Here is a 141,962-nt window from a genome sequence, read left to right on the forward strand (position 1 = left end):
CTCACAGTCCAGACCTGATGACCCATTACTCACAACCCTGCTTTGCTGCATGCCCATTAAAACACTGCTTTATTTAAATTTAACTTAAACTCCACCCTTCCCCAAAGTCTTATAATAACTTACGTTTTCTTTAGTTTGGTGAGACACCCCACGGTTCTGGGGTGTTATCACCCTCATTGTAGTGGGTCAGTAACTCTGATTTTGTTGGAGTGCAAGTTTATTCCTTGTAGTCTGAGGCTGATTGGGCTAGGACAGAGATTACTGGACTTTGGCTCCGAATTGGTGTTAAAACCTGGGAACCAATATAATACTGTTTTTCTCCAGGGTAGGAGCTTATGGAGCCAAGTAATGAAGTTGTAGAGTCCCTGAACCTACCCCATGGTTACTTACCAGAACTAGAATATATAATATCCCTTTCTGTCCTCAAATTAGAGCTTGTGCAGGTGCCTGTAAGAGCAAGAAGCAAACTGTGCATCCAGGAAAAGAAAGGACAGACAGCCAGGTATCCTGACAAGGACCCCACATCCCTGATTCCGATGCTGCTTTCATCCCACTTACCAACACATCCTGTCAATTCATTCCCTAAGTTTCTCCTTCCCAGCTCAATCCCATGCTCCCTGGGGCCCTGAAATTCCATGGGAAATGAGGAAGGGGTATCTGGAATAAGGGAAGAGATGAACCACTTTTCTCAGGTGAGAGTTGGCGCATTATCACTGTGAGGCCTCTCAGGTGATTCTGTGAGCTGGAAACAAGAGTGTGGCATTTAGTAGTTGAAGGTAGGAACAAAGGTTCTTGGTTGGAGGCTGAGTTGAATCTTTCTTTGGACACTGACTACTTCAAAATTAGATCCTTAGAGCTCCAGGAATTCACATTCAGGCTGTGAGGTCAGTGACCATAAAAGCAAAGCTGAACATGTGCAGTGCTGTGTCCTTTACCCAGAGCTGTCGCAGCTCTCCAGGTGACTGTCATAGCACCAGGTCCTGCTGGGAGGCCACATACTCTCTCACAGGAGGGGCCTGATATTTAGAGATGATAACAATGTGTCCAAAGTCAGGACCTCAACATTTTTTGCCTCCAGGGTCCACTGATTCTCCCACCATGCCTCTATCCTAAGTGAGTAGGACCATGTTGACAAAGAGTGAAACTAAAATATTTGGAGAGATTTATTCTGGGCCAAATACAAGTGACCAATGGCCCATGACACAGCCCCAGAAGATCTTGAGAACATGTACCCAAGGTGGTCAGGCTACAGCTTGGTTATATATATTTTAGGGAGACATAAGACATCAATCAATACATATAAGATGTACATTGGTTTGATCCAGAAGGGCAGGACAACTGGAAGCAGGGGCTTCCGATTTGTAGGCAGATTCAAAGATTTTCTGATTGGAATTTTGTGTAAAGGGTTTATCTAAAGACCTAGAATCCATAGAAGGGAGTGTATGGGTTAAAATAAAGGGTTGTCGAGACAAAGGTTCTTATTATGTAGATGAAGCCTCCAGGTAGCAGGCTTCAGAGAAAACAGACTGTAAGTGTTTCTTATCTGACTTTAAAAGGTGCCAGACTCTTAGTTAATTCTCTCCTGGATCAGGGAAAAGACCTGAAAAGGAAAAGGGATTCTCTACAGAATGCAGATTTTCTCCACAACAGCTTTGCAGGACATTTCAAAATATGTCAAAGAAATACATTTTAGGGTAAAATGCTTTGATTTCATTCAGGGCCTGCACTCTGACATATGATGCTATATTTGAGTCAGGCTGGAATTTGGTGTCATTATTATAAAAAATCTTAAGATCTCTGTTTTAATGTTAATGCTGGTCAGTTGTACCTGAGTTCCAAAGGGAGGAGAATATAATGAAGCATGCCTGGCCCCCTCTTCCTATTATGGCCTGAACTAGTTTTTCAGGTTAACTTTGGAATGCCCTTGTCTGAGAAGAGGGGTTCATTGGTTGTGGTGGGCTTAGAATTTTAATTTTGACTTATAACGCCTCCCCAGCCCCATCCATGGGTCATCCCCAGGAGAGCAGAGCAGAGTGAGAAGAAGGGTCCATATTTTCATTCCCTCCCACAAGTTCTTTCTCAGAACCCCATTTCTGAGAAGACCTGGCTCTAGGAACCAAGGACCTCAATGGTTGTGCACCCAAGACCTATGGGCAGGAGAGGTGACATTTACACCTGTGACAGCCCAGGCTTGAATAGCAAAGCCTTACCTCAAAAGCTCTCACACTTCATTTCTTCATGCCTTGGCATTCAGCTGAAAGAGGAAGACAATCAAGGAAAGAGATGTATCCAGACCCATTTCTCACTGTCATTATTCCACATGACCTAAAAGGAAGAAGCTGAGGCAAAATTAATGTAAGTAGACAGTTTATTTAGGCCAAACTTGAGGACTGTAACCCAGGATCAAAGATTTAATTTGCCCTGAAAATACACTCCAGTTAGCAGCAGTTACAGTGGATTTTTTTTTTCATTTTTTAACAGAGACAGGGTCTTGCTCTGTTGTTCAGGCTGGAGTGCAGTGTCACAATCATAGCTCTGTATAACCTTGAATGCCTGGGCTCAAGCAATCCTCCCACCTTGGACCCATCAGTAGCTAGGACTACAGACATACACTACCATGCACAGCTCATTTTTTGAAAGTCTTTTGTAGAGACAGGATCTTGCTGTGTTGCTTAGGCTGCTCTCAAACTCCTGGCCTCAAGTGATCCTCCCACCTCAGCCTCCCAAAGCACTGGGATTACAGGCATAAGCCACCACTTCCAGACTATAAATTGATTTTTAAAGGGAAAAAAAGAGGGTGTTCCTGAGTTATTTACCAAGAATTTACATTAAAATAAGCTATTGATTGGCTTTACATTGTTAAAATATGGGTTGTGGGTTTTAGTGCTCAGCATGGCATTTTTTGGTTAATTTGTAGCTACTTGTGGCAATAGCAAGCAGTTTCAGGAGATGAATACATAGCTAAAAAGTGGGGGAGTAGGATGTCATTACTGTTTTATTTTAATGCTGCTCTGGGCCTAATAATTAAAAACACTCACATTCCTCAGATAAAAGTTTTCTCTCATCTCTCCCTCTTGATAAAAAGTCTCTTCTAGAAAGCTTTGATGATCAAAATATGAGTGTCAAGTTGTCCCTTGTCACTGGGAAGGTTCCTTTCCAATAGTCCTGTCAAAGACATTGATCTGTAGCTGTTATTACTTGTGGAATCATCTCTAGCCTTTGGAGTACCATGGAATTAGTTTTCTCAGAAGAACTATAACAATGAGAGATATGTGGTAGAAACATAATGCACATAAGAATTTTAAAAAATTTATATGCCAGAATTTTTTTAAAATCCTATTCCATTGGGAGGTCAACTAAAAACATGAAAATTAAAACCCAGTCTATTTTTAGAGACTTGTAGCAAGGACATGATTTAGGATTTAGTCCAACTTGTAGGAAAATAATAAGAGCTCAAAAACAGTGGTCAGGGATAGAATCCCATAACAGGTATACTATAGTTTTTTGTCTGAAATTTTTTTCTCTCAAGTCCCTATTTTTTTTTTTTTTTTTGAGATGGAGTCTCACTCTGTAGCAGGACAAGCCACAGACAAAACCTCTCAGACACCGAGTTAGAGAAGGAAGGGCTTTATTCAACCAGGAGCTTCGGCAAGACTCACATCTCCAAAAACTGGCCTCCCTGAGTGAGCAATTCCTGCCTCTTTTAAGGGCCTACAACTCTAAGGGGGTCCACGTGAGAGGGTTGTGATTGATTGAGCAAGCAGTGGGTATGTGACTGGGGGCTGCATGCACTGATAATCAGAATGGAACAGAACAGGACAGGGATTTTCACAACGTTTTTCCATACAATGTCTGAAATCTGTATATAACCAGTGAGGTCAGGGGTCGATCTTTAACCAGGCCCAGGGCATAGCACCAGGCTGTCTGCCTGTTAATTTAATTTCTGCCTTTTAGTTTTTACTTCTTCTTCCTTTGGAGGCAGAAATTGGGCATAAGACAATATGAGGGGTGGTCTCCTCCCTTAGCTCTGTCACCCAGGCTGGAGTGCAGTGGCACAGTCCTGGCTCACTGCAAGCTCCGCCTCCCGGGTTCATGCCATTCTCCTTCCTCAGCCTCCAGAGTCTCTGGGACTACAGTCACCCACCACTATGCCCAGCTAATTTTTTGTATTTTTAATAGAGACAGGGTTTCACCATGTTAGCCAGGATGGTCTCAATCTCCTGACCTTGTGATCCACTGTCTCGGCTTCCCAAAGTGCTGGGATTACAGGCATGAGCCACCGCAACCAGCCCAACCGGTTATATTACTTTTTTTTTTTGAGATGGAGTCTCGCTCTGTCACCCAGGCTGGAGTGCAGTGGCACGATCTTGGCTCACTGCAAGCTCAGCCTCCCGGATTCATGCCATTCTCTTTCCTCAGCCTCCTGAGTAGCTGGGACCATTACTTTAAGACAAAATTCACCATACAGATTTTTTTCTCATACAAAAAGCAGAGGGAGTGGATTGCTCCTGCAGGGCCCAGGAGACAACCAAAATACTGTGAGTGCCAAGCTGTGAAAGTGGGAAATGGGGATCATTCGACCCCAAACACACATCCTCACTAAGGAACCTGAAGGTCTAGATCACAGAAGGATCTGACCTTACCTGGAGCTGCGTCAAATTTGAGAGCCAAGCAAAATACAGGGTTAGAGGAAGCAGTGGGAAAAGCCCTGGAAAGCCATTTCTTCTACCTTGTCTTACAGAGGTCTCTGGGGAGGGTTGCCAGAGGAACTGGGAAAAGACCAAAGGGAGAAGGAAACCTCCAGCTGAACTTTATAACAATTCCAACCAAACATGAAGTCTCCTGGCCAGAACTCACAGGAGTGTGTGAATTCAGTGTGCAGACTTGGCAGGTGGGGAGGCACGAATGCCCTCCTTGCTTTCTTAGCTGGGAGGCTGGTAGCCTGTGGAAAGTTCCCAGCCCTTCTCACCCACTGCTTAGAAACAAACTCAGTACTGTTGGGGGGGTGCACAGTGAAAGTGGGACTGGCCTTTAGGGTTGCATGGGAGCTGGGTGAGGCCTGTAACACCCAGCTTTCCTCCACTTCCCTGACAACCTGCATGACACAGCAGAGGCAGCCATAATCCTCCTGGGAACAACTCTATTGACCTGGGAACCATACCCCCAACCCCACAGCAGCAGCAGCAAGCCCTACCCAAAGAGAGTCTGAGCTCAGACATGCCTAACCTGCCCCACACACAATGGTCCTTCCCTACCCACCCTGGTAGCTGAGGACAAAAGTCATATTCTCTTGGGAGTTCTAGGGCCCTGCCCACTGCTTGATCCTTCCTATACTACCACAGCTGATGCTCTCTTGGAAGCACCACCTCCTGGCAGGAGGCCAACCAGCACCAAAATAGTGCATTAAACAACCACAACTATGGACCTTCACAGAGTCCATTTCACTCCCCTGCCACCTCCACTGGAGCAGGTGCTGGTATCCATGGCTGTGAGACCTGAAGATGATCCACATCACTTGAGTCTGTGCAGACAACCCCCAATACCAGCCCAGAGCCTGGTAGCCCTGCTGGGTGGTTAGGTCCAGGAGAAAAATAATCACTACAGCTCGGCTCCCAGGAAGCCACATCCCTAGGAATGCGGGCAGAGTACTACATCAAAAGAATACCACATGGGACAAAATAATCTGAACAGTAGCCTTGAGTGGCAGATCTTCCCCTGATATTGCCTACCCAAATTAGAAGGAACCAGAAAAACAATTCTAGTAACATGACAAAATAAGGTTATTTAACACCCCCCAAAAATCATGCTAGCTCACCAGCAATGGATCCAAACCAAGAAGAAATCCCTGACTTACCTGATAAAGAATTCAGAAGGTCAATTATTAAGCTAATTAAGGAGGCACCAAAGAAAAGTGAAGTCCAATTTAAGGAAATCCAAAAAATGGTACAAGAAATGAGGGGAATCTTCAGTGAAATAGAGAGCATAAATAAAAAAAAATCACAACTTCAGGAAATAAAGGACACACTTAGAGAAATGCAAAATTTTCTGGAAAGTCTCAGCAATAGAATCAGTCAAACAGAAGACAGAACTTCAGATCTCGAAGACAAGGTTTTTGAATTAACCCAAACCAACAAAGAAAAAAATTAACAAAATGAACATAGCCTCCAAGAACTTTGGAATTATGTTAAACAACCAAACCTAAGAATAATTGGCATTCCTGAGGAGGAAGAGAAATCTAAAAGTTTGGGAAACATATCTGGGGGAATAATCAAGGAAAACTTCCCCAGCCTTGCTAGAGACCTAGACATCCAAATACAAGAAACTGAAAAAACACCTGAGAAATTCATCACAAAAATATCATCACCTGGGCACATCATCATCCGGTTATCTAAAGTCAAGATGAAGGAAAGAATCTTAAGAGCTGTGAGGCAAAAGCACCAGGTAATCTATAAAGATAAACCTATCAGATTAACAACAGATTTCTCAGCACAAACTCTACAAGCTAGAAGAGATTAGGGCCCTATCTTCAGCCTCCTTAAACAAAACAATTATCAGCCAAGAATTTTGTACCCACTGAAACTAAGCTTCATAAATGAAGGAAAGACACAGTCTTTTTCAGACAAACAAATGCTGAGATAATTCACCACTACCAAGCCAGCACTACAAAACTGCTAAAAGAGCTCTAAATCTTGAAACAAATCCTGGAAACACATCAAAACAGAACGTCCTTAAAACACAAATCTCATAGGACCTATAAAACAAAAATACAATTTAAAAAAACCAAGATGGCTCGGCATGGTGGCTCACGCCTGTAATCCCAGCACTTTGGGAGGCCGAGGCAGGTGGATCACAAGGTCAGGAGATCGAGACCATCCTGGCTAATACAGTGAAACCCCGTCTCTACTAAAAATACAAAAAAATTAGCTGGGTGTGGTAGCAGGCACCTGTAGTCCCAGCTACTCAGAAGGCTGAGGCAGGAGAATGGTGTGAACCCAGAAGGCAGAGCTTACGGTGAGCCAAGATCACATCACTGCACTCCAACCTGGGTGACAAAGTGAGACGCCATCTCAAAAAAAAAAAAAACTGAGGTATACATGCAACAAATACCATGACGAATGGAATAGTACCTCACATCTCAATACTAATATTGGATGTAAATGGCCTAAATGTTCCACTTAAAAGGTGTAGAATTGCAGAATGGGTAAGAATTCACCAACCAAGTATCTGCTGCCATCAAGAGACTCCTCACCTAACCCATAAGGACTCACTTAAACTTAAGGTATTTTTCCTTAAGACATTCCATGCAAATGGACACCAAAAACAAGCAGGAGTAGCTATTCTTGTATCAGACAAAACAGACTTTAAAGCAATAGCAGTTAAAAAAGACAAAGAGAAACATATAATAATAAAGGGCCTTGTTCAACAGGAAAATATCACAATCCTAAATATATATGCACCTAACACTTGAGCTCCCAAATTTATAAAACAATTACCACTAGACCTAAGTAATGAGATAGACAGTAACACAATAACAGTGGGGGACTTTAGTACTCCACCAACAGCACTAGATAGGTCATCAAGACAGAAAGTTAATAAAGAAACAATGAATTTACACTATACTCTGGAACAAATAGACTTAATAGATATTTACAGAACATTCTATCCAACAACTGCATAATATACATTCTATTCATCAATGCATGGAACTTTCTCCAAAATAGAACATATAACAGGCCACAAAACAATTCTCAATAAATTTAAGAAAATTGAAATTATATCAAGTACTCTCTTAGACCACAGTGGAATAAGCTGGAAATCAACTCCAAAAGAAATCTTCAAAACCATGCAGTAGGCCAGGTGTGGTGGCTCACGCTTGTAATCCCAGCACTTTGGGAGGCCAAGGCAGGCAGATCACAAGGTCAGGAGATCGAGACCATGGTGAAACCCCGTCTCTACTAAAAACACAAAAAAATTAGCCGGGCGTGGTGGCAGGCGCCTGTAGTCCCAGGTACTCGGAGAGGCTGAGGCAGGAGAATGGCATGAACCTGGGAGGCGGAGCTTGCAGTGAGCTGAGATCATGCCACTGCACTCCAGCCTGGGTGACAGAGCGAGACTCCGTCTCAAAAAAAAAAAAAAAACCATGCAAATACATGGAAATTAAATAACCTGCTCCTGAATTATCACTGGGTCAACAATGAAATCAAGATAGAAATTAAAAAATTCTTTGAACTGAACAACAATAGTGACACAACCTATCAAAACCTCTGGGATACTGCAAAGGTGGTGGTAAGAGGAAAGTTCATAGCCTTAAATATCTTCATCAAAAAGTCTGAAAGAGCACAAATAGACAATCTAAGGTCACACTCAAGGAACTAGAGAAATAAGAACAAACCAAGCCCAAATCCAGCAGAAGAAAGGAAATAACCAAGATCAGAGCAGAACTAAATAAAATTGAAACAACAACAAAAAAATACAAAAGATAAATGAAACAGAAAGCTGGCTCTTTGAAAAGATAAATAAAATTGATAGACCATTGGGAAGATTAACCAACAAAACAAGAAAGAAGCTCCAGTAATCCCAGCTCTTTGGGAGGCTGAGGCAGGTGGATCACAAGGTCAAGAGATTGAGACCATCTTGGCCAACATGGTGAAACCCCATCTCTACTAAAAATACAAAAAATTAGCCAGGTGTGGTGGCAGGTGCCTGTAATCCCAGCTACTTGGGAGGCTGAGTCAGGAGAATTGCTTGAACCCAGGAGGCAGAGGTTGCAGTAAGCCGAGATCAGGCCATTGCACTCCAGCCTGGGCAAAAACAGCGAAATTCCATTTCAAAAGAAAAGAAAAGAAGCTCCAAATAAGCTGAATTAGAAAAGAAACAGGATATATTACAACCAACACCACAGAAATACAAAAGATCATTCAAGGCTACTATGAACACCATTATGTGCATAAACTAGAAAACCTAGAGGAGATGGATAAATTCCTGGAAAGATACAAATTTAGGAATCCTCCCTAAATCACTCTATGAAGCCAGTATCACCCTAATACCAAAACCAGGAAAGAACATAACAAAAAAGAGAAAACTACAGACCAATATCCCTGATGAACATAGATGCAAAAATCCTTAACAAAATGCTAGCTAACTGAATCCAACACATATCAAAAAGATAATCCACCGTGATCAAGTAGGTTTCATACTAGGGATGCAGGGATGGTTTAACATATGCAAGTCAATAAGGGACACACCACATAAACAGAATTAAAAACAAAAATCACATTATCATCTCAACAGACACAGAAAAAGCATTTGGCAAAATCCTGTGGGCAAAAGTTTACCTAGGTGCTGAGGCAAGAGAATGAAGTCACAAACTGTTTCAGTATAATAAAGAAAATAGTTAGAATAAGAATAGTCATAATACAAATTAGATATAGAGATGATCATGGACAATTATCAATCATTATTATAAACATTAATCATTAGGTTTTAATATTACTCTTTGTTGCATTACTAATATAACCTAGGAATAACCGGTGGGTATACGGTCAGGTGCTGAAGGGACATTGTGAGAAGTGACCTAGAAGACAAGAGGTGAACCCTCTGTCACGCCCTCATAAGGGCTGCTTGAGGGCTCCTTGGTCAAGCAGTAACCTCAGAGTCTGGGAAGATGCCCATTACTTAGCAGACCATGAAAGGGAGTCTCCTTTCCTTGGAGGAGTCAGGGAACACTCTGCTCCACCAGCTTCTTGTGGAAGGCTGGATATTATCCAGGCCTGCCCACAGTCATCTGGAGGCCTATACACCTCCCTGTGGTGCTGTGCTTCAATGATCAGACTCTTTGTCCACTTTCATGTTCCTCTCATACCCTGGTTCCTCTTTGAAGTCCGTAGTAGATAGCGGTAGAAGAAATAGTGAAAGTCTTAAAGTCTTTGATCTTTTTTATAAGTGCATAGAAGGAAACGCTGACGTATGCTGCCTTCTCTCTCTGCTTCCTCTACCTAAAAGGGAAGGGCCCCCTGTCCTATGATCACATGACTTGCTTCACCTTGTCAATCACTGAGAAGATTCACCCTCCTTATCCTGCCCCCCTTGTCTTGTATGCAATAAATATCAGTGTGCCCAGCCATTCAAGGCCACTACCGGTCTCCATGTCTTGATGGTAGTGGTCCCCCAGGCCCAGCTGCTTTCTCTTTATCTCTTTGTCTTGTGTCTTTATTTATTACAATCTCTCATCTCCACATACCGGGAGAATACCCACTAAGCCCCATAGGGCTGCACCCTACAAAATCCAGTATCCCTTTATGATTGAAACCTTCAGCAAAATCAGCATACAAAGGACATACTTCAATGTAATAAAAGCTATCTATGATAAACCCACAGCCAACATAATCTGAACAAGTAAAAGTTGAAAGCATTCCCTCTGAGAACTGGAACAAGACAAAGATGCCCACTGTCACCACTTCTATTTAACATAGTACTGAAAGTCCTAGCCAGAACAATTAGAAAAGAGAAAAAAACAAAGGACATCCAAACCAGTAAAGAGGAAGTCAAACTGTCGCTATTTGTTGATGATGGATCATATACCTAGAAAACCCTAAAGACACCTCCAAAATGCTCCTACAAATGATAAATGAATTAGCAAATTTCAGGATACAAAATTAATGTACACAAATCAGTAGCTCCGCTATACACCAACAGCAACCAAGCTGAGAATCAAATCAAGAACTCAACCCTTTTTACAATAGTTGCAAAAAATGAAATACTTCAGAATATTCCTAACCAAGGAGGTGAAAGACCTCTACAAGGAAAACTACGAAACACTGCTAAAAGAAATCATAGATGACACAAACAAATGGAAACACATCCCATGCTCATGGATGGGTAGAATCAATATTGAGAAAATGACCATATTGCCAAAAGCAATCTATAAATTCAATGCAATTCCCATCAAAATACCACCATCATTCTTCACAGAACTAGAAAAAACAATCCTAAAATTCATATGGAACCAAAAATCAGCCTGCATAGCCAAAACAAGACTAAGCAAAAAGAACAAACCTGGAGGCATCACAGTACCTGATTTCAAACTATACTATGAGGCCATAGTCACCAGAACAGCATGGTACTGCTATAAAAATAAGCACATAGACCAATGGAACAGAATAGAGAACCCAGAAATAAACTCAAATACTTACAGCCAACTGACCTTTAACAAAGCACACAAAAACATAAAGTGGGGAAAGAACACCCTATTCAACAAATAGTGCTGGGATAGTTGGTAAGCCACATGTAGGAGAATAAACCTGGATCCTCATCTTTCACGTTATAAAAATCAACTCAAGATGGATCAAGGACTTAAATCTAAGACCTGAAAATATAAAAATTCTACAAGATAACATCAGAAAAACCCTTCTAGACATTGGCCTAGGCAAAGATTTCATGACCAAGAACCCAAAAGCAAATGCAACAAAAACAAAGATAAATAGGTGGACTAAACTAAGCTAAAGGCCTTTTGCACAGCAAAAGGAAGAGTCAGCAGAGTAAACAGACAACCCACAGAGTGGGAGAAAATCTTCACAATCTATACATCCAACAAAGGACTAACATGCAGAATCTACAAGGAGCTCAAACAAATTAGCAAGAAATAATCCCATCAAAAAGGGGGCTAATGGCCGGGCCCGGTGGCTCACTCCTGTAATCCCAGCACTTTGCGAGGCTGAGGCAGGTGGATCACCTGAGGTTGGGAGTTCCAGACCAGCCTGACCAACATGGAGAAACCCTGTCTCTACTAAAAATACAAAATTAGCCGGGCATGGTGGTGCATGCCTGTACCACTCAGGAGGCTGAGGCAGGAGAATCGCTTGAACCCAGGAGGCAGAGGTTGTGGTGAGCCAAGATCGTGCCATGGCATTCTAGCCTGGGCAACAAGAGCGAAACTCCGTCTCAAAAAAAAAAAAAAAAAAAAATTGGGGAGGGGGCTAAGGACATGAACAGACAATTCTCAAAACAAGATATACAAATGACCAACAAACATGAAAAAATGCTCAACATCACTAATGATCAGGGAAATGCAAATCAAAACCACAAAACAATACCACCTTACTCCCACAAGAATGGCCATAATCAAAAATAAAAAAATAATAGATGGCATGGATGCGGTGAAAAGGGAATACTTCCATGCTGCTGGTGGGAATGTAAACTAGTACAACCACTATGGAAAACAGTGTGGCGAATCCTTAAAGAACAAAAAGTAGAACTACCAAGAACTACCATTTCATCCAGCAATCCCACTACTGGGTATCTACCCAGAGGAAAATAAGTCATTATACGAAAAAGATACTTGTATATGCATGTTTATGGAAGCACAATTCACAATTGCAAAAATGTGGAAGCAGCCCAAATGCCCATCAATCAACGAGTGGATAAACAAACTGTGGCATATATGTGTGTGTGTGTGTGTGTGTGTATATCTATACATATATATAGAAAGTAATATTCCATCATATATATCATATATATGTGATATATGTATATGATATATATATGATGGAATACTACTCAGCCATAAAAAGGAGTGAATTAATGGCATTCACAGCAATCTGGATGGGATTGGAGACCATTATTCTAAGTGAAGTAACTCAGGAATGGAAAACCAAACATCGTATGTCCTCACTCATGAGAGGTAGCTAAGCTATGAGGATGCAAAGGCATAAGAAGGATACAATGGACTTTGGGGACTGGGACTCCGGGGGGGGGGGAAAGGGTGGGAAGTGCGTGAGGGATAAAAGACTATAAATTGGGTTCAATGTATACTGCCCAGGTGATGGGTGCACCAAAATCTCACGAATCACCACTAAAGAACTTACTCATGTAACCAAACACCACCACCTATGGAAATAAAAAATTTTAAAACCTATGGAAATAAAAAAATTAAAAATAAAAAAAATAAACATAAATTCCAATTTCAGGCCATCTCTTTGTGAATGCATATGACTGTACACTTTCAGAAAAAGGTATGTCACATCTTGAATGCTTTGCTGCTTAGAAATTTCTTCTACCAGATGCCCTAAATCATCTCTCTCTAGCTCAAAGTTCCATAGATCTCTAGGGCATGGCCAAAATGCCGCCAATCTTTTTGCTAAAGCATAGCAAGAGTGACCTTTACTCCAGCTTCCAATAAGTTCCTCATCTCCAACTGAGAGCACCTCAGCCTGAACTTCAAAAAAATAAAAGGGGGTTATCTAGACAGTGTTTCTTAAATTCCAGTAGAATTTGTCACGTATTTTTTATTATGTATTCCTGATTTTGATAGTTTAATCTGCCTGCAAAATGAACATTAAAATATTTGTGGGGTTTTTTTGGTGGTTGTTGTTTGTTTCTTTTTTTTGAAACAGAGTCTCACTCTCCCATCGGTGCAATGGTGTGATCCTGGCTCACTGCAGCCGCACATTCCCCGGCTCGAGCAATCCGCCCACCTCAGCCTCCTGAGTAGCTGGGACTACAGTCACACGCCATCACACCTGGCTAACTTTTGTATTTTTTGTAGAGATGGAGTCTCCCTATATTGCCCAGGCTGGTCTCAAACGCCTGGCCTCAAGCTATCCGCCCACCTCGGCCTCCCAAGTGCTGGAATTACAGGCGTGGGCCACCGCACCCAGCCTTATTTGTATTCTTTACGTCCAAGTGTACAATTCATTTCTGTATTACAAATGATCCATGCGCAATCTCACGAAAACATATTATCTACTGAAGGAATTTGAATTCTTCCATCTATCTATCTAATCACTTACTGATTGAATGATTCAGTTCTTCCAAAAAACGTATCCTTAGGTTTTTATCAAACTACAATCTGTTCCGATTCCGGGGGCCTGTGTATTAAAATCTCCCACTACAACAGTATGTCTCATTATCTCTGCATTTCTAATAGTGTCCCCTTTTCTTCAGTTGCTGCCTTGTTCAGTGCAGGGGTCTACTCTGAAAAACGGGGAACAGAAGGGTCTCTGGCCTCAGGGTTACCGGGACCACGTCTGGGGCTGAACCACAGAGTCGCCCCGGCCTCCCGCCGTCTAGAGAGGCTACGCTGTCCCAGACAGAACGAGCGGCGGCCCGGAATTCGGGGCGGGACTTCCGGGGGTCAGCCGGCGTTGGCTGAGAAGCCTTCGTGCCGCGGTGCTCCCTCCCTTCCAAGCGCGACCGGTTGAGGTTAGTTCCGCGAAGCTCCACGCCTCAGACCCCGTGTCCCGTTGTCCCTGATGCCCCTGTGGTTGGGGGGCCCAGGGGCATCTCAGGGCTCAGGCGGGGCGGGCAGAGAGATGGGGACCCCGGCGGGGACGGAGCCGCGCTGGGGGTTGTGGGAGCGCCGGCGGGAGACGAGGTGGGGGCTGGAGGTCAGAGCCTCTGGGGGCTGCCTCCGGGAGGGGGTCTCCTGGGAAAGCCCGGGGTAAGGTCACGGCGAGGGGCCGAGCCAGGACTCCGCCTGCAGGCTGGTGGCATTCCCGCGTGTCGATGCCACCATTCGAGCTCAGGCGGAGCGACGGAGTGAAGGGGTGGCCTGCCCCTCCACACCTGTAGGATATCTCGTCAGGTGGGATGAGAGACTGAGAAAAGAAATAAGACACAGAGACAAAGTACAGAGAAACAACAGTGGGCCCAGGAGACCGGCATTCAACATACCAAGGACCGGCACGAGCACCGGTCTCTGAGTTCCCTCAGTTTTTATTGATTATTATTTTCATTATCTCAGCAAGAGGATTGTGGTAGGAGAGCAGGGTGATAATAGGGAGAAGGTCAGCAAAAAAAACAGGTGAGCAAAAGAATCTGTGTCATGTTTAAGGGGAGGTGCTCTGCCTGGATGTGCACGTAGGCCAGATTTATGTTTCTCTCCGCCCAAACATCTCGGTGGAGTAAAGAATAACAAGGCAGCATTGCTGCAGACATGTCTCACCTCCCACCATAGGGCGGTTTTTCCTCCTATCTCAGAGTTGAACAAATGTACAACCGGGTTTTATACCGAGACATTCAGTTCCCAGGGGCAGGCAGGAGACAGTGACCTTCCTCTGTCTCAACTGCAAGAGGCTTTCCTCTTTTACTAATCCACCTCAGCACAGACTGTTTACGGGTGTCGGGCTGGGGGATGGTCAGGTCTTTCTCATCCTACAAGGCCATGTTTCAGACTATCACATGGGGAGAAACCTTGGACAATACCCCGCTTTCCAAGGCAGAGGTCCCTGCGGCTTATTGCAGTGCATTGTGCCCCTGGTTTATTGAAACTAGAGAATGGCGATGCCTTTTACCAAGTATACTGCTTGTAAACATTTTATTAACAAGACACATCCTGCACAGCCCTAGATCCCTTAAACATTGATTCCATACAACACATGTTTTTGTGAGCTCAAAGTTGTGGCAAAGTGGCTGGGGCAAAGTTACAAATTAACAGCATCTCAGCAAAGCAGTTGTTCAAGGTACAGGTCAAAATGGAATTTCTTATGTCTTCCCTTTCTACACAGACACAGTAACAGTCTGATCTCTCTTTCTTTTCCCTACACCGGGCAGCAGTGCGATGGGGCGGTTCCCGGCGCGTGGGAGACAGGGTGGGTTCGCGGTTCCTGGTGTTCGATGTGAAGTTGGAGATGCACAGAGCAGAGCTGGGGGAGAAGGGGGGTTTCGCTCCGCCTCAGATGTCCTGCCTGGGAGGCCCAGTCAGTAGTGGAGTCGCTCTGCATGTGGAGGAGGTACTCTGGGAAGGGAGGAGAGTTTCAGCCAGTTCTCCCCCAAGGGGGAAGGTGCTGAGGGATCGGCCAGGGTGCATCCTGTGGCTGCTTGCTGTGGGAGGGTGGTGGCTGGCTCTTCCAGTTGTCTGACTCCTGAAGAGCTGGCTTAGCCTTTAGCCAGGAGACTCCACTTCCAAGCTTGTTCAGGCTGTTGGCCGAACCTGTTTTTCTTGGGGTTGGTCCTCAGAAGTGCTGGCTGCCAGCCTGAGTGGCCCTTAGCTCTCCAAGGTCCTTCCACGTGGCCCTCAGATCCTTCTCAGGCTTTTAAGGGCTCACTTGATTACATTGGGTCCACCAGGGTAATTCACGTCCATAACCTTAATTCCCTCTGCAAAGTCCCTTTGGTATGTAGTGTAACATAAGCACAAGTACCAGAGATTAGGATATGGACCTTGGGGGGAGGGGACATTTATTCTGTGTCCTGGTAAGCAAGATCCCACACATAATGAAGTGAGAAAAATAAGGTGTGAAACCATAGCATAGTTGGGTGTAATTTGTCATTAAAAGGCAAACATATGTTTATATATTTGCTGTGTAAACCTAGATTAATCTGGAATGGTACACTAGAAACAAGGGAAACTGAGTGGATGTTTGGGGAATTTTTCACCATAAATCCTTCTTACCTTTTAAATTTTGAGGTGACTGTGCCCCTATTCAGAAACAATGAGAATTTAAAGTATTTTTTAATAAAATGAACTAAATAAACATTGCAGATTATTACAGCACCCCTTGGATGGGGAGAGGTTTCCCTCGAGGAAACTGGGCACCTGCACTGTAAAGGCAGGCAGATGCAGTCACTGAGGGCCTTGTCACCCCCATCCCCCATATCTCCTCCATTTCTGCTGCCACATGGTAGGCACCTTAGTGCTGTACCTGCTTAGAATCTCATCTCCCACCATTCCTCTGAGCACCCTGCCAAGTTAATCTTGAGATATTAGTTTTGTCTCTCCTGACACAGAAATGTGGCCAGTGCTTCACCTTCATCTGACAGCCAAGGCCCCTTATCATTGGTCCATACTGACCATTCCTGTGAGCTCTGTTCATATCTCCTTGCCTTCTCCCTCTAGCTTTTCCCTACACTTGTCCTCTGACCTTTTCACCCAGACCACTAGTTGTGCATTCCTCCTTGATAGTGATCTGAGTCCAGGAGCACCACCCAGCCCTTCTTTCTTCCCCATATAGCCTATGGGTGACACCTACCATCATCTTGACTCCCTGCACCATCCTTCTGCCACCTTTCCTCATCACCTTTGCAGATCCCCTTGACCACACCCTCATTCTCAGCTGGTGCTCATGAAGGACAGAAGAGTCAATGTCAGTACAATGTGAGTGAAGGGCTGAGGTATGTCAGTGCTCCCAGTGGGCACCCGGGCAGGGTATGATGCATTTACACAGTGAGGGGGTAGCGGGAATCAGTAACGTGGTCCATGTGAGGAACCCATCATGCCTCCACATGGGAGTGTCCTCTCTCCTGCTCACAGGGAGTAGTTAGGACTGGAGACGAGCCCAAGTTTGTGAGTCTTAACAAGGGTGTTGATGCCTCAAGACTGGACATAATCACCAAGGAAGTTAGTGGCAGTGCAGAAGTACACACTGGGATGCCAATATGAAATGGGGAATGAGAGGCTAGGAGGGAGTAGCTGGTGCAGTGGGAGAACGTCCCAGGCAAGTAAAGATGGGAACACCTGCTGTGGATGCTGCCAGGATGGTGCAACTCAGACAGAATTGACCACTAGGATTGGTAGGTGTTGACACATAATGATGATATTTGGGGCTGCAGCACAGGCTGCCCCTGGCTGCTCACCCTTTGGAGCTGCTGTTCTCCCACTCTAGGTGGGTCTGGTATGCCCAGCTTCAGAGCATTGTGAATGTCAGCAACAAAGAGTGAGAAGAGTGGCCACAACAGGATACAGGCCCACAGCAGGGTATGGCCCACAGCAGGGTACAGACCCACAGCAGGACACAGGCCCACAGCAGGACACAGCCCTACAGCAGGATACAGGCCCACAGCAGGACACAGGCCCACAGCAAGACACAGGCCCACAGCAAGACACAGCCCACAGCAGGACACAGCCCACAGCAGGACACAGCCCCACAGCAGGACACAGCCCCACAGCAGGACACAGGCACAGCAGGACACAGCCACACAGCAGGACACAGCCACACAGCAGGACACAACCCCACAGCAGGACACAGGCCCAACAGCAGGACACAGGCCCACAGCAGGACACAGCCCCACAACAGGACACAGGCACAGCAGGACACAGGCCCACAGCAGGGTACAGGCCCACAGCAGGACACAGGCCCACAGCAGGGTACAGGCCCACAGCAGGACACAGCCCCACAGCAGGATACAGGCACAGCAAGACACAGGCCCAACAGCAGGACACAGCCCCAACAGCAGGACACAGCCCCACAGCAGGAAGGACACAGGCCCACAGCAGGACACAGCCCCACAGCAGGACACAGCCCCGCAGCAGTACACAGGCCCACAGCAGGGCACAGGCCCACAGCAGGACACAGCCCCACAGCAGGATACAGGCCCTACAGCAGTACACAAGCTCCACAGCAGGACACAGACCCTGTGGGGGCTGCCCTCCTAGCATGGCAGGCCTGGGCACAGTGACCCCACTTTTCCTTAGGGTCATCATCTTGCCCCTTTGTACCTGTGGCCCTGGCTTGTGAGTCTGTGTCTCCATGACTGACTCCCTCTTTTTGGGTCCAAGATCAGGGAACATAGCATCAGCTCCTGAGACCTAGCAGCACTGGGCCCTCTTCAGGACTTGGGCTGCAAGGGTGGAGGAAGAGACCCTGGCCTGATGGGAGGGTGAATCCCTAGAGCTAGCCTGTCTGTATACTCACCTGTGTTCTGTATACTCACCTGTGTTCTTGCCGGTCTTCAGGTCGTAGTCATGCCCAGCCTCAGAACTCGCCGTGAGGAGGCAGAGATGGAGCTCTCAGCTCCAGGACCATCCCCTTGGACCCCTGCAGCCCAGGCCCATGTGAGTGATGCTCCTGCTGTGACCCACCCCGGATCTGCAGCCTGTGGTACCCCCTGCTGTAGTGATACTGAGCTGGAAGCCATCTGCCCTCACTATCAGCAGCCAGGTACTTTAAGAACAGTTCTCCACTGGTGCCCTTATTCTGGGGAAGTGATGTCCAAGGAACCCTGTGCTTACCCCTAGGAGGCATCTGTGTCATCACAGGTGGGGAGGGTGAGGGGGGTACTCTGACTCAAGGAGCCAAGGCTGGATGTCAGCAAGGAAGTTGACCTGGCCTGGCCCCTGGCACCTTGAGCAGAACTGTGATTTCACCACTTGACATAAAGAGGTATGATATGATGGCCACCAGGGTCCTTTGATTTGCCCTATACTCCTGACCCCTTCCCAATTCAACAACCAGGCTAGTGGCAGCCCCCTCCCCTCAGGACTCTGCTCTGGTCCAGGCCTTTGTACTATGGTTACGCATACAGTTGGCCATCTAAAGCCTAGGAAGAAAAGCTGAGGAGTTTCTTGTGGGGAAATAAAGGCATTCAAAAGCACCCTTGGACTGGGTGTGGTGGCTCATACCTATAATCTGCGCACCTTGAGAGGCCAAGGCAGGAGGATTGTATGAGGCCAGGAGTTCAGGACCAGGCAGTATAGCATGGCAGGACCCTATCTCTACTAAAAAATTAAGAAAGGCTGGGTGTGATGACTCTCGCCTGTAATCCCAGCACTCTGAGAGGCTGAGGTGGGCAGATTGCTTGAGGCCAGGAGTTTGAGACCAGCATGGCCAACACGGTAAAACCCTGTCTCTACTAAAAGTACAAAAATTAGCCAGGTGTGGTGGCACATACCTGTAATCCCAGCTACTTGGGAGGCTGAAGCACAAGAATTGCTTGAACCTGGTAGGCGGGGGTCGCAGTGAGCTAAGATCATGCCACTGCACTCTAGCCTGGGCAATTGGAGTAAGGCTCTGTCTCAGAAAAAAAATAATAAATTTGAAAAAAAAAAAAAGCACCTGTATATTTTGGGGACTCCAGGAAGTCACATGCATGTCCAGGACTGGATGTGTGCTCAGAAAAGACCTGTTAAGACCATAAGCTTTCTCGAAAACTCTGGCTAATCTCTAGGCTCACTGAAGGCAGTCAACTCAGAAAGAGTTGTAAACAGTGTTTAAAAAGTACCCCAACACAAAGTCAATCCACAAAGACTGAGAGAAGTGTTTTGTTTTTATTTTTCTCTTGATATTCAAAGAAATCTCTGTCAAAACACTAGTTGAACACAAGCTAAAGAAAAAGACTTCATTGACTGTACTCGACAAAGAATAGTCTTTGGAAAAATAGTTTGGAAAAGTCACTAAATGAACATGTGACTCTAGTCTTCAACAATCAAAAACAGCAAAGCCTGGGCCGGGGGGATACCACATTTTAATATTCAGTTGTGCAGTTTTTAACAAAGCAAAAATCATGAAGCGTATAATGAAGTAAGAAAATATGTCCCATTCAAAAAAAAAAAGTAAACTGACAGGAAGTGTCCTGGAGAAAGCACAGACATTGGACTTAAGTAGACAAAAACTTTAAATCAGCTGCCTCAAATATGCTCAGAGAGGTGAGAGAAACCATAGAGAACTAGGCCAGGCGTGGTGGCTCACGCCTGTAATCCCAGCACTTTGGGAGGCCAAGGCAGGCAGATCATGAGGTCAGGAGATCGTGACCATCCTGGCTAACATGGTGAAACCCCATCTCTACTAAAAATACAAAAAATTAGCCAGGCGTGGTGGCGGGCGCCTGTAGTCCCAGCTACTCTGGAGCCTGAGGCAGGAAAATGGCATGAACCTGGGAGGCGGAGCATGCAGTGAGCTGAGATCACACCACTGCACTCCAGCCTGGGTGACAGAGCAAGACTCCGCCTCAAGAAAGAAAAAAGAAACCATAGAGAACTAAAAGAACTCGGAAAATGATGTGTGAACAAAATGAAAATATCAATAAGAAATACAAATCGTAAAAGAAACATAGAAAGTCTGGAACTAAAAAATGAAGTGGAAATTTTGCTAGAGGGTTTCAGCAGTAGATTTGAGCAGGCAGAAAAATCGGCAAACTTGAAGATAGGACAATTGAAATCATTCAGTCTGAGGAGAAAAAAGATCTAAGAAAAGTGAACTTAATGGCTGGGTGTGGTGGCTCACGCCTGTCATCCCAGCACTTTGGGAGGCCAAGGCAAGCAGATCACTTGAGGTCAGGAGATCAAGAACATCTTGGCCAACATGGTGAAACCCTGTCTCTACTGAAAATACAAAAATCAGCTGGGTGTGGTAGTGCATGCCTGTAGTCCCAGCTACTCTGGAGGCTGAGGCAGGAGAATTGCTTCAACCGGGGAGGTGGAGGTTGCATTGAGCCGAAATTGTGCCACTGTACTCCAGCCTAGTTGACGGAGTGAGACTCTGTCTCAAAAAAAAGAAGAAAAGTGAACTTAATGGACCATGAGACACCATCAAGTAGACCAACATTCATAGTAGGGATGTTCAAGAAGGAAAAGAGTAGAGAAGGGGATGGAAAAAATACTTGAAGAAATAATGCCTGAGAGTATCCCAAATGTGATGAAAGACATGTCTACACACGCAAGCAGTTCAACAAACTGAGTACAGTCTGTTTAAAGTGATCCACACCAGGTCTCTTTGTCATCAAATTGTTGAAATACAAGGAATCTTGAAAGCAGCAAGAGAGGAGACCTATCCCTGAACAAGGGGTTCTGGGTAAGATGTCTAGCCAGTTTTTCATCAGAACCCATGGAGGTTGGAAGGCAGTGGGACAGCTTAGTTAAACTGCTAAGAGGGGGAAAAAAACCTGTCAACTAAGAATTCTGTTATCTGGCAAAATTATTCTTCAAAATAAAGGAGAAACTAAAACATATCCAGATAGATAAAAGCTGAGGAAGCTTGTTACAAATAGACTGCCCCACAAGAAATGCTTTTAAAGGGAGTTCTAAAGGTTGAAATGAAAGAACACTAGACAGGGACTCAAAGCCATACAAAAATAAAGACCTCCAGTAAACGTAACAACATAGGTAAGTATAAAAGTTAGTATCCCTGTATTTTGGTTTCTAAGTACACTTTGTATTAGGTTGGTGCAAAATTAATTGTGGTTTTTGCCATTACATATTTCCTAAGTGATTTAAAGGACAAATGCATAAAAGGTCTGCATTATAAGTCTATGTTTTTTACCCCATTATGTATAAAGATGTAATCTGTGATGACAACAACATAAAGGGGGTAACATCTGTAGAGAAGCAAAGATTTTGTATGTTACTGAGGTTAAACTGGTATAAATTGTTTTAGGACATTAGAACGTTCATTGCAATCATCATGGTAATCACTAAGAAAATATCTTAAAAATGGGCTTGACGCAGTGGCTCACACCTGTAATCACAGCACTTTGGGAGGCCAAGGCAGGCGGATCACCTGAGGTCAGGAATTTGAGACCAACATGGCGAAACCTCGTCGCTACTAAAAATACAAAAATTAGCCAGGCGTGGTTGTGGGCACCTGTAATCCCAGCTACTCAGGAGGCTAGGCAGGAGAATCGCTTGAACCCAGGAGGCAGAGGTTGAACTCAGGCACAGGCATGAGATTGTGCCACTGCACTCCAGCCTGGGTGACAGAGCAAAACTCCACCTCAAAAAAAAAAATCTTAAAAATGGGCTGGGCACGGTGGCTCATGCCTGTAATCCCAGCACTTTGGGAGGCTGAGGCAGGCAGAACACGAGGTCAGGAGATCGAGACCATCCTGGCTAACACAGTAAAACCCCGTCTCTACTAAAAATAAAAAAAAATTAGCCGGGCATGGTGGCGGGCACCTGTAGTCCCAGCTACTCGGGAGGCTGAGGCAGGAGAATGGCGTGAACCCGGGAGGCGGAGCTTGCAGTGAGCCTAGATCGTGCCACTGCACTCCAGCCTAGGTGACAGAGCGAGACTCCATCTCAAAAAAAAAAAAAAAAAAAAATCTTAAAAATAGACACAAGAGGTCAGGTTCGGTGGCTCACACCTGTAATCCCGGTACTTTGAGGTCAGGAGATTGAGACCATCCTGGCTAACACAGTGAAACCCCATCTCTACTAAAAATACAAAAAATTAGCTGGGCACGATGGCACCCGCCTGTAGTCCCAGCTACTTGGGAGGCTGAGGCAGGAGAATCCCTTGAACCTGGGAGGTGGAGGTTGCAGTAAGCCGAGACCATGCCACTGCACTCCAGCATGGGCGGCAGAGTGAGACTGTCTAAAAAAAAAAAAAAGTGAACACAAGAAGTAAGGCAAGAATTAAAATGGTACACTACAAAAAAGGTAATACATAAGAATACAGCAGTAGAGGAATTGAGGAACAAAAAGGTAAAAGATTTATCAAAAACAAATAAAATGGCAGAAGTCCTTCCTTTTCAGTAATTACATGTGAAGTCTCCAGTCAAAAGGGAAATATTGACAGAATGTGTAAGAAAGCATGGTCCAACTATATGCCACAAGAGGCTTTAGATTCAAAGACACAATAAGTTTAAAGTGAAAGGTGGAAAAATACTCCATGCAGAGAATAACCAAAAGAAAGCTTGGGTGACTATACCAATATTAGACAAAATAGATGACAAATAAGGACAGTATATATTTATAAAAGGGCAGAGTCATCAAGAAGATGCGGCAATTATAAGCAGATGCACATCAGAAAAAAAGAGCTCCAAACTATCTGAAACAGGCATAGACAGATTGGAAGGGAGAAATAGCTCTATAGTAATAGAGACTTCAGTACTCCACTTTGAAAAATGGATAGAACATCTAGACAGAAGGTCATTAAGGAAATAGGGGATTTGTATAGCGCTATAAACCAACTAGACCTAATGGACATCTCTGTGGTCTAAATGTTTGTGCCTCTCCCCCAACCCCCTCCCCTCTCTGTTCATATCTTGAAATCTAATCCACAGTGTGTCATTATTAAGAGGTGGGGCCTTTGGGAGGTGACTAGGTTGTGAGAGCAGAGCCCTGTGAATGGGATTATCCCCTTATAAGAGGCCTGAGGGAGATTGTTAGCTTCTTTTCTTGCCCTTCTACCATGTGAATACACATAGAAGGCAATACCTAGGAGGAACAACCTCTCATCAGGCAGTGAATCCACTGGCACCTTGATCTTGAACTTCCCAATCTCCAGAACTGTGAGCAATAAATTTCTGTTGTTTATAAATTATCCAGTCTAATGTATCTTGTTACAGTAGCCCAAATGGGCTAAGGCAGAAGTATATAAAACACTCCATTCAGAAAAGAAGATACACATTCTTCTTAAGTGTACATGTAACACAAACCATATGTTAGACCACAAAACAAGTCTCAATAAATTTAAAAAGATTGAAATTACACAAAGTATCTTCTCCGACCAGTAACAGTGGGGAAACTGGAAAGTTTACAAATGTATAGAAATAAAATAACCAATGGATCAAAGACAAAATCAGACAGTTAGACAATACCTGCACACAAATGAATGACAACACAACATACCAAAATTTATGGGATGCAGTGAAGGCAATGTCAGAAGGGAAATTTATAGCAGTAAACACCTTTGTTAAAAAGGAAGAGAGAGGCCAGGTGTGATTGAGAGGCTGAGGTGGGTGGATCGCTTAAGCCCAGGAGTTCGAGACCAGCCTGGGCAACACGGTTGAGACCCCGTCTCTACTAAGAATATAGAAAATTAGCTAGGCATGGTTGCTTGTGCCTGTAGTCCTAGTTACTTTGGAGGCTGAGGTAGGAGGATCACCTAAGCTTAGGAAGTTGAGGCTGCAGTGAGCTGAGATCATGCCACTGCATTCCAGCCTGAGCAATGTGAGACCCTGTCTCAAAGGAGGAAAGAAAGATATAAATCAGATTTTAAAGTATACGTTTTTAAAGGACTATAAAAGAAGAGCAAATAAAATCCAAAGCTTGCAGCAGGAAGAAAAAAGTAAGGATTAGAACAGAGTTAAATGAAATAGAGTAGAAAATGGAATTGACAAAATCAAACGTTGCTTTTGTGAAAAGATAAAGTTGATAAACCTTTACTTAGATTGATTAAACAAAAAGACACAAATAACTAAAATCAGAAGTGGAAGTGGGGACATTACTAGTGACCTTACAAAAATAAAAAGAGAATATTGTGACTGATTGTACACCAACAAATTAGATAACCCAGATGAAAGGGACAAATCAATAGAAACACAAATTCCTAAAACTGACTCAAGCATAGGTAGAAAATCAGAACAGACCTCTAACAGAGATTGAGTTAGTAATAAAAACTCCCAATAAAATAAAGTCCAGGACCACAATGGTTTTTATTTATTTATTTATTTATTTTTATTTATTTATTTTTTTGAGACGGAGTCTCACTCTGTTCCTCAGGCTGGAGTGCAGTGGCATGATCTCAGTTCACTGTGACCTCTGCCTCCTGGGTTCAAGCAATTCTCCTGTCTCAGCCTCCTGAGTAGCTGGGACTATAGGCATGTGCCACTATGCCCGGCTAATCTTTTGTATTTTTAGTAGAGACCACATTTCCCAGGCTGGTCTCAAACTCTGAGCTCAGGCAATCCACCCACCTCAGCCTCCCAGAGTGCTAGCATTACAGACTGAGCCACTGTGCCTGGCCCAAAATGGATTTAAAGGTGAATTTAATGAATTAATACCAAACCTTCGCAAACTCTTCCAAAGGAGGAGAGAACACTTCCTAATTCTATAAGGTCAACATTACACTGATTCCAAAGCCAGATGAAGATATGGCTTGAAGACAAGAAAAGAAAATTACAAACCAATATCCCTATATGGCTAGAGATATAAAACTCCCAACAAAGAAATAGAAAACTGAATCCAATAGCATATGACCAAGTGGGATTTAACCCAGGATATAAGGGTGGTTCAACATAAGAAAACCTAGTGTTGTAATTCATCACATTAATAGAACGAAGGAGAAAAACTATGATCATCTCAATTTATGCAACTAAGACATTTGACAAAATCTAACACTTTCACAATTAAAGAAAAAAAGCATTCATAAAACTTGTAATGGAAGGGGACCTCCTGAACATGATAAAGGGCATTTGTGAAAACCCTCAAGCTGACATCATACACAGTAGTGAAGAACAAAACTTTTCCCCTAAGGTTGGGAACAACACAAACATGCCACTATGCAGCCTTGTATTGCAAGTTCTAACCAGAACAGTTAGTCAAGAAAAAGAAATAAAAGACATCCAGTTGGGAAATGAAGTTAAATTCTTTTTCCGTAAGATGTGACTCCATGTATATGAAATCCAAAAGAACCCACAAAAAAGCTACTAGAGCTAATAAGCAAATCCAGCAAAGTCGCAGCAACTGACCAACTCACAAAATCAGTTGTTTCTGTATACCAGCCATGAACAGTGTGAAAAGGAAATGAAGGAAGGAATTCCATATACAATAGCATCAATAGGAAAAATTAAAACCTAGGACTAAATTTGACCAAGGAGATTTAAGACTCGTTCACTGAAAACTGCAAAACATTGCGGAAAGGAATTAAAGAAATCACAAATAAATAAAAGGCATCATGTGTTCATGAATTGGAAGACAATATTAATCGTCAAAACTACCTGGAGTGTTCTACAGATTCAATGCAATTCCTGTCAAAATTACAATGGCCTTTTTTTTGCAGAAACAAAAGATGATCCTCAAATTCATATGAAGTTACAAAGAGCCCTGGGTAGCCAAAACAGTCATGAAAAATAACAAAGTCAGAGGACTTAGACTTGCCACTTTCAAAACTTGCTACAAAGCTGCAGTAATCAAAACAATGTGGTACTGGCACAAAGACATACAGACTAGTGGAATCAAATTGAAAGTCCAGAAATAAACCCACACATATGTGGCAGGTGGATTTTCAACAAGGGTACCAAGACCTTTCAATCAATGAGAAAAGATAGCCCTTCTGCAAATGGTGCTGGGACAAGTAGATATCCAAATGTAAAAGAATGATGTTGGGGCCGGATGTGGTGGCTCATGCCTGTAATTCCAGGACTTTGGGAGTCCAAGGTGAGAGGATAGCTTGAGGCCAGAAGTTTGAGACCAGCCTGGGCAACATAGCAAGACTCTGTCTCTACAAAAAAAATACAAAAAAATAGCCAGGTGTGGTGGTGCCTACTCCAGTGGTGCTGAGGCAGGAGGATCACTTTAGCCCAACAGCTCAAGGCTACAGTCAGCTCTGATCACCACTGCACTCCAGCTTGAACAGCAAAGCAAGACCCTGTCTCAAAAAATGTGTGAAGTTGAACCCCTACCTTATGCCATATACAAAAATTAACTCCAAATAGATCAACAACCTAAATATAAGAGCTAACAACTCTAAAATTCTTAGAAGAAAGTGTAGGGGTAAATCTTCCCAATCTTGGATTTGGCAATGGGTTCCTAGATATGGCACCAAAGCATGAGCAACAACAAAAAAAAATAAATAAATTGGACTTCATCAAAATTTAAAACTTGAATATCAAAATATATTATCAAGAAAGTGAAAACAAGCCGGGTGTGGTGGCTCAGCCTGTTATCCCAGCACTTTGGGAGGCTAAGGCAGGCAGATCGCCTGATGTCAGGAGTTTGAGACCAGCCTGGCCAATATGGCGAAACCCCGTCTCTACTAAAAATACAAAAATTAGCTGGGCATGGTGGCATGCACCTGTAGTTCCAGCTACTCTGGAGGCTTTCACTTGAACCCAGGAGGCAGAGGTTGCAGTGAGCCAAGATCATACCAGTGTACTCCAGCCTGGGTGACAGAGCAAGAATCTGTCTCAAAAACAAAAAAAAAAGAAAGAGAAAAAAGCATCCTGTAGATTGGGAGGAAATCTGCAAATCATATTTTTGATAAGGGTGTAGTATGTAGAATATGTAAAGAAGTCTTCTCAACAACAAAACACAAGCAACCAAATTTAAAAACGGGCAAAGGGCTGGGAATGGTGGCTCACACCTGTATTCCCAGCACTTTGGGGGGCCGAGGAGGGCAGATCACTTGAGGTCAGGAGTTCAAGACCATCCTGGCCAACATGGTGAAACCCTGTCTCTACTAAAAATACAAAACCTAGCTGGGAGTAGTGGCATGCACCTGTAATCCCAGGTACTCAGGAAGTGGAGGTTGCAGTGAGCCAAGATCATGCCACTGCACTCCAGCCTGGGTGACAGAGCAAGACTCCATCTCATAAATAAATAAATAAAGGGCAAAGAACTTGAATAAATGTTTCTCCAAAGAAGACATATGAATGGCTAACAAGCAAAAGAAAAGATGCTTAACATCATTAGTCATTAGAGAAGTGCAGATCAAAACCATAATGAGATTACTATTTCACATTCATTAGGATGTCTATAATCAAAAAACCAAAAGATAAAAGAGGATGTGGAGAAATTGGTATCCTCATACATCACTGGCCAGAATGTAAAATGGCACAACTACTCTGAAAAACAATTTGGTGGTTCCTCAAAAGTTTGAACATAGTACTACTCCTAGATATATACTCAAAATAATTGAAGACACGTACTCAAACAAGTACATGTATATCACGTTCACAGCAGTAGTATTCATGATAGCCAGAAGGTACAAACAGCCCAAATGTCTGTCAATGGATGAATGATTAATTGTGGTGTCTACATACAAATGAGTATAATTTAGCCATGAAAAGGAAGCGCTGTACATGCTACACACGGATGAACCTCCAAAACCTGCCAAGTGAAAGAAGCCAGACACAAAAGGTCACATACTATGTAATTCCATTTGTATGAAATATCCAGAATAGGGAAATTCGTAGAGAAAGAATACAGATTAGTGGTTGCCAGGGCCTGGAGGGAGAGGAAGATGGGGATAAACTGCTTAATGGGTAAGAGGTTTTACTTTGGAGTGATGGGAATGTTTTGAAAATAGAGGTAGTGGTCGCATAACATTACAGATGTACTAAATGCCACTGTTCGTTTTAGAATGATTTTATGTTATGTAAATTTCACCTCAGTAAATTTCTAAATCAAATGAAAACAACTTGCTGTAGGAGATGAGGAAGTAAGGAGCACCCCATCTGAGTGTGAGGTGCCTCTGGGGTCTGTTCAACACACAGCCCAGCCGAGGCACTGAGGGAGGTCGTGGTGCAACCATTGATGCATCACAGCCACACTCAGCATTCACACAAGCATGGTTTATGACTTGGGTAATTATCCAAGCTGTTCCACAAACCTGGAGGTCACTCATCATAAAAGTCTTTAATCATAAAGATGTTTCCTCTTCACAAAGGTGTGTTTTGTTCTGGAAGGGTTCAGAGCCCTTGTCCTTTTTTCCAATTGGGTGTCAGAGTACAGTGCAAGCAACAGTATTTGCTTTCAAATCTTTTTCTTCACCTTTAAGCCCAAATTTTATTGACTTTTTAAAAAGATTTTCTTTGGCCAGGGATGATGGCTCACGCCTGTAATCCCAGCAGTCTGGGAGGCCGAGGGGGGTGGATCAGCTGAGGTCAGGAGTTCGAGACCAGCCTGACCAACATGGAGAAACCCTGTCTCTACTAAAAATACAACAAAATTTAGCTGGGCATGGTGGCGCATCCCTGTAATCCCAGCTATTCGGGAGGCTGAGGCAGGAGAATTGCTTGAACCCAGGAGGCAGAGGTTGCGGTGAGCTGAGATGGCACCATTGCACTCAACCCTGGGCTGTAAGAGCCAAACTCTGTCTTAAAAAAGAAATTCTTAAAGGAAAATAAAATTTTTTATTTTGTATTTTCTTTCTATAGAGGAACTCATTTTTTTTCCCACAGTTCCTATATTACAGAAAAGAATTACATTGAATTTAGTCAGTCCAAAAAGTGATCTCTCACCATTCTCTTCTACAGAATTCACCTTTAGCTCCTGTCTCAATAAAAGATTTTGATCTATCTGAACAGTGGCTCGGGCCAGACAACCCATTCCTCATGGTCGCCATCTCCTCGTCCACACCAGTGACATCTCATCTCGGCCAGAGGTCACCAAATCCAGCTAGTGGGCTGGTTTTTATGTCCTGCAAGCTAAGAATGGTTTTGAGGTGTTTTTTAAGGGTTTTAAAAACAACCAAGAAGACCATATGACAGAGATCATACCACCATAACACGTAACACAGCTCCTCTCTGACCCTTCACAGAAGTACCTTCCTGACTCCTGTCTGTGTTGTTGCCACAGCCTTCTTCATCCTTCCCTGGGTCACTTCTCCACACAGCCAGAAGACGGCAAGGGTTGCCCAAGTCAGGGTCTTGGCAGGGGCAGAGGATGGGGGACAGCGAGTCCCAGGACATCCTTGTCAGGGCTGAAGACTTCTGTCCAGACCTCACCTGTCCCAGCAGCCCCCATTCCTCCTTGCTCCTGGGAGCCCAGCAGCATGTAGATGCCATGTTTCCCAGACACCCCCTGGATCCAGGGCTGGGGCTTCTGACGTGGAAAGCTGAAACTTGTGGGGGACATTGGGGAAGCCCCTGCAGCCCATGTAGAGTGTATAACAGCAGGCCTGCCAAAGGGCAGCAGGGTGGTAAAGAAAGGCACTCACATCTGTGTGCTGGCACATAGGGCAGCTCTGTAGGAGAGGAGAGGCCTGATCCCAGACTCCAGCAAGCAGGGAGCTGCAAGAGGGTGTTCTGGCTGAAAGCGGTACAGCACGACATGTCTGCACCACAGGTGTCAAGTGACCTAACATGAAGTGTCACCAAGAGACACGTGGGTGCAGTGGGCAGAGGGGCAAGTCCCAGGAGGGTCATGGTGAGGGCCAGGCTGGATTGGACCTACATTGACATCATAGCTCCTTGGGAACAGACAATTCCACACTGGAGGTGGAAATGGAATGCTGTTATGGCAGATTCTGGAAGTCCCAGACAGGGAGAGGCAGGGAGGGAGCAGGGTGGATGCTGCAAGGTGGGAGGGGCATTGGAGGGGCATCCTTCACACCCACTCAGCACTACCGACTACAGCTAGACCAGAGGTCTTCCACTTTGCGGGATGCAGTCCTATGTCAGGGAGTGATCCAGGCTGTGGGTGACAGCCAGGGTGGGCGCAAGGAAAGTAGGTGGGGTGCTGGCATTTATGATCAGGAAAGGGCTCTCCAGCAAGGCCTGTGCAAGGGAAGCAGGTAGCACAAGGGCCATGTGGAGAGTGCTCCAGGCAAGGCAGACCCAAAGGGGGACACATCTGCCCTGCTGAGTATAGCAAGAGCAGAGGTAGAGGTGGGGTCTAGGAGGGCCTGGGCTACACAGGCCCAGGAGGCACTGAGAGGATGTTTGAGTAGATGATGGTGCTAGGTCTGATGTCACCAGGCTGTGGGCAGGAGGGGAGGTTGGGGGCCAGGGAGGCTGCTCAGCATCCAGGTGGCAGTGTGGCCTGGGATGTCAGTTTGAATGAGAGACTCTCAACATCCTCACTTGAGTAAGAGACACAGGGACATGAGGGTTTCTTTGTTCTGCAGATGTGAAAAGGGGAGAGGGAGATGCTGAAGCCTTTTCTGGCAGGCATGGAGCTTTGTGTGCATTTCTGTCTGCAGAAAGATGACACACATTGTTACTAGGCCAGAAGTCATCAGCAAACACCAGTCAGAATTGTGGGTTTTTGGAGGTACAGGTGGCTTTGACAGGACACAGCAGTCTCTAAAGGGTCCTCTGTTGAACAGGATGGAATCTGACGTTCCACACAGGTCCCTGCCACATAGAAGTGGTTGAATGATGCCTCCATGCAACTCAACTTGCCAGGCCCTGCGAGCCAGCTGGGTTTCTTCTCTGTGTACAATGGGTTCTCTCTCCACACTAGTGACTCCTGAGACCAAGCTCAGTGCCATTTGTGTGCACTGACAGAACTGGAGATAGGCTGGTAAGGCTCACACCTGGAGAGAAAAAAGGGTAAAATATGTAACAGTGTAAGGAGTGGTGTGAGATGTTTTTCTGGTACAGGTGGGAGAGGTGAGAAGCACCTGGATTTGGACTGCACTCCGAGGTAGCACCAACTGGACTTGCCAGTGGTTTGGTGTGGGTGTTGAGGAAGAGGGGAGTCAAGGGACACCCAGGATTTTGGTCTGAGCCAGAAGGCAGACTGCAGTAACGTTTGCTGAGATGCGGAGTCCTGGGGAGGGGAGGTCAGCGGCCATCAAGAGCTCTCACTCATCTGCAGCCCCATGAGCCTTGTCACCCAGCGCTCCTCCCACTCCTCCCTGATGCCCCAGAGGGTCCCCTCCTCCCCTTGCCGCCTCCGCAGTGAGTGGGTGCAACTGTGACTGTCTATGTTCCTGCTCCTGCTGCAGCACTGCCTTCCAAGAGATATTCTATTTATTGTTTCAGATTGTGACACCAGGACTGAAGACAAGGAGTTTCTTCACAAGGAAGACATTCATGAAGATTTGGAATCACAGTCAGAAATATCAGAAAACTATGCTGGTGATGTTTCCCAGGTACCTGAGCTTAGAGATCTGTGTGATGATGTATCAGAAAGAGACTGGGGAGTCCCTGAAGGCAGGAGGCTGCCACAGTCCCTCTCCCAGGAGGGGGACTTCACACCAGAGGCCATGGGGCTCCTTAGGGGCCCCTTTGGGGGGAAAGATCTGGACTGTAATGGTTTTGACAGTCACTTCAGTCTGAGCCCAAACCTGATGGCATGTCAGGAAATCCCCACAGAAGAGAGGCCACATCCACGTGACATGGGTGGCCAGAGTTTCCAGCACAGCGTGGACCTAACTGGTCATGAGGGGGTTCCCACAGCTGAAAGTCCACTCATATGTAATGAGTGTGGGAAAACCTTCCAAGGAAATCCTGACCTTATTCAGTGTCAAATAGTCCATACTGGGGAGGCTTCCTTTATGTGTGATGATTGTGGGAAAACCTTCAGCCAGAACTCAGTTCTTAAAAACTGTCATCGACCTCATATGAGTGAGAAAGCCTACCAGTGCAGCGAATGTGGGAAAGCCTTCCGAGGGCACTCAGACTTTTCTAGGCATCAGAGTCACCACAGCAATGAGAGGCCTTATATGTGTAATGAATGTGGAAAAGCCTTCAGCCAGAACTCGAGCCTTAAAAAGCACCAAAAGTCTCACATGAGTGAGAAGCCCTATGAATGCAATGAATGCGGGAAGGCTTTTAGGCGGAGCTCAAACCTCATCCAACATCAAAGAATCCATTCTGGGGAGAAGCCGTACGTGTGCAGTGAGTGTGGAAAGGCCTTCAGGCGAAGCTCAAACCTCATCAAACACCACAGGACTCACACAGGAGAGAAGCCTTTTGAGTGTGGCGAGTGTGGGAAAGCCTTCAGCCAGAGTGCACACCTGAGGAAGCACAAGAGGGTCCACACTGGAGAGAAGCCTTACGAGTGTAATGATTGTGGCAAGCCCTTCAGTCGGGTCTCCAACCTCATTAAGCACCACAGGGTTCACACTGGAGAGAAACCCTATAAATGCAGCGACTGTGGGAAAGCATTTAGTCAGAGCTCCAGCCTTATTCAGCATCGGAGAATTCACACTGGAGAAAAGCCTCACGTGTGTAATGTATGTGGAAAAGCCTTTAGTTATAGCTCAGTGCTCCGAAAGCACCAGATCATCCACACGGGAGAGAAGCCGTACAGATGCAGTGTCTGTGGGAAGGCCTTCAGCCACAGCTCAGCCCTCATTCAGCACCAGGGCGTGCACACAGGCGACAAGCCGTATGAGTGCCACGAGTGTGGGAAGACCTTTGGTCGCAGCTCCAACCTCATCCTTCACCAGCGAGTCCACACTGGAGAGAAGCCCTATGAATGTACTGAATGTGGAAAAACCTTCAGCCAGAGCTCAACCCTCATTCAGCATCAGAGGATTCATAATGGGCTGAAGCCCCATGAATGCAACCAGTGTGGTAAAGCCTTCAACCGAAGCTCAAATCTCATTCACCACCAGAAAGTTCACACTGGGGAAAAACCCTACACCTGTGTTGAATGCGGTAAGGGCTTCAGCCAGAGCTCACACCTCATTCAGCATCAGATAATCCACACTGGCGAGCGCCCCTACAAATGCAGCGAGTGTGGGAAAGCCTTCAGTCAGCGTTCCGTCCTCATCCAGCACCAGAGGATTCACACTGGGGTGAAGCCCTATGACTGTGCTGCTTGTGGGAAAGCCTTCAGCCAGCGGTCAAAGTTGATCAAACACCAGTTGATCCACACCAGAGAATAGCCTGTTGGGCTGGCAGGAGTGAAACTGAGCGTAGTTTCCTCTCCAACTCCTCTTTGGACAATGTCTCAGCCTCTGCCACTTCCCAGACTGAAAGCCTGGACTCAGCTCACTGCCTACGTCCAGTGGCCACATAGCCTGGTTCCCTCCTTTGAAACATCCTTTACAGGCTCCCTTCTCACTGCCACTGCTCTTGCCTCTTGTGATGTCTTAGGTTTGGGCTTGTTTTTACAGCTTGCAAACGGACTGTACATTTTTTACAAGGGAGAAGATTATGGAGGCTGCATATTCATGAATAGAGTTTATTATTGTAATCAAAATTTACCAAAAAAGTAAAGTGACATTTGGTTTGAGATAACCATAGTAGTTTTTTTGATTGCTAATGAGTTGTGTGGGGTGAATTCTTTGTCACTGGCTGTGATTGATATTTTAGGTAAGTCGACAGTTTTTCAGGTCCAATTGCTCTGTCGTCTTCCCTAGAAGTGGTACCTACTCATCACCACCAATTCCCTGCCCTTCTTTGTCCCTCCTGTTCCAAAACTTGAACCCAAGGCTCCCCCGCCACCCTACTTTTCTTTATACAGATCTGCAATTTGAGGTCAGCTTTCTCCTCTCACTGGTCTGCTGTGACTTAGGCCCCCATATCCTGTTCTGGGCTGCTGCACAGTTCCACATGGCTGTTCCAGCTTCTAGTTTCTGGGCCACAGAGGAAGCCCTCTCAATGCACATCATTTTCATGCCCATGAGCTTCCAGGCTGTTTTTTCCACCTAGTAAGTGCCCTGCCTTGAGGGCCCAGCTCACTCACCCCCATCCTTAGTTCTCAGAGCTGTGCTCCTGTTCCCTGAACAAGGAGAAAGCCCAGATGCTGAGAGGCCCCTCCCTGCTGGCCAGCAGGTCTGGGGGTGTCAGGACACAGTTTCATGGAAAACCTAGCTCTGACCTGTTTTAGTAGATAAAAGTTTTGTTGTAATACAGCTATGCCCATTTGTTTACAGATAGCTGTGGCAGCTTTTGCACCACAGAATTGAGCAGTTGTGATAGATTCCATATGGTGCACAAAGCCAAAGTATTTACTTCTGGTCCTTGATAGGAAAGTTTGCTGACCCTGCCTTAGGATGCTCCCTGTGACCTAAGTTTCCTCTCTGGACTCAAGAGTTCTTGCAGGAGTTGAAGTGTGTTTTGTGACCAAGGGACTATTCTGTACTGTGGAGTGGTTGGCTGTGTGCAGGTGGGTGATTGCTGCAGAGTTCCCACAGCCACAGAGCATCCATCCTTCTTACCACTCCCCAACACACAGTACACCCTCTGGAGAGATGCAAGACCTAAGTGTTGACCTGAGTTCTTACTGCAGTTAAGAGTTTTGTGAAGATTGAATGAAATGGTACGTGTAAAGTTTTTATTTTATTTTTTTGAGACAGAGTTTCGCTATGTCACCCAGGCTGGAGTGCAATGGCGCGATCTCAGCTCACTGCAACCTCCACCTCCTGGGTTCAAGCGATTCTCCTGCCTCAGCCTCCCAAGTAGCTGGGACTACAGGCACCCACTACCATGCCCAGCTAATTTTTGTATTTTTAGTAGAGACAGGATTTCACCATGTTGGCCAGGCTGGTCTCAATCTCTTGACCTCGTGATCCACCCGCCTCGGCCTCACAAAGTGCTGGGATTACAGGTGTGAGCCGCCATGCCCGGCCATGTAAAGTATTTTAAACTGTACCTAGTCCTTGGCAATCTCTGCTAGGCATTACTAACATTAACCGAAAATTAGTATCTCACAGAAGCAGTAAGAGAGCTGATGAAATATTCCAGGAAAGAATCCAGGATCATCCCATGGAGCTCCCCTCCCAAGAGAACTGCTGACTACTTAGGAATCCCACGGCTCTGCTGTGACCTAGGTGAGCATGCGGAAGTCCAATTTTCCTATCTAACTCTGCTTTAAGTCTTGTGCAGACAGATCTGAGCACCCGAACCAATTCTTGTTCTCCACTAGCAGCAAGGGAGGCCAGGAAGTGTAGATGGTGGCTTCTGTGTTGGAAAGGCTGCAGAGAGCTTCTAAAACATGAAGTTTTGTGAGATTTTGAATAGTCATAAATGATATATGTCCACTATAAGCTACGTTTTTGTAGTTTTTAAATTGTGAAATAATTTCCCACACAAAAGTATTATGAGTACCATAAAGAACACCCAAATATCTTCACTCAAATTCCCCAGTTAGCATTTTGCCACATTTGCCATATCATCTTCTTCTCCCTTGCTGTAGATACACTTTTGCCCTGAGACTAAGTTGCAGATGTGATGCACCTTACCCCTAAATACATCAGCATGTGCTTCCTAAGAAGAAGGATGTTCTCTTTCATGACCATAGTATTCGTTGGAAAATGAATTGGGTTTTTTTGAGGCAGGGTCTTGCTCACCCTGGCTGGAATGCAGTGGTGCAGCCACAGCACACTGCAGCCTCAACCTCCTGGGCTCAAGCAACCCTGCCACCTCAGCCTCCTGAGTAGCTGGGACCACAGGTGTGTGCCACCACCCCCGGGAGGTTACTTTTGTTTTTTATAAAGATGGGGTCTTCCTATGTTGTGAAGGCTGGTCCTGAACTCCTGGCTTCAAGTGATCCAACCAAAGTGCTGGGATTATAGACACGAGCCATTGTGCCTGGCCAGAAAGTGAGTGTTGGTGACATGCTATAATCTATAAACTGTATTAATGTTTTGCCAGTTATCCTGGTAATGCCCTTTATAAAATTTTTTTTTTTTTTGAGACGGAGTTTTCCTCTTGTTGCCCAGGCTGGAGTGCAATGGCGTGATCTCGGCTCACTGCAACCTCCGCCTCCCGAGTTCAAGTGATTCTTCTGTCTCAGCCTCCCAAGTAGCTGGGATTACAGGCATGCACCAGCACGTCCAGCTAATTTGTATTTTTTTTAGTAGAGACGGTTTCTCTGTGTTGATCAGGCTGGTCTCAAACTTCCAACCTCAGGTGATCCACCTGCCTTGGCCTCCGAAAATGCTGGGATTACAGGCATGAGCCACTGCACCCAGCCTATAGAAATTTTAAAAAAAAATTTCCTGCTGAGGATCCAGTCTGAGATCACCCATATGTAGTTGTCATGTCCTTCCATCTGGAGTACTTCTTTAGTCTCTTTTTTTCTTTTTTTGAGACAGAGTCTCACTCAGTTGCCCAGGCTGGAGTGCAGTGGTATGATCTTGGCTCACTGCAACCTCCACCTCTCAGGTTCAAGCCATTCTCATGCCTCAGTCTCCCAAGTAGTTGGGACTACAGGCATATGCCACCACAACCAGCTAATTGTGTGTGTGTGTGTGTGTGTATGTGTGTGTGTGTGTGTGTGTGTGTGTGATTTTCAGTAGAGATGAGGTTTCACCAAGTTGTCCAGGCTGGTCTTGAACTCTTGACCTCAAGTGATCCTCCCACCTCAGCATCCCAAATTGCTGGGATTATAGGCGTGAGCCACTGTGCCCAGCCAGTTTCTTGTCTTTCAAAGATAAATATTGCCATCTTTGAAGAGCATGAGGCAGTTGTTCTGTAGAGTGTTCTTCACCTTGGGTTTGTCGAGTGTTTCCTGATGATTTTGCCAGGAACCACGGAAGAGATGTGTCCATGGTGTGTCATATCAGGAGGTCCATGATATAGAAGAGATGTGTCCTTGGTGTGTCATATCAGGAAGTCCATGATGGGCTTTGTGGTCCCTTCAGGTGATGTGATCTTTATCACTTGGTTGAGACTGACTGCCAGGCTTCCCCACAGTAAAGGCCCCACTGTGGAATAACTTCTTTTCCCAGAAGCTCGGTGCCTTTCTGTGGAGAATAGTTTTTAGAAAACAAGATCTGGGTGTTAGGTGTGCTCACTGTCATGAGGCTGTCACTGCTTCTGGACCCTCTCAGCAGAGAGCTAGGAAATAAATGTGTGTGTATCTATGTAAACACACCATCTTGTATCAATTTCCATAGCCATCAATGTATTTAAAACCATGAATTTATTCCAGTGCCACCAATTCCAGTCCAGTACCACAGGGTTCAATCTAGCCTTCCCTTTCTCCATACTTGTAGCCCCTAACACCCCCTTTTTTTAAAACAAAAATATGGTCTCTATTATCCTCAGTATATTTACACAATAGATTTTCTCAATCTTGGAATATACTAAAAGTAGTTTTTGAATTGCTAATCCATAACCACTGTGTAATAACAACCTATTGATGGTCCAACATCTGTCTACTGGCTTTTGCACTTTGATTTGAGGCTATATAGTCAAAATACTGCATACAAAAGATACATGAGTCTTGGTTTTGTCTTGTTTTTTTTTCTCTTTCATGGTGGCTGTGTTATTCACATGTAACAATTAGTTGTATTTGTTTTTGTTGTGTTCCATATTAGTGGTTTCCCTCATCCTTGTTGATTTCCTTTTTTTATGAGTAAGTGATCTCCCTTTTTAAACCATAAAATTCTTCAGAGGGACATTAGGAAAAGAACAACATGAATAAATACTGAAGTCTATCTTGTTTGTTCATAGACTCAATATCATGAAGATGAAATTTTTTCCTAAATTGATCTGTGAATTCAGTGCATCCCCAGTCAAAATCCAAATAGGAAGCATTTGGGAACCGGTCCAAATTATCTCAAAGTTCACCCAGAAAAAGACACATGTAAGTAGCAGGTGTCTTAATGTTTGTTTGGTAGCAAATAAAGACATCCACTCGACTAGCATAAGTTAGAAGGGCATTTCTTGTCACGGGGAACAGGAAGTGAGTACTGTCAGGAACAACTGCAAGCTCTTTGTTCCTCCGCATCCATTTCATTCTTTTCTCTTTAGATGTGGCAAGGAAATGGCTGCCCCACAGTCTGCTCCCCAGTTCACTTGTCCTCACACGTCTACGGACCGAACCAATCTGTGAAAGTTGCTGTGTCCTCAGTTCATGGCTTCTAGGAGAAAGTCTGACAGGGCCAGCCTCAGGCAGGTAACCCAGTTCAGTCACCTCTCTAGGACAGCAAGGTGTGGGTCTTGGCCCACAGGCCAGTGCCAGTGGGTGGAAATCAAGATTTCTCTTTTGGGCATGTTAAACTTGAGGTGTCTGTGAGATACAAGAGAAGTTGAGATCTCAGTTAACTATTAATCTGGAGCTTAAAGACAGATTTGAGATGGAGATGTAAATTTGGGAGTCATTAGCATTTTTCTTAAATGAGATATGCATCTTTGGGAAAGCATGAGTTACTCTGGGAAGATCATTAGAAAGAGGACTCGGGACAAAGGTCTAAGATTCCCCAGCTTTGAACATTCTGGTGGAGGAAGAGAAGCAACAAAGGTGCCAGAAGGGAAGAGACAGAGGTGACCAGGAGAGGAACCATCTCATCAAACACTGAGGAGGAGGGAGTTGAGACTTGGCTTCAGGGAAATGGCTGGTGGTCCTGGCAGGGCCTGTCTCGGTATAACAGAGGGACAGAGGCTGGGTGGCATGTGAGGGTGACTGAAAGGTCTGCACAGTCAAGGAGAGCAAAGGTGGTGGGGGCTGGTGGAGCTGAGAGGGAGGGAGAAGGAACAAAGATCCCCTAGAGGTTGAGGGGTTAGTCTTGGATAGACAGACACCTCCTACATTTCCAAGAAGAAAGGAGAAAAATGGGGCAAATGTAGTCAGTTTGTAGGTTTGGTGGGATGGTTTCAAGGATACAGGAGGCAAAGTCCTCAGTTGCAAAGGGGGTGGGAGAGGTTGTGAGAAATTTAAAGAGAGAAGAAAGTATGGAAGTGTGGACATGAAGATGGGAAGGTCAGTCCCACAGGCTTGAGCCTGTGCTCACCTCAGAGGCTGACACTCCACCCACAAGGTGTTGGCTGCCCACACACCCCACCCCAGGTCTCACCATCACCTCTACCACAGCGCCCTTTCCCAAGGCAACACCCAGAATTTCAACAGCAGCATGGCCCTGTTACCCTCCTAACTCGCCTACCCAGTCTGTTTTTTTTTTTTTTTTTTTTTTGAGATGGAGTCTCGCTCTGTCGCCCAGGCTGGAGTGCAGTGGCGCAATCTCGGCTCACTGCAAGCTCCGCCTCCCAGGTTCATGCCATTCTCCTGCCTCAGCCTCTCCGAGTAGCTGGGACTACAGGCGCCCGCCACCACGCCCGGCTAATTTTTTGTATTTTCAGTAGAGACGGGGTTTCACCATGGTCTCGATCTCCTGACCTCGTGATCCGCCCGCCTCGGCCTCCCAAAGTGCTGGGATTACAAGCGTGAGCCACCGCGCCCGGCCTCGCCTGCGCAGTCTTTCAACATCATGCTGGCCAATCTGCTGACACGTGCCTCCTCAGTCAGGCTCCTCTAGCCTCATGTTTCTCCCTTTCTAGCCTGGATTTGATTACTCATTGTTCCAGTAAATACTTGTTGAATGCTTTCTATCTGCCAGGCATGAGGGGCCAAGGTGCAAGGATACAACAGGAACAAGAGAGGCATAAGTGTCTGCCTTGTGGAGTTTATGTGCCAGTGGGAAGAGAAAATGACCTAATGGTGATGATTGCTGGAAAGCAGCACTAAAGCGGGGAGGGATTGGGGTCCATGTGGGGTCCAGGAGCGGTTTGGTTTTAAATGGGGACAATCAGGAAAGGTCTCACTGGGATGACATTTGAGCAGTGAGCAAAGCATGTGAGAGAGCGTCAAATGAAAATAAAAGGATATTCATGTATCAGGCAGAGAGAATAGTTAATGGGACACCAGGCCTGAGACCTGGAGTGTTTCAGGGCAGCATGGCTAAGAGTAGAGTGAGCAAAGGAGAGAGGTGCTGGGGTGTGTCATGAAGGTCTGTGGCCATGACAAACTTTGGCTTTTACTCTGTGTGAGATGGGGAGATCCTGGAGGGTTCTGAGCAGAGGAGGATGACCTGACTTGCATCTGAATCTGATCACTGCTGTGTGGAGAAGAAACTGTGCATTCCTGACTGTGTTTGCTCTTTTCTGACTCCATTTGTTCCCATGAGTCCGCCCTTCCCCTCACCTCAATGCCACTGGGAGACGACCACCAGGAGACCCACTGCAGCTGAGGCACAGGGTAGGCCACACTGATGGATGCAGTGGACTGTGCAGGGGCCACAGGAAGGCGCTGCCTAGGACAAGTAAATGACCAGCTCCTCCTGGTCCCTGGCACTGCCCAGCATCCAGCCAGACTTGACACATGTTGGGGTGCTTCATCCAAAGCCTGGGGAACTTTAATTTCAGTACGTCGCCACGTTTCCAAAGAGAAATAGTCTTGAAATTTCTGTCAACCACAAATTTGTTTCTTCCTTTTGACCTTGGTGATGTCCTGGGAAATGTGTTTCTCAGGAAACAAATACCAAGTCCATATGGTGGAGAAAGGCTAGGTCATATATTTACTGACTCCATGAGCTTGAGATGCCTATGTTCGGTGGGGACTGGGGCATGAGGAGGATGATAGGAAAGCCCTTTTTTTTTTTTTGAGACGGAGTCTCACTCTGTTGCCCAGGCTGCAGTGCAGTGGCACGATCTCAGCTCACTGCAAGCTCTGCCTCCCGGGTTCACACCATTCTCCTGCCTCAGCCTCCCGAGAACCTGAGACTACAGGCGCCTGCCACCACGCCTGGCTAATTTTTTGTATTTTTAGTAGAGACGGGGTTACACCGTGTTGGCTAGGATGGTCTCGATCTCCTGACCTCATGATCTGCCCACCTCGGCCTCCCAAAGTGCTGGGATTACAGGCTTAAGCGCCTGGCTTTTCTTTTTTAAAATAAAAAATCTTAGTAGACTAATTATTTTTCTCAGAAGACCCTTAATTATTTAGATAAGTACTTAATATCATAACTACTTACCAAATACTGGGCTTTCGTGATCACAAAACAGAGAAATTGGAGACAGGAGAAGAGAAACGAAAAAGGAGGGGAGAGTGGAGAGAAGAGACACTCGTTCTGTCTGCTGGGACTGGCAGTCTGAGTATTGACCCCCAAATCTTCCACCGTAAAAGGTCCTTCCCTTTCTCCCAGCAGCGGTCATGTGGCCCCTGCCATGCACTCATTGCCCTAGCTGCTGCATATGTCTCAGAATGGTATTTGTAAAACGGCTTGAAACTGCCCCTATAAACTTTATCAAATTAATCAGGGAAGAAGAAGGGGGAAATGAAAATAAACAAAGCTTGCAGCACATTCAGCATTCATCATTAGGTCAGCTGCTCCCTGACATGCTTCCACATAGTCGTTTGGTGCCGATGCCCTAGAATCACATAGACCCTAGGTGATAGTTCCCTTGAACTGCTCTATAGATAACAACTTGAACATTATGAAATGTTAGGTTTTCCCTTTGAGATATGCCTTCAGGTCCTGCATACTTTTAAGACTACTGACTGAGCTGGTCCGAAGCACGCCACAAGGAGCTGACCACACCAAAGCATGCAGTTTCCACATCCTGATGATGTCATCCCATTGCCCTGGCCAAACAACTACCCCCATTTTCCAGCCCCTCACCCTCCACGATCCCCTTAAAAACCCCAGATGGATTTGAGGGTCTCCTCCCATCTCCTCACTTGGTGCCCTGCAATAATTAAACTCTCTGCTGCATCCCTGCTGTCTGTGTCATTGGGCTGTTACTGTGCAGCCAGCATACAAACCTGTTGTCCTATAACAGGCTTAATCAGTGAACAAGTGACAACTGGTGCCCACCCCCACCCCTGCCCACTCTGGTGCTGCCAATCCTCAACTGTCATGTGTGATCCCGTCTCACCTCATGCAGGGGCTGGGGCCCACCCAGGACTGCAGCACTGAGGTGGTGTCATGACATGCTGTACAGAAGCCCTTGAGAGGGTTGTGGCCCAGATTTCAAATGTGACTTGCCCAATTTAATTTTTTTTAATTTTAAAATCAACATAATTCTAGAAAATGCAAATTTGAAAAAGGGAAAATATGTATCACACGTAATTCCACCACTTAACACGTTCCCTAGGGACACCACTTCCAAACTGAGACTTAACATCTATTAAGCGCTCTCTAGGACCATTTTTGGCAGGAGCATGAAAGAATTCTTAGCAAGTTTAGATGGACAGAAAAATACACATGAGCAAGGAGGAAGGATTACACATTGTATCCAGAGATATACCCTTTATACCGTATGGAGGAAGGATTACACATTGTGATTGTACTGTAGGAAAACAGCCTGTTGCATGGCAGGAGCAGTGTCATCTTCAAGCAAAATCGCCATAATGGCCAATGGTTGACTCCTGCACTAAGGTCTTTACACAATGCCTGTAGCATAGATAACCCCTCAAAGATGCTTACCTAACTTCTCCAGCAGTCATGAATTTTGCAAGAAAGTCTGAGATGTGACAGCTGCACATGTTTTACCAAAAAAGCTTGCTCCATAAACAATACTTTCTGGAGGACAGGTGTGGGGATCCACTATCTCCAAGCCTCCTGAAACATCACTTCTGTTTGCAAATTCCTATTAAATGTTTATTTTCTGAGGAACTGGATTTGTCAGCCTCTTTCTTCAGCCTCTCAGCTTTTGGGGGTAGGTTTGCATAGACCTGCTCACATGGAACATTTGGCAATCCCAGCTGAGAGACAAAGAAATGGGTGGGGGAAACCCCAGAGTGGCAGTCACTTCCACATGCAGTGCTGCGGCTCACCTTTTAGACACTTGTGGACAACCTCATGAGTGTGGGGACTCCCTGAAAATGCAGCTGGCTTTAGAGGGATTGGGAATAGAGAGCCATATGTCACACTGTGGTAAGGAAGGGTGGCAAGTTATGCTGCAGTGCAGTGGCCACTTCTGTGGGCTGCCCATTTGGTGACAGAGCCCAGCTAGCAGCAGAAGTTAATGTAAAATGGCTTGAGGAGGAATTGTCATTAGAGAAAAGTTCTTTTTAAAGGAGCTCTGTGGTCAGAAGTCAGCTTAATAGATATTCAGGCTCTTATATATTTTGCAGTGGGGGGAAGACCTTTCTGCTTTTTCCTGTTTTGGACCCTGTTTCTGGGAATTTTTTTTTTCAGTCAGCTAAAACACCCTCCGCCTTTTTCATATTATATGTTTGGCCCGTCTGGTTTGATGCTGGCATGACTGTTGCCTTCTGGAAAGCTTAAAAGCTCCTCAATTTGGCTCCTCCAAGACTTGTTCTTCCATTTCCTTCCACTTCTGCTTCTCCTTCCCTTTGCCATCTTTGATACCACATGCAGAAATCTAGAGACTTTTAGCAGCCCTGAGACCCCTTGAAGAACACAGAAAAAGGCATCACGTGTCCCCTTTTGGGAGTGCTCTGCCTTCCTTGCAGAGTCGCAAGTCATGTGAAGGTTTCTCTCAAGTGTAAATTTCTGCTGTCTTTGGCACTGAGTTCCTGATCCTTTAGCTTTGGGGGATACCAGGAATTATTTTGTACTGTGAGATAACAGGACCTTTGGGTGTATAGTGGTTGACAAGTCCCTGGTGAGGGCTGCAGTTTTGGAGACAGCTGACAGTGTTTGCAATGAGTGGTTATTACTGTAGGGAGCTACTCATTTCTTTATGTGTTTAGATAAGAAAAACATGGTTTGGACACCTAGAAGCCATGGAAACACTCGCCACTGAGAGATAAGCCTCCTGTGGGGGATGGGCTGATTGGTGATAGGCCACTCAACCTCAGGGAATGTCTTTGCTGTGAGGTGTGCTGTGGAAGCATCACTCTGTCCCATCCCATGGCATTGCCCTCTTTTGAGGGACCCAGGATTCTGTGTAAAATGGGATCCTTGATTTTGGGAGATCTAAGTGTTTTGCCTTCTAGTTGCACCTGCTTTTCACATGTGCAAGTATTAGAGCCAGGAAACTGCAAGTGCCTTCTTGGCCCTATTAGTTAATGGGCTCTACCCTGAGCTCAGTGGTCCAGTTGGAAAATGGAGGATCAATTTGAAGCTACCTATCTAAATGAAATTAGTTTCCATCTAAAATGCTATGGTGAATTCTTTGTGTTACCTTGGCATCCATTTTCTACCATCCTATAACACACTCAGACTCCTTTTTAAAAAGCTTAGGCCAGGTGCGTTGGCTCACGCCTGTAGTCCCAGCACTTTGGGAGGCCAAGGCAGGTGGATCGCCTGAGGTCAGGAATTCGAGACCAGCCTGGCCAGCATGGTGAAACCCCGTCTCTACTAAAAATACAAAAATTAGCCGGGCATGTTGGTGGGTGCCTGTAATCCCAGCTACTTAGGAAGCTGAGGAAGGAGAATTGCTTGGACCTGAGAGGCAGAGGTTGCAGTGAGCTGAGATCCCACTATTGCACTCCAGCCTGGGCAACAGAGTGAGATTCCGTCTCAAAAAAAAAAAAAAAAAAAAGCTTAAATTCTTGCTCTGTGCCTTGAGATGTAAATTTGTTACCCTTTTTTCCTCTAAAACTCAGTAAGGGCTTTGGACATGTGGGACAGATAAACTTTAACTTGTTTCATTTTCAAAGTTTGAATCCAACTATTGTTTTAAACTAGTGAGTTTTACCTATCTCGTTGCTAAAATTTTAAAATTGAAGCTATAAAATCTTTGTATTTTATTTGTGTTTGTGTGTGTGTGTGTGTGTGTGTGTGTGTGTGGTGTTTACATGGTACCAAACTGATTTATAAATAAGTGCTCATAAGTTAATAAGCCCAAATATTTTTCAAGTTCATGTGACTTTAGTAATCATTGGTAAGTAAAACTAGTTTTTAAGTTGTTGGTAAGATAGGAATGTCTTCAGGATTGTCAGTATTAATTTAGACATGTTCTCCTTGGTCTAGTAGTCAGACAGGTTTAGGATATCTCTGCTAGATGTTTTAAGGTCATAAAACTGTTGCTTCTGTGATAGTTTTGATACTTGTCTGTGAGCTTAGGTCTTAGAACCATTCGATTATGGGCTCTAAACAAAAGGCCATGGTGAGGCCTCATGACATATGTGGAGTTCTGTCTGCCTCAGCTGTGCCTCCTGACTATGCTGGGAAATGTCAGACATCATCTTCACATCTGTCCTCTGTAATGAGCTCTCTATATGTAAATTCAGGGCCCAGATGGGCCATGCTCTTCATAGTCATCCCTGGGTGCCATGTGGGTACTTCCCCAGAATGACTGGGGAAGACATTAGGAAGGTACTTGTGTCATAGTTTCAAAACTATTTTCAGTAATTTTAAATCTTAAAGTCACGTTTTGCCCAGCACTTTGGGAGGCCAAGGCAGGCAGATCACTTGAGGTCAGGAGTTTGAGACCAGCCTGGCCAATGTGGTGAAACCCCATCTCTACCAAAAAATACAAAAATTAGCTGGGTGTGGTGGCATCGCTCCTGTAGTCCCAGCTACTGGGGTGGCTGAGGCACAAGAATCCCTCAAACCTGGGAGGTAGAAGTTGCAGTGAGCCAAGATTGCACCACTGCACTCCAGCCTGGGTGAAAGAGTGAGACCCTGTCTCAAAAAAAAAATCATGTTTTGTTGCATTAAGTAATACATAAAATATCTGATCCATTTCTAGGTAACTTAAAATACTGAAACATTATTAAACATGAGTTTAAGTTTATACACTTTAGCTGGCATGTTTTTTTGTTTGTTTGTTTGTTTTTTGAGATGGAGTCTCGCTCTGTTGCCCAGGCTGGAGTGCAGTGGCGCCATCTCAGCTCACTGCAAGCTCCACCTCCCAGGTTCACGCCATTCTCCTGCCTCAGCTTCCTGAGTAGCTGGGACTACAGGCGCCCGTCACCATGCCCAGCTAATTTTTTGTATTTTCAGTAGAGACGAGGTTTCACCGTGTTAGCCAGGATAGTCTCGATCTCCTGACCTCGTGATCCACCCTCCTTGGCCTCCCAAAGTGCTGGGATTACAGGTGTGAGCCACTGTGCCCGTTTTGAGACAGAGTCTCACTCTTGTCACCCAAGGCTGGAGTGAAGTGGCTCAATCTCAGCTCACTGCAACCGCCACCTCCTGGGTTCAAGCAATTCTCCCACCTCAGCTTCCTGAGTAACTAGGATTACAGGCATGCACCACCATGCCCGGCTAATTTTTGTATTTTTAGTAGAGACAGAATTTCACCATTTTGGTCAGGCTGGTCTTGAACTCCTGACCTTGTGATCTGCCCTCCTCGACCTCCCAAAGTGCTGGGATTACAGGCATGAGCCACCAAGCCCAGCCTAGCATCTTATTTTTATAAGGTACAGAAAAGCTAAGTATATTTAGACATGCAAAAATTGAGTAAATGTCTTCCTAAAAAATTATGAAACAGTTTTTATTTACAAATACTGATACAGAACAGTTCAAAATTACTTTCTAAGTTTTAAACTCAGTCATTTTTGCTAATAAAAAAATAATTTTCTCTAGTTTAGAGGTTATTTACAGGTTGTTTCAAAATGAAAGAAAAATCATATAAGTCTAAATGGATCTAAAAAGCTGGGAAAAGGAAAAAAATAGAAAAAATTTGTAAGAAGTCATAAATGGGTTATGGAAATCTTGTGTGGTCAAAAGCTGAGATTGGATGGATTAGTTTATAAGGTTGTATTAAAATTAGCTTTAGTATTGATAATGGATTAATATAAAAATAAAATTTGGTTTTCTCTTTTGAACAATAATTTCATGTATAATATTAATAACAGCAAAATATTTTTGTTCACCTTTGAGTAAACTCTAAAAAAAATAGGGAGAGGAGAGACAGATTCTGTCTCATGCTGTCTTTCTTAGGTCTTTTAATTGTTCAAAAAACTGAGTCTCCTCTCTATCATTTTTTTTATTATTTTAATTTATTTAGTTTTTCTTCTGTCTATTGAAGAGTAGAGGTTTTTACTTTCTGAAATCTTTGAATTATCACTTCGGCTAAATGAATGACTATTATCTTACAGTGACCTGTCATCCTATGTTGATCAAGTGTTTTAAACCTTTCTTATTTTAATATCTGGTGTTTTAAACCTTTGATATTTGACACACTTCCCAAAATCACGTTTCAAATTCTCAAATTAAATCTTTTTGACCTGAACTAACTTGGACATAACAATTAGGGCCCCTGGTGGCCAGGCACGGTGGCTCATGCCTGTAATCCCAACACTTTGGGAGGCCAAGATGGGCAGAACCCTTGAGTCCAGGAGTTCAAGACCAGCCTGGACGACATGGTGAAACCCGGTCTCTGCAAAATATACAAAAATTAGCCAGGCATGATGGCTCATGCCTGAGCCTAGGAGACAGAGGTTGCAGTGAGCTGAGATCATGCCACTGCACGGTAGCCTGGGTGACAGAGCAAGACCATGTCTCAAAAAAAAAAACACACAACCTGCCACATTGTTTCCAGGCACATGCCTGCAATCCCAGCACTTTGGGAGGCCAAGGTGGGAGGATCACTCACAGAATTCAAGATCAACCTGGGTAATATAGCAAGACCCTGTCTCTACAAAAACATAAATTAATGAATTTTGAAAAAACAGGCCAGGCGCAATGGCTCACACCTGTAATCCTAGCAATTTGGGAGGCCAAGGCAGGCAGAGTGCCTGAGCTCATGAGTTCAAGTCCAGCCTGGGCAACACGGTGAAACCCCGTCTCTACTAAAATACAAAAAATTAGCCGGGTGTGGCAGCATGCACCTGTAGTCCCAGCTAGTCAGGAGGCTGAGGCAGGAGAATTGCTTGAACCCAGGAGGTGGAGGTTGCAGTGAGCTGAGATCATGCCACTGCACTCCAGCCTGGGTGACAGAGCAAGACTCCATCTCCAAAAAAAACAAAAAAAAAAAAATTAGGTCCCCTGAAAGGCCAAGAGAGACATATTAGGCTAATTTGGTACATTAAAATTATATAGGAAACATTGTCAAATAAGAAATGGTGTCTGTCTCAAAAAAAAAAAAAAAGAAAAGAAATGGTGTCTAGGCCAGGCACGGTGGCTCATGCCTATAATCCCAGCACTTTGGGAGGCCGAGGTAGGTGGCTCACCTGAGGTTAGGAGTTTGAGACCAGCCTGGCCAACATGGTGAAACCCCATCTCTACTAAAAATACAAAAATTAGCCAGTTGTGGTGGCGCATGCCTGTTTTAAGTTTCTTCATGATGTTTTTAGTTGGCTCATTAATGGAATAGGTTCTTTTTTTTCCATTTTCTCATACAAATTGTCTCTCCTCTATCTCTCTGTCTCTCATTTTTTAAAAAAGAAACAGGATGTTGCTCTGTTATTCAGGCTGGGGTGCAATGGCACAATCACAGCTCGCTACAGCCTTGACCTCCCAGACTCAAGTGATCCTCCCATCTCAGCCTCCACAGTAGCTGGGACTACAGGTGTGTGCTACCATGCCCGGCTAGTGTGTGTGTGTGTGTGTGTGTGTGTGTGTGTGTGTGTGTGTGTGGAGACAGAGTCTATTGTATTGCCAAAGCTGGTCTCAAACTCCTCAAGCATTCCTCCTGCCTTGGCCTCTCAAAATGCTAGGATTACAGGTGTGAGCCACCACACACAGCCCAGATTCTCTTTTTGATTGTAATCCTTCTGCACATTATATTTCTATTATTCGAGTTATTGTTACATATCTCTCATTTTTACTTCTTCTGAGAAAACAAAAATGGTATTTGTATTAGTCTGTTCTCACACTGCTGATAAAGACATACCCAAGACTGGGCAATTTATAAAAGAAAGAGATTCAATGGACATACAGTTCCACATGGCTGGGGAGGCCTCACAATCATGGTGGAAGGCAAGGAGGAGCCAGTCACGTCTTACATGGATGGCAGCAGACAAAGAGGAGAGCTTATGCAGGGAAATTCATTTTTTTAAAACTGTCAGATCTCATGAGACTCATTCACTATCACAAGAACAGCTTAGGAAAGACTTGCCTGCATAATAACCACCTCCCACCAGGTTCCTCCCACAACGGGAATTGTGGGAGTTACAATTCAAGATGAGATTTGGGTGGGGACACAGCTAAATGATATCATTCCACCCTGGCCCCTCCCAAATGTCATCCTCACATTTCAAAACCAATCATGCCTTCCCAACAGTCTTCCAACGTCTTAATTCATTTCAGCATTAACTCAAAAGTCCACCGTTCAATGTCTCATCTGAGACAAGGCAAGTCCCTTCTGCCTATGAACTTGTAAAATCAAAAGCAAGTTAGTCACTTTCTAGATACAATGTGGGTACAGGCATTGAGTAAATACAGCCATTCCAAATGGGAAGAATTGGCAAAAACAGAGGGGCTACAGGCCCTGTGCAACTCCAAAATCCAGCAGGGCAGTCAAATCTTAAAGCTCGAAAATTATCCCCTTTGACTCCATGTCTCACATCCAGGTCACGCTGATGCAAGAGATGTGTTCCCATGGTCTTGGGCAGCTCTGCCTCCAAGCTATACCTTGGCCCCTTTCAGTCATGGCTGGAGCAGCTAGGACACAGGGCACCAAGTCCCTAGACTGCTCACAGTAGAGGGACCCTGGGCCCAGCCCACAAAACCATTTTGTCCTCCTAAACTTCTGGACCTGAGATGGAAGAGGCTGCTGCAAAGTTCTCTGACATGCCCTGGAGACATTTTCCTGATTGTCTTGGTGATTAACATTTGGCTCCATGTTATTAATGCAATTTTCTGCAGCCAGCTTGAATTTCTTCTAAGAAAATGGGATTTTCTTTTCTATCGCATTGTCAGGCTGCAAATTTCTCAAACTTCATGCTCTGTTTCCCTTTTAAAACTGAATGCCTTGGCTGGGCACAGTGACTCACCACTGTAATCCCAGCATTTTGGGAGGCAAGGTGGGCAGATCACTTGAGGTCAGGAGTTCAAGACCAGCCTGGCTAACATGCCAAAACACCATCTCTACTAAAAATACAAAAATTAGCCAAGCATGGTGGTGTACATCTATAATCCCAGCTACTCAGGAGGCCGAGGCAGGAGAACCTCTTGAACCCAGAAGGCAGATGTTGCAGTGAGCCAAGATCATGCCACTGCACTCCAGCCTGGGTGACTGACAGAGGGAGACTTTGTCTCAAAACAAAACAAAACCAAAAAACCTGAATGCCTTTAACAGCACCCAAATCACCTCTTGAATGCTTTGTTGCTTAGAAATTTCTTCTGCCAGATAACATAAATCATCTCTCTCAAGTTCAAAGTTCCACACATCTCTAGGGCAGGGGCAAAATGCTGCCAGTCTCTTTGCTAAAACATAACAAGAGTTACCTCACCTTTGCTCCAGTTCCCAAGAAATTCCTCATCTCCATCTGAGACGACTTCAGCCTGGATTTCATTGTCCATATCATTATCAGCATCTTGGTCAAAGCCATTCAATAAGTCTCTAGGAGGTTCCAAATTGTCCCACATTTTCCTGTCTTTTTCTGAGCCCTCCAAACTGTTCCAACCTCTGCTGTTACCCAGTTCCAAAGTTGCTTCCACATTTTTGGGTATCTTTTCAGCAAGTGGTACCAATTTACTGTATTAGTCTGTTCTCACACTGCTGATAAACACGTACCCAACACTGGGCAATTTACAAAAGAAAGAGGTTTAATGGACATACAGTTCCACATGGCTGGGGAGGCCTCACAATCATGGCAGAAGGCAAGGAGGAGCAAGTCACATCTTACATGGATGGCAGCAGACAAAAAGGAGAGCTTGAGCAGGCAAACTCCCATTTTTAAAATCATTGGATCTCACAAGACTCATTCACTATCACAAGAACAGCACAGGAAAGACCCACCCCATAATTCAACCAACTCCCACCAGGTTGCTCCCATGACGTGGGAATTGTGGGAGTTACAATTCAAGATGAGATTTGGGTGGGGACACAGCCAAACCATATCCGTATTCCAAAGACTAGAGATGATTCAACAAAGCTGGCAAATCTCCCTCCTTTGGAATCCTGCTGGGCCCAGTCTGTTTTCCGTTGGCAACGCTCTGCTGCTAAAGCTATATATCAAGCACTCTCCCTCTATGCCCAGGGACTCCTCCAGAAGAGGAGGGCATGTCAGGTTGTAAGGGCGGGTTTCACAGAGTGGAGTGTAGGAAAATAGCCTGTCGCCTGGCAAGAATGATGCCCTCTTGAGGCAAAACCATGATGAGCAGTGGTTGACTCCTGCATACCAAAGGGTCCTGCGGCAAGGTCTTTATACAATGCCTGTAGCATAGATAACCCCTCATAAGGATGCTTATCTAACCTCCCCATTGGTCACAAGTTTTGCAGGAAAGTCTGAGACATAACCAGCTGCACATGTTTACATGTTTTACCAAAAAAGCTACTTTTTGGAGGGCAGGTGCAGGATCCATCATCTCAAAGCTGCCTAAGACTTTGCTTCTGTTTCTAAGTCCCTGTTAAATGTTTTCTTCTGGGAAACTGGACTTATCAGCCTCTTTCTTTGACCTCTCATCTCTCTCTGCCTTTGGCGGTAGATTTGCATAGACCTGCTCACTGCAAAACATGCTTCTCACATGGCATAATGAGCAATCTGGGGCCATTTTTTGATGTTTGATAATTGTCAGTGTTTAAGTCTCACCCTCCCTCTTTCCTTTGTGCTCACATCTGGGGAAACTGGTAAGAAAGCCTGGGTGCTCCCTCTTTGGTGACACCAGAAGATTTGAACTACACAAGTCCCTGCCTGTATGTGGGGACTCTCCCATCAGTCCCACTCCCAACCACAATAAAAACCCAGTCCAGCCTCCTTTCCTTGCTGTCTCAAGCCATTTTGGACCTGCCTGGGAAGCCTTGCTGCTGCCCTCAATTATGTATAAAATAAACCTTTTCACACCCCCCTTGGGGTGTATGTGTTTGTGTGACATCATCAGTCTCAAAATTGTGGATGCGTCATCTGAGTCTGCAGGTAAGCACACAGTCGGCACTGTCAGCAGATGTCTGGGTGATGACCACCCCACCCAGTGGTGTGGCTTCCATTGCCTCAGCATATTCATTCACCAGCTCTCTGCCGGCTGGCCAGCATGTGCTCTGAGCTGTGCTGCTTTGTGTGTCATTGTTGAGTCCAACAGAACCCTCCAAAAAAAGCTCCAGGGCCTGGGGTAAAATAGAGCCTTTACTGGGCAAATTTCAGCTGGACCACTCGCCTAAGGCTTGAGGGGCAAGAACCACAGTCACCACTGTCCCCTGTTGTGTGTGGGGAGGGGTGGGGAGCACCGTGATCCCCAGAGACCCCATGTGGCTTCTTCTATGTGCAGAGTTTTCTCTGCCCATGGGCTAAGCTCTGAGCAGTTCCAAATGTCAGAACATCAACTGTGGAGACTGCTCCCCTACGGAAATTTGATATAAGCAAATGATGAGTTAAGGATAAATGTCATATGTGGGTATTGGAATAACCAGCTAGCCATTTGGAAGATAAAATTAGATCCATCCTTCACACCATGTAGCAGAATAAACTGCAAATGGAACAGAGAGGTAAATGTAAAGAAACAAAACCAAACAAGTACTAAATGAAAACATGGATAAATTATTCTAGAAACTGAGAGGGAAATTTTTACTATTACTCAAAATCAAGAAACAAAAGAGAAAATATCGATAAATTTAACCACATGAAATTTTTTTACATGACCAAAACCAACATAAAGTAAAAAAACGACAAACTGAGAAAAGTATTTATAACTTATATTACAGCTAGCACATATAAAATAATATACAAAAGATTATTTTAAGATCAGAGTTGTCAGGCGGGGGTGGTTCATACCTGTAATCCCAGCACTTTGGGAGGCCAAAGTAGCAGGACCACTTGAGCCTAGGAGTTCAAGACCAGCCTGGGCCACATAGGGAAACCCTGTCTCCACACAAAAATTTTTTTTAATTAGCCTGGTGCGGTGGCACACTCCTGTGGTCCCAACAGCTTTGGAGGCTGAGGCAGGAAGACTGCTTGAGTCCAGGAGGTTAAGTATACAGTGAGCCATGATGGCACCACTGCACTCCATCCTGGACAACAGAGCAAAACCCTGTCTAAAAAAGATTAGGATGACACTCAAATTCGTGAAGCGTTCCATATTTTTCGGAGGCTGAGGCAGGAGAATGGCGTGAACCCGGAAGGCGGAGCTTACAGTGAGCCAAGATCGCGCCACTGTACTCCAGCCTGGGTGACAGAGCGAGACTCCGTTTCAAAAAAAAAAAGATTATCATTTTCAACAAATGTTGAAACTACTGAGTAACAATATACCAACAAATGAACTCCAGTCCTTACCTCATACAATGTATAAAAATCGACTCCAAATGTATCATCAACTAAATGTATAAAACTTAGAAGAAGAAAACATAGGAGGTCGGGCACCGTGGTTCACGCCTGTAATCCCAGCACTTTGGGAGGCTGAGGCGGGTGGATCACAAAGTCAGGAGTTCATGGCCAGCCTGACCAACATGGTGAAACCCCATCTCTACTAAAAATTAGCCAGGTGTGGTGGCGGGCGCCTGTAGTCCCAGCTACTCAGGAGGCTGACGCAGGAGAATCGCTTGAACCCAGGAGGTGGAGGTTGCAGTGAGCCGAGATCACGCCACTGCACTCCAGCCTGGGCAACAGAGAGAGACTCCATCTAAAAAAAAAAAAAAAAAAAAAAAGGGAAAAAAACATAACAGAAAGCCTTAGAGACCTTGACTTGGCAAGAATTAATTTTATTATTATTAGTTTTATTGAGTGCTTGTGTGCTAAACACTAAGTGCCGGGGCTATATCAGTGAACAAGCAGCCTCCACCTCCCAGGTTCAAGTGATTCTCCCTGCCTCAGCCTCCCGAGTAGTTGGGATTACAGGTATCCACCACCATGCCCAGCTACTTTTTGTATTTTTAGTAGAGACGGGGTTTCGCCATGTTGGCCACGCTGGTCTTGAACTCATGACCTCAAGTGATCTTCCCACCTTGGCCTCCCAAAGTGCTGGGATAACAGGCATTAGCCACTGCACCCAGGCTATTATTATTTTTTGAGACAGGGTCTCATTCTGTCACTGAGGCTGGAGTGCAGTGGTGTGATCATGGCTCACTGCAGCCTTGACTTCCTGGGTTCACTCCCACCTCAACCTCCCTAGTAGCTGGGACTACACGTATGTGTCACCATGCCCAGCTAACTTTTGTATTTTTTGTCACCATGTTCCTCAGGCTGGTCTTGAACTTCTGGGCTTAAGCGATCTGCCCACCTTGGCCTCACAAAGTGCTGAGATGACAGGTGTGAGCCACTGTGCCCACCCAAGAATTTACTAAATAAGAAACAAAAAGTATGAACTTTGAAGGAAAGAAATCCGTTAATTCCTTTATCGAAATTTAAAACTTTTGCTCCTCGAAATGAAAAGGCACAACTGTGAGAAAATATTTGCAAAACATATATTTGCAACGTAGGACCAGTATCCAATCCTATAAAGAACTCATAACTCAATAAGACAAATGACTATTTAAAACGGGCAAAAAATGTAAACAGCTACTTCACCAAAGAATATACATACACAGCAAACAAGCACATGAAAAGACCCTCAGCACCATTAAGCATTAAAGAAATGCAAATAAAAACCACAATGAGGCTGGGCACGGTGGTTCATGCCTGTAATCCCAGAACTTTGGGAGGCCAAGACAGACGGATCACTTGAAGTCAGGAGTTCAACACCAGCCTGGCCAACACGGTGAAACCCTGTCTCTACTGAAAATACAAAAATTAGCTGGGTGTGGTGGTGCGCGCCTGTAATCCCAGTTAGTTGAGGGGCTGAGGCAGGAGAATCACTTGAACCCGGGAGGCAGAGGTTGCAGTGAGCCGAGATCACGCCAAGGCACTCCAGCCTGGGCGGCAGAGCAAGACTCCATCTCAAAAGAAGAAAAACACAATGAGATGCCACTGTACTTCCACCAGCATGGCTAATTTTGTACAGATTGACAATACCAAGGGTAGGCAAGTATGTGGAGCAACTGCCACATACTGCTCGAGGGGGGTAAAGTGGTGAAAAACACTTTAGAAAGAGGTTTAAAAAAAAAACCTCTTGTTTTAAAAAAAAAAACTCCAAATGTTGATGATACATTTGGAGTCGATTTTATTAAAAAAAAAGTCTCTCTCTGTTGCCCAGGCTGGAGTGCAGTGGTGTGATCTCGGCTCACTGCAACCTCCACCTCCTGGGTTCAAGCGATTCTCCTGCGTCAGCCTCCTGAGTAGCTGGGACTACAGGCGCCCGCCACCACACCTGGCTAATTTTTAGTAGAGATGGGGTTTCACCATGTTGGTCAGGCTGGCCATGAACTCCTGACTTTGTGATCCACCCGCCTCAGCCTCCCAAAGTGCTGGGATTACAGGCGTGAACCACGGTGCCCGACCTCCTATGTTTTCTTCTTCTAAGTTTTATACATTTAGTTGATGATACATTTGGAGTCGATTTTTATACATTGTATGAGGTAAGGACTGGAGTTCATTTGTTGGTATATTGTTACTCAGTTTCTTTAAAACAAAAGCAGGCCGGGCGCAGTGGCTCACACCTGTAATCCCAGCACTTTGTGGGGCAGAGGCAGGTGGATCACTTGAGGTCAGGAGTTCGAGACCAGCCTGGCCAATATGGTGAAACCCCATCTCTACTGAAACTACAAAAATTAGCCTGGTGTGGTGGCGCCTGCCTGTAATCCCAGCTACTCAGTTGACTGAGGCAGAAGAATTGCTTGAACCCAGGAGGCAGAGGTTGCAATGAGCCTGGATCATGCCACTGCACTCCTGCCTGGACAACAGAGTGAGCTTCTGTCTCAAAGAAGAGAGAGAAAGAAAAGAGGGAGGGAGGGAGGGAAAAAGAAAGAAAAGAAAGAAAAAAGAAAAAGGAAAGAAGAAAGAAAGAAAGAAACATAGATACACACAAAAACTTACATACAAATGTCTGTAGCTAAAAAATGGAAACAACCCATGTCCAATATCTGGTGAATGGGTTAAAAAATTGTGATACATACATACAATGGAGTATTGCCCAACAATTTAAAGGAACTATTGATATATGCAGGAAATGGCTAAATCTCAAAATAACTATGCTGAGTGAAAGAGGCCAGACCCACCCATACTCCAAAATAATATAACTTCTATGATTATGTAATATCATACAAAGTACAAACTGAGTTAGAGTGACAGAAAGCAGACCCAGGGATGGGGGCGTTTGGGGCTGATAGACCTGTTTAGTATCTTAATTGTGGGGATAGTTTGACAGGCATCTACTTATGTCAACATTTTCATCAAACTATACTTAAAGTATGTTCAATTTATTGTCTGTGCAATTTATACCTCAATAATGCAACAAAAATACAGCAGTTAAGGATATAGCAGTCAAATATATTTTTAAAGATCAATGTATTATCAGCCTTATGGTATATTTCCCCATAAGAAATGTTTATCTTCTCTGAACAGAGTATTTCTAAATATCCTCAGTTGTACATATTAATTAGGTTGAGGATAAACTGAATGATAGTTAATGAAATCAGATCTGAGGATATGACTTTTAAATTGATTTTTAAGTTTACTCTTTATCACTTATCTGGCGTCAAATTGATTACCTGTAAGTTCTCAGGTTGCATCAAAAAAACACTATCAGGGATTTTTGGCAATTTTTTTTTTCTTTTCTTTGAGATGGAGTCTCGCTCTGTCGCCCAGGCTGGAGTGCAGTGGCGCGATCTCATGTCACTGCAAGCTCCGCCTCCTGGGTTGACGCCATTCTCCTGCCTCGGCCTCCCAAGTAGCTGGGACTACAGGTGCCTGCCACCATGCCTGGCTAATTTTTTGTATTTTTTTTTAGTAGAGATGGGGTTTCACTGTGTTAGCCAGGATGGTCTTGATCTCCCGACCTCGTGATCCGTTCGCCTCGGCCTCCCAAAGTGCTGAGATTACAGGCATGAGCCATCGTGCTCGGCCCGATTTTTGGCAGTTTTTAATCTTAAACATGGCACTTTACCCAGCTGAAAAACTACCTCTACCTAGTCACCCTTGGAGCTAGAACTGGTCTTGTAACACACTTTAGGCCAAAAAGGTATAAGTAAAAGTCACAGGGTGCAGTTCTGAAACAGTTCTGAAACAGGGTGCAGTTCTGAAACACGTGTGGTTGACTGAGCATACATTTGCTTTTGTCTTTTGTTTTTTCTCATTCTGCCTGGAATCTGGATGTGATTATAGTGATGAAGCAGTCTTCTTGCAATCATGAGGCAAAAAAAAAAAAAAAAAAATGAAAGCTGCTTATTAAGATGGCCAATGGAAAATAAAGGGGGAGCCTAGAGGCCTGGTGGCATTGTGTGGCCCTGGATGGGCTCCGTATTCCTAGAAAAATTGACTCATTAAAAAAACAAACACCTATTTGATTCAGCCACTGTAATCAGGTTTCTGTTGCACAGTCAATGCCAATCTTAAGTGAGACAGTAATATGTTAAATTGGTTAAAAAAAAATGTGAACACAACCTCGAAAGAATAGTTTCCAGCATAGCACTTCTGGTCTTTCTCTTTCCATACACACACACACACACACACACACACACACACACACACACACTTGTATGGTTTCTGGCTCATAACTGCCATAGCCCTTGTTACAGTCATTTGTTATAACATTGGATACATTAGGCTTCAGGGAACAAAATTTCTCTGACCTCCTGCCCGCAGGACCCTAATCTTCCCCTACCTTTCTGATTGTGGGTCATAAGACCATCATTCCAGAGAGGGTCTCACCTCATAGCCTAGTGGAAAAAATATTGATGTCATGAAGCTTCCATGAAAACCCAAGAGGACTGAGTTTGTAGAGCTTCTGGATAGCTGAACACATGGAGGTTCCTGGAGGGTTGTGTGCCTGGCAAAGGCACGGAGGCTCGGCACCCCTCTCCCCATGCCTTGCCCTACACATCTCTTTATTTGTATCCTTTGTAATATCCTTCATTATAAACTGGCAAACATAAGGGTTTTCCTGAGTTCTGTGAGCTGCTCTAGCAAATCAAACCCAAAGAGGGAGTCATGGAAACCCCAACTTGAAGGAAGTCAATCAGTTCTGGAGGCCCAGGCTGTGACTCCTGTCGGGGATTGGGGAGTCGGGAACTGAGCCCTCATCCTGTGGGATCTGGCACTATCTCCAGGTAGACAGTGAAAGAGCTGAACTGGAGGACACCCAGTAGAATTACTTGCTTGCTGATGAGGAGAAATCCCCATATATTTTGGGGCTACATAAGTCTTTTGTGTTGTTAGTATGAGAGCAGAGGAAAAATAGGGTTTGAGAGTTTTTCTGAAACAATTTTCTGGTCTCCTAAGGTAGGTGTGGGTTTGAATCCCACTTGTGGCAGTGTGAGAGCAGAAAAAAAAACAGTTTGAGTTTCTCCAAAACAATTGGTGTCAAAACATGACGAAACGCCGTCTCTACTAAAAATACAAAAATTAGCTGGGCATGATGACAGGCGCCTGTAATCCCAGCTACTCGGGAGGCTGAGGTAGGAGAATGGCTTGAACCCAGGAGGCAGAGGTTGCAGTGAGCCAAGATCATGCCATTGCACTCCAGCCTGGGTGACAACAGCGAAACTCGGTCTTAAAAAAAAGATAAAAAATAAAAAAAGTAAACTGTATACTCATGAACGATACGTAAATTGTGTGTATATATATTACATATATCATATACGATTTGTTGCAGGGATTGTGCCTCACACCATTGTGGTACATAGTTAACAGTTCCTGTAAGGCTGTTGTCTTTGCATGTGATGCTGGAACAGGGCAGACAGTTGGGAAGGGAAGATGGATGTAAAGTGAGGAGAGTAAGGACAAGCTGAGGTCTGTGACCTCAAGCTGAGCCCAGGATGGGCTGAAACCCCTTTGTTGCCCTATAGGAGAAGCTGGAGCCTTTAGTCTTGGAGCTGAAGGAGCCAGAGGAAGAGGGGGCAGCTGCTGCCTCATGTCGCCAAGATGAACCAGCAGACACAATGGCACCTACCCAGACCTTCTGTAGTCCTCACCATCTCTGGACACACCCTGTAATTCCTACATTTATTCTGCGTATTGCCTGTCTCCATTCACATGTATGGTCCAGAAAGACATGGATTTGTTAGGCACTTGCTTGTTTACTGATGTAGCCCCGGCACTCAATGCTTAGCCCACAAGCACTTAATTAACCTTGTGCTGTTGAAGGAAAAAGAGTGACAGAGACACAGAAGGGACGTGCTAGAGAGGATGTCAGCTGCTAAATCTAAGTGAAGGGCATGGAGGTATTCATTGTATTATTCTTTCAACCTTTATGAATGTATGTACATTTGCAAAATAAAGTTGTGGAAGTGGGAGAAAAACAAAAACCAGGATGCACTGAGGTCTGAGATGAAGGTCCTAGGAGCATCAGTTCTCTGTTGGGATCAAGGTTGCTGGGACAGAGCTTGATCCCTGTCAACTGCTAAAACAATCCAGGACAATCCAATTTCGATTACCTTGGTCCTGAGCTTCACAGCCCTTTGGCAGAGGAAATCCTGTGACACTGTGGTGTAACCACAAGACTGGCCCAAACTGACCCTATTCTGTTGGTAACAGGAGGCATAGCAGAGCTAAAACTGAAAGTCATGTAACCTGGACATGCACAAAGGAGGAAAATCATAACTCGGAACCAACGTTTCCTCCCTGTGGAGCCAAGAAGACGGGGACATGACCGGAGCTTGAGGGGCAGAACGCTTTCAGAAAGAAAGGGTCCATCATCCTGGAAGATGTGGTGCTGAAACCTGCCATTCCACACCTTACCATAAATGGCCAAGTTTAAAGCCCTCCTATAGAAACCTGCCCGCCAGCACTTTGTGCCAACCTGTCCTCCCTAACCCATGGAGTTTGACCTAAGCCCACATGTGGGAGACACATTTGAGCCGTGCCTCCGGTCTCCTTGGCCGTCGACCTTGAAATAATAAAGCCTTCTTTTCTCAAAAACTGGTGCCATAGTATTGGCTTCTAGTGCGCCAGGAAACAGGCCCATTGCTCGAAACGCGCGTGGTGGATGGAAGCTCCGTGAAGTACGAACTCCTGCCCGCAAGGGCTGCTGTTAAGTTCGCTGAAGCGTAGCACAGACTTGGCATTTACCTGGTGCGTGGCAATTACGGAATTATCGCCACGTCCTCCCGGCCTCCGCTTCCCACAGCGCGGGCCGGGCACTCGCTTCAAGCCCACCCCCCAACCTTAAGCCTTCCCCGCCGCCCCCAGCCCCGCCCTGTGGAGAAGCCTCTTGAGAGTCTGGGCCCGGCCACGCACTCAACGGACGACGCGGACCTGACCTTCGGGAATGGGGCCAGCGGAAGGTGGACTAGGCGCCAGCCTTCCCCTCCCCTGACACCGCTCCAAACCAGCCCCACCCTCCCTGCCGCGGCTGTCAGGTCCTGGGCTGTGCCCGAAGCCTCCACACGGGTGTGGCCCGCGCCCTCGTTAAGGCCTGCCCCTCTCCCCAAGGTGCGCGGTGTAAACACACCAAAAAGCAAACACCAGGGCCGAGTGGGCGACGGAGGCGGTCGCCGTTCAGTGACGCCCCCTGTCGGGAGCACGCCGGGCCGGACACAGCGAAGAGGGGCTGCGCCTCGGACCTCGCAGCACTCAGTCTCCTAAGTGGGAGGAATAACCTCACGCAAGTCATCAAACAAGAGGACTTCAGTGTTGCAACGAAGGAAGAAAAAGGGCCCCTGAAAAGGCGACATTCGCACTGCAGCGGCGCAGGGACCAGCCAGGCGGCTGAGGGCAAGGTCGTTTCCAGCAGCGGGAACCGCAAGGGCAAAGGCTCGGAGGGGGGAATGGGCTCGAGTTCCAAGACGGCTGAAGCCAGCGCAAGTCGAGGAGGGACTGCAGGGCCGGCAGGGGTGTCCACAGGGCGACGGCGGCAGAAGCTCGGGAACCGGAACTGAGAGCGGGTAAGGTTCGGCGGTGGGCTGTAGCCTCCGCGCCCGGAAGTGCGGCCGGGGAGCCGGCCGGGCCCATTGCCCACAGCTGTTCGGCCCCTCTAGGGATCGCGGAGGTCTGGCTCTCGGTGGCTCCTGAGCGCTCCCTGCAGTCGGTCACCGGGGAAGGCTTCGGACGGGCAGGCGGGCCAAATGACGTAAACATGCGTTGCCCTCCAGGATTGGCGAACTCGTCTGTGGAGGCGGGAACTGAGGGGCAGGAACCCCCAGGGATTGGCGGCTGCGCAGACGGGGCGGGGCAGCCCTTTGTCTGAAGGTGCTGCGGGATGCCGTTCCTTCGCGCGTGAGGCTGCGGCGCTGACGGTGAGTGGGGGGCGCGTGTCGTAGCCGGCCAGGACCCTCTCCCATCACGGACACCCGAGCCGGTGCGTCCTCCACACGAATCGTGGACTCTTCCCCGCGAGCACGCACTGCCTCCTGCGTTCACGCTGGTGCCCTCCCCTCACGGACGCGCGGCGGCCTCCTCCCCAGGGCCAAGGCCGCGCCCTCTCCCCCGTTCGGGGTTCCCACCCTTCCCCTCGCCCGGCCTTGGACCCCCTCAGGCCCTCCCGCACCCCCGTCCGCCTCAGATGGCCTCGGTCCCTTCCCCGCCCCTCCCCCCTTGGGCCCCCTCAGACCGGCGTCCCTCCCACCTTGGATCCCCTCAGATCTCCGGCGTTCCTCCCCCTCGTGCCCTCCGCGCGCTTTCTACCGGGCGCCCTGCCTAGGGCCAGGATGGCCGGAGTCCTAGGGGCGCAGTCCGGACCCCCGGGCCGCTCATCTTGCCGCGCTCCTCGGGGTCTAGTGTCCCCTGGGATGGGCCCGGAAAGGGGTGGGGAGCTTCCCCAAAATATAAAAATGGAGGTTTTTCCTGTTTTATGCACATCCTGAGGAGCCCCATGAAGACCCCGGCGGCGCACCGGGAGCGCCACTTTATTTAGCTGTAAAAAGTCTTCCCGCGTCAAGACGAAAACGAGCTGCTTTCGTCTCAGCAGTTGGTCGAGTGTGCTACTTGCCGGGTGTCTTATCCTCTCCCCATTTTGCTGTGGATGCTGTCTTTTCTGTTACTGTGTCAGAGCCCTGTTTTAATGAATGAGCCCAACTCTTTGCAACACAGCAAATATTTTCCTTGTTGTTTATTGGCTTAATTTTAAAATTGAAAATAATATGCAATACTTCTTCTAATGCAGGCATGTCAGAAATATATAAAAGTCATCCCCCCCAACACTCTGCCAGTGTATGAAGAGGCAGGAACTGTGAACAGTTTCAGAATTTTTGAATGCCGTTAGAGCTCTAGGCACGCGCGCACACCCTTTTTTCTGTCATCAAAGGGAAGCTGGTGTCGTTTGACTAACACCAGGGGCGGCAGGGGGCGCTCCGCTCGTCCTCCGCCGGGTGGGTACTCGTAAATTTTTCGTAACTTGTCTTTTGGACATAGGTTTCTCTGTCCGGTGGACTCTACGAAGTGGGTAAGGGTGGGAGATTGCCATTGACATTCCCGCCCTGGACGGGGCTCTGGTCCTCTGGGCTTGACAGGTCACTGCATTCCTGCCAGGTCGACGTTTTTCGTTTATTGGTGAGATTGAAATCCCTTCATTTGTGTTTTCGCCATTTGTATTTCTTTGTGATTTGCCAGCTCATATTTTTTTCCATGTATGGTGAAAACATACTTCTCAATTTGTCTTTTGACTCTGATTATGGTGTTTGGTTCTGGTTTGGGCTTTTTCAAAATAGAAAATATAAAATTTTTAAGAGTCAAATATTTTGCCTTAAGGCATTTTGGGCTTTGTGCTGTGTTTTAAAGGGCTTTCCCCACTCCAAGACTATTTTTAAAATAAACTCTTGTTTTTCTGTGGTACTTGTAAAATGTTGGATACGTCTGGAATTTATTTTATTGTGGGGTGAGTTTGGAATCCAGCTTTTGGAATTCCTTTTTTCCCCTAAATCATAGCCATTTCTAACACCATTGATCTTCCCATTGATTTGAAAAACCACTTTTGTCATATACTAAATTGTTGCATGCCTTTAGGTCCATTTTTGGAGTCTGGTAGCTTTGATGCGCATATGATTTTGATTTATAAGCTGCAGATCTATGGATCTCTGCTTTTTGCTTTTGGTATTTTGCTTAGAACAGCCCTTCCCACATGAAATAATAAAAATATACCTGTATTTTTATTAAAGTTCTTTTTTATTGAATATAATAATTATACACATTTATGGGATACATGTGATATTTTGATACAAGGATAGCATACAATGTATAATGATCAAATCAGGTTAATTAGGATATCTGTCACCTCAGACATCATTTTTTGTATTGGAAACATTTCACATCTCTTCTTCTGGTTGTTTTGAAATATACAATAAATTATTAACTATAGTCATCTTACTGTGGTATCAAACACTGGAACTTATTCATTATATCTGACTGTATGTTTGTAGTCATTAACCCACCTCTATTCATCTCATACCTCCCCCCCATTCCCACCCTTCCCATCCTCTGGTAACCATCATTCTACCCTCTACCTCCATGAGACCAACTTTTTTAGCTCACACATATGAATGAAAACATGCGATATTTGTCTTTCTGTACCTGGCTTAGTTCAATTAACGTAATGACCTCCAGTTCCATCCCTGTTGCTGCAAATGACATAATTTCCTTATTTTTATAGTTGAATCATATTCCATTGTGTACATATACCACATTTTCTGTATCCATTTATTTGATGTACATTTCGGTTGATTCCATATCTTAGCTATTGTGAATAGTGCTGCAGTCAACATGTATGTTCAGATATCTTTTTGATATACTGACTTCCTTTCTTTTGGGTATATAACAAGCAGTGGAATTGCTGGGTCATATAGTGGATCTATTTTTAGTTTTTTTCATATGCCCGTTGGCCATACATATTGTCTTTTTTTTTCTTTTTTTTTTTTTTATTATACTTTAGGTCATATTGTCTTTTTTTGATAAATTACTCAGATCATTTACCTGTTTTTAAATCAGATTAGTTGTTTCTTTCTATTGAATTGTTTGACTCCCTTCTGCATTCTGGTTATTAATCCCTTATCGGATGGATAGTTTGTAAATATTTTCTCCCATTCTGTATGTTGTTTCTTCACTCTGCTGATTGTTTCCTTTCCTGTACAGAAGCTTTTTAGTTGATGTAATTCTGTTTGTCTAGTTTGCTTTTGTTCCTGTGCTTTTGAGGTCTTACCCAAAAAATGTTTTTCCAGATGAGTGTCCTCAAGTGTTTCCTTGATGTTTTACAGTTTTCTTTATAGGGATCCTGTGCGTTTCTAAGGTTTAATCTTGTTTCTTGTTGCTATTTGTTGAATAGATTTTTTTCCCGTCATATTTTCTGACTAGGTGTTACTGGTATATAAGAAAGCTATCAGTTTGGTTGTTTGTTTTTTGTTTTGTTTTGTTTTTTTGTTTATTTGCTTTTTGTCTTTTGAGATGGAGTCTCACGCTGTTGCCCAGGCTGGAGTGCAATGGCACGATCTTGGCTCACTGCAAACTCCACCTCCCGGGTTCAAGCAATTCTCATGCCTCAGCCTCGGGAGGAGCTGGAATTACAGGCATGTGCCACCACACCCGGCTAATTTTTGTATTTTTAGTAGAGACGGGGTTTCACCATGTCACCCAGTCTGGTCTTGAACTCCAGACTGTTGGGATCAAGCCCCCCAAAATCTGGCCATAAACTGGCCCCAAAACTGGCCATAAACAAAATCTCTGTAGCACTGTGAAATGTTCATGATGGCCATAATGCCCTCGCTGGAAGGTTGTGGTTGTGGGTTTACCGGAATGAGGGCAAGGAACACCTGGCCAGCCCAGGGCGGAAAACCCTTTAAAGGCATTCTTAAGCCACAAACAATAGCATGAGCGATCTGTGCCTTAAGGACATGCTCCTGCTACAGTTAACTAGCCCAACCTATTCCTTTAATTCGGCCCATCCCTTCGTTTCCCATAAGGGATACTTTTAGTTAAATTAATATCTATAGAAACAATGCTAATGACTGGCTTGCTGTTAATAAATACGTGGGTAAATCTCTGTTCGGGGCTCTCAGCTCTGAAGGCTGTGAGACCCCTGATTTCCCACTTCACACCTCTATATTTCTGTGTGTCTGTGTCTTTAATTACCCTAGTGCCGCTGGGTTAGGGTCTCCCCAACCCAGCTGGACTCGGCACCTAACCTCAGGTGATCCACCCACCTTGGCCTCCCAAAGTGCTGGAATTACAGGCATGAGCCACTGTGCCCGACCAGTGGATACATATTTCTGATCATTAATTCTGGAAAGGTTGCAGGTTAGGGTTAGTTTAGGTTAGTTAGGGTTAGTTTAGATTAGGTCAAGTTTAGCAGTGTTTCGCCTTGTGCTCACAGGTGGCTCAGAAGCTGCCTCTCTTCAAAGTGCTTTCACCCTAGTGGGTAGGGGCTCCTTGGTGATGAAGAGGGAGCAGTGCTTGTTAGCAGAAAGTCCAGGGAGTGAGGATGATGAGGAGCAGGAGAAGGCAGTGGCTCTGGAGGAGATCCTGGAAGCTCACCCCAGATCAGGAGACTCCAAATGTGCCTGTCCCAGTGTGTGACCATGTGCAGGGTCCTCTGGAATGACAGGTACACTGCTTTGTCACATCAAGACAGTCAGGAATTCCAAAAAGAGTGATAGGAATGTCTCACTGCGATGTGGCTTTTGATCACCTAAAAAAAACTGGAAAGCCAGTTGCTGCTAATAACATTGATCTATTGTTTTTGTTTTGGATTATTCCTTAGGGAAATTTTCAAGATTGAAATTCTTGAGTTTGAAAAATGAACTCCTCATGCTGCCACCTTTGTAAACAGTGGGTGGGAGGGATCATTGCTCAGCCAGTGCCCTGAGTGGATGTTCTTTATATTGCCCATTTGTTAGCTGTTGGCATGGCCTCAAGAGGGGGCTCCTCAAACTCCACTTCCAGTATTCTGTGGCGGTGATCTCCAGCCTGTCCCAGCCCCTGGCCCAGGAGCCTGACATCTATAGAGGACTCGTCATGAGCCTGTCTTTTAATTTTTAAAAACTGTCCACATCATCCTCCTTCCCTGCCTGAACTGTGTTCTCATGGAGCAAAGCTTGGAGTTGGACGTCAGAATCCCGCAAAGTGTGGATGAAGTGTCTTGTTAAAAGCCAGTTTCTGGCACCCCAGATAGCTCTTATGTTTTCCTGTCTTGAGTATGCAAGGTTTAGGTTGAGGTCCACGGTGTTTGCCTGGCCTGGTATCCTGTTACAGGCTTGTTCCAGGAAACTGAAACCTTTATCTGCCATAGTGTAAGTGAGGAAAAAATTTAAACTAGTTAATACCACTTTTAAAATGTATTTTGTTCATATATCTATTATATTTTTTTAATATTTATTTATTTATTTATTTATTTATTTTGAGACAGGGATTCATTCTGTTGCCCAGGGTGGAGTGTAGTGGTGCAGTTACAGCTTACTGCAGCCTTGACCTCCTGGGCTCAAGCAATCTTCCCATCTCAGCCTCCAGAGTACCTAGGTCTACAGACTAGCTAATTTTTAAAATTTTTTTATAGAGACAGGGTCTCACTATGTGGTCCAGGGTGTTCTTGAACTCCTGAACTCAAACGATTCTCCCACCTTGGCCTCCCAAAGTACTGGGATTATAGGTGTGAGTCAACATGCCCAGCCATTTTTGTTCATTTATGACCAGAATACAATCAGGCTTTGTGATAGGAATTTATTTATTTATTTATTTATTTTTTTTTTTTTTTTTTGAGACAGAGTCTTGCTCTGTCGCGTAGGTTGGAGTGCAATGGCACAATCTTGGCTCACTGCAACCTCTGCCTCCCAGGTTCAAGCTATTTTCTTGCCTCAGCCTCCTGAGTAGCTGGGATTACAGGTGCCCGCCACCATGCCTGGCTAATTTTTTGTATTTTTAGTAGAGACAGGGTTTCACTATGTTGGCCAGGCTGGTCTCGAACTCCTGACCTTGTGATCCGCCCGCCTCGGCCTCCCAAAGTGCTGGGATTACAGGTATGAGCCACTGCACCCGGCTGATTTTTTTTTAATTAGCAATATGTGATGGTCATCTTTCAATAGAGACCTGATACTGCATTTTGTGTTTATGCTTTTCTAAGACTCGCCCCAGGTGAAAGTCTTACCCTTTCACTTCTCTTTGCCACACACTTGTTGACAGCCTGGTATTGTCCTTTGGAGTTTTTCCTCTGTGTGTTAATCAAATAGATAATAACACCTTATCCAGCAGCATCCTCCTCTGAGCCAAGCCTGTTCTTAGTGCTCTCCCCTCACCAACAACATGATCTCCAGGCCTTCAGAGGAGTGTGTCATCTGGATTTATAGGTGGGGCCTCAATGCAGCTGGCCCAAGTGAGGCAGGTGAACCAGTCCTAGGTCCTTGTGACACACATACCATACATCTTTCTCTTTAGCAGGTGTGTAACTTGTATGTGGAAGGGCCAACACAGCATTTGCCTCGGCAACATCCTTGAATCTGCACCCTCACCCACATCCATTCTTATAAGGTACCCACTATCCAAGGGCCAGTCTGATTCGCCTAAATACTGCTAGGTGGCCTTCTTAAGAGTATGAGAAACTCCACTTTCCCACGCCTGCCAGTGGAAAGTGCTGACTCCGTACTTGGCTATTACAAATGGCATAAAGTGTGAGCTCATTGCTCTTCATTCATTTATTCAACAAACGGGCCGGGTGTGGTGGCTCAGGCCTGTAATCTTGACACTTTCGGAGGCCAAGGAGGGAGGATCCTTTGAGCCCAGGAGTTCAAGACCAGTCTGGGCAACATAGCAAGACCTCGTCTCTACCAAAAAAAAAAATAAGAAATTATCCAGGCATGGTGGTGTGACCTGTATTCCTAGCTACTTGGGAGGCTGGAGTGGGAGGATCACCTGAGCCCAGGAGTTGGAGGCTGCATTGAGCTGTGATTGAGCCACTGTACTCCAGCCTGGACTACAAAGTGAGACCCCGTCTCTAAGAAATTAATTAAAAGTTTTTAAAAGTACATTGCCTGGCAATTTGTAATCATTAGCCTAGAAGTAATTAAAAAAAAAAAAAAAGTCGACCACTGATTACTCTGTTGGGCCTGCTTCTTGGTCTGCTGGTGCAGGAGAAAGGGATAGGATGAGAGCTGGGTGAGGCCAAGGCTGCTGCAGTGGGTGGGGCAGAGGTCTCTAAGAGATGGATGGGGAGCACAGGCCAAGGGATAAAGGGCTGCAGGGCTCTGAGGAAAATCACAAAGTTTGGGGCAGGCCCATAGGAGCCAGTGGGGTCCTGGGAGGACCTTGGAGCAGAGGACAGTCACTGTGTTCTCACAGGAAGGTAGATGGAGGAGCTGGGCTGACAGACTGCTGGGAGCTGCTGAACATCTAGGGGTGGTTGTCATGGGGCAGGGAGGGCGAGATGGGCAACATGGTCAGGTTCTAGATGTGCTTGGAAGGTGAATTAGAAGTGTGAGAGTGAAGAAGGAAGGAGGCTTATGTACAGGTTCACAGACCAAGCTGGGGGTAGAAATGATGGTAGAGGGGGTGCTTGGTTTGGGATGTTAAGTGTCTGAGATGCTATGAGACACCCATATTGAAATGTTGAGTCAGAGGGAAGGGGGATCACCAGCTCAAGTGTACCAAAAGAGCTACAGGGCTCAACTGACTTTTCAGACTCACAGGACAACCATGCCTAGCAGCAGGTTCTTGGAAAAGCTGGCCAGCATCATCCAGCAGCCATCCAGGGAGTACTGAGGTGCATAAACACAAGATGCAGGTAGGAGGAGGAGCTAGCCTAGTCGAAAGCCTCGTGGTCATACAAGCCAGCATCTCCTGCGTCAGGAGAACTGGCTGCAAGACCTGCTAGGGAGGCCCTGAATGTACTTCCTGTGGTTGTTCATCATTGAGTCGCAGCCCAGGTGTGGCTGGACCATAGAGAGAATGACCATCCACCTCTGCAGGTTTCCAGGGGACCAGAGGTGTGCATTCACCAAAGGTCAAATTCACATGCAGGGCCAGGCGCAGTGACTCACTCCTGTAATTCCACCACTTTGGGAGGCCGAGAGGGGCAGATCACTTGAGCTCAGGGGTTCAAGACCAGCCTGGGCAACATGGTGAAACCCCGTACCTACAAAAAGTACAAAAATTAGCCGGGCATGGAGGCAGGTGCCTGTAGTCCCAGCTACTCAGGAGGCTAAGGTAGGAGGATCGCTTGACCCTGGGAGACAGAGGTTGCAGTGAGCTGAGATCATGCCACTGCACTCCAGCCTGGGTGACAGAGCAAGATTCTGTTTCAAAATAAAGAAATGGCAGATCTGTGCGCTGGTGGGTGACCCATGGAAGGGGTCATGGTGGGGCAGGAGAGAAGGCACTTCTGCCCTTGAGGGTAGGCAGATGTCAGACAGGGGGACCAGGAGCACATGAGGCCACTGTTAATGCTCACACTTGGTCTTCATCTTAATCCAAAATTGGTTATTGTTGGGCTGGGCACAGTGGCTCATACCTGTAATCCCAGCACTTTGGGAGGCCAAGGCAGGTGGATCACCTGAGGTCAGGAGTTCGAGACCAGCCTGACCAAGATGGTGAAACCCCATCTCTACTAAAAATATAAAAAAAATTAGCTGGGTGTGGTGATGGGTGCTTGTAATCCCAGCTACTTGGGGGGCTGAGGCAGGAGAATTGCTTGAACCTGGGAGGCGGGGGTTGCAGTGAGCCAAGATCATGCCATTGCATCCCAGCCTGGGCGACAGAGCAAGACTTCGTCTCAAAAAAAAAAAAAAATTGGTGGCCGGACACGGTGGCTCATGCCTGTAATCCCAGCACTTTGGGAGGCCGAGGCGGGTGGATCACCTGAGGTCGGGAGTTCGAGATCAGCCTGACCAACATGGAGAAACCCCGTCTCTACTAAAAATACAAAAAAAATTAGCTGGGCATGGTGGCGCATGCCTGTAATCCCAGCTACTTGGGAGGCTGAGACAGGAGAATCACTTGAACCCAGGAGGTGGAGGTTGCGGTGAGCCTAGATCCCGCCATTGCATTCCAGCCTGGGCAACAAGAGTGAAACTCTGTCTCAAAAAAAACAAACAAAAAAGTTGGTTATTGATGTATCCCATCTGGGTACACACAAGTTACTAAAGGAACCACTGATTTCCTGCTGAACTAAAATGTACCATTTTTGTTATCTTCCAATTTCCCACATACCTATCTGGCCTCATCTGTTCCTCTGTCGACAACTTGCTGGTTTAATTACAGTGGCTTCCTACCCACCCTTGGCTCTGATTCCTGGCAAGGCAGGCACCACCCTCTGTTCTTTCCAGTTAAATTCTTGGCTATTCTCTAGCATCCATTCTTCTTATGAATTCTCAAGTAGTTTTAGTCATTCCTTTAAAAGACTTCTGTTGGAATTCTAATTAGAGTTGCATTGCGCTAACACAGAAATGTGCTCACACACACATTTGGAGGGAATGGGCATTTTTGGAGAACAGCAGCACAGGGGAGGGTGGGGAGGGTTGAAAGTCAGTCTCTCTCCAACCGTGTTTCCCTGTCCTGTTCTTCAGAGGCAGGCAGTTAGTTTATTGTGTATCTTCCTGAAAGTTGTCTGTGCAAATATATATGTATATCTGATGTGTGTTTTTTTTGTTTTGTTTTGAGACAGAGTCTCAGCTGAGATGATCTCAGCTCACTGCAACCTCCGCCTCCTGGGTTCAACTGATTCTCCTGCCTTAGCCTCCTGAGTAGTTGGGATTACAGGCACCCGCCACCACACCCAGCTGATTTTTGTTTTTGTTTTTGTTTTGAGATGGAGTTTTGCTCTTGGCTGCCCAGGCTGGAGTGCAATGGCGTGATCTCGGCTCATCGCAACCTCCACCTCCCGAGTTCAAGCAATTCTCTTGCCTCAGCCTCCCAAGTAGCTGGGAATACAGGCATGCACCACCACACCCGGCTAATTTTGCGTTTTTAGCAGAGACGGGGTTTCCCCGTGTTGGTCATGGCTGGTCTCGAACTCCCAACCTCGGGTGATCTGCCTGCCTCGGCCTCCCAAAGTGCTGGGATTACAGGCATAAGCCACTGCACCCAGCCTGATTTTTGTATTTTTAGTAGAGACGGGGTTTCACCATGTTGGCCAGGCTGGTCTCAAACTCCTGACCTCAGGTGATGTACCTGCCTCTCCCTCCCAAAGTGCTAAGATTATAGGTATGAGCCACCGCGCCCGCCTATATCTGATGTTTTATAGACACTGGGATTATGATGTCCCTTGACTTCTGCCCCCAGCCCTGACACCTATTTTGTCACTCTTAAGCACCCTGTTTGTTGTGGTGCCCATCTGAGCCAAGCATGTGAGGGGGTTGGTTGCTTTCTTATACCACGTTTTTCTAGAGTGATCTACCACCTTTGGTCACCTGATTGGTTTCTGTATCCCTGTCACAGACTCTTCTTTTTGATGCTCCAGAAGACTGTGCACCCTATCCTGTACAGGACCAAATGTGTCAGGAAAGCTCTTGCCCCGCTCCGCCTGTTTCCCAGCCGTTTGGGTGTGTGTCAGATACCCTTGCTTACCTCGTCCTGTTACGTTCCAGCACCGGCCCCACTGCCCCAAGCATCCCCTTCTCACTTGATGACAAGTCTCCCTTCAGCTGCTCAGACCAGATCCCTAGGCCACTGTTGACTCAGTTTGTCCAGAACTGACCACTTCTCATGCCTCCCCTTCAAATACCTGGTTGAACCTGGTGCCACATTGGGGCCCTAGGGCTGCCTAAGGGTGGGGTGAAGGGAGTCTTATTGTCACCCTGGTGGCCAAGGCTTTCTTAATTGGGAGGGTGTTTGGGGAAGCAGCTTGGCCTGATGCCTGTATCCCCCACATGACTTGGGGACAGTCTGGTACTTGTGTGAGTGCCTCAGGTATAGAACACACAGAGCCTTGGTGAGCTGGTATCCTTGTGTATGGCAGGACCATGGGCCAGGACCAGGATGCAGCAAGTGCCTTGCACCTGGTGTTCAGAGAGCACAGTACTAGCTGGGCAGGCCCAGGAACTGTGTGTTCAGGGCCTGGACAGGCTCCTGAACCATAGGGTCAAAGTTCATGGGGGAGGCAAGGCAGACCAAGGCTGCAACAGTAGCAGCTCCTTGCACCTGACCTCAGTGTGCCCCTCACTGACTCTGAATGAGGCCCAGGGATCCCCTGAGGGCCCCCCAGGAAGTTAGAGTCTCAAGGCCATGCCCCTCACTTGCCCCCTCCTCTTCCTCAGCCCCACAGGCTCCTTCAATTTCCGTGATCCTCAGAGGCCCTAGGAGACCAGGTGATGGCAGCAGCCAGGCTCTTGCCAGTGCCGGCAGGACCCCAGGTAAGTTGTCCCCAATGCTTATGCAGTGCCCCCAGCCAGAGCCCTGTGGTTCCTTCCATGCCCTGTAGAGCTCCTGAGAGCAGCCAGAGCATCACAGCATCCCCTGAACTCTGCAGCCCCTTCCCATTACCCACCTCAGCTCACAGAGCCCCCCATTGCCAACTGCTCATGTCACATGTCACATGCACCCACTCCCCATCACAGAGGTCAGGATTTGATCTTACCTGCAGCAGCCCCTGTCATTCCAGGCCAAGTTGACCTTCGAGGATGTGGCTGTGCTCCTCTCCCAGGATGAATGGGATCGCCTGTGCCCTGCTCAGAGGGGCCTCTACAGAAATGTGATGATGGAAACCTATGGGAATGTAGTCTCATTGGGTAAGTCCCCTTAGCAGGCCTTGTCCATGTATCTGTGTATTGGACTGGGGTGGGGGCTTCTCAGGGTACGGGGCCTGGGACAGGCTGGTCCTGGAGGTTTGCTCTCATCACCTCTCTGGGTGCTCAGCTCCAGCAGAAGGTCAGTCCTGTCCATTTTCATGTCCCCACAAGTGGCTTGGGGAGGGGGCTCTGTAAATGTTGTATAAACAAAGACTTCCTTCCCCACGAGCAGGACTTCCAGGATCCAAGCCTGACATAATCTCCCAGCTGGAGCGAGGGGAAGATCCCTGGGTCCTGGACAGAAAGGGGGCTAAGAAGAGCCAGGGCCTGTGGAGTGACTACTCAGGTGAGTGAGGAGAGCTGGCCCCTCCCTCACTGAGGGCTAAACAGGTCCTGAGCAAAGCTGTGGACCTAGTTCATACTGAGCTGCTGACTGGAGTGGCTTCCACCTGGGGTAAAACCTTATCTGGCCTTATCTGGCAAAGGAGTCTATGGACTGGGGGTTGCTGAATCAGGTGGCAGCCCATGGCCGGAAGTGAGCATAGCAGTGAATTTCAACAAGCTGATGTGCAGAGCCATGTAGAGGAAGTTAGGGCATGGCGGCAGTGATTCTGTACCTGACCAGAGGGACTGGTTAGCCAGATTTGGTCCTAATAGGACATTCAGGTTTTGAGAGTTACCTGATGATTTAGATAATAACAGAGCATCCTAAATATGGAAAGGAAGTGTCTCAACCTGACACTTAAGGTGAAGTGCTGAAAGCACACTGTTTCATCTCAAGGACAAGACAAAGGAGCCCGCCGTCCCCATGTCCATATAATGTTGTACTGGGCATCCCATGTATAAAATACCAGCCGGGCGTGGTGGCTCAAGCCTGTAATCCCAGCACTTTGGGAGACCGAGGCCAGCGGATCACGAGGTCAGGAGATCGAGACCATCCTGGCTAACACGGTGAAACCCTGTCTCTACTAAAAATACAAAAAATTAGCCAGGCGTGGTGGCGGGCACCTGTAGTCCCAGCTACTCGGGAGGCTGAGGCCTGTAGTCCCAGCTATTCCCGGGTTCATGGCGTGAACCTGGGAGGCAGAGGTTGCAGTGAGCCGAGATCGCTCCACTGCACTCCAGCCTGGAGGACAGAGCGTGAGACTGTCTCAAAAAATAAAAATAAAAATAAGGCAAAACCAAAGCTATAAGAATTGGAAAAAAAAAAGCATTGTTTGCAGTTTATGTGATTGTCAACCTGGAAAATGATTGATTAAAATTCACAAGGGAAATTACCAGTTTTGCTGGATACAATTTTTTTTTTTTTTTTTTTTTTTGAGACAGTCTTGCTCTGTCGCCCAGGCTGGAATGCAGTGGCACAAGTCTTGGCTCATTGCAAGCTCTGCCGTCCGGGTTCAAGCAATTCTTATGCCTCAGCTTCTCAAATAGCTGGGATTACAGGTCCACGCCCCCATGCCCAGCTATAATTTTTCTATTTTTAGTAGAGACAGGTTTCACCATGTTGGCCAGGCTAGTCTCAAACTCCTGACCTCTAGTGATCCACCTGCCTCAGCCTCCCAAAGTGCTGGTATTACAGGCATGAGCCACTGCACCTGGCCAGAAATGTTTTATTTGTATTTGTCAGCAACCAGCAAAGGTGTAATATTTTAAAAGATAACATTTATAATAGCATCAGGAATATAAAGTGTCCAAGAATTAATCTAACAAAAGATGTACAAGACCTTTAGATGGAGAAAATTATAAAAGGAAAGATGGTGCATAGATCCAACCCTGAAGTTCATGTTTGTGGTTGCTTAAGGCAAAGAACCTCTGACTTCCGTAAGGTGACGTCTGAGTCTTAGGAAAACCTCAGTCAGCCTGTCCTGCCATAATGTGCCCCACTTGGGGATAGTAGGGACAGTTTGGGCAACACCTCCGTTGGCTGATCAGCTTCAGCATTTCAGATGTGGTGGTTTTCCCCTTGAAAGCTCCTCCTTATTTCTAAAGTAGCTTTATGTGGATAGGGGCACCAGGTATTACAGTCTATCTCTTACTGGCCTGCAAAATCAGATATCCTCAGAGGAACAAGGTACATGCCAGCCTTAGAGGAATTTAATTTTCTAGTGAGTATACAAGAAGACACATCATCATGTCTTGGAAATCTTGCATAGAACTTCTGCTTACTGACTGCAGCCGTAGGAGGCAAGAAAACACAGGAGGGCGTTTTGCCGCCACTGCCAAACCAGTCCTGGGCTCCCTTGTGTCCAGCTATGTACTCGCCTGATGGAGAGCTTAAACTCTTTGAGTGCCCTTTGAATTTGACACCACAGAGACTGTGAAATTCTCTGGGAGCATGGCTGGTTGGAGATGAGAAGTTTTTTCATGGAAGCACCTGGTCACCTCACCTCTAGCACAGGCCACAGAGGACAATGGGACTGAGTTTTAGATTACTGATGTGCGTAGAAGCAGAAGCCACCTGCCACAACCTGGATCACTGCCACTGGCATCAGAGCAAGTGAGGAGTAGAATATGCCTTTGTCTTGTCCTGGCAGTTCCTCAGGATGGATAAGTGTGTGCACCTGCCCAGCCCCGCCCCTGCTGTTTATAACTCAGTAAATTACATGTTGTAATAGCAACGAAAGGATTTTCCACTCTTTTTTTTTTTTTTTTTTTTTTTTTTTGAGAGACAGAGTCTCGCCCTGTCCCCCAGGCTGGAGTGCAGTGGTGCGATCTCGGCTCACTGCAACCTCTTGTCTCCAAGGTTCAAGCAATTCTCCTGCCTCAGCTTCCCTAGTAGTGGAGACTACAGGCATGCACCACCACGCCCAGCTAATTTTTGTATTTTTTAGTAGAGATGGGGTTTCACTATATGTTGGCCAGACTGGTCTCAAACTTCTGACCTCAAGTGATCCACTCACCTTGGCCTCCCAAAGTGCTGGGATTACAGACGTGAGCCACCATGCCCGGCCAGGATTTTCCACTCTTGAAGGGAGTATTTTGTTGTCACTTCAACTCGCTGTTTTTTTTCCAGACAACCTCAAATATGACCACACTACAGCCTGTACACAACAAGACAGTTTATCTTGTCCATGGGGTAAGTGTATGCCTGATCTTTTTAATTCAGTACAATCTCTGAAGGTGTTAATACTAATGTTTTACAAGAATGTAGAGGCTACTCAGGGTGCTATGAAGCGTGTTAAACAACTCACACAATTGCTACAAAACACCAGGGCGGGGCTTTTTGTGTTTTTAATTTTTAAAACATTTTTCCTTTTCTTGTGAGCCGTAGTAGGCCTAGAGAGATTGCTGGGTTTTTATAATTAAACATTTATTTCAGTGAAATAACTTTGTTTCCTTTTATTTGTTCTGTCATGCTTAAAACATACTTCCCTACTTTACACTTAACAACTGAAACCATTATTCTAAAAGCAAGTGACTCTTGGCTGAAGTCCAGCTTCTGCACAGTATGGATGCAAGGTACAGGCAAGTTTGGCCTTCACAGCAACTTGAGTCTGTCTCACAAACAGTCATATGATGCTTTCGTGCCATGGATGATTGAGCGAGTAATCTCTTATGCAGTTAGTTTAGTGTGTGTGTGTGTTTTCTTTTTTTCAGGCTGGAGTGCAGTGTAGAGACAGGGTCTTGCTATGTTGCCCAAGCTGGTCTCAAACTCCTGGGCTCAAGCAATCCTCCTGCCTCAGCCTCCCAACATGCTGGGATTACCAGCATGAGCCACTGTGCCTGGCCTGTGTTTTTATTATTAAAGACATCTTGTCCATCTTGTTACCCTGGCATCAGGTCAGAAGCCGCCCATTCAGGAAACTTTGTTTTTTTTTTTTTTAGACAGGCTCTCACTCTGTTGCCCAGGCTGGAGTGCAGTGGCATAATCATGGCTCACCAGTCTCAACCTCCTGGGCTCAAGCAATCCTCCCACTACAGCTTCCCGCGAGTAGCTATAACCACAGGTGTACACCACCATGCCCAGCTAATTTTTGTAGAGACGGGGTTTCACCATGTTGCGCAAGCTGGTCTCGAACTCCTGGCCTCAAGTGATCCTCCCGCCTTGCCCTCCCAAAGTGCTGGGATTACGGACATGAGCCACCACACCTGGTGAAACTTCAGACAATAGAAATAATACTTTTCAGGGTAAATGAGTAACTATTTCTTTAGCCTATAGGCTTTTATTCCGTGAAGATGAGGCTTATACATTAAAAAAATAGAAAGAACTAAGACTTCTAACAGTTTAAAAAACACATAGCCAGCCTAGGCAAGACACTGAGACCCCACACTACAAAATAAAATTAAAAATTAGCCAGACATGATGATGCATTCCTGTAATCCCAGCCACACGGAGGCTGAGACGGGAGGATTCCTTGAGCCCAGGAGGTTGAGGTTGCAGTAAGCCATGATCACACCACTGCACTCCAGCCTGGGTGATAGAGTGAGACCCTGTCTCAAAAAAAACCCACATAGAGTAACTTTCTAAAATGAGATATCTTAAAAATTGTATTAAACTGGGCCGGGGGCAGTGGCTCATGCCTGTAATCTCAGCACTTTGGGAGGCCAAGGCGGATGGACCACCTGAGGTCAGGAGTTTGAAACCAGGCTGGCCAACATGGTGAAACCCCATCTTTACTAAAAATACAAAAAATTATCTGGGCATGGTGGCACATGCCTATAATCCCAGCTACTTGGAGGCTGAGGCAGGAGAATCGCTTGAACCTGAGAGGCAGAGGTTGCAGTGAGCTGAGATCGTGCCATTGCACTCCAGCCTGGGCAACAAGAACGAAACTCTGTCTCAAAAAAATTGTATTAAACCAAAGACAGTGAATTTAAATTTTTTTCATTAAAAAAACTGTTAAATTCTCACTGTTTCAATTTGTCAATACACTTAATAAATAAATTCCTCTGAATAGAATAAAAAGACGCAGAAATACCCAAAAAGAAAAGTAGGCACAAATTTCTGTGTAGATTAGGAAAGCCAAAGGTCCAATAAATAAGAAAACTGCTCAGCCTCATTATTCATCAGTAAAGTGGAAATCAAAACCACTGTGACATGATGTTACACCTTCAGAATGGAAAAAATGGAAAGATCTGACAATATAACGTGGGTGAGGATGTAGGGCAGCTAATAGGGATGTAAATTCACATAGCCACTTTGGAAAAGTTTGGCATTATCCAATGAAATTGAAAACATGATCACATTCTGAGAGAATGGAGGTAAAAAACTGGAAAAAAAAATTGAAAACATGAATTCCTATGTTCACCACTTCCCACTCTTGCATATGTATACAGCAAGGACATTTGTGTGTAAGCACCAGGAAACATAGGAGAATCTTCACAGAAGCATGCTTCATGATTTAAAAACACATTCGAAAAGAATTCAGGACCGGGCGCCGTGGCTCATGCCTGTAATCCCAGCACTTTGGGAGGGCGAGGTGGGTAGATCACGAAGTCAGGAGTTTGAGGCCATCCTGGCCAACGTGGTGAAACCCCGTCTCTACTGAAGATACAAAAAAGTTAGCCAGCCACTGGGGAGGCTGAGGCAGGAGAATCACTTCAACCCGGGAGGCAGAGGTTGCAGTGAGCCGAGCTCGTGCCATTGCACTCCAGCCTGGGCGACAGGGTAAGACTTCGTCTCAAAAAAAAGAATTATGTTCATAAACAGAATAGACATAAATAAACTATGGCATTTTAACTTAGTGGAATATACTGCAGTGAAAATGATTAACTGCTGTACAACAACATGATGGATCTCAAAAACATAATGCTGACGGGAAAACAAGTTCCAGAAGACTGTGCTCCATGAAATTATAGAAGGCTCAGAAACACGCATAACTAAATAAAATAAAATAATGTTGAGAGCCAGGCACAATGGCTCACGCCTGTAATCCCAGCACTTTGGGAGGCCGAGGTGGGTGAATCACTTGAAGTCAAGAGTTCAAGACCAGTCTGGCTAACACGATAAAACCCCATCTCTACTAAAAATACAAAAATTAGCCAGGCATGATGGTGTGCGTCTGTAATCCCAGTTACTCAGGAGGCTCAGACATGAGAATCGCTTGAACCCGGGAGGTGGGGGTTGCAGTGAACCAAGGTTGCACCACTGCACTCCAGCCTGGATAACAAAGCAAGGCTCTTTCTCAAAAAAAAAAAGAGAGATTATTTTCCACAAAGAGGTGACAGCACCATCACCCCTACCTCATGTACAAGTCTGTTGGCCCCCAGATGGCACCCCCCGACTTGCTCACAATAGCTCACACCTCTCCCTGCCTGGCCAAGTGCCGCTGTTTGCCCCACAGGGCACCCACATTGTGTGGGCCTGCATTTCAGCTCTGTCCACATGAGGACCCCTGGGAGGGCAGGGCCCAGTCACCACTGGGCTGTTTCCCTGCTGTTCTGTGTACTCCACACAGGGGTGTGACCTCAAACTGGAGTTTACACCTTTCTCTTAAACCTCGCCTTGGCACACTCCTGTTTGGTAACATTATCTTCTGATTTCTAGTTGTTTGACACAGTTATGGTGGTTCTGTTCTTCTCTAGCTCACACCGACATGTGCATTGAGGGATTTTGCACCTTCGTCAGCAAGGCCAGTTTCAGGGTTGCACTAGCTCTTCAGTTTTGAGTAGTGTTAACATTTTCATTTTGGATTTGTTCTTTCAGAATGTGAAACCAAGGGAGAGAGTCAAAATACAGACTTGAGTCCGAAGCCATTAATTTCAGAGCAAACAGTGATTCTGGGGAAAACACCCTTGGGGAGGATTGATCAAGAAAATAATGAAACAAAGCGAAGCTTCTGTCTGAGTCCAAACTCTGTTGACCACCATGAAGTTCAGGTCTTAAGCCAAAGCATGCCACTCACTCCGCACCAGGCAGTGCCTAGTGGAGAGAGGCCCTACATGTGTGTTGAGTGTGGGAAGTGCTTTGGCCGGAGTTCCCACCTCCTTCAGCATCAGCGTATCCACACGGGAGAGAAGCCCTATGTGTGCAGTGTATGTGGGAAGGCCTTCAGCCAGAGCTCAGTCCTTAGTAAACACAGGAGAATTCACACAGGTGAGAAGCCCTATGAGTGTAATGAGTGTGGAAAAGCCTTTAGAGTGAGCTCAGATCTTGCTCAGCATCACAAGATACATACAGGAGAGAAGCCTCACGAATGTCTTGAGTGTCGGAAAGCCTTCACTCAACTCTCACATCTCATTCAGCACCAGCGGATCCACACGGGAGAAAGGCCGTATGTGTGTCCGTTGTGTGGGAAAGCCTTCAACCATAGCACTGTTCTGCGGAGCCACCAGAGGGTACACACCGGGGAGAAGCCTCACAGGTGCAATGAGTGTGGGAAAACCTTCAGTGTGAAGAGGACACTGCTGCAGCACCAGAGGATCCACACCGGGGAGAAGCCCTACACGTGCAGCGAGTGTGGGAAGGCCTTCAGCGACCGCTCAGTCCTCATTCAGCACCACAACGTGCACACCGGGGAGAAGCCCTATGAGTGCAGTGAGTGTGGGAAGACTTTCAGCCACCGCTCCACACTGATGAATCACGAGCGGATCCACACTGAGGAAAAGCCCTATGCATGCTATGAATGTGGGAAGGCCTTCGTTCAGCACTCACACCTGATCCAGCACCAGAGAGTCCACACTGGGGAGAAGCCCTATGTGTGTGGTGAATGTGGGCACGCCTTCAGTGCACGCCGGTCTTTGATCCAGCATGAGAGAATCCACACAGGTGAAAAGCCCTTCCAGTGCACAGAATGTGGCAAAGCCTTCAGCCTGAAAGCAACTCTGATTGTGCACCTGAGGACCCACACGGGCGAGAAGCCCTATGAGTGCAATAGCTGTGGGAAGGCCTTCAGCCAGTACTCAGTGCTCATCCAGCACCAGCGGATCCACACAGGTGAGAAGCCCTACGAGTGCGGGGAGTGTGGGCGTGCCTTCAACCAGCATGGCCACCTAATCCAGCACCAGAAAGTGCACAGAAAGTTGTGACCCATGGCTGACACAAGAATCCATTCTCACAGAAACTGCATGTGGAACCACAAGCAGCCTTCAGCCCAAGAGAAGTCTCTGTTAACTCTATAGGAAGCCTTTCTTTGGCGATTCAGTGTCACAAAATAACTCCAGAAAGAAGCATTTAGCATGCTGTTTCTGTGGAAAAACTTCAGAGACTACCTGTTTTATTTTCCTCAACATCTTGAAGTTATATTGGAGAGTAATCATACAATTGTAGAGAATTTTGGTAAAAACAGCCATAATTCTTTCTTTGACATTAGTTTATTTGAACTAAGGGAATTTAAGGCATAAGAATGATTATCCCAATAAAATCTTACATTCCAAATAAAGTTCTTTTTCTAAGAACATTACATGCCCTTCCTAAATATCAATTAACCATACTAATTATTGCACTTAAAATTTGAAAGTTGGACTATTTTCAGTATTCTCTTAAAACACTATTGTATGGATAAAGTGATATAAAAAGATATTTTCATCAAGTATCATGTAAAATGGATGGAAATCCTAAGTGTGGAAACACCTGTTTTGTATGAAACAAGGAAAAAGTCTAAAGATATATTAGTGAGAAATTACATAAATTTAAAAAACTTGTGTGTGTGTGTGTGTGTGGAGACAGTCTTGCTCTGTTGCCCAAGCTGGAGTGCAGTGGCATGATCTTGGCTCACTGCAGTCTCTGCCTACCCCCCCAGGTTCAAGCTTTTCTTGTGCCTCAGCCTCCCAAATAACTAGGATTGTAGATATGCGCCACCACACCTGGCTAATTTTTGTATTTTTAGTAGAGACGGAGTTTCACCGTGTTGGCCAGGCTGGTCTCGAACTCCTGGCCTCAAGTGATCCTCCCACCTTGGCTTCTGAAAGTATTGGGATTACAGGCGTGAGGCACCACGCCTGGCCTAGAAAACACTTTATCTGGAGCCTTTAACTTTATTCAAGATCAGAAAGGATATCCTAACTTTTTAGTAAAAATTCAACTCAAAACTGGGTATTTTCCTCAAAACCTGCCCTTATGACCTGCAGATCCTGTGCCCCAGAAACCATGGGATGTCTCAATTCCTATGCAGGCAAAGGAGGGGAGCTTCACACTCAGCAGACCTCATAGCTGTTACACCAAGTGGGTACCTCTTTACATCTATGGTATTTCCCCCCAAAAAATGCTGAAAATACTGTTCTTTGGTAGATATATTTAAAACATACATTTCTCAAATTCAGAAAGCTCTTTTTTACTATCTCTAATATTTCTATTCCTATATTTGAAGGATTTTTTTTTTTCATTTTTTTACTCCTGGTTCAAGAGTCTAGTATCCATTGCCATATTACTATGATGAAGATGAATCTAGTTTATTCATAATTAAAAATTTGTATTCAGAATTATTTGTTCTGTTTTAAGGATACTTTTTTTTTTTTTTTTTGAGACAAAGTCTTGCTCTTGTTCCCCAGGCTGGAGTGCAGTGGCACAATCTTGGCTCACTGCAACCTCCGCCTCCCAGGTTCAAGCGATTCTCCTGCCTCCGCCTCCCGAGTAGCTGGAATTACAGGCACCTGCTACCAAGCCCTACTAATTTTCGTATTTTTAGTAAAGATGAGGTTTCACCATGTTGGCCAGGCTGGTCTCGAACTCCTGACCTCAGGTGATCCGCCCGCCTCGGCCTCCCAAAGTGCTGGGATTACAGGCATGTGCCACTGCACCCAGCCAAGGACACAGTTCTTGAAACCGAATCAGAACCATTTCTAGTAGCAGCCAGCTGCAAACGAAACAAATGTATGAGATTCAAGCCACTTGAAATTCTCAACATGTTAAGTGCCTGAGATAGAGAAGGGCTGTCTTCACCCCAGGCCCCCGCCCCCAACATTTGTCAGCTTAGTGGGGAGGAAATAGGCACTAGGATATTGATCCTTTTTTGTTTGTTTGTTTTAAAGACGTTCTTACTCTGTCACCAGGTTGGAGTGCAGTGGTGCCATCATGGCTCACCACTGCCTCAAACTCCTGGGCTGAAGCAGTCCTCCCACCTCACCTTCCCAAAAGGTTAGGATTACAGGCATGAGCTGCTGTGCCCATCCAGGCATTGACCCTAAGTCCACAGCAAAACACCACGATGTAGACAAGAGCTTGTTCCCCCTTCTATGTACAGACACTGACAACAGTGAGGTATTAACTCCAGAGAGGAACTGGTAACTGATTTGTTAACTTGAGAAAGGAGCTGACATCACTGGTGTTTTACTTCAGAGCAACTGAAACCACTGAAGTGAAATTCCAGAGGAACTAATACTGAGGTGTTACTTCAGAGGGACTGAGATCACTGAAGTGAAACCTCAGATAGCTCAGATAACCGAGGTGTTAACTTTAGAGGTGTTGCCATTCTGTGAGGTGTTGTTTCAGATAGATGAAATAACTAAGGTGTTACTTCAGAGAGGACAAGAGCTTAACTGTTTCTTTGGAGAAGAGCTGAGATCACTGAGGTGTCACTTCAGAAAGAAAGTGAGACAATTTGTGTTACTTCAGAGGATCTGAGTACACTGAGGTGTTTCATCAGAGAGGAGGTGAGATCACTGGGTGTGACTTCTGAAAGGAACTGACATCACTAATGGGTACTGCAGAGTAGCTCTGACCACTGAGGTTTACTTCAGAGGAGCTGAAATAACGGAAATGGGATCACTAAGGTATTACTTTAGAGATTAGATCATTGAGGTAATTCTTCAGAGAAGCTGAGATCACAGAGATGTTTCTTCAGAGAAGCTGAAATCACTAAAGTGAAACTCTAGAAGAATGGAGGTCACTGAGTGCTATTTCATAAAGGAAGTGAAATCACTATATTTTACCATCCGTAAGAGATGTACATGCTGGAAAGAGATGAGAATGCTGAGATGTTACTTAGGAGCTGAGATCACTGAGGTTCTGCTTCAGAGAAAAGCTGATACCAATGAGATGTTACTTAAGGGAGGAGCTGAGGTTACTGAGGTATTATTCAGGACCAAGAAGTTATCCCTCAGGTGTTAGAAGCTGAGATCACAGAGATGTTACTTAAGAGAGGCTGAGACTGCTGATGTGATTCTTCAGAAAGGAAATGAGATCACTAAGCTGTTAACTTTAGAAAGGAGATGAAATAACTGAGTTGTTCACTGGAGTTGAGATCACACAGGTGTTAACTTCAGAGGTGGCTGAAATCACTAAGGTGATTCTTCAGAGAAAGATTGAGATCACTAGGGGTGATGCTTTAGAAAGAGGTTACTTTAGGGAAAAGCTATGATCACTGAGAGGTTACTTCAGAATGGAGCTGAGATCACTGAGGTAACAATCCAAAGAGGAACTGTGATTACTGAGGTGTTACTTCAAAGCCAAGAGATCACTCAGGTACCTAGATGAGATCACTGAGATGAAAGTCCAGAAACCTGAGATCACCTCAATATTAATTGAGAGAAAATGAGAACACTGTGGTGCTATCTTAAATCTTCTATGAAGGGAAGCTGCCAACCCGTTAGCTGAGTCCACAGCTGGCATGTGACTCAGTGGCAGCTGCTCAGTGCCCACTACTATTCAGGCCCCAATTTCTAATCATTAAAGACAAAGTCATATTCCAATTAAGATGAGAATAATTAAATTCAATATACAGGAACATTTGTTTAGAAAGACTGTGTATCACAGGACAACGTAAGTTACACAGTACAAGTTATTCTGGATTCCAATAACCTAGGGTTTTCAGGGAAATCCTTCCAAAAAGTATAGTTTTTTTTCCTGCCTTCTTAAAATGAGCTTAATATCATTCTGCCTGTTCTTGCTATGTCAGGCTGCCATTGATCCACTGGTGAGAATGCAGGCTCAGGTGTCCATGGAGCCAGGAAGTGGGCTTCAGTGCCCTGCTTTCTGAGGAGGATTCCCAGGCTACATATTCTTGCCACTCACCACCTCCTCTCCAAGGAGAAAGAGGTGGCACATGACCTACTGGAACATGTGGACTGTCTACCTTTTTGGGATATAACATCAAAGGCCAGGGCCCTGAACTTTCATGCTGATAACAGTCTTCTCAACCATTATCTTCTGCCTGATTTGTCAGCAGCATTCCACCTTTATTTTGGATTTGTTTTATTCAGAAGTCTGTATATTTTAGCTATTTAAATACTTCTCTTTGGCTGGGTGCAGTGGCTCACCTGTAATCCCAGCACTTTGGGAGGCTGAGATGGGTGGATCGCTTGAGCCCAGGACCTTGAGACCAGCGAAACCAACATGGCGAAAACCCCTCTCTACAAAAAAAAAAAAAAAATTAAATGGGTGTGGTGGCTTGCGCCTGTAGTCCCAGATACGCAGGAGGCTAAGGTGGGAGGATTGATTGGGAGTTCAAGACTGGTGTGCTGTGATCATACTCTAGCCTGGACAACAGAGAGAGACCTTGTCACAAAAAATACATATATATTTCTTTTAAAATTTTTTCTCCTAACAGGTACTAAGAATTTGAAACTTGGTTCTCTTCAAATTTTCTATTATTTTGGAAAACATTTTAGTCTGCCTGGAAATTATTTCTGTGTGTAATCTGACGCTTTCCAATAAAAAAGTAATGACTGGAACAAGTATTTGCAGTGAAGAAAGATCAGTAACTTTGGCATAAAGATCTCCTACAAATCAGTGACCATAGGACATGAACAGACCACTCCAAATAAGAGAATATACAACCATGGAAGCTTGGAAAAGGCTCAAGTCTACCAATCCCAAAACAAATAACAACATGCTACCCACTAATCAGTTAGTAAAGATTATCCTGTAATGACCAGGTATGAGGAGATGTGTGCTTTCATGCATTGTTGATGATGTTATCAATTAATACAATCCTTTTTCCCTGGAATTTCTCTGGGCCATAAAGTGGCTTCTGCTGTGGCTATCCCATGTCCGGTGTGAGGAGACAATGGTATGACTCATCCCTTTGTGTCCAGAATTGGTGGGTTCTTGGTCTCACTGACTTCAAGAATGAAGCCACGGACCCTCGCGGTGAGTGTTACAGTTCTTAAAGGCAGCATGTCTGGAGTTTGTTCTGATGTTCGGATGTGTTCAGAGTTTCTTCCTTCTGGTGGGTTCATGGTCTCACTGGCTCAGGAGTGAAGCTGCAGACCTTCGCGGTCAGTGTTACAGCTCTTAAGGCAGCACGCCTGGAGTTGTTCGTTCCTCCCAGTGGGTTCATGGTCTCGATGGCTTCAGGAGTAAAGCTGCAGACCTTCGTGTTGAGTGTCACAGCTCATAAAGGCAGTGTGGACCCAAAGAGTGAGGAGTAGCTAGATTTACTGCAAAGAGCGAAAGAACAAAGCTTCCACGGTGTGGAAGGGGACCCGAGCGGGTTGCCACTGCTGGCCCGGGCAGCCTGCTTTTATTCTCTTATCTGGCCCCACCAACATCCTGCTGATTGGTCCATTTTACAGAGAGCCGATTGGTCTCTTTTACAGAGAGCTGATTGGTCCGTTTTGACAGGGTGCTGATTGGTACGTTTACAATCCCTGAGCTAGACACAAAAGTTCTCCATGTCCCCACTAGATTAGCTAGATACAGAGTGTCAATTGGTGTATTTACAAACCCTGAGCTAGACACAGAGTGCTGATTGATGCATTTACAAACCTTGAGCTAGATACAGAGTGCTGATTGGTGTATTTACAATCCTTTAGCTAGACATAAAGGTTCTCCAAGTCCCCACTGGAGTAACTAGATACAAAGTGCCGATTGGTGCATTCACAAACCCTGAGCTAGACACAGGGTGCTGACAGGTGTGTTTACAAACTTTGAGCTAGATACAGAGTGCTGATTGGTGTATTTACAATCCCTTAGCTAGACATAAAGATTCTCCAAGTCCCCACCAGATTAACTAGATACAGAGTGACGATTGGTGTATTCATAAACCCTGAGCTAGACACAGAGTGCTGATTGGTGTGTTTACAATCCCTTAGCTAGACATAAAGGTTCTCCAAGTCCCCACTAGACTCAGGAGCCCAGCTGGCTTCACCCAGTGGATCCTGCACCAGGGCCACAGGTGGAGCTGCCTGCCAGTCCCACACCATGTGCCCGCACTCCTCAGCCCTTGGGTGGTCGATGGGACTGGGCACCGTGGAGCAGGGAGCGGTGCTTGTCAGGGAGGCTTGGGCCACACAGGAGCTCATGGCGGGCGGGGGGAGGCTCAGGCATGGCAGGCTGCAGGTCCCGAGCCCTGCCCCACGGGGAGGCAACTAAGGCCCAGTGAGAAGTCGAGCACAGCAGCTGCTGGCCTAGGTGCTAAGCCCCTCACTGCCCAGGGCTTGCAGGTTGTCTGGCCGCTCCAAGTGCGGGGCCTGCTGAGCCCACGCCCACCCGGAACTCGTGCTGGCCTGCAAGCACCGTGCGCAGCCCCGGTTCCCACCCGCGCCTCTCCCTCCACACCTCCCTGCAAGCTGAGGGAGCCGACTCCAGCCCTGGCCAGCCCAGAAAGGGGCTCCCAGAGTGCAGCGGTGAGCTGAAGGGCTCCTCAAGCACAGCCAGAGTGGGTGCCAAGGCTGAGGAGGCACCGAGAGCAAGTGAGGGCTGCGAGGGCTGCCAGCACGCTGTCACCTCTCACCTTCTCTGGAGGAAGATGTCAGCACACTGGGCTTGGCATGTGCCAGGCAGCCCTCAAGCATCCCTGAGAGAGAGGGGGCATTCCCAGAAAACAGGCTGGGAAATCTCTGGCCAACGGCCACTCAGTGTACAGAGGGGCTGGTGATGGAGGCTGGGAGTTTCTTGTTTAGGAGTTGGACTTGCCCTGGAGTGGGGGAAACTTTTGGGTGGTAGTAGTGTGTATTAAGGTTCTCTAGAGGCACAGAACTAATAGCCATATATATATATATATATGGAAGAACTTGGAAGTCCGATGTTCCAGGGCAGGAAGCGTCCAGCATGGAAGAAAGATGTAGGCTGGGAGGCTAGGCCAGTCTCCTTTTCACGTTTTTCTGCCTGCTTTATATTCACTGGCAGCTGATTAGATGGTGCCCACCAGATTAAGGGTGGGTCTGCCTTCCCCAGCCCACTGACTTGAATGTTGATATCCTTTGGCAACACCCTCACAGACACACCCAGGATTAATACTTTGCATTCATCAATCCAATCAAGTTGACACTCAGTATTAACCATCACAAGTCCACCCCTTGTCAACTTGAACCCATACACATCTCCTGAGATCATACATAATCTTCAAATAAAGACACTATTAAGGTCATAATTATGCCTAACGTAATACAACTATCTTTTGTACAACTGGAAACAAACCAATGCCCAACCCAAATACTATTACATAAAGTTAACAATACTTAAATGCTGATATGAAGTCAATAAATCTTATGTCACATGATAAAGGAAAATGAAACAAAATGAAAATATTCTTAGTACAAGTGTATACATGCACAAACTTTTTTTTTTTTTCTGAGACGTAGTCTCGCTCAGTTGCCTGGGCTGGAGTGCAGTGGCGCGATCTCAGATCACTGCAAGCTCCGCCTCCTGGGTTGACGCCTTTCTCCTGCCTCAGCCTCCCAAGTAGCTGGGACTACAGGTGCCCGCCACCATGCCCAGCTAATTTTTTGTATTTTTAGTAGAGACGGGAATTCACCATGTTAGCCAGGATGGTCTCGATTTCCTGACCTTGTGATCTGTCCATCTCGGCCTCCCAAAGTGCTGGGATTACAGGCATGAGCCACCGCGCCTGGCCAACACAAACATGTTTTTAACAAAAGAAGGAAAAATACTCATGACAATTACAGTCCCCATTTCTGCAGCTGGTCACATGGTCGTAGCTGGTATTGATGACTACCTTCTTCTACTACCAATTCTGTATTCTCTTTGCCTTTAGCAAGCACATCAGCAGGTAATGGTTTTTTTCCTGGTGGAGTGACCCAAACCTTCATTCCTGAAGGGTCTGGGCCATTTGTAGTCCTGCCTGGAATGGGCTGTTATAGATTCCCATTGACTTTAATCACAGGGCATGGTAATACTAAGAGATGCCCTAATGGATCGCCTGTATTCCACGCATACTCTTCCGTACCTCCATTGTGGAGTAGTAGACTCATTTCATCTTGATGGTCCGGGTCAGTCACCCCAGCCAACACTGTAACTCCCTTCTTAGCTTGTTGACTTAAAGGTAGGAGAGCCCAAATTGTTCAGGTGGCAATCTTAACTTCCAGTTTAATGGGATCCTTGTTGTGTCTCCTGGTGGCAACATTCCTCCCTCTGGAACTAAGAAGACCTCTAGGCCAGCAGAACGTAATGTCATGGGAACACAAAGCAAGAATTTTGCTAGTGGATCAGTAGGGGTGATGGTGAGTGGTGCCACTTCCACTTCCACCCCTTGGTTCCTGGACCCGTGAATCCTGGCTGTGGGAGAAGAAGTACCATATATTGGATGCTGATTCTGAGCATACACGGCCTTCTGGAGAACTTTGCCCCAGCCTTGCAAAGTAGTGTCACCTAGTTGGCATTGTAATTGTGACTTCAAAAGGCCATTCCACTGTTCTAGCAATCCACCTGCTTCAGGGTGATGGCGAACATGCTAAAACCAGTGAATTCCATGACCATGAGCCCACTACTACACTTCTTTAGCCATAAAGTGAGTGCCTTGGTGAGAGGCAATGCTGTGTGGAATACCATGACGGTGGATGATAAGGCATTCCATAGGTCCACAGATGGTAGTCTTGGCAGAAGCATTGCCTGCAGGATAGGCTAACCCATATCCAGAGTAAATGTCTATTCCAGTGAGGACAAACATCTGCCCTTTCCATGATGGAAGAGGTCCAGTATAATCAACCTACCACCAGGTAGGTGACTGATCACCCCGAGGAATGGTGCCATATCGAGAGCTCAGTGTTGGTCTCCGTTGCTGGCAAATTGGGCACTCAGCAGTGGCTGTAGCCAGATCAGCTTTGGTGAGTGGAAGTCCATGTTGCTGAACCCATGAGTAACCTCCATCCCTGCCACCATGGCCACTTTGTTCATGGGCCCATTGGGCAATGACAGGGGTGGCGAGGGAAAGAGCCTGAGTGCTGTCCACAGAATGGGTCATCCTATCCACTTGATTATTAAAATCCTCCTCTGCTGAGGTCACCCATTGGTGAGCAGCACTCACATGAGATACAAATATTTTCACAGTGTTTGATCACTCAGAGAGGTCCACCCACATACCTCTGCCCCAAATTTGTTTGTCACCAATTTTCCAATCATGCTTCTTCCAAGTCCCTGGCCATCCAGCCAAACCATTGGCTACAGTCCATGAATCAGTATATAATCACACATCTGGCCATTTCTCCTTCCATGGAAAGTGCACAACCAGGTGCACTGCTCGAAGTTCTGCCCACTGGGAAGATCTCCCTTCACCGCTGTCTTTCAAGGATGTCTTAGAAAGAGGCTGTAGTGCTGCAGCTGTCCACTTTCAGGTGGTGCCTGCATATCGTGCAGAACCATCTGTGAACCAGGCCCTAGTTTTCTCTTCCCCTGTCAACTGATCATAGAGAACTCCCCACGAGGCCATCGGTGCAGGCTGCAGGAGAGAAGGCAGGGTGGCAGGAGGGGAGACCATGGGCATTTGGGCCACTTCCTCATGTAAGTTTCTTGTGCCTTCAGGGCCTGCTCGAGCCCAATCATGTATATACCACTTCCATTTGATGATGGAATGCTGCTATGCATGACCCACTTTATGGCTAGATGGGTCAGAAAGCACCCAGTTCATGATAGTTCAGGTAGCATGGTGACTTGAAACATTCAGTTTCCACCAAAGCCCAGTAACAGGCCAAGAGCTGTCTCTCAAAAGGAGAGTAGCTATCTGCAGAAGATGGCAGGGCCTTGCTCCAAAATGAGGCCTCCACTGTGATTCACCTATGGGGGCATGCCAAAGGCTCCAAACAGCATCCCTATCTGCCACTGACGTCTCAAGCACCATTAGATCTGCTGGGTCATGTGGCCCAAGTGGCAGAGCAGAGTGTGCACAGCAGCCTGGATTTGTTGCAGAGCCTTCTCCTGTTCTGGATCCCATTCAAAACTGGCAGCCTTTTGGGTTACTCGATAAGTAGCCTGGGGTAACGCACCCAAATGAGGAATGTGTTGCCTCCAAAATTCAAATAACCCCACTAAGCGTTATGCTTCTTTCTTGGTTGTAGGAGGGGCCAAATGCAGCAACTTATCCTTCCCCTTAGAAGGAATATCTCAACAGGCCCCACACCACTAGACCTCTAGGAATTTTATTGAGGTAGAAGTTCCCTGAATTTTAGTTGGATTTATTTTGCATCCTCTGGCATCCAAGTGTCTCACAAGTAAGTCCAGTGTGTCTGCTACTTCTTGCTTACTGGATCCAGTCAGCATAATGTCATCAATATAATGGACCAGTGTGATATATTGTAGAAGCAAAAAGCGATCAAGCTGTCTCTGAATAAGATTATGATGCAAAGCTGGAGAGTCGATATACCCCTGAGGCAAGACAGTAAAGGTATATTTCTGGCCTGGCCAGCTGAAGACAAATTGCTTCTGATGGGCCTTATGGACAGGAATGGAGAAAAAGGCATTTGCCAAGTCAATGGTTGCATACCAGGTACCAGGATGCTGAGACCAGCTCAGTCGGGGAGACCCTAACCCAGCAGCGCAGGAGGAATTAAAGACACACACACAGAAATATAGAAGTGTAAAGTGGGAAATCAGGGGTCTCACAGCCTTCAGAGCTGAAAGCCCCAAACAGAGATTTACCCACGTATTTATTAACAGCAAGCCAGTCATTAGCATTGTTTCTATAGATATTAGATTAACTAAAAGTATCCCTTATGGGAAATGAAGGGATGGGCCAAAATAAAGGGATGGGTTGGGCTAGTTATCTGCAGCAGGAGCATGTACTTAAAGCATGCTATTGTTTGTGGTTTAAGAATGCCTTTAAGCGGTTTTCTGCCCTGGGTGGGCCAAGTGTTCCTTGCCCTCATTCCAGTAAACCCACAACCTTCCAGCATGGGCGTTATGGCCATCATGAACATGTCACAGTGCTGCAGAGACTTTGTTTATGGCCAGTTTTGGGGCCAGTTTATGGCCAGATTTTGGAGGGGGCCTGTTCCCAACATGTCCCCCTTCTTTGATTTGCAAATCGATAAAAGCAAAGGCAGCTTTGTCACAGTGAGCTACTTCTCGCAGGAGTCAGGATCCACATCTGCAGACTATACAAAGACAAACAACACAGATTAAAAGCACAATCATCATTGAAATCACAGAGCTTCCAAGTGTTTTTATCCATTTTAATGGGTTACCAGTTGCTAATCTGTCTGCAGCTCCTTTAAGCACTCCAGTTCTTGGCATTAAGCTCAGGTGTGCCTGGGATGCTTTAAATATTTGTTCTTTTAATTTTGCAATATCCAAAGACAAGTTTGTAGAGTGTCTTTCTAGATGCTTTTTTATTCTTTCCCAAATTTTGATCTTATTAAGAACTATTAATAGTTTCCACAAATCCTTGTATTTAGCTCCTACAGCAGGCCATATCATTTGAGGTTGAGGTGCCACTATACTGCCATGGTTCCAGATAATAGGAACTCTTGCCATACTTCTAATCATTTCTACCATCTGACCATTTTGTTTAGATCAGCTGAACATAGTGTGACTGTGGCACGCAGACTGAGAGGTGCAATTCAAGCTAAACATCCCCTTAGGGGACCAATCAATAATGATTCCATAGGAATTGCTGTGCAGCATCTCTGCCTGTTCTGCAATGCAGTCTTCCTAAACAAGTACATTCATTATTTCTGGCCAGGTTCTATTTTGTTTACGAATAGGTTTTTAAGGGCGATATGCCTCAATTATAGGAGCAGATTTATAATGTAAATACTGAGATCAGAAAGCATGTGTAACTGCGTCATAGAGTGATTACATCCAGGCATTATTGCCAGCGAAGATTGATAAATATGCCCAATAAGTATAATTATTCTCTGTGTCAGCCCTTGTTGAAGGAATACTCACGGCAATCATCACTATCATAGCTACCATTAAATTACTCATTGTGACTGGCTGTCCTGCTTTCCTCAGGTTTTCTTCTGCCATCTGTGACAGCTTCTTCATCTGTCCCCAGTGGGTGGCTGTGTTCGACGGGTGTTGCTCGTGATAGTTGGGGTCCTCCTCAGCATCAGTCTCGACATGGCTGCAACCGGGGGGTCCTCAGGATCCTCCCAGAATCTCTTCCTCAGCATCTGGCTCATGATAAGGTTTCAGGTGTCTTGATGGTATCCAAATCGGCTGTTGATTTTGGCCCGGAGAAACACAAACGTAACCTCTACCCCAAGTTATTATTTTACCTATTTCCCAACTTTTTGTTATCAGGTCTCTCCACCAAACCAATTGTTCTGCATCTGTCTTTGCAGCTGGTTTCTGTAGATGCTGTTCAGCTGCTGATAACATCTGGCCTTTGGGCAGGCTCAAAAAATTTAAAGTTAATAATGCTAGATTCAATTGTGTATGGGCTGTCCCATAATCCCTATTTCTCCCCCTTTTTTGTTTTTGTCATCAGTTGTTTATCTGTATGAAAATGATAACTGAGCATTTTTAATTAACTGCGTGGAATGAACCACATATGAAGAATCAGAAATCACATTAATAAGCATATTAAAAGCAGTCAATACCTCAATTACAGCTACAAGCTCCACTTTTTGAGCTGAAGTGTAGAGTGACTGGAAAACTTTACTTTTCGAGCCAGAATAGGAAGCTTTACCATTACTAGACCCATCTGTAAAACAATGAAAATGCTTAGCAGGCTGCAGGTTGTTTACTGCAGGAATTGTAAATGCAAACCGTTCACAGTCTTGCTCAGCTAAAGGGATAGTAAAGAAACAGTCTTTTAAATCTATGACTATTAAAGGCCAATTTTTTTGGAATTATAGCAGGAGAAGGCAACCCTGGCTGTGGTGGTCCCATAGGTTGTATAACTGAACTGATGACTCTTAAGTTAGTTAACATTCTCCTTTTACCTGATTTTTTCTTAATTACGAAAACTGGAGAATTCCAAGGGGAAAATGTTGGCACTGTGTACCCATTTTCTAATTGTTCAGTAACTAATTTCTCTAAAGCCTCCAGTTTCTCTTTGCTTAGCAACCGTTGTTCTATCCAAATTGGCTTATCTGTTAACCATTTTAAAGGTATAGGTTCTGGAGGCTTAACAATGGCCACCATCAAAAATGATATCCTAATCTTTGGCGGAAACTTTGCCTTTCCATTTGAAGCGCTTCTTTCAAATCTTGTAATTTTTTCTCTAGTCCCATACCAGAGACATACCCTATTTTATGCATCATATGTTGACTTTGAAGGCTATATAATTGTTCTGGAATTAGAACTTGTGCTCCCCATTGTTGTAATAAATCTCTCCCCCATAAATGTATAGGTACAGAAGTTATAATTGGTTGAATAGTCCCAGGTTGTCCATCAGGCCCTTCACAATGCAAAATACAACTACTTTGATATACTTCAGGGGCTTTACCAACTCCAACTATGTCAAATTGGGCAGGTTGAATTGGCCACGTGGACGGCCACTGCTGTAGAGAAATGATTGAAATGTCCACTCCTGTATCTACCAAACCTTTAAATTTCTTCCCCTGAATAGTTATTTCACAGGTAGAACATTTATCAGTAACTTGATTTACCCAATAAGCTGCTTTGCCTTGTTTATTTGTGCTTCTAAATCCTCCTGTTCATTTAATTTCACATTTTCCCATTCCCACATATGGCACAATGAGGAACTGTGCTATGTGCTCTCCTGGCTCTGCTTTCCAGGGAACAGAAGTAGATATAACAATTTGAATTTCCCCATTGTAATCTGAATCAATGACTCCTGTATGTATTTGTACCCCTTTTAAATTTAAGCTAGACCTGCCTAGAAGTAATCCTATCATCCCTGCTGACAAGGGTCCACAGACTCCTGTTGGGACCTTTTGTGGGGGTTCCCCACGCAGAAGGCTCACAGCTTTTGTGCAGCATAAATCTACTGTGGCACTACTGGCTGTGGTGGAGGACAGACATTGTACAGGGGTGAGGGAATGGCCTGAGCTGCAAATGCTCTGGTTTAGAATGGGGCTCGGGACGGGCCCCTCGTGGCGTTTCCTGAAATCGGGTTCCCATCTTTATCAAACTTAGAGTGACACTGACTAGCCCAGTGTTTTCCTTTTTTACATTTTGGCCATATTTTGGGCTCAGCAGTTTTCTTTTCTCCCCTATCTGGTGGCCTGACTCGCTGATTTTTTCTACATTCTTTTTTAGTATGACCATGCTTCCCACAGTTAAAACAAGCTCCAGGAAATGGAGCATTTCCTTTATCCACTCTTAGTCCTGCCATTGCCTGTGCTAGCAGAGTAGCCTTATGCAGATTACCCCCAATACCATCACAGGCCTTGATATAATCAACTAAATGTGCTTTCCATCTGATAGGTCGCAGAGCTGCCTGGCAATTGGGATTAGCATTGTCAAAAGCTAATAACTGCAACACTATATCCTGAGCAGTTGAATCTGCAATTGCCTTTTTAAGAGACTCCCATAACAGAGCTATAAAATCCATGTAGGGTTTTTTTGGTTCCTGTTTTATAGCACTAAAGGGAGGGTATTTTTCTCCACCTGAAGTGATTTTTCCCAAGCTCTAATGCACACTCCTCTAAGCTGTTCTGTGGCATCATCCTGCATGACCACTTGTGCATCTAAACCAGCCCAGCTGCCAACCCCCAAAAGTCAGTCTGCAGTTATATTAATTTGGGCCTGGGCATTGTGAGCAGCCTGAATGGAAGCTTCATCTGCCCACCAAGTTTTAAATTGTAAGAACTGAGCAGGAGTTAGACAAGCTTGAGTAAGAGCATCCCAGTCAGTAGGAATCATCCAACTGGAAACAGCAACATTCTTTAACAGTCCCATTACAAAAGGAGAACCTGGTCCATACTGATTTATAGCTTGTTTAAATTCTTTGAGTAATTTAAAAGGAAAAGGCTCCAATGTAGCTATAATATTTCCCTGTTGATCCGGGGCATGTATTCTAACAGGGAATTGCCAAGCCTCTAAATCACCCTCTCGTCTAGCTTGCTGAATTCCTGCCTGAATAGAACTAAGAGCAGTCGCTCGAGGTGTTGCTCGAACAGTCACTGGGGCAACTAGTTTTCACCCAATGTCCTCTGGAAAAGAAAAATCTGGAGGGTCTTTTTCTTCAAAATAAGGAGGGGGTGCAGAAGGGTAGGGATGAACCTCTCCCTCCTTTGCCGCTTGAGCTTTATTTAGCTGGCAAATAAACCTGCTCTGTAACCTCTTATGTTACTTCGTTTTACTCTCCCTCCTCATCATCAGTGTGAAAAAGTTCCAAGGGAGAACGCACCAGACCCCACATTTGTCCCATCTCACCACAGGGATGGCTTTAAGAGTACTTGGGTGTCCTCCAGCTTAGTTCCACGTTCTCCATCGCTCCAGTGACCCTTCAACCTGGATTCGAGCCCCCACGATGGACGCCACTTGCCGAGACCAGCTCAGTCAGGGAGACCCTAACCCAGCAGCGCCAGAGGAATTAAAGACATACACACAGAAATATAGAGGTGTGAAGTGGGAAATCAGGGGTCTCACAGCCTTCAGAGCTGAAAGCCCCAAACAGAGATTTACCCATGTATTTATTAACAGCAAGCCAGTCATTAGCATTGTTTCTATAGATATTAAATTAACTAAAAGTATCCCTTATGGGAAACGAAGGGATGGGCCGAATGAAAGGAATAGGTTGGGCTAGTTAACTGCAGCAGGAGCATGTACTTAAGGCACAGATCACTCATGCTATTGTTTGTGGTTTAAGAATGCCTTTAAACGGTTTTCCACCCTGGGTGGGCCAGGTCTCCTGCCCTCATTCCGGGGGGGGGGGGGGGGGGGGGGGGGGGGGGGGGGGGCATCCATTCCTGTAAAAAAAAAAAAAAAAAAAAAAAAAAAAAAACCGGCAACCTTCCAGTGTGGGCGTTATGGCCATCATGAACATGTCACAGTGCTGCAGAGATTTTGTTTATGGCCGGTTTTGGGGCCAGTTTATGGCCAGATTTGGGGGGGCCTGTTCCCAACACCAGGAGATGTGTTAATTTGCTCCAGCAATGAAACCACATCTGGTACAGCAGCTGCAATTGGAGTCACCACTTAGTTAAGCTTATGATAATCCACTGTCATTCTCCAAGATCCATCTGTCTTCTGCACAGGCCAAATGGGAGAGTTGAACAGGGAGGTGGTGGGAATCACCACCCTGCGTCCTTCAAGTCCTTGATAGTAGCACTAATCTCCGCATTCCCTCCAGGGATTCAATATTGTTTTTTACTACTTTTCTAGGTACAGGCAGCTCTAATGGCTTCCATTTGGCATTTCCAACCATAATAGCCTTTACCAGTCAAGGAGCCAATGTGGGGGTTCTGCCAGCTGCTAAGTATGTCTATGCCAATTATGCATCCTGGCACTTGGAAAATGACCACAGGATGAATCTGGGGACCCACTGGACCCACTGTAAGTTGGACCTGAGCTAAAACTCCATTAATTACCTGACCTCTGCCTCCTGACCTCAGGTGATCCACCCACCTTGGCCTACCTATAGGGACCAGCCCCACAGGGTCGGTGGGTTTTTCTCCCCGTGTGCAGAGATGAGAGATTATAGAAATAAAGACACAAGACAAAGAGATAAAAGACACCTGGGCCCGGGGGACCACTACCACCAAGACGCAGAGACCGGTAGTGGCCCCGAATGCCAGGCTGCACTGATATTTATTGGATACAAGACAAAGGGGCAGGGTAAGGAGTGTGAGCCATCTCCAATGATTGGTAAGGTCACATGGGTCACCTGTCCACTGAACAGGTGGCCCTTCCCTGCCTGGAAGCCTAGGCAGAGAGAGAGAGGGAGAGAGAGAGACAGCTTACACCATTATTTCTGATATCAGAGACTTTTAGTACTTTCACTAATTTGCTACTGCTCTCTAAAAGGCAGAGCCAGGTGTACAGGATGGAACATGAAAGCGGACTAGAGCATGACCACTGAAGCACAGCATCACAGGAAGACAGGCCCCTGGATAACTGTGGGTGGGCCTGACATCAGTCAGGCCCTCCACAAGAGGTGAAGGAGTAGAGTCTTCTCTAAACTCCCCCAGGGAAAGGGAGACTCCCATTCCCAGTCTGCTAAGCAGTGGGTGTTTTTCCTTGGCACTGACACTACCACTAGACCACAGTCCGCTTGGCAGTGGGCATCTTCCCAGACGCTGGCGTCACCGCTAGACCAAGGAGCCCTCTGTTGGCCCTGTCCAGGCATAACAGAAGGCTCACACTCATGTCTTCTGGTCACTTCTCACTATGTCCCCTCAGCTCCTATCTCTGTATGGCCTGGTTTCTCCTAGGTTATGATTATAGAGTGAGGATTATTATAATATTGGAATAAAGAGTAATTGCTACAAACTAATGATTAATGATATTCATATATAATCATGTCTATGATCTAGATCTAGTATAACTCTTATTGTTTTATATATTTTATTATACTGGAACAGCTCGTGCCCTCGGTCTCTTGCCTCGGCAACTGGGTGGCTTGCCGCCCACACTACCAAAGTGCTGGGATTACAGGCATGAGCCACCATGCCCAGCCATCGTTTTCTTTCTTGTTTTTTTGTTTTTTGTTTTTTTTGAGGCAGAGTCTCGCTCTGTCGCCCAGGCTGGAGTGCAGTGGTGCAAACTCAGCTCACTGCAAGCTCCACCTCCTGGGTTCACGCCATTCTCCTGCCTCAGCCTTCCAAGTAGCTGGGACAACAGGCGCCCACCACCACACCTGGCTAATTTTTTGTATTTTTAGTAGAGATGGGGTTTCACCGTGTTAGCCAGGATGGCCTTGATCTCCTGACCTCATGATCCTCCCGCCTCGGCCTCCCAAAGTGCTGGGATTACAGGCATGAGCCACCATGCCTGGCCCAGCCACCATTTTCTTTCATCACTTTGTCCACTGAACTTAGGAGCAACCAACCAGCTTCATCATGTTCCTTGGTTCTCCACATATAGTCAAAGGTATTATGTATAGGGTCACTAAACTCCTTGCCTCTCATGAGCAGTGAATCAGGAGTGTCAAATGCATTTATTTTGCATAACTCTCTGAACAGTTTATGGCAATGACTATCAGTGTTCTCCATACTATTAGAAGTAGAGTCCTTAACATTTTGGGGTCTAATCATATTAACCAACCAAATCCAGAAACCCCAAAACCAATGACAGAACTCCATCCTTAATATTATGTTCCTCCAGAACCACTCCTGGTACAAAGATCTCTATTAGAGTTCTCTAGAGGGACGGAACTAGTGGAATATATATAAAAAGGGGAGTATTAAATTACACAATTACGAAGTCCCACAATAGGCTGTCTGCAAGCTTCAGGAGCAAGGAGAAGCCAGTCCAAGTCTCAAAACTGAAGAACTTGGAGTCAGATGTTGGAGGGCAGGAAGCGTCCATCATGGGAGAAAGATGTAGGCTGGGAGGGTAGGCCAGTCTGGCCTTTTCACGTTTCTCCAGTATTAACCATCACACCTATAAATTTCCCCAGCCTGTAAGCAGCTACGGGCTCTGGAATTAAGCTTGTCCCCCATCTCCACAGGTTTTTGCAATACACCTGTGTTGTTGCTGTTGAGCAACAATCTCTCTCTCTCTCTCTCTCCTCTCTCTCTCTCTCTCTCTGTGTGTGTGTGTGTGTGTGTGTGTGTGTGTGTGTGTGTGTGTATTTAGCCCTTGCCCTCCCTTCAAAACCTAACATTTTAGTGCCAAAACCCAGGATAGGGATTGGGTTCTAAATGTGTAAATGTTTTCTTGCAACCTGGAAAGCAGCAAGCAGCAAAAACCAGACCCAGTCCTGCTTCCAGATCCTGAGTGGACTCCCTATTCCCAGCCCCATTCCTTTATTCTCTCTTCTTCTCTGGCCCTGGGCTGACTTCTGGATCCTGATCAAACTCTCCATCCTCTTTTTCCTTCCTTCCCCTTTCCAGGCAGCTCCACCAAGTATCAATCCCATTGCTGGACATCACATCCAACACCTGTCTCCAATTAGTGGGTGAGTCTCCCTTTGTTTCCTTTCCAGATTCCTCTCATATTTCTGGGGGTTCACCAGAAAATTCCAGTATTGGGTGAGAGGTCTCCCTGGTCACCAGGTGACCGTGGCCTACCCTCTCAGGGGACGCCATCAGAATGCTCACCACTCTGGCCACGGCAGCCTCCGGGGGACTGCAGAGAGCTGTAGGGATGCCCTGGCTCTCCTAGGTCCCTTCTCCCAGGAGGGATCGGGGTACTCACTCCCCTCCATGGTATTCACTTCCCTCTGGGGTACTTCCTCTAAATTTCTCACCCTCTGGCCAGCAGTATGGGGCAACACTCCTCAAAACCTCCTCAAGACACCACTCTTGGATGTTCCATCCAGAACTTCCAAGCCCAGGGCTTAGCAGACTCCATTAAAACTGAACGCCTTGCTGGCCGAGCACTGTGGCTCACACCTGTAATAATGCTTTGGGAGGCCAAGGTGGGCAGATCACAAGGTCAGGAGTTCGAAACCAGCCTGGCCAATATGGTGAAACCGTCTCTACTAAAAATACAAAAATTAGCTGGGTGTGGTGGCCGGCATCTGTAATCCCAGCTACCCAGGAGGCTGAGGCAGGAGAATTGCTTGAACCCGGGAGGCGGAGGTTGCAGTGAGCCAAGATTGTGCCACTGCACTCCAGCCTGGGTGACCGAGTGAGACTCTGTCTCAAAAAAAAAAAAAAAAAAAACTGAACACCTTACTTTCCTCTGTAATGTTGCCCAGCCCCAATGTAAACTAGACAATAATAGTCAATAGCCAAAAACCAAAACATTCAATTTCCAGATCTGACATAATCTAAAAGACTTCTTCCAACGCAATCATAAATGATCTGAAGTACTTTGCTTATCTGTGCTCCTGGCTCACTCTCTGCCAATCCCATTCACCTTTTCAAATCTTCCCCCTCAACAAAAAACCCACAAAAACACCTCCTCCTCCAGACAAACCTTCCTCCTCTAATTTCAACCTAGCCAACAAACTAGGCACATGCCCAGCCCCCTTCCACCAAAAACCAGGCACACGGCCAAAGGTCCTCCAAAGTTCTCCCTTTGCAGGAGGACACAGGGACAAAAGGCATAATCTGAGTTCATGTTCCCTTTTCCCTAGTCAACCTCTCTCAGCTTAAAAAGAGACTCAGCAGCCGGGCGCGGTGGCTCACGCCTGTAATCCCAGCACTTTGGGAGGCCGAGACGGGTGGATCACGAGGTCAGGAGATCGAGACCATCCTGGCTAACACAGTGAAACTCTGTCTCTACTAAAAATATAAAAAATTAGCTGGGCGTGGTGGCAGGCGCCTGTAGTCCCAGCTACTCAGGAGGCTGAGGCAGGAGAATGGCGTGAACCCAGGAGGCGGAGCTTGCAGTGAGCCGAGATCGCGCCACTGCACTCCAGCCTGGGGGATAGAGTGAGACTCCGTCTCAAAAAAAAAAAAAAGAGAGAGAGAGAGAGACTCAGCTCTTTTTGCACGGATCCCACCTGCTTCCTCAAGGAATTTCTGTATGTCACTCAATTTTATGACCTTACCTGGCATGTCATATATGTCATCCTCTCCTGCACCCTCACCCCTGAGGACAGGAAATGCATCTGGATAGCTGCCCAGGCCCATGTAGACACCCTCCCATAGACAAGATGCTGCCCATAACCCAATATGGACCCTAACTGTCCCCAGAACTGACCCCAGTTGGGATTATCAGGCAACTTCTGCAGACAGATAGAAATAAGGCCATATGATATGCCTCCTAGCTGGCATAAATAAAGCCATTCCTGGCCAGGCATGGTGGCTCACACCTGTAATCCCAGCACTTTGGGAGGCTGAGGCAGTGGATCACCTGAGGTCAGGAGTTCGAGACCAGCCTGACCACCATGGAGAAATTCCGTCTGTACTAAAAAAAAAAACAAAATTAGGTGTGGTGGTGCATGCCTGTATAAAGGGGAATAAGTATTAACTTACACAACATAAGGTCCCACAATAGGCTGTCTGCAAGCTTGAGGAGCAAGGAGAGCCAGTCCGAGTCTCAGCTACTCGGGAGGCTAAGGCAGGAGAATCACTTGAACTCAGGAGGCAGAGGTCGTGGTGAGTCGAGATCACGCCATTGCACTCCAGCCTGGGCAAGAAGAGCAAAACTCCATCTCAAAAACAAATAAATAAAGCCATTCCTGCTCTTTTCTTCTCCTGCCTTTCAGAGGCCATAACTAAATATGCCACGTTGAACCCTAATGCCAATAAGGGAAGAATCTACCTCCATTTACACTTCATTTTCCAGTCAGCCCCAGACATTCTAATGAAACTTTAAAAACTGGAGAATAGCCCTCAAACCTCCCAAAGAGACTTAATCAAAGTGGCCTTTAAGGTTTTTAACAATAGAGAGGAAAAACTAAAAGTCCAAAAGCTAAAAAGAGACCAGGCTAAATGCCAGATGCTGGCAGCTGCTATTCGACAGGGTTCCCAACATGTATAGAAATCCTCAACCTTGCAACAAACTCCACCAGAAGCCTGTTTTAAGTGCAACCAACAGAGTCACTGGGCAAAGGCCTACCCTCAAAACTTTGCCCCATCTGTGGCATCAAGGAACACTGGAAGTGGGACTGTGCTCAGCAAAACTCTTCATCCCTCTTCACCACCTCTAACTGAAGACTGATGGGGCCAGGGGCCTGCCACCCCAACTGCTATCACCACCTCGGAACCCAGGGTCAGTCTCTGGTAAGCCCATGTCTTTCCTATTGGATACAAGGACTAGTTACTCAGTTTTATTAGAATATTCTGGACCCCTCTTCATTTCTATTGTGGGAGTTGATGGAATCCCCTCTAGGCACAAACAGACTGGTCCTCTATTATGCAACCTATTCAACACCCCCCTTCACCCACTCCTTCCTGGTTATCCCTCAGTGCCCTACCCCTATCTTGGGGCGGGACATACTAAGTAAATCCCAGGCCTTCATACAATCTGCCTCCTGCAATTCTGCTCCTTTTATTTTACTCTGGTCAGATGCTTCCCTCTCCCCCTCATCCTCGTTATCCACCCTGTTACCTTCTGTTAATTCTGAAATTTGGAACATTTTTAAACCCACAATAGCCACACATCACATCCCAGTTAAAATAACCCTCCAAAACCACTCCGTTTTCCATCATCAGTCTCAATATCCCCTAACCCAGGCAGCCTCAGGGGCCTCAAACCTATTATCTGTAAACTTTTACAAGCTAATATTCTGAAGATCCTACCACTTGTCCAGGATCTCTGAGTTGTTAACCAGGTGGTAATACCAATCCATCCAACACTCCACTCTCATCCCACATACTCCACTTTCCCATAGTCCCTCTTCTACCACACACTTCTCTGTATTGGATTTAAAGGACGCCTTTTTCACTATTTCCTTAAATTCAGCTTCCCAAAGTATTTTTGCTTTCACTTGGTCAGATCCTAATACCCACACGTCCACCCAACTAACGTGGACCATACTCCCACAGGGGTTCCAGGACAGCCCCCACCTATTTGGGCAGGCCCTTGCCAAGGACCTAGCTGACCTTCCCGTTGCTCCTAGCACCCTCCCCCAGTAAGTCAATGACCTACTTTTCTGTAGCCCCTCCTTTAACCTGTCCATCCAACACACCACTCAGCTTTTAAACTTCCTCCATAGGTAAAGATATTGGGTCTCACCAACAAAGACTCAGGTAGCCCAAACCCAGGTCACTCACCCAAACCCAGATCACTCACCTGAGTTCTAACCCCTAATTCTCAGGCCATCCCAACCCAACAAAAGGAGCGAATTCAAGACATTGCCCCTTCCCCACACAAAGGGCTTGGTGGGGTTGGGCAGTCCCAGTTCTGGGGCCTCCTCTCCTTCTTGGGCCTCATGGGATACTTCCGGCTGTGGATTCCCAACTTCTGTTTGCTGGCCGAGCCTCTCTACATGGCCTCACTTGGGCCCAGCCTAGAGCCTCTGAACCCAGCTTGTCCCATCAATTCACACTTTAAAAAAACTAAAAAATACCCTTTTAATGGCCCCAGAACTGGGACTGCCCAACCCCACCAGGCCCTTTACTCTGCATGTACATTCTGATAAGGCCTTGCTCTTGAACTGCCCTGCCAAACACAAGCCATCACACACCTCTCAAAACAACCAGACTCTGTCGTCCAAGGCTGGCCACCCTGCCTAAAAATCTTGGGTGCGGCCACATTGCTGGCCTCGGAGGCACAGAAACTCACTCTCTACCAACACATTACTATTTCATCCTCCCATAACCTACAGGACCTCATGAGCCATCAATCTCTTCTATCCTTCCCACCATCCTGCTTCCAGCAGGTACACACCTTATTCATAGGAAATCCTCTAATCACCTTCCAGAAAGGTAAAGCTCCCAACCCTCCCACTGTCCTCCCTGTAAACACCTCTGACTTTGAGCTGTCTCACTCCTGCCTGGACCTCTTAGACTCCCTTTCCTCCCCCTTCCAACACATTTCAGAAGCCCCTTTGCAGGGAACAACTACATGGTTCACTAATAGAAGCTCTTTAAAGGAGCCATGTCCACCATGTGGTTACAACATCATTGCCAAAATAAACTAGAATCCAATGCTCTCCCACCCCATACTACCTCGCAACAGGCAGAACTACCTCTCAACAGATAGAGTTAGTTGCCCTAACCAGGGCGCTCACCCTAACAAAGGGAAAGAGGGATAACTTTTACACTGATTCCTGGCCTGGTGAGGTGGCTCACGCCTGTAATCCCAGCACTTTGGGAGGCCGAGACGGGCGGATCACCTGAGCTCAGGAGTTCAAAACCAGCCTGGCCAACATGGTGAAACCCCGTCTCTACTAAAAATACAAAAATTAGCTGGGCATGGTGGTGGGCACCTGTAGTCACAGCTACTCAGGAGGCTGAGGCAGGAGAATTGCTTGAACCCGGGAGGCGGGGGTTGCAGTGAGCCAAGATTGTGCCACCGTACTCCAGCCTGGGCGACAGAGTGAGACTCCATTACAGGAAAAAAAAAAAAAAAACATTTACACCAATACCAAATATGTATGCCACATCCTACATTCTCACACCTTAATCTGGCAGGAAACAGGTTTTCTAGCTAAAAAGAACCCCCATAGTAAATGGCAAACTCATACACAAGCTGGTGGAGGCAGCTAACCTACCACTACAGGCCACCATTATCCATTGTAAGGGACACCAGAAGACTACAAATGCCATCGCCAAGGGGAATCTTTTAGCAAATTAGGCAGCCCGGCAGGCAGCCCTTAAAGCCCATCATTATTGCCCAGTTTTCCCAGCATATACCCTGTATATACCCAGGAGGAACAAACCTCACTTGCCCTGGCTGGTGCCATTCAGGAAAAAATGGTTATACCTCAGTGCTAAAATTGTCTTGGCCAAATTTTTAAAACCTTCTGGGCCGGGCATGGTGGCTCACACCTGTAATCCCAGCACTTTGGGAGGCTGAGGCGGGAGGATCACCTGAGGTCAGGAGTTCAAAACCAGCCTGGCCAACATGGTGAAACACCATCTCTACTAAAAATACAAAAATTAGCCGGACGTGGTGGCAGGCGCCTGTAATCCCAGCTACTCAGGAGGCTGAGGCAGAGAATTGCTTGAACCCCGGAGGCGGAGGTTGCATTGCGCCGAGATCGCGCCACTGCACTCCAGCCTGGGTGACAGAGCAAGACTCTGTCTCGGAGAAAAAAAAAAAAACCTTCTGTACTTTTATATGTGCACAACCATTTCCATGCTGGTTGCCTCCCCCTACTTCAGCTCTTAAAAACATATACATTCTCCCACCATGGCCGCCAATCTCAAAGATACTACTAAGGCATGTTCCCTTTGCACTCAAACTTCCCCTCAGAAAGCTATCAAATCACCCCCTTTCCCCACACACCAGGCCTGAGGACACCTGCCAGGGCAGGACTGGGAAATCGCCTTCACCCGCATGTCCCCTGTAAAATGAGTCCAGAACCTTCTGACAATAGTAGATACATTGGATGGATAGAGGGTTTTCCTACCACCACTACTACTACTACTGAAAAGGCACACTGTCGCTTCTATTCTCCTCACCCATATTATCCCCCAGTTTGGACTCCCCTCTTTCATCCAGTCAGACAACGGGCCAACATATATTTCACAGGTTAACCAACAGCTGGCAAAGTCTCTAAACATTAAATGGGCCTTCCATATTCCTTATTGCCCCTAATCTTCAGGTAAGATTGAATAGGCCAATGCCCTTCTAAAACAACAATTATCCAAACTCTCCCTAGAGGTTAAAATGGCCTAAACTTTACTACTCCCCATGGCCCTCATGCCTTTATAAGCCATTCCTCACAAGCCCCTCAGCGTAAGCCCATTTGAACATATGTATAGACGTCCCTTTATCCTCCAAAATCTCCCTGTATCTCCCCGCCCTTCTGCATGGAATACTTGGCCAGCATTACACCTCACTCACCATCTAATAGACAGTACACTAACGCTTACTTGCCCCCACCTGAAAGTCCATCCTCAAAACACTCCCTGTCCCTACAACCAGCGGGGACTGGGTCTAGATCACAGACCCCTCCTCCTCCCCTCTCCTACCAAAGTGGACGGGTCCTCACCAGGTTATTCTAGCTACTCCCATGGCAGCAAAGCTAACACCCTTCCCACACTGGATACACAATTCCGAACTAAAAAAAACTCCAGATCCACATCCAGAAATTTTATCCCCCCGCAAAAACTATTCTTCCTCCCTCACAGGACCAACCTCACTGCACTTAACAAGAGTGCAGAAGTTGCCTATCCAGAAGGCCCTGGTCCGTAACACTCTCTGCCTCCAATTTCAAATCTTTTATCTCATACCTTGTTTCAGATCTTTCCCTCCCCACGTCCCTGGATACTCCACTCGAATTCCTCACATCAATCCAGGAGCTATGACTACAGGGCACCTTTCAGAATTTCACTCCTACTCAAATTGCCTTTTTTCATTTTGTCGTTTGTGGGATATGCTAAGTCCTCACCCCCAACCTCTGGCAGTTGGGCCCCCTTCATCAGCCTCACACATTTCTCTTAAATCAGTCACACTCCCCTCTTTCTTCCAACTGCAAATTTGTTTGTCCACACAAATCCAGCAGTTCACAGCCCTTCCTGTTAACCTAACTGCAGAAACTTGTTCCAAAATAAATCTGCATCTCACCTACTTGGCCAATTCATTCCCAAAACCTGTTTATAATTTTGTCCTGTTTATAAACACCTTTCCCTGCAATCCATCAAATCCACCCATACTGTCACACACAGGGCTGTCACCCTCCTTTGCCTCTTAACATCTAAACATGTTACAAGCTGGATTCCATAAAACACTTCTTACCAACCCCTCCCCTCTCCGCCAGCACCGCTCTCCATGCAACCAACTCAAGGATGCTCCCTGGAAAAAATGCACACACAATTCCCTCAGCTGCAACCTATATCCTTCTGCCCTACCCGTACTGCAATAGCTACTTGTTAACGAAAACCTATTTCTCTCTCTCTCCAAAACAAAACAGCCTTCACCTCCTCCCCCACCAACATCCCCTATCCGGCCCTCACAGGGGTTACCCTTGTTAACATCTATTCAACCTGGAAAAACAAAAAGTTGGAACAAAACGTTTGTCCAGGATTCACCCCCCATCTTCTCATAGCTCGCTACCTTTGTTTACAACTTCTGCCTGCCAACCCCCCGACCCCCGCTTTTCTTTCTGTATGAAACAAACTTATCTTTGTCTGCTGGCAGGTAGGTACAAACATACACCCTGGTGTTTCAATCTCCAAACATTAACATTTTGCCTAACAACCAAACCATTCAGGCTCTCCCTATTTCCTCCTCCTCCCAGCACGCTAAGCCGGCTCTACATCTCCTTCCTCTGGTAACAGGATTAAGCCTCTCTGTCTCACTTGGCACCAGAATGGCGGGTCGGGTGTGTCAGCCTCAGCTGCCTTATGTAGATATATAGATCTCTGCAGTCCTCTTGACATGCCTACTTCCATCACAAGCCTCCAAAGGCAGGTAGGTTCCCCTGTGGGAGTTGTTCTCCAGAACCGAAGGGCTGTAGACCTGTCAGCCACTGAGAAGGGGCGCACATGTGTGTATCTCCAAGAAGGAGGCTGTTTAAATGTTCAGGAATATGGCACTGTTTGAGACACAGCCCCCAGGCTCCGAGACAGGGCTGCAGAAATCCAACATCAAGCCACTAACTCTTGGAGGCAGGGGTCGTCCCTCCTAAAGTGGATGCCTTGGGTAACCTCTTCTTAGGGCCCCTAATTTTCTTCCTCCTAACAGTTGGCCTGTGTGTACTCACCTTCATATCCCACTTTACCTCCCAAAGGCTGAACTCCCTTGTCCAGGCAGCCACCCAGAAAGATACTGATACCATCCCACTCAGCCAAGTCCAGTATCAGCGCTGCCAGGAAAGCGACTGAAGTCGGACACCCACTGCTTCAAAACCCAAACCCTGATTACAGCACCACTATTCAGCAGGAAGCAGCCAGATAATCAACAACCACCCTCTTCCCTTTATATTAAAGTAGAAGTTAGCCAGGCATGGTGGCTCATGCCTGTAATCCCAGCAGTTTGGGAGGCTGAGGCAGGCAGATCACTTTAGGTCAGGAGTTTGAGACCAGCCTGGCCAACATGGTGAAACCCCGTCTCTACTGAAAATACAAAAATTAGCCGGGTATGGTGGCGGCCACCTGTACTCCCAGCTACTGAGGAGGCTGAGGCAGAAGAATCGCTTGAACCCGGGAGGCAGAGGCTGCAATGAGCCGAGATTGCACCACTGCATTCCAGCCTGGGCGACAGAGTGAAACTCTGTCTCAAAAAAATAAAAATAAAAAAGTATAAAGCAAGAATGTTAGTCCAACCTGCACAATTCTGTAAGTCCCCCACCATTTCGCAGACCTTGGTCAAAATGAAACATTCCACAGGGGTTTGGGTGGTGAGAAACAGCCTGGCTCTTATATTCTGCTGGGAGAAAGTGCAAGGAACACCACATTCTGCCGGAACAAGGGCCAGAACCACCTCATCCTAAGAACACATTATCAACATTTTCCCAGGAAGCAGGCCATGACCCCCTGCCCCGACCCCTCCCACCCAGGCCTATAAATTGCCCCAGCCTGTAAGCGGCAATGCGCTCTGGGACTAAGCTGGTCTCCCATCTCCACAGGTTTTTGCAATATACCTGTGTTGCTGTTAAGCCACCCTCTGTCTCTGTGTGTGTGTCATTCTTTAACCCTCATCTTCCCTTCAAAACCCAACATCACCCAGGCTGGAGCGCAGTGGTGCGATCTCAGGTCACTGCAACCTCCACCTCCTAGGCTCAAGTAATCCTCCCGCCTCAGCCTCCCGAGTAGCTGGGACTACAGGCACATGCCACCATGCCCGGCTAAATTTTTTGTATTTTTTGTAGACACAGGGTTTTCCATGTTGCCCAGGCTGGTCTCAAACTCCTGGACTCAAGCCATCCTCCTGCCTCAGCCTCCCAAAGTGCTGGGATTTCAGGTGTGAACCACTACACCCAGCCAGTTCTAATTCTTACCAGTTCAGAGAACCCTGGTTCCCATGGGTCTTTCTTCCTGAAAAGAAACTCAGAAGGAAGTGGTTAGTCGGATTAGCTACAGTCTTCATCACTGGAACTGGTCTCAGGGCTGAAATGTTCTCTTCTGTTCATTACTCATCCTAAAATTACCTCAACTGTCAACACAGTGGACCTTGGTGGGTCCCTGGGATTGAGAAGCCCAAATGTCCTTGTAGCAACTGTAGCTTATTCAGTGGGATCTTTGCTGTGTGCTCCTGGGGAACTGGACCTCCAACCCTACAAAGTCTAGAACCATGTAGAGAGGAAACACAAAATCTCCCAGTAGGTTATGGGAGAGTCTGGGTGAGTTGGGTCACTCCTGCTTCAAATCTTAGTTTCCCAGACTCATGTGTTCTTTCTGTTGGGAACACAGCACCATAAAAAGTATCCAAATTGATGTATGGCATCCCAAAGGATGGTGCCATCCTTTCAGAGCATCTTCTCCAAGCTGCTCCTTCAGCTGAGCCTCTAGAAGGCCAGTGCAGAGTTGCATGAGGCTGGCTGCTACAATACAGGTACTAGTGGGTCCCATTAGGATGCTGCTGTGTGAGGATTCATGCCTCTGAATGAAGCAACCTAAGCCCTAGACAGTGGTGTGGGCTGAGGCTCTGTAGGAAAGGCCAGCTGGTGCCTGAAATAGGCATCCATCCGTGTGAGAACAAACTGCCAGCCTTTCCAGGATAGAAAGGGCATGATGGCATCAACTCTGTTATGGAAAATTTGGACATCCAGAGGTGGCAGCTGCCAGACAGGCCCTGGTAAGGGAGTTCATGCTCCTTCTCCTGTCTCGGCCTCCCAATGTGCTGGGATTACAGGCATGAGTTACTGCGCCCGGCAGCGTGAGACCCAGGGTGAAGGAGGTCTTCCATATGGAGTCTTTATTTTTGTCACCAGAGTCACCCCTTTCATGTTCCAGAGTGGCTGACGGTGAGGACTGGTGTCCACTGGTGAGTTATTTTGTCTACTTGGTTGTTCGGTGCCTCACGTGTACTGGATGCCTTGGTGGGCACTGATATGTGTGAACACCTCCCCACTCTGCGCCCCTCCTCTGTGTTCACCACTGCCTCAACCCAGACGTGGTCTGCAGGCTCCTTTTCCTTCTGGCCCCCACAGAAGGTGGGGACACAAGGCCACTGTCCAGATGTCTGGACATTCTCACCTCAGGCCACTTCTGTTTGCAGACGGTGGGGTGGCCGGGCATGCCGCTTGCAGTTCTGCCCACTGGGAAGGTTTTCCTTCCCACCCTTGAGAGTGGCAGTAACACAGCTGCTCCTGTCCATTTCACGTGTGCCATGCACTGAGCCCATCCATCTGCAAATCGCACTCCTTCAGCCACACAGGAACCCTCTGCAGCTGTAGGCTTGAGCTGCATTTTACGTGTGCCATGCACTGAACCCATCCATCTACAAATCAAACTCCTTCAGCCACGCAGGAACCTCTGTGCATCCGCAGGCTTCAGCTGAGGGAGGCACATGGGGCTGGGCCCATCCATCTACAAATCAAACTCCTTTAGCCACACAGGAACCCTCTGCAGCCATAGGCTTGAGCTGAGGGAGGCATGTGGGCTGGGCTGCCTGCTCCCTCAGCTCACTCTGGCGCTCTGGCCCTGCGTGGACGCCATCCTGGCCATGCCATTGCCACCTTCTGATGGATGCTGCTGGGCTGCCTGACTTCATGCCTGGGGAGGCCTGACGGAGCTCAGCTCATACTGGGAAGTGTGGATGCAGGGCCATTTGGGGGTCCCATGGACACGTGTTCTATTCTCTGCTGTGGGCGGTGCAGACTTGCTCTGGGATCCTGGGGCCTGCGTGGCCATCCTTGCACCTTTCAAATGCCTGCATCATTGTCCCTTGCACAGACTCCCTTCTGCTGAGACATTTTGCCAGGTCACCACAAGGGAAAGCTTAGCAGTGGAGCCACCACCTTGTGCCAGGGACCGTCAGTGCCCCACCTCCTAACCAGAACAGCACCCTCTTCACCTGCAGACAGTGGGTGGGCCAATCCCAAATGTCCATCTGATCACCGGTTTTCTCAAGCTGCTTCTGGCCCACTTGTGTTGGTCTGGGTCCTCCAGGAAGAAGACACCAAGACAGGATTAAGGATACAAACGTCGTGTTTGGAGAAATGCCTGGGGTAGAAAATAGGTAACCAGGAAGATGGAGGGGACATCAGATGGCTTCAAGCTTGACACCAAGTGGAGAGAAGTTTGCGTGGAAGTGTCTCAGGCAGCTGTGCAGTGATGTCTTCCCACTGCAGCTGACAGTTGGAGAATGACATTGGTTTGTGCCATTACTTGTGGTTTTGTCTTAGATCATTTGACCAGGGTGCTGTTTGCCTGGTTTGTCTCCTGTGAAGTTACCTTATTCCCCTTTGTAATTGATAATAATTACATTGCATGGTGATGTTTTGACACTGTGTAAGCATCCTGAGCCTCATGCCCTGGAGACACCTGGCTTTCACAGGTATTGGTGCTTCTTGCCTGAGTTACCATCACGGTGGCTGCTGTGGCTGATTGAGGATGCCACAGGTTCTTTGGCCTCCCTCCCTTTGAGAGCAGGAGCAATGTCTTCAATGTCTTCTTGAATCTGGGCAGGCTCAGTCACTGCCTTGACCAAGAGAATGATGATAATTTGAGAAACATTTTCCAAAAGGACTGCATATAAATGTTAAACTTCAGGGTCCTGAAAGTTCAGGAGATGGAGAGGCTGTTCTAGATTGAAGGAGACAAGAAACAGGACAAGTGGGTGCAACTCGTGACCCTCAGCTGAGTCCTCATGCTCTGAGGGATTGCTCCGCAGTGAGCAGGTCACACAAACCTACCCCCAAAGGCCAAGGGAGCTGAGAGGCTGAAAAAAGAGGCTGACAAACACAGTTTCTCTGAAAGAAACATTTAATAGAAACTTATGAACAAAGTAGTATCTCGGGCAGCCACAAGACAGTGGATCCCTGCACCTGCCCTCCAGAAAGCATCCTTTATATAGCAAGCTTTTTGGTAAAAACATGTGCAGCTGGTGGTGTCTTAGACTTTCTTGCAAAATTCATGACTGCTGGGGAAGTTAGGTAAGCATCTTTTTGAGGGGTTATCAATGCTACAGGCCTTGTGTGAAGATCTTGGTATGCAGGAGTCTAACATCGGCCACCACAGTGATTTTGCTTCAAGATGACACCACTCTTGCCAGGCAACAGGCTCTTTTCCTTCAGAGACATTGCAGGGACACCTGGTGACCCTTGAATGGGGGTCTCTGGGAAGGTGCACTATTCATGCAACCTTTTATCTAAGCTTGAAATTGTTTCAAGCTAAATTAACTTACAAATGTTGATCATAGTAAGGAAGGAGACCACCACTTCTCCTGCTGCCCTCCTCTCCCCCTGTCTTGCCTAGTTTATAAGACAGGAGACACAGGAGAAAACAAAAAGTTAGAAAGAAACACAAGATAAATAGCCAGATGACCCTGGTGCCATCACCTGGCCCTGGTGGATAATAATAATAATAATAATAATATCAACCCCTAACCTAAACTACTTGTGTTATCTGTAAATTCCAGACATTGTATAAGAAAGCATTGCAAACTTTCTGTTCTGTTAGCTGATGCATGTAGCCCCCAGTCACGTTCTCCACACTTGCCCCATCTATCATAATAACCCTTTCAAGTGGACCCTTTAGAGTTGTAAGCCCTTAAAAGGGCCAGTAATTTCTTTTTCAAGGCGCTCAGCTCTTAAGACGCAAGTCTGCCAAAGCTCCCGGCCAAATAAAACCTCTTCCTTCTTTAACCCAGTATCTGAGAAGTTTTGTCTGTGGCTCGTCCTGCTACAATAGGATGACAGTTCTCCAGGCACTCCAGGCACTCTGGCCTTTGGGTGGGAACTGTCTCCAAAACTCATCCCCAGGTTCCTGGCTCTCCTCACTTCAGGAGGAGGTGGGTCTGCCATGTAACCACCACTCAGACCTCACAAGTGATAGCACTTCACCTTTTTGCTTCAGATATTTTAAAGAGAAATAACACCTTACAGATGCAGTCTCTTTCTAAACTTCCCAGATCCATTCCCTTTAAACAATCCTCCCTCAGCATCGTTTTTAGACTTGATTTGTTTTGTTTTAGAAATGGAGTCTTGCCATGTTCCTCAGGCTGGTCTCAAATTCCTGGACTGAAGTGGTCTTCACTCTGCCTCTCAAGTAAGTAGCTGGGACTATAGGTTACCCTCACCTCCTGCTGTGAGGTCAGTTCCTAACAGGCCACTGACCTGTAGCGGTCCACAACCTGAGGGTTGGGGACCCCTGCTATAGGGGCACACCACCACACCTGGCTGTTTTGTTTTTTTTTAATTTTGTAAAAATGAAGCCTTGATATGTTGCCCAGGCTGGTCTTGAACTCCTAGCCTCAAGTGGTCCTCCCACCTTGTCCTCATAAAGTACTGGGATTATAGGCATGAGCCACCGCACCCAGTCTCCACTCCTATTTATTATTGAACACTATTCCATTGTATGGCTGTTGTGGTTTGCATCTGTGTCCCCACCCAAATCTCATGCTGAAAGGTAATACCCAATGCTGGAGGTGGGGCCTGGTGGGAAGTGATTGGATCGTGGGGGTGGCTTTTCATGAATGGTTTAGTACCATGCCCTTAAGTGATGGTCTCATGATAGAGTTCTCCTGAGATCTGGTTGTCCACCTCGGCCTCCCAAAGTGCTGGGATTACAGGCGTGAGCCACCGCGCCCAACCTGTCATTTTTATTATAACCCTTCTAATGGTGTGAAATGGCACCTCCCTGTGGCTTCCATTCGCATTTCCCTAATAGCCAACGATGCTGAAGGCTTCATGTACCCATTACCCACCTTGTATCTTCTTTGATGTCTACTCAAATCTTCTGCCCATTTAATTAGGTTGTTTCCCTTCTTTTCGGTTTTTTTTTTTTAAAGCTTTATTGGGCTATAATTCACATACAATATAATTCACCCATTTTGTACAATTCAATGATTTTGGCATATTATTTTTAACTATGGTAAAATACATGTTAAATAAAATGTATGGGAGGCCATTGTTTCGGACCGAGCTCCTGCACTGGGGCCCAACAGAGCATCCCAAAGCGGAACCGAGTCACGCGCGCCGGACGCCACCCGACCCGAGGGGAAACCGGGCAGCTCTCAAAACCCTGGAGGCGCAGACCGTCCACACGGGACAGAGACGCCCGCTCGGCTCCGCTCCGCGCTGATCCGCAAGGTCCCGCCGTTCCCCCGCCGCCCACCCGGACGCCGACGAAAGCCAGCGAGCTCCTCAGCCTCAGGTGACTGGAATTCTGACCCCCGACCACGGGACGCGTCTCCTGCTTTACCCTCCTCTGCGCGGGCGGTGAGGGAGACGCGGGCCCAGGCCGCAGTTTCTACCTCAGAAACGGAAACACAACACCGCCTTCTGTTTCCTTTTTCCTTGGGGAAAGAAAAAAAAACAAAACTGTCTAAGACGAGATCTGGGACCCCGCCGGCGACCCCCGACTTCCCCAGGCGGGGAGGGGGCGGGGCCTGGCGCGGCCTCGGCTCCGCCCCTCGGGCCAGCGGACCACAGTGGGGCGGTCATTGCCGCCTTCCTAGAGCGGCCCGGAAGTGTCTCTCGGGGCGCTTCCGGGGACCAAGCCCGCTTTTGGCTGCATCAGCCGGGGATTGCCGGCGCCAGGTGCTGGGGGCGACTCGGGCCGCGGGAGCGTGAGGGTGGAGTCGGGTGGAGTCTCCCTCCCGGGCTGGGTGTGGGGGCCTAGGAAAGGCTGCCTCGCCGCTGCGTTCCGGGAGCTCTCGATACTGCGGGGCTTTTCCGCGGAGAAGGGACCTCCTGTAGGTTGGCCGCGAACCGTGCGGGCGGCGACGGCCTAGCGCCAAGCTTGACTTTGTGCACCAAGGCCCCCGCGCCCCGGAACGGGCGACGCGGAACGGGCGACGCCGCGTCCCCATCAGAGCCGCGGGTACCGAGTCGGGGTGCGAACCCGGCCTTCAAGCCGCGTGACCGGAAGCGGGCAGCTCAGAGGCCTTCCCGGATGGCTCTTTGGGGTGGCTCCTGGTGCTGGCGGGGCGGTGGAGTTGGCAGTGGGTGGTCGTTGACTCCCAGGAGAATGGGGCGCCGTGAAGCCCGTGGGGAGCTCCTGGGCTCCCCCAGCGCTGTGCAGACAAGTGCCTCGAGGACAGGAGCTGTGCCCCGCTGAGCTCTGCTCCAGTACCTGGTGTGCTGAGGTGGGCAGGTGCGTTTCCTCCGGCACAGCAGGTGCTTGTGCTGCTGCGCTGCCCCTTCAGGTGCGTCGGAACCCTCTTTAGATGCCGCACTTGCCTCTGTTGCCACCTGTTGCTCAGCTCCTCCAGCCTGGGGGTTGGGGGCTATGGTGGAAACAGCTGGGACTTCTGAATAGACAGGTCTAAGCTCCAGTCCTTGACTTTGGCAGTTGTGTTTAGAGCTTTGATTTCTTTTTACTTTTCTTTTATTCCTCCCTCCCTCCCTTCCCTCTCCCCTCCCTCCCCCCTCCCTCCATTCCTTCCTTCCTCACAGCATCTCCCTGTTGTCCAGACAGGAGTGCAGTGGCTCAATTTCGCCTCACTGCAACCACGACCTCCTGGGCTCAAGGGATCCTCTGTCCTCTCAGCCTTCTGAGTAGCTGGGACTACAGACGTGCACCACCACGCCTGGCTAGTTTTTTAAATTTTTTGTAGAAACGGGGTCTTGCTATGATGCCCTGATTGGTCTCCAACTCCTGGGCTCAAGCGATCCGCTGGCCTCACCCTCACAAAGTGCTGAGATTTCAGGCTTGAGCCACAGCACCTGGCCTAGAGCTGTTTCTACCCCCCCTCTCTCTGTCAGGTGAGAATGGTAATTCTTGCCCACTGTTGTGAAGGATTCAAGGTTGAATAGTTAAATGGTCTCAGTGTGGTCTGTGGCGCCAGCTGCCGTGTCCCTGTGTTCCCCGGACCTTTCCCCTAGTTCATTCTTTCATCTATTAATTTACTTGGAGAACTTGTGCTGTTTCCTGGTCCTCCTCCCTGCCCCCCACTTCTCTGCCAATTCTTGCTTGTCATTCATGCCTTAGATGTCACTTCCTCTGGGAGGCCTCCACTCCTCCTGGGACTGACATGGACCCCTCTGCCACCTACTCCCAGGGCCACCTCCACAGCACTGACTGTCATTGGTAGTTCACACTGTCAGCATCCTAACGATGGGGACCATATCAACCCTCACTCGCTGGCCCAAAGGACACGAGAGTCACTGGTCTTCTCCCCTCCGCCCCACTCTAGGCATCTGCATCTGGGACCGACCTCCTGGGCTGGCTGATCAAGGAGGAAGCAGCAGCAATGTCTGCTGTGGGGGCTTCAGCTCCATACCTGCATCATCCTGGTGATAGTCACAGTGGCCGAGTGAGTTTCTTGGGGGCCCAGCTTCCTCCAGAGGTGGCAGCAATGGCCCGGCTACTAGGGGACCTAGACAGGAGCACGTTCAGAAAGTTGCTGAAGCTTGTGGTCAGCAGCCTGCAGGGGGAGGACTGCCGAGAGGCTGTGCAGCGTCTTGGGGTCAGTGCCGACCTGCCGGAGGAGCGGCTGGGTGCCCTGCTGGCAGGCATGCACACGCTACTCCAGCAGGCCCTCCGTCTGCCCCCCACCAGCCTGAAGCCTGACACCTTCAGGGACCAGCTCCAGGAGCTCTGCATCCCCCAAGACCTGGTCGGGGACTTGGCCAGCGTGGTATTTGGGAGCCAGCGGCCCCTCCTTGATTCCGTGGCCCAGCAGCAGGGGGCCTGGCTGCCACATGTTGCTGACTTTCGGTGGCGGGTGGATGTAGCCATCTCCACCAGTGCCCTGGCTCGCTCCCTGCAGCCGAGCGTCCTGATGCAGCTGAAGCTTTCAGATGGGTCAGCATACCGCTTCGAGGTCCCCACAGCCAAGTTCCAGGAGCTGCGGTACAGCGTGGCCCTGGTCCTAAAGGAGATGGCAGATCTGGAGAAGAGGTGTGAGCGCAGACTGCAGGACTGACCCCTCAGTTGACCAGTCCCGTTCAGGTCAGGCTTGGACAGGCACCCGAGATGGTGCCAAAGTGCAGCTGACTCTTCCCACGACAGCCCTGCCCTTCCCATGAGGCAGGCTCTTCAGTGAGTGTTTGAACGTAATTGTGTAGTTTTCTGTTTAATTGAAAAAGAGAGTTATGTCTTTTTTTTCTTTTTTGGAAGTAAAGCAGCTAAAAATATGTTTCTCTAGGTGGGTGTTGAACCTCACACCCTCCCCTTCCCTGTACATTTGTCTTTGCTGCTGGACATGGCCATGTGAGGCCAGGTTGAGGCCCTTTGTAGACACCATACAGTTGCTCAGCCTGGCCCCGTGTAGCCAGGTGCTTTTGTAGATCTTGTGTTTTACGTTGGGCATTTTCATTCTTCTGCCTTAAATCCCTGACCCCACAGAGCTGACATTCTAGTGGGGCTGAGAGGAGGGGAAACATTGTAAAATAAATAATAAAAATTAACTGGAATAGCTCGTCAGAGGATGGCGTGTGATGCAGCAAGTAGGGTGGGGTCTGCGCGCTGATGGGGTGACCTTCCTTGAGGGTGTGACATCTGAGCGAGGACTTGAAGGAGCCGGGGGCACAGCGCTCTGAGGGGAGCAGCACAAGGTGGGGAGGACGGGGCCCAGGCGGCCAGTGTGGGGAGGCCTGACGTGCTTAAGGCCCGCCTGGCTGCAGCCAAGCAGGTGGAGATCATTGTGGGGAGGCGACGTTGGGGAGGGTACAGAGGTCAGGACCTGAGGGACTTTTAAGGACTGGCTCAATTCTGAGTGACAGAGGAGCCCTTTTGAGGGTTTTCAGCAGAGGAGAGACATGATCTGGTGATTGGCTGCTGTGTGGAGGGGTGCAAGGGAGGAGGCTAGAGCCCAGCAGAGAGGCTGTCACCAGGGTGGAGTTGGTGGCAAGGACCTCTCCCGGGTGCTTCTAGGGCAGGTGTGTGCAGGGGTCATAGCCAGCTTTGCAGCTTCCAGCATAACTGTGTTCCGGGAGGGGCCTTGGGGCTCAGTCTCTGCAGAGCCATTTTCGGTCAGCTGGGTTCCAGCTGACTGCTCCTGCCTCCATGGAGCACTTCTGGAGCATGTCTAGTCTGTTCTCTGCCGAGAAACCTCCCCTTGTCTTTGAGTGCCTGGGGTTGCTTGGCTGTTTGTCTTGTCTGCAGTTTTTGGTTTGTCTCCTCCACTAGCCTGGATTTCTTCCTCATCCCTCCATGGGCAGTTCTGACATGTCGGGGTGCAGAGGAGTACCTGGGGGCGGGGTCAGTAGACTCTGGGAGGGGCCCAGGTGCCCTTTAAGGTGCATGCTTGTGGGTACTGCCATCTGGTCATTCACCCAGCTTCGTCCCACCCTCACTGAGTTCCAGATACAGCCCTTCTCTCTCCCCGAAGGCACTGTCCCCACCACTGTCATCGGATCAGGGATATGACCAGCCACTTCCTGCATTCTCTGTCCCCAGATGTGGATGTGGCTGGGGCTGGGGAAGCTGGTACCATGTTGCCTTTCTCAGTCACCGGCCCTGGCCCTGCAGGAACAGCAGCTTTAGGGACAGCCCCATCCTTCTGCTTCTCCCAGCTGCTTAGCAAAGCCTGTGTGGAGCCCAGAGCACGGACCTGCCCTCGGTCCTCAGGCTGACCTCTCGCCGCCTCTCGTTGGGAATCTGTGTTTGCCTCAATTCATCTGTGAACCCTTGGGCTTGTCTCAAGCGGGGACCCAGGCAAATCAAGACACAGCCATGAAAAGACAGCTTATGAGACACAGGCAGGGGAGTGGGCCATTCCGGGGATTGGGACTGGCACTGCCCGAGTGCAGGGGATTGAGAGACAGAGGGGGCAAGTGCAGGGACAGCAGCTGGCCTCAAGGCCACACACAGGATTTTGGTCATTCCACTGGGGCAAGGGGAAGCAGTGGGGTTTTAATCAGGGCAGGCATGATCCAGTTGGACTTGAGATCCCTACAGCATGGAGCAGACTTAGAGGCCACTTCCTCTGACTCCGCAGTGAGCAAACTCTTCCCGCAAGGGCCAGAGAGTAAACATTTTAGATTTTGTGGGCCATGAAGTTTCTGTCCACCCTGCCATGGTGGCTTGAAAGCAGTCACACGATACGTAAACAAATGGATATGGCTGTGTTCCAATACCATCTTTTTTTTTGAGACGGGAGTTTCACTCTTGTTGCCTAGGCTGGAGTGCAATGGCGCGATCTTGACTCACTGCAACCTCTGCCTCCCAGGTTCAAGGAATTCTCCTGCCTCAGCCTCCGAAGCAGCTGGGATTAGACAAGAGCCACCGAGCCTGGCCTCCAATAACATTTTTTTAATGGATATTGAAATTTTCCTTTTTTTTGAGACAAGGTCTCCCCGTCATCCAGTCTGGAATGCAGTGGCACAATCATGGCTCACTGTAGCCTCAACCTCCTGGGCTCACAGGCACACCACACCCGGCTAATTTTCATATTTTTTGTAGAGATGGGGTTTTGCCATGTTGCCCAGGCTGGTCTTGAATTCCTGGGCTCTGGTGATCTGCCCACCTCGGCCTCCCAAAGTGCTGGTTTTACAGCAATGAGCCACCGCACCCAGCCATGAAATTTTAATTTCATGTGTCACAAAGTATTTTTTTCCATTGAAAAACCATTCTTAGGCCAGGCATGGTTGGCGCCAACCCCATGAGCCCACTGCACCCCTCCAATACAGAGTACCTGTCCATCCTTGTCAGTGGTCAGTCTCCATTAGACCTGGACTCCAGGGCAGGGGCCAGCCCTGTCCATCTTTGTCCCCGTGGCTTGCACAAGGCCTTGCACAGAGAACGGATGTCTGCATCTAGGAAATTACTCGCTTGGTTTTCTTGGCCTTAGTTCTCTGTGGAAACTTGCTGGTGATTTCCCTCTCCTGTGGCACGGTCCTGAGCCCAAAGCCTGGATGCCTCCCCACCTGCATCACTCATTCATTCAACAAACATTTCTGGGGCTCTGAGTCAAGCTGCATGCACTGGGGACTTGGAGATTTATAAAATGGCCTGGACTCGGCCCTTGCTCTGCTCCTCTTTGTGAAGCTTCCAGAAAGCTCCAAATAGTTTCAATTCAGTGTCATAAATGAAAGATTATTCTGATAGTTGAGATAAAAAGCAATTCCACGCCTAGGTTATAGATTTAATTTATTGTCTCCAAAACAGAAACCCAAAATGTTTTTATTTATTTATATATTGTGGAGACAGGGCCTCACTCTGTCACCCAGGCTAGCATGCAGTGGTGCAATCACAGCTCACTGCGGTCTTCCAACTCCTGGGCTCACATGATCCTTCCTTGGCCTCTCAAAGTGCTGGAATTAGAGGCATGAGCCACCGTGCCTGGCCTGGAAACTCTTTAGATGAGCTTACCAAAGCCCGAATTGCAGTGCAGTGTGAACAGGTAACAGGATATTCTAGCACCTGCACTACCCCATGAGCAGCCCCTCTTCCTGTCCCTCTCCACAAAAGAACCACCAGCCTGTGTGCCAGGGGCCACCTGGATGCTTCCATGTGATACTCAGATCTCAAAGCTGTGCAGTAGCTTGAATTTAAGTCATGTGCTCACACCCTTGGCTCTCAGCAAGCTGCCCCGTGGACATGATGTGTCGTTTCCACATCGTGCAGCTAGGACTCCTCCTCAGCCGGGCGCGGTGGCTCACGCCTGTAATCCCAGCACTTTGGGAGGCCGAGGCGGGCGGATCACGAGGTCAGGAGATCGAGGCCATCCTGGCTAACACGGTGAAACCCCATCTCTACTAAAAATACAAAAAAATTAGCCAGGGGTGGTAGCAGGCGCTTGTAGTCCCAGCTACTCGGGAGGCTGAGGCAGGAGAATGGCGTGAACCCAGGAGGCGGAGCTTGCAGTGAGCTGAGATCATGCCACTGCACTCCAGCCTGAGGGACAGAGCGAGACTCTGTCAAAAAAAAAAAAAAAAAAGAGGACTCCTCCTCCTCTCCCTCCGTGGCTAATGTCTAACCTGGATTGTTGGACTTTAGATTTACTTCTATTGAACTGACCCAGCTGCCTTACTCTGTTGTACCGTGACATTTAGGTAAAGAAACCACTAAGGGCTGAGAGGAAAAATAATCCTTCAGTGGCTGGAGGGCATGAAGTTATTTTCCAAGTTCAAGGTGATTTGGTTGGTGTGGTAAACACTGCTGCAGCAGGAAAGCCGCCAGAGGCTCCATGAAGACGCATGGGCATCACCAAGCCCAGGGACACTGTGCAGTCAAATTTGATTTTAACATAGTTTTCAAATGTCACAAGTCTCTTATTTTCTCCCCAACCATTCAGAAATGTAAAAAGCTACGAATGGTTTGCCTAGTTTGCCAGCCTCTGACTTAGGACCATGTCAATCCAGAGAGAATCCAGGTGCTGAAGCAGAATGAAGCTTGCACCCCAGCCCCTTTTTGGCTGGTTGCCATTAGTGGAAAGAATACAGCATTATGGTTAGTGCAGAATCTGGAATTTTCAGACCATCCGTATGGCTGACGTTCCCCTCCTGTCCTGATCATGAACCAGGAAGTGGCCAAGAGGTGATGACGAGAGCCCAGGAGGAGGCAGGGTCAGTCTTTGTGAGCAGTGTTTTGGAAGGCCAGGAACAGGAGTGGCAGGTGGTGCACGTGGGTGCCTTGGCTCTTGTCCCCATGGTTGGGCGGCCCAGAAAGCCTGAAGTAGAGAAAAAGCAACAGCAACCCCTGTGCTAGACCTGAAGGTGACCACCTGGCTAAGCACATTACCTGCCAAGACCCTCCTCAGCAGCCACGTGGCCCAAGGCAGGGACACTGCACACATACTCCACGTGCACAGAAGTTCCGGTGTGAGTAGGGCGTGGCTGGAGAAGAGGCAGTTACAGTGGACGCACTGATTCCATGGCTGTGGAGGGCACCATCACCCTTGTACACCGGGAGGAGCCCCTGAAGGGGCAGGTGGGAGGTCACCAGTCAGGAGTTCCAGGTTCCCCCTGAATGACCAGGACTGTGGAGACAGGGTTGAGGTCTGTCTTACAGTTGGTCTCATGCCTGTGAATATCAGCCTTAATTAGATGCTGTGTGAGAAAGTCAAATGGACAAGGTCCCAGCCTGTTAGATTAGGGTTGAGCAGCAGATTCACGTGAAAATTCAATTTCAGCAAAAAAGCATCAGGCCTTGAGCAAGCCACCTGCCATCAGCCACGCCTCCCTCCATGTTCCTGCATGTGCCAAGAACCCCACCGTGCTCCACCTGGGCCACTTATCAAGGTCCTGTCGGCAGCAGAAAACCTGAGGGGTGAGGTAATGGCCCCCCAGCTCCCAACAGAGCAGGCTAACTCCTCACCTCCGAGTTTCTCAGCTGTGCCAGCACCTGCTGGGCCTCTGCGTCATGGGAATGGTGGGCAAAAGGAACTGATAGGGCCCTGACAACCGCGGTGAGTAATCTGCCTGCTGTCCCCTAGGTGGAACGGCTACAGGATTCCTCGTGAGCTTCTACAAAGAATAAAATCTCAGACCCTCAGTTCTTGGCACTCTTTCAGGCTGAGTTTTAAGGAAAGCTGTTCCGCAACATAAATTATATCCAGACCTGTGTGGCCTCCCCTGTAAAGTAAGGCAACTGGGGTTCTCCTCCCTGACCCTGTCCCTGTTTCTCCTCCCATCTGTCCTTTCACCCTATGGTCTGCTGGTCTACCCCCACCGCAGCTCAAGTTCTTTTCCCTGCCATCGTTTTTCCCCACTTCCTCTCCCTAAGTTCTCCCCACAGTCCTCTTTCCCCACTCCCTCCCCACCTTCTTCCTAACCCACTCCCTCACCCCAAGTTCTTCGCTCAACCATCTTTTCTTCCCACTATCTTCTTTCCCCACTCCCTCTCATCACCTCTTCTTCTCAGGTTCTTCTCCCCATATTTGTTTCCCAACCACCTTCTTTCCATTCCATTTTCGTCTTTCCTTTTTTTTGTTTTTTCTGATAGAGTCACACTCTGTCGCCCAGGCTGGAGTGCAGTGGTGTGATCTTGGCTCACCGCAAGCTCTGCCTCCCGGGTTCACACCATTTTCCTGCCTCAGCCTCCCGAGTAGCTGGGACTACAGGTGCCTGCCACCACGCCCAGCTAATTTTTTTGTATGTTTAGTAGAGACGGGGTTTCACCGTCTTAGCCAGGGTGGTCTCAATCTCCTGACCTCATGATCTGCCCACCTCGGCCTCCCAAAGTGCTGGGATTACAGGCATGAGCCACGGCGCCCAGCCCCCTTTCGTCTTTTTCTCCACTGTCTATTTCCTCCTCACCGCATTCCCCCCCACCAAAAAAAAGTGGGGCATCTAGGCCATTACAAGACAGTCATCAGCCTGAGGGCCTGTGCACACGCGGTTATGCTGGAGGTGCTGGCGTGGACAGGGGTGGGGGTACTTGCATTCGTTTGCGTGCTCGTTCTCTGACAGGCACAGTAAGGCGTGTTCCTCTACATTGTTTCTGCTCAGTACCCTCTCACAGTGCATGTTTTCAGATACACAAATAAGGCTCTGAGTTTCAGGGAGGGCAGTGATGTCCTGGGTCACACAGCAAGCCCCTGGGACACAAGTGTGACCTCAGAACCCTTGCTGTGACACCTTGCTTCTGTGCCTGGCACTGGTATGTGCTCCATGAATGCCAACCACACCAGTAATGATGGCGTGTACCTGCTAGCCCAGCCTGCCTCTCTGGTCCTGGGTGGCTGGGTTAAGTTCTAAGATAAGGACCTAATGTGAAGTTGGAATTCTAGGCATCCTGGACCTCCTCCCACATGAGCTAATGCATTTCCTTATTGTTGAAGCCAGTGTGAGCCATTGATCCTTAAGGGAAAACAGTTTAGGTAAATTATTTTAACCTACTCAGTCTAGCAGCACTCGTAGAGCCTTCCTTGTGCTGCTTCCTCATTCACAGGGACCTGTGAACTCAAACTGCAGACTGCACCCTGATTTTGAGGGACACAGGCTTTATTGAACAGGTTAAGGTCAAACATTTCAGGAAATAAACATACACTTTGTATGAAGTTGGATTTTTTTTTTTTTTGAGATAGAGTCTCACTCTGTCGCCCAGGCTGGAGTGCAGTGGCGCGATATCAGCTTGCTGCAAGCTCCGCCTCCTGGGCTGACGACATTCTCCTGCCTCAGCCTCCCAAGTAGCTGGGACCACAGGCGCCTGCCACCACGCCCAGCTAAATTTTTGTATTTTTAGTAGAGATGGGGTTGTCACCTGTTACCCAGGATGGTCTCGACCTCCCGACCTCGTGATCCCGCCTCGGCCTCCCAAAGTGCTGGGATTACAGGCGTGAGCCACCACACCCAGCCTGAAGTTGGATATTCTTTTTTTTTTTTTTTTTTTTGAGACAGAGTCTCGCTCTGTTGCCCAGGCTGGAGTGTGCAGTGGCGCAATCTCGGCTCACTGCAAGCTCCGCCTCCCAGGTTCACACCATTCTCCTGCCTCAGCCTCTCTTGAGTAGCTGGGACTACAGGCGCCCACCACCACACCTGGCTAATTTTTTGTATTTTTAGTAGAGACGGGGTTTCACCGTGGTCTCGATCTCCTGACCTTGTGATCCACCCGCCTCGGCCTCCCAAAGTGCTGGGATTACAAGCGTGAGCCACCGCGCCCAGCCTGAAGTTGGATATTCTTGAGAGCAATTCTGAACCTTTACCAACATTCTACGTTTGTCAGTATAAATGATCCCATATAAAATAAGTTAAGGCTGTAGGTTTATTCACATATATACACATTTATATGTAAGTGGTTTATCCCGTGTGAATTTTTTGATGCTGCGTAAGCCTTGAGCTCCGATTAAAAGCTTTGCCACAGTCATTGCATTTATAAGGCTTCTCCCCGGTGTGAATTCTCTGGTGTATAATTAGGTGTGAACGCCACCTAAATATTTTCTCACAGTCTTCACACTGATGCAGTTTCTTTATAGTATTAACCTTTTTACGGCTCACAAAGGTGGACCCTTCCAGGGCATTCCCATATTCGTAAAACCACTGGGCCCTAGTGTGTATTCTCTGGTGTTCAATAAGATACGAGCTCCGGCTGAAGGCTTTTCCACACTCACTGCACTCATAGGGCTTCACTCCTGCATGAATTATCTGGTGTTGGAAAAGGGTTGAGTTTTGACTGAAGGCTTTCCCACACTCATTACATTTATAGGGCCTCTCTCCAGTGTGAACCCTTTGATGTATTGTAAGCTGCGTGCTCATGCTGAAGGCTTTTCCGCATTGGAGGCATTCGTAGGGCTTCTCTCCTTTATGGATTCTCTGATGGTAAATAAGGCTGGAACTCTGACTGAAGGCTTTTCCACAGTCATTACACACATAAGGTTTCTCTCCAGTGTGGATTCGCTGATGTTGAATAAGGTGTGAGCCCTGAACAAAGCCTTTGCCACACTCATCACATTTAAATGGTTTTTCTCCAGTGTGAGTTCTCTGATGGCGAATAAGCCGTGAACTACAACCAAAGGCTTTTGTACACTTGTTACATTTATAAGGCTTCTCTCCAGTGTGAATCAGCTGATGCTGACTCAGGCGCGAGATCCACCTAAAAGCTTTCCCACACTCATCACACTTAAATGGTTTCTCTACAGCGTGAATTCTCTGATGTGCAACAAGGCTTGGACTGTCTGAGGCTTTTAGAATTTGAGCTTTCTCCCCAGTATGCATCCTTTGATGCTGGGCCAGGGTGGAGCTCTGGCTGAAGGCCTTCCCACACTCTTTGCAAGGGTAGGGCCTCTCCCCAGTGTGAGTTCTCTGGTGTCTAACCAGCTGCGACTGCTGGCTGAAGGCTTTCCCACACTCACGACAACCATAGGGCCTCTCTCCTGTGTGGATTCTCTGATGGTGGATGAGGCTTGAGCTCTGACCAAAAGCTTTTCCACATTCCTCACATCTGTAGGGCTTCTCCCCAGTGTGGATTCTTTGATGCTGAATAAGTTTCGAGCTCAGGCGGAAGGCTTTTCCACACTCAGTGCATTTAAAGGGTTTCTCTCCCGTGTGGATTCTCTGATGCTGATTAAGCTGCGAGCAGAGCCTGAAGACTTTCCCACACTCTGCACATTCATATGGCTTCTCTCCATGGCAGTTACTTGGATGTTTCCCCTGCAAGCAGTCAGATAACTTTTTTTGGCATTCTTGACATCTGCTGATTTTCTGTGTATTAATTTCCCAATGCAGAGCGATGTCTGAAGTGGCTCTGACGCCTTTGCCACACCCCTCACATCTCCGGGACGTCCCTTCTGCACTCTCTTTCTGACTTTCAAGAGGCTGACAATCCAGGCCACTGCTTCCCAGCTCCTTACATCCCTGGGCTAAATCCTTGAAGGTCTTGGGAACCACAGTCTCCTCACTCAAACAGTCATTCTGGAAGGTAGAGCCTGCCACTTTCAGCCCGGGGCTTCCCAGGTGACTGTCTAACCAGACCTCAGAATCGGAAACGTCTCCAAAGCCAGGATTCTGAGGGAAGTCCTGTGGGGAGAGTCTGACCACTGTCCCATAGGATTCTGATTTTAGGATGTCCATGTCCTCACAGACCTGCTCATTTTCAGTCCTAATCGTAGAATCTGAAATAAACAGGAGCAAACAAAGACGTTCCTTAGGCCCTGTGCTCAGAGAAATCATAAGACTACAAATGTGGGGCCGGGGCTCGAGGCTCCCGGGATGGCTGCACTGGGCACTGCAAGGCCCAGGTGGAAACGTGCAAGAGAAGGCGGAGCCTTGGACGGTTCTCAAACCTGATTTCATACTTTTTACCTTGTTCACTCATTCAATAGCAATGAATGTTCATTATGCACTAGGCAGAGTGCTGAGAGCAACACAGCCTACGGCGGGGCTGGCATCTGTGAGCAGAGAGATCCATCCTACAGGGCACTGGTGTGGGGCACAGTCCATGCAGAGGCAAAGAAGACAAAGCAAGACCAGAAGGGTGGGAAGCTACCACAGATTAGGTTGGGGCTCCAGCATCCAGGCTGGTGAGGAAACAGTACAGGGTCTGAGTTCTGAATGGAGGGCATGGATTGTGATGAGGAAAACAGGGCTGGAAGAGCTGCCAAGGGACTTACTTGGTGAGCTCAGAAGAGCACTGGGCACCTATGCCGTTCATGGCTACTCCCTGGGGTGGGCTTCTCTGAGCAGGACCCAGCCCCCTCAGCTGCCTCCTGGCTGCTGCTGCCAACTTGCACCTGGCCACCTCCCCTGCTTCTCCCTGGACTGTGCGTGGCCACCCCCCAAGACCACACTGATTTCTTCCCTGGTGCTGCAAGTTTCTGGAGGCCCCCAGGAGGCCTTCCAGACATCTGCGTTCCTTCTGGACTCTCCAAGTAAGCACTGGCTTCTGTCCTACTCTGTAACCCTAGAGGGCACCTCTGTTGAGGTCAGACATCTCCTTGATGTCTGTGATCACAACCGTGACAGGACGCAACCACAACACACAGCTATGGTCATGACAACCACAGTCCCCACCACGACACAATCACATTCACAACCACAACCACGTGGCCACAGCTATAACCGGCCCGAGTCTACCCCACATGAATGCACAGCCCAGTTACAGGGCTTCAAGCTTCGGTTCCTGCCCACTCCTAACCATTGGTGGTGAGTCTCCAGCTTCCAGGGATCTCCAAAGGTCTTCCTGTCAGTCCTGGAGAATCAGAGCAGGAAGCCCTTTCAACTTCACTGTGCAGCAGGGGTGCTCAAGGGCTGTGAGGACAGGAGGCACCTCCAGGCCTGGTCCTCATATGCTGCTTTCCCTATACAACCTCACCACCTCAGCGTGCCTGCTCTTTCAACAGGGCTTGCTTGACACTCCTCCCAAGCCTTCCCCTGCTGTGAAGATAAGAGAGCAGGGTGGCCAGGTGCGGTGGCTCACGCCTGTAATCCCAGCTACTTGGGAGGCTGAGGCATAAGAATCACTTGATCCTGGGAGGCAGAGGTTGCAGTGAGCCAAGATCATGCCACTGCACTCCAGCCTGGGCAACAGAGACTCCATCTCAAAAAAAAATAAAGAGCAGCAGCAGAGAGAGCAGAGCCAGGCTGACAGCAAGGCTTTGTTGGGGGATGCCAGGAACCACCCACCAGGGGGCACAGTGGTGGTCAAAAGCGTGGGGGTGCACAGCTGGGACCTGGCCCCTCCTCCACTGCTCTGGGCCAATATCCTTCAGTATCTGATGCTGACTGTACCAGCTAGGGACAAGTAACATATCTGGGCATTTCTGCCTTGCTTAATGTATTCGGGTTTTGTGCTGCTGCTTATTTTATCTAAGAGGCTACATCTCTGCCCCGGAGTCTTGGGTCTTCGAGCAAGTGCTGGGTCCATCAACAGCAGCTCTCACCTACTGTGGGATTCTATTTTTTGTTGTTGCTTTATCACAGTAAGGACCACCTGCTACATATAAACCCACTGAACTATTTCTGCCAACTGTAGCTGGCTTTTCTGCCATGGCACCCTCTTTAAACTCTCCAGTCCATGTTGGAGACATTTTAATGGGCGGCTGGGTTTTAACTGGGCCACCTTATAGCTGAACCTCCTTCTCAGGGAGGCTGAGCAGAAAGGATCACATGGGAGGAGCCAGCAGAGCCAGTGAGGCCAAGGTTCCCGACCACTCTTCCCACATCACATGCAGCCTTCCTGGGCAGCTGCAAGGCCCACAGGGTGTGAAGAGGCTCAGAAACCCTCCTTGTCCTTTGAAGCTGCCTAAGGTCATATGAATGGAAGGAAGATCACAGCCCCTACCTTCCTTTTTTTTTTTTTTTTTTTTTGAGACATCATCTCACTCTGTCACCCAGGCTGGAGTGCAGCAGCGCAATCTTGGCTCACTGCAAGCTCTGCCTCCCAGGTTCACGCCATTCTCCTGCCTCAGCCTCCCGAGCAGCTGGGACTACAGGCATGCACTACCACACCTGGCTAATTTTTTTGTATGTTTAGTAGAGATAGGGTTTCACCATGTTAGCCAGGATGGTCTCGATCTCCTGACCTCATGATCCGCCCACCTTGGCCTCCCAAAGTGCTAGGATGGCAGGCGTGAGCCACCGCACCCGGCCCCACAGCCCCTACTTTTCACACCTTTGGACTGTCCAACTTGCTTCCCGAGGCCCCTACAAGCCGGTGGCCTCTGTAGGACCTGGTCCTGCCCTGCTGCAGAAGTGACTGTGATGACCCAGCAGCAACTGAAGGGGAGGTGAGGCGCTTCCTTTTTGCAGCTGAGATGCATGCAGACCCATCTCCCTTGTCACGCTGGGCAGCACACCAGCGAAGCAGAGAAGCAGAGCACCAAGCCAGGCACCTGCCCAGCAGGAGCTGATGCTGGAGGCAGCGGGTGCCCTGGTTAGGGCTGAGGACCCCAAGATAGGCTGAAGTCCTAACTTGAAGCACCTCAGAATGTAACCTTGTTTGGAAACACAGTCGTTGCAGATTAATTAGTTACCATGAGGTCGCTGGGGTGGTCCCTAACCCAACATGACTGGTGTCCTTCTAAGGAGACGGCCACATGAACACAGACACGCAGGGAGAAGGCAGCCGTGTGAAGGAGTCAGAGATCAGAGTGAGGGATGCATCCACAAACCACGGAACCCAAGGACTGCCAGAAAACCACCAGCTGCCCGGAGAGGCAGGACAGGGTCCTTTCCTAAAGCCTTCACAGGGAGCACGGCCCGGCTGACCCCCCGATTTCAGATTTCCGGCCTCCACAGCTGTGAGACAATAAATTTCTGTTGTTTCAAGCTTCCTAGTCTGTGGTTCATTGTTACGGCAGCCACAGGGAAGTAATGCACTCCTGGAGCCTGAGAGGGTCTGCAGGGAGCTGCCTCGGGGAATATGCTTCCCTGAGGAGAGGTTACTGAATGCCAGACCTAACCCTTCCTTGGATCCATAGGTTTGTATCTTTGCTTAATAAACGTATGAGTAAAATTAAAAATAGAACAAAATGTGACATGATTCAGAAACAAGCTCCGTTTTTGTGGAAATGCATGGGTTTTTGTCTTGGCTCTTCTGCAGTTTGGCCTCTCCCAAGGCAGCCCCACAACGGGTCTATGCTCCCTTCTACGTGCTGGATGCTGCTTCCCCAGTGGCATTCCCAGGCATCCCAGCGTAGCCCCCGCGACTCACCCACAGCTACCCACAGTTGTGAGGCCCCTCCTGCAGTTTCTCCTCACCCCAGGGCTTCTCTGCGATGGGGTCTAAGCCTCACCTGTCTTGGAGGTCCTTGGTGCCTCTGTCCCCTCTGCTCCCTGCAGGTCGAGGACCCACGGCTCCTCTCCCTGCTCCAGCCGGGAGATCAGCTCAGGCTTGAAAACCAGGAATCCTGCTGTGTGTGCGGCAGAGAAGATGACAGTGTCAGCATGACGGGGAGCGTGCAGCACAGGGCTAAGCCTTCCGCAGTTTCCAAATGGAAAGGGGCAGGGGGGCTACAAGGCACAGGCCAAGTTCCTGCAGGGAGAGGGGGTGGAGGGTGGGGAGAATCTGGGGACACAGCAGCCCTTTCTGTACAGATCTGTCCAGCTCCTGTGGCTGGACAGCAAGGGATACCTGACTCCCACAATCTCTAGGTGACCCTGTCACCAAACAGTCTGCAAAGGACAGTCCGCCTCTATCCCTGGAACTCAGGGGAGAGAGAAGAAGCCCAAGCTTCACTTAGCAGAGCCGGGCCTGTCCCTCAGTTCAGAGAGCAGAGATGCTCCAAGAGGCAGGGGTGGTTACAAAATAAGATAACAAACAACGACAAATAGACACAAACGAAGCACATTTTGCATCAGAAAGCTCCAAGGTCCAGTCCTCAGCCAGTGTCCTTCCAGCCTCAAGTCCCTGCACAAAGGATGCCTCAGGGCCTGCCTCCCTTGCTGCAGACTGGGTGGCAGAGACCTGTGGGGGCCCACCTGGCACCCTGCCTTCTTGGGGCCACCTGCCCCCATACCCTCTTTGTGCCGGTCGGTACAGAGATGAGCAGTTGATCCATGGGCCAGCCAAGGCCTCTGGTTGGAAGCTTCCTTCAGGGTTCCCCCAGCTGGAAGGAAAGAGGCAGGCAGAGATTCCAAAGGCCTATAGCCAATAAGCTCAAACCCCCAGATGCAGGCAGGACTCCACACTCAACAGAAAACGCATATTCTCTCCAAGCACATGTGGAACAAAGAAACAGCCTTGGGTCAAGCCACAAACTGAGTCACAGACATGCCAAAGAACATACCACAGGACACGCGCCCAGGCAAATGCAACTCCGTGTGAAACTGACCACAAAATGGTGCTTAGATGCCATTAGCTACTTGGAAACTAAATAACAAATGACTAAGTGGCAACCATATTTATTATGAGTCAGAATTTATAGGATGCAGCCCAAGCAGTATGTAAAGATAAAATGTTATTTATTCAGAGATATGGTCTTGTTCCGTCACTCAGGCTGGAGTGCAGTGGCACCATCATAGCTCACTATAGCCTAGACCAATCCTCCCGCCTCAACCTACTGAGTAGCTAGGACTACAGGTGCGTGACACCACACCCAGCTAATTTTTAAATTCTTTGCAGACATGTGGTCTTGCTATGTTGCCCAGGCTGGCCTCAAAACTCCTGGGCTCAAACGATCCTCCTGCCTCAGCCTCCTAAGTAGCTGAGATTATAGGCATATGCCACTATACCCAGAAAAATTTTATACTTTTAATACATTTACTAGAAATGATCATTTTAAAACACAAATGAGATAAATAGTAAGTTCAAGAAGTTGAGAATGGCCAGGCGTGGTGGCTCACACTCCCAGCACTTTGGGAGGCCAAGGCGGGTGGATCACCTGAAGGTCAGGAGTTCGAGACCAGCCTGGCCAACATGGTGGGTCCAGGCTGCAGTAAGCCACTGCACTCCAGCCTGGGCAACAGAGTGAAACTTTGTCTCAAAAAATTAAAAAAGCAAAACAAAAACCACACACATCAAACTCACATAAATAAAAAGGAAGAAAATAATAAATCTGGGGCAGGATTCAGAGAGCTAGAGAACAAAGACATATAAACACATCCTCCAACCCAACCCCCCAAAAAAGGCAAAACCAAAAGCCAGTTATTTGAAAACATGAATATGACAGTCTAATGACAAAACCAATGAAGGTCAACATAGTGAGAAGATACTGCCAAAAAACAGAGAATAAGAGACACAATTACAAATATAACAGATTAAAAACAAAAGGAAATGCCAGGCAAGGTGGCTCATGCCTATAATCCCAGCATTTTGGAAGGCTGAGGCAGGACTGCTTGAGGCCAGAAGTTTAAGACTAGCCTGGGTAACATGACAGACCCCAACTCTACAAAGAAAGAAAAAAACAGCTGGGCATGGTGGCGCACACCTATAGTCCCAGCTACTAGGGAAACTCAAATGGAAGGATCACTTGAGCCCAGGAGTTCAAGGCTGCAGTGAGCTATGATCGCACCACTGTACTCTAGGCTGAGCAAGACCCCAACTCTTTAAAAAAAAAAAAAAAAAAAGGAAATATAAATGCATAAATGCTAATCCAAGACTTTCCTTCCCCAAAAGCCCAAGGTCCAGATGGTTTTACAGATTAGTTCTACTTGTATGCCAAATGCCATTTATCAAACACGTCAAAATTATATAAGGACAATACACAAAAAGAAATATATAGGCTGGTCTTGGTGGCTCACGCCTGTAATCCCAGCATTTTGGGAGCCCGAGGCAGGCAGATCATGAAGTCAGGAGATCAAGACCATCCTGGCTAACATAGTGAAACCCCATCTCTACTAAAAATATAAAAAAATTAGCTAGGCGTGGTGGCGGGCGCCTGTAGTCCCAGCTACTGGGGAGGCTGAGGCAGAAGAATGGCATGAACCTGGGAGGCGGAGCTTGCCGTGAACCAAGATCGCGCCACTGCACTCCAGCCTGGGCGACAGAGCGAGACTCTGTCTCAAAAAAAAAAAAAAAAAAAGGAAATATAAATACATATATATATATATATATACATATATATATCCGTTTCACTTATGAACAAAAACACAAAAATCCAAAATACAATATTGGCTAGCTGAATCCAAAGGTGTATCAAAATTTATATATAAATATCATGACTTAAGTAAGGTTTATTCCAGGAATACAAGAAAATATAACAATGTAATTTCCGAATTAATAAAGAAAATAAATCATGTGTCTCAAAAGATGCAGAAAAAGAACTTGAAATTCAATATTTATGATTAAAAACAAAAAACAAAATTCCTTAGCCAAATTCTGTGGTTATGTAGATGCATTCCCTTTAAAATCAGGAACACAGCGTGTCCACAGGGTCCTGTTTAACACTGCGCTGGCCACTGCAAAGGCAGAGATGGGAGGAGTGAGGGCTGGGAGGGAAAATACCAAACTCTCATTTGCAGGAATCCTCCTGCTGGTAAACAGCAGAATCACCGAGCAACACTGATTTACCCAGGGAGTTCCACAAAGTTGCCAGATGTAAGATCACCCTCCAGAACCAACAACATTTTTGTACTACAGCAATAATCAGCTAAAAATACATTCACAAAGCAAAAAAATCAAAACTTTTACATTGACGGAAAACAGTTTCAAAGCACTCCAAATAAAAATTCCAGTGCCATTTTTTAGGAACTCAACTTATTCTAAAATTTGTACGCAGCTGGGCGCGGTGGCTCACGCCTGTAATCCCAACACTTTGGGAGGTCGAGGTGGGCGGATCACCTGAGGTCAGGAGTTCCAGACCAGCCTGGCCAACATGGCCAAACCCCGTCTCTAGTAAAAATACAAAAAATTGGCCGGGCGTGGTGTCACATGCCTGTAATCCCAGCTACTCAGGAGGCTGAGGCACGAGAATTGCTTGAACCTGGGAGGCAGAGGTTGCAGTGGGCCGAGATCGCACCACAGCACTCCAGCCCAGGCGACAGGGTGAAACTTCGTCTCAAAAAAAGCCAAAAACACAAATGAACAAACAAAAAAACCCAAACAAACCGAAAGCAGGAAGCTGGCCCACGAGAGAGATTCAGGGAAGAGAACAGGGTTCAGAAACACCCCATTTCATAGACGAAAATGGTGGCTCCACATGTCAACCGGAAAAGGAGATAGGTTTTTTTTTTTTTTTGAGACGGAGTCTCGCTCTATTGCCCAGACTGAAGTGCAGTGGCACGATCTCAGCTCACTGCAACCTCAACCTCCCAGGTTCAAGCGATTCTCCTGTCTCAGCCTTCTGAGTAGCTGGGATTACAGGCATGTGCCACCACACCCAGCTAATTTTTGTATTTTTAGTAGAGACGAGGTTTCACCATGTTGGCCTGGCTGGTCTCGAACTCCAGACCTCAGGTGATCCACCCACCTCGGCCTACTTCAAAGTGCTGAGATTACAGGCGTGAGCCACCGAGCCTGGCCAAGGAGACTGTTTAATAGGTGATGTTGGGGAAAACAGTTATGTGTGGACAAAATAAAACGGATTTTTACATAACCCAAATACAAATGTGGAGCGGGGATACAGATGAGAAATATAAACTATAAAATCCACAGAAATATAAACTATAAAAAGCCCATCTCAGTGACCTTGGAGGAGGAAAGAACTTTTTTCTGAGATGGAGTCTCACTCTGTCACCCAGGCTAGAGTGCACTGGTGTGATCTTGGCTCAGTGCAACCTCTGCCTCCTGGGTTCAAGGAATTCTCCTGCCTCAGCCTCCTAAGTAGCCAAGATTACAACCGCCCGCCACCACGCCTGGCTAATTTCTGTATTTTTAGTAGAGACGGGGTGTCACCATGTTGGTCAGGCTGGTCTCGAATTCTGACCTCAGGTGATCTGCCCACCTTGGCCTCCCAAAGTGCTCGGATTACAGGCGTGAGCTACCATGCCCAGCCAGGGAAGAACTTTTTTTTTTTTTGGAGACGGAGTCTTGCTCTGTCACCCAGGCTGGAGTGCAGTGGCACGATCTCAGCTCACTGCAACCTCTGCCTCCCGGGTTCAAGCGATTCTCCTGCCTCAGCCTCCCAAGTAGCTGGGATTACAGGCGCACACTGCCATGCCCAGCTAATTTTTTTTTTTTTTTTTTTTTTCATTTTAGTAGAGACAGGGTTTCACTGTGTTGCCCAGGCTGGTCTCGAACTCCTGAGTTGAGGCAATCCGCCTGCCTTGGCCTCCCAAAGCGCTGGGATTACAGGCGTGAGCCACCGTGCCCGGACAGAACTTTTAAATAAAACTTCAAAGAGACAATCCATAAGGCAAAAACACAGTAATTACATTAAAATCTGACCTAACAGGCCGGGCGCGGTGGCTCATGCCTGTAATCCCAGCGCTTTGGGAAGCAGAGGCAGGAGGATCACGAGGTCAGGAGATCGAGACCATCCTGGCTAACACGGTGAAACCCCGTCTCTTCTAAAAACACACACAAAAAATTAGCCGGGCGTGGTGGCGGGCGCCTGTAGTCCCAGCTACTCTGGAGGCTGAGGCAGGAGAATGGCGTGAACCCAGGAGGCGGAGCTTGCAGTGAGCCGAGATTGCGCCACTGCACTCCAGCCTGGGTGACAGAGCGAGACTCCGTCTCAAAATAAATAAATAAATAAATAAAAATAAAATAAAATAAAATCTGACCTAACAAAGTTAACAAACACGAAAGAAGCAGAGATTTTTTTTTAGACAGGGTCTCACTCTGTTGCCTAGGCTGGACTGCAGTGGCGCAATCATAGCTCACTCCAACCTTGACCTCCCAGGCTCAGGCAATCCTCCCTCCTCACCCTCCCCAGTAGCTGGGACTACAGGCGTGCAACACCATGTCCGGCTGAAAAAGTGATTTATCATACGCAAAACTAACCTGGTATTTATCATATTTGATAAATTCTAAGATAGTCTTTTTTTTTTTAGACGGAGTCTCGCTCTGTTGCCCAGGCTGCAGGGCAGTGGTGTGATCTCGGCTCACCGCAAGCTCAGCCTCCAAGGTTCAAGCGATTCTCGTGCCTCAGCCTCCCGAGTAGCTGGGACTACAGGCATGTGCCACCACACCCAGCTAACTTTTTTATTTTTAGTAGAGACGGGGTTTCACCATGTTGGCCAGGATGGTCTCGATCTCCTGACCTCGTGATCCGCCCGCCTCGGCCTCTCAAAGTGCTGGGATTACAGATAGGAGCCACCGCACCCAGCCCTAAGATAGTGTTTTTATAAAACCCTTTCCCATCTCTTGGACGCATCTAGGAATTGATGTCACCCGCCAGGTGGCAGCTGTGACACACCATCACTGCCTGTGCACAGGAGCTTGCCCCAGCTGCTCAGTTAAGTCACCAGCGCCACCATACAATACATGCTGAATTCAGCTGCTCTCTACACTGTCTTCAAAAGCTTTACCCTGTGACTTGGCACAGCAGCAAGACGTTATAAATAGACAGAAGCCACGGAAAAAGAACAGCAGCTATACCTTTGAGCCTGGAGAAGCAAACTGTTACTGGGGGAATGACTGCAATTCCAGTTACTGGCAAATCAGCAACTGTGTACACACAGGGCCTGAGAGAGGAGGACAGGCACAGCAGATGGAGCTGTTAAAAGGGATGGCTGCTACATGCCAAGCAAGAAAGCTCAAGCACCAACCTCACTGGATGAAGAAAACCCCAACAACACTTACGAAAGGCTGCAGAACCTCTTGATGGCCAGGCCCACAGGTTGCCATCATGTGGAAAGCACGGACACAGATAACCAAACCAGAGAGTGGGGTCACTAAAAGCTGTGAAGAAACATTAGAAGTACCCTTACTCCGGCTGGGCACGGTGGCTCACGCCTGTAATCCCAGCACTTTGGGAGGCCGAGGTGGGCGGATCACAAGGTCAGGAGTTCAAGACCAGCCTGACCAACATGGTGAAACCCCGTCTCTACTAAAAATACAAAATTAGCCAGGAGTGGTGGCGCACGCCTGTAATCCCAGCTAATCGGGAGGCTGAGGCAAGAGAATCGCTTGAACCCAGAAGGCGGAGGTTGCAGTGAGCCAAGATCGCGCCATTACACTCCAGCATAAACGGACCTTCACTACATGTGTCTTTTCCTATTTCAGTGAGACGGGGTAAACCACGCCTAAATGAGTCTAAGAGGGCTCTTTTAAAAGTATAAAGTAAAATTAAGTGATAAAAAAATGCGTGTAATCAGTAGCATTCCAACTTTCTTAAAATAACAATGTGTACATAATTCCATGTTTTACAACGTAAGGCACCTTAGACAGAATGAAGAAACAACACCTTCAAAGCAATAAGGCACAGCGGACCTAGAATATGGGCAAATGCCCTGAGCAGATATTTTACAGAAGAACCTGGCAAGCTAATGAGGGTGTGAAAATAGGCTCAAGCTCAGCAGAAATCAGAGAAATGCAAACTCAAACTACAACAGCCTCCCACTGTACACTTATCTGACTGGCAAAACAGAAAGCTGGACTTTGCCAGACTAGCCGGGACAGAGGGGTACAGGCCTGGTCCAACACCCCAAGAAGCTCCTCGCCAACCAACGATGCCCCCATCAGTTCCACTCCTGATCCCCCAGCCCAGGCACTCTCTCGGGGGTCTGATGCAGCAGAGGGCTTAGTCACAGGCAAGAGGCCCAGCAAGGCCCAAGTTAGACACACCCCCCTTCACCAAGTTACAATCCGACAGTACACACCTTGTGAGAACACAGGCACGGACATAAACAGCACCGTGGTGGCTGCCTGTGGCAGTGGTGGAGTTCAGAGAGTTAGACTAACGGCAGGACAAGAGGGCAAGGGGATAACAGCATCTGCACAGTAGCCGTGTGGGCGTCGCTGCCACCGCTTGCTCTGGTTGCACAACCTTTTCCTTGGATTCCTCCACCCAATAATTTCTCTTTTCTTGTCTAAGCTATTTCAAGTTTGGATTCTATTTCTCACAATTTAACAGCTTAGGAAAAAAAGAGGCTTTACTAACTCCCAGAATCCCACCCACTCCCTGGGGGCTGAACCCCATGACATGGGTGGGCAAAGCTAGGAACCAGCCTGGCACACCACTCATGACTCCAAGCCCCCTGTGGAGCCCACGAGGGTCTGAGCGTTTGGCCTGCATATCCCAGCCTCTGATGGAGGCCTGGCTGGGTGGGTGCTGACTGATGATGCAGGGGAAGGGGCCCCGAGGTGCAGCCTCACCTAGTCCAGCCACACTGCTGTGGTTCTCCAGCATCACTTCCCTGTAGAGGGCCCTCTGGCCAGGGTCCAGACACTGCCACTCCTCCCGAGAGAAGTGCACAGCCACATCGCCAAATGTTACCACCTCCTGAAAGGACACACACCAGCACCCCAGGAATCCCTGGGTGCCAGCCCCCTTCTGGCGCTGCCTCATGACATGTCTCAGGGACGTGCACCATGGGGTTGGGCAAGACGCTCACCAGGACTCCTCTGCCTCTAATATTCTGGGGAGGGGCAGTCTCGGGGAGGAGGAAGGAACCCAGTCCATGGTGGTCATACAACCCTCCCCCCTCAAGAGCCTCAATTAGGCCCTGGTTTGGGCAGGGGTTTGCTCACTACCTTGGGGATGGGGGCAAGGGGGCCTTCCGAAGCCCAGCAAGGGCCAAGGTAGGGTCTGGGCCCAGGGCCAGTGGGCAGAGCAGGAGGTGGGCCTTCACAGGACAAGCGAGGGCAAGGAGGCAGTCAAGCTTCCTACCATGAGGCTCAGTGGTGGGTGGGCATCCACGTGTTCTGGCCGAGAGACCTGTTGGCAATTATGAAAGGATTAGAGGTCAGGGTGCCAGAAGCCCAACTTCCAGGCTAATCAAGGGGGTACTGTGCTCTCTGCTCCTTTACCTCCAGCCCCAGATTTCTCTAGCAGGGACATGGGGCTGGGCTGAAGCAGCCGTGGCACTTGAGTGAAGGAGGCCTACTGAACTCTTGTTCTTCTTTAGAGTGTATGTGTGTGTGGCATGTGTGACTCACTCCACAAAGCTGTAAGGAGTGGATGCCACGTGCCAGGCACTGAGTAATGGAGATACAGTAGCAGACACGAGGACCCTGCCTTCACGAAGCAGTCTGGCAGTGGAGAGAGTTAAATAACCACACAAATAAGTACATTGCAACCACGACAGCGCTGAAGTACAGGGAACTATGAAAGCCACTTAGACTAGAACTTTCAGTGTAATGGGTCACTTCCCCAGGGACCTCGGCCAAGGTGATGGAGGTGGAGAGAGCACTCCAGGCAGTAGGAATAGCATGTGAAAGGGCCTGAAGCAAGAAGAAATGGGGTTGGATGAACCAGTGTGGGTAAATTCCCGGCAGCAAGGGAAGGCAGTGAGCGACTGGAGGCTGGAGAAGGCAGGAGCAAAAATGACAAACTGCAGGGAAGACAAGAGTGGACCATGGAAACCCCTGCCCTCAAGTACATAAATTCCAGTCTCCAGCTCACCTGTCGCCAGGATGGAACCAGGCACAGGGATGTAATCTGACATAAATCGTTCACCTCAATCAAGCCAATGACTCCAGACCCTCTACCTGCCCAGGCATTCCCCCGGGAGGTCGGAATGGGAAAAAGAGTCTTCATACGGCAGCTTCTGGCCCAGGAAGTGGTTTGTAGGTGGAAGCCCCAGGTCACCGGCACAGGTAGGCTGATCCAAGCAGCAGTGACCCCCGGAGGAGGATCCTCCCACCTGGCTCCTGACAGTAGGAATGCCCGGAATAGCAACCAGAATTTAGAGAAGACAAACAGCCTACCCCACCCAAGGCACCGTTCTTTCCTCCACTGTCACTTATCCTAGGCCTTCCAGGGCAATAAATAGAAAGAGAAAGGGCCTAGAAGAAGGTGACTTCGCAGGAGGGAGAGTCCGGGCCCGGGAGTAGGCCCAGGCCTGGAGAAAAGGCCGCAGCTGGAGCTCGCCTTACTCAGGCCCCTGACACCGTGGCTGCCACAAGCGGGGTCTGCGGGGAGCTGCGAGACTCGGCCAAACGAAGCCCACCTCGCGCCGCCGCCGCGGGGGAGGGTGTCTGGGCTCGACCACCTCCCACGCCAGGCGCTCAGGACCCCGCAAAGCCCCCGCGCTTTCCCGACTGGAGGCCCAGGGGACGCGAGGACCCCAGTGCCGAAGGCGGGAGGGTGCAGGAAGCGACCAGGGATCACTCGGACCGAGGACAACCCGAGTCCGCGCCCGCCGCGCCGACTCACCCTCCCTGAGGACCACCCGAGGCTCGCAAACGCGCGACACCGCCGGAAACGGGCCTTGGCCACCCGCGTCCGCCCCGCCCCGCCCCGCCAACTTCCGGCCGCCCTGGGCCGCTCGGAGGCCCGGCCATCTCTGTGGTCCTCAGCCCCGCCTCCCAGGCTCCGGAGAAGGGGTGGAGTCAGAGCCGAGGAGGGGCGAGGCTGGGGCCCGACGGACAAGAGCCTGGGCCGGACCAGAAGCCCAGATAGGCGGGGCCGGTGCCTGCGGGGCGGGGCTACAATCGGAGTCGGGCAGGGGGCGGAGCCGCGAGGGAGAGGAGGGCCCAGAGCTCGGAGTGGGCGGGGCCTGAGCAGGGGCGGGGCGGGGCCTGAGCAGGGGCGGGGCGGGGCCTGAGCAGGGGCGGGGCGGGGCGGGGCGGGGCCGGGGCCGGGAGCTGGGGACGCGGGCCGGGAGTTGCGGACTCCTAGGCTCGGGCCTCGCTGGCGGGTGGGAGGAGCGGCGTCGGGGCGAGCCTGGCGGAGATCCAGGGGGTCGCCCGGCTGTACCCTGCGCACCTCGGATCACCAGCTAAGGGCGCTGGTTCCCACCGAGGCTGTTCAGGCGCCGCTCGCCCGCGTCCCTGCGACAGGAGGCGCCTGCTGGGCGCGCTCCGGGCCGCGCCTCGCGGAGACGCCTGGCTCGGGCCTTGTCCCCAGTGGGCGGCTGGAGCGGGCGCGGGGTCGCAGAGCCTCCGGAACCCCGAGGAAGGGCGCCCCTGAGAGTTGCCCGAGGCCGTCCCCTCGCCACTCGCCTCGCCCCTCCCCGGCCCCGCACCGCCCTCCACCCCGCCTCCCTCGGGTTCCTTCTGCGTCCGGC

The 141,962-nt window shown here is 47.5% G+C and overlaps 5 protein-coding genes across 17 annotated transcripts; 4 read left to right on the forward strand and 1 right to left on the reverse strand.

Moving 5' to 3' along the window:
• The first annotated feature begins 14,113 nt into the window (after window positions 1-14,113).
• On the forward strand, window positions 14,114-34,311 carry ZNF16 (zinc finger protein 16). The gene is made up of 3 exons (XM_003281166.2): window positions 14,114-14,199; window positions 18,671-18,875; window positions 32,083-34,311. Exons 2-3 carry the CDS (start codon window positions 18,680-18,682, stop codon window positions 33,933-33,935), a joined length of 2,049 nt encoding a protein of 682 aa, XP_003281214.1. The 5' UTR covers window positions 14,114-14,199; window positions 18,671-18,679; the 3' UTR covers window positions 33,936-34,311.
• An 18,328-nt stretch (window positions 34,312-52,639) lies between these two features.
• On the forward strand, window positions 52,640-61,913 carry LOC115832895. Its single transcript, XM_030804609.1, has 3 exons — window positions 52,640-52,660; window positions 61,060-61,650; window positions 61,858-61,913. The coding sequence occupies exons 1-2, from the start codon at window positions 52,640-52,642 to the stop codon at window positions 61,642-61,644; spliced, it is 606 nt and encodes a 201-aa protein (XP_030660469.1). The 3' UTR covers window positions 61,645-61,650; window positions 61,858-61,913.
• A 25-nt stretch (window positions 61,914-61,938) lies between these two features.
• Window positions 61,939-82,790, forward strand: ZNF250 (zinc finger protein 250). Of its 5 annotated transcripts, XM_030804687.1 has the most exons (7): window positions 61,939-62,001; window positions 72,928-73,023; window positions 73,257-73,398; window positions 73,631-73,744; window positions 76,412-76,474; window positions 80,045-81,274; window positions 82,408-82,790. In XM_030804687.1, exons 2-7 carry the CDS (start codon window positions 72,982-72,984, stop codon window positions 82,575-82,577), a joined length of 1,761 nt encoding a protein of 586 aa, XP_030660547.1. In that variant the 5' UTR covers window positions 61,939-62,001; window positions 72,928-72,981; the 3' UTR covers window positions 82,578-82,790. The 5 variants fall into 5 exon arrangements, with proteins under 5 accessions (XP_030660547.1, XP_012363066.1, XP_003281218.1 ...); XM_012507612.2 differs by lacking the exon at window positions 82,408-82,790 and having other exon boundaries at window positions 80,045-81,971; XM_003281170.3 differs by lacking the exon at window positions 82,408-82,790 and having other exon boundaries at window positions 73,272-73,398; window positions 80,045-81,971.
• A 17,582-nt stretch (window positions 82,791-100,372) lies between these two features.
• Window positions 100,373-118,502, forward strand: COMMD5 (COMM domain containing 5). Of its 3 annotated transcripts, XM_030804515.1 has the most exons (5): window positions 100,373-100,427; window positions 112,090-112,294; window positions 114,116-114,189; window positions 115,088-115,296; window positions 117,281-118,502. In XM_030804515.1, exon 5 carries the CDS (start codon window positions 117,338-117,340, stop codon window positions 118,010-118,012), a length of 675 nt encoding a protein of 224 aa, XP_030660375.1. In that variant the 5' UTR covers window positions 100,373-100,427; window positions 112,090-112,294; window positions 114,116-114,189; window positions 115,088-115,296; window positions 117,281-117,337; the 3' UTR covers window positions 118,013-118,502. The 3 variants fall into 3 exon arrangements, with proteins under 3 accessions (XP_030660375.1, XP_030660374.1, XP_030660376.1); XM_030804514.1 differs by lacking the exons at window positions 100,373-100,427; window positions 112,090-112,294; window positions 114,116-114,189; window positions 115,088-115,296 and adding an exon at window positions 115,614-115,682; XM_030804516.1 differs by lacking the exons at window positions 100,373-100,427; window positions 112,090-112,294; window positions 114,116-114,189; window positions 115,088-115,296 and adding an exon at window positions 115,710-116,238.
• Window positions 118,503-125,718: 7,216 nt separating this feature from the next.
• ZNF7 (zinc finger protein 7) lies at window positions 125,719-141,254 on the reverse strand. 7 transcript variants are annotated; one of them, XM_030804518.1, is made up of 7 exons: window positions 141,110-141,176; window positions 139,622-139,669; window positions 139,108-139,234; window positions 137,593-137,691; window positions 131,927-132,016; window positions 131,204-131,320; window positions 125,719-127,582 (listed from the first exon to the last, which is right to left on the reverse strand). In XM_030804518.1, the coding sequence occupies exons 2-7, from the start codon at window positions 139,622-139,624 to the stop codon at window positions 125,772-125,774; spliced, it is 2,247 nt and encodes a 748-aa protein (XP_030660378.1). In that variant the 5' UTR covers window positions 139,625-139,669; window positions 141,110-141,176; the 3' UTR covers window positions 125,719-125,771. The 7 variants fall into 7 exon arrangements, with proteins under 7 accessions (XP_030660378.1, XP_030660382.1, XP_030660381.1 ...); XM_030804522.1 differs by lacking the exons at window positions 131,927-132,016; window positions 137,593-137,691 and having other exon boundaries at window positions 141,110-141,254; XM_030804521.1 differs by lacking the exons at window positions 131,927-132,016; window positions 137,593-137,691 and having other exon boundaries at window positions 139,108-139,267.
• Between the last annotated feature and the right edge of the window lie 708 nt (window positions 141,255-141,962).

This window comes from Nomascus leucogenys, chromosome 23, assembly GCF_006542625.1.
Source record: "Nomascus leucogenys isolate Asia chromosome 23, Asia_NLE_v1, whole genome shotgun sequence".
Classification (NCBI taxonomy): domain Eukaryota; kingdom Metazoa; phylum Chordata; class Mammalia; order Primates; family Hylobatidae; genus Nomascus; species Nomascus leucogenys.

Bases quoted from the DNA above. Each gene is read 5' to 3' on its own strand.
- ZNF16 (XM_003281166.2), top strand. From the start codon at position 18,680: ATGCCCAGCCTCAGAACTCGCCGTGAGGAGGCAGAGATGGAGCTCTCA. The intron at 18,876-32,082 runs GTACTTTAAGAA...TTATTGTTTCAG, and splicing joins CCCTCACTATCAGCAGCCAG to ATTGTGACACCAGGACTGAA.
- ZNF7 (XM_030804517.1), bottom strand. From the start codon at position 139,300: ATGAGGCAGCGCCAGAAGGGGGCTGGCACCCAGGGATTCCTGGGGTGC. The intron at 132,017-137,592 runs GTAAGTGTTGTT...CTTTCCTTCCAG, and splicing joins AAGAGGTTCTGCAGCCTTTC to CTGGGGGAACCCTGAAGGAA. The intron at 127,583-131,203 runs GTGAGGCTTAGA...TGTTTATTTCAG, and splicing joins ACCAAGGACCTCCAAGACAG to ATTCTACGATTAGGACTGAA.
- ZNF250 (XM_030804687.1), top strand. From the start codon at position 72,982: ATGGCAGCAGCCAGGCTCTTGCCAGTGCCGGCAGGACCCCAG. The intron at 73,024-73,256 runs GTAAGTTGTCCC...TACCTGCAGCAG, and splicing joins CAGTGCCGGCAGGACCCCAG to CCCCTGTCATTCCAGGCCAA. The intron at 73,745-76,411 runs GTGAGTGAGGAG...TTTTTTTTCCAG, and splicing joins CCTGTGGAGTGACTACTCAG to ACAACCTCAAATATGACCAC.
- LOC115832895 (XM_030804609.1), top strand. From the start codon at position 52,640: ATGCGTCATCTGAGTCTGCAG. The intron at 52,661-61,059 runs GTAAGCACACAG...AAGGTGGACTAG, and splicing joins TGCGTCATCTGAGTCTGCAG to GCGCCAGCCTTCCCCTCCCC.
- COMMD5 (XM_030804515.1), top strand. From the start codon at position 117,338: ATGTCTGCTGTGGGGGCTTCAGCTCCATACCTGCATCATCCTGGTGAT.